A 144,179-nucleotide genomic window follows, 5' to 3' on the forward strand; every position below is an offset into this window, starting at 1 on the left:
TGGAAGGCATAGGCAAAGACTATGGGAGACCCACTCCCCAATAATGGGAATAATGTTTTTAATATGCTGTACTGCATGGCTCTTGTTTGCCAGCATTGCAAGTTCCTCCGTCCTAATTTTTGGCAGCTTTTGCTTGAAAGGCATAGGCAAAGACTATAGGAGACCCACTCCCCAATAATGGGAATAATGTTTTTAATATGCTGTACTGCATGGCTCTTGTAAGGGGCATGAAAACCGTCTTGTTAAACCATTCTGAACTTCACAGCTTTTCCAAGGGGTATTAAAATTGTCTTGTTAAGCTACTCTGACGTCCACCACTCTTCCAAGGGGCATTGATATTGTCTTTTTATTCCACTGCAACCTCCACCACTCTTCCAAGGGGCATTAAAACTGTTTTGTTAAGCTACTGTGACCTCCACGTCTCTTCTAAGGGGCATTAAAACCATCTTGTTAAGCTACTATGACCTCCACCACTCTTCCAAGGGGCATTGATATTGTCTTTTTATTCCACTGCGACCTCCACCACTCTTCCAAGGGGCATTAAAACTGTCTTGTTAAGCTTCTGTGACCTCCACGTCTCTTCCAAGGGGCATTAAAACTATCTTGTTAAGCTGCTGTGACCTCCACCACTCTTCCAAGGGGCATTAAAACCGTCTTGTTAAGCTACTGTGACCTCCACCACTCTTCCAAGGGGCATTGATATTGTCTTTTTATTCCACTGCGACCTCCACCACTCTTCCAAGGGGCATTAAAACTGTCTTGTTAAGCTACTGTGACCTCCATGCCTCTTCCAAGGGGCATTAAAACCGTCTTGTTAAGCTACTGTGATCTCCACCACTCTTCCAAGGGGCATTGATATTGTCTTTTTATTCCACTGTGACCTCCACCACTCTTCCAAGGGCATTAAAACTGTCTTGTTAAGCTTCTGTGACCTCCACGTCTCTTCCAAGGGGCATTAAAACCGTCTTGTTAAGCTACTGTGACCTCCAACACTCTTCCAAGGGGCATTGATATTGTCTTTTTATTCCACTGCGACCTCCACCACTCTTCCAAGGGGCATTAAAACCGTCTTGTTAAGCTCCTGTGACCTCCACGTCTCTTCCAAGGGGCATTAAAACCGTCTTGTTAAGCTCCTGTGACCTCCACGTCTCTTTCAAGGGGCATTAAAACCGTCTTGTTAAGCTACTGTGACCTTCACCACTCTTCCAAGTGGCATTAATAATGTCTTTTTATTCCACTGCGACCTCCACCACTCTTCCAAAGGGCATTAAAACTGTCTTGTTAAGCTACTGTGACCTCCACATCTCTTCCAAGGGGCATTAAAACTGTCTTGTTAAACCACTCTGAACTCCACAGCTCTTCCAAGGGGCATTGAAATGTTGTTTTTAATTGCCTCTAACCTCCACGACTCTTCCAACGGGCATTGCATTTCCTCCTAATTTTAGTCTGCTTTTGCTTTTCAATGCATAGGCGAACACTAAGGGAGACCCACTCCCCAATAATGGGTAGAAGGGTTTTAGTTCGCCGTAATCCACGTCTGTTTCAAGGGGCATTGCAGTTCCTCATAATTTTTGGAAAGCCTTCCATTCACTGCTTAGGCCAACAGGGTACAGGAGACCCAGTTGCTTTAAATGGAAAAAATGGTTAAGTTAAGGCCCTCTGACCTCCATGTCACTTCCAAGGGGCATTGGAGTGCCTCGAAACTTTTGGTAGGCATTGCACTCACTGTATGCCCTATAACTGTGTAGCCAAACAGCTCCTTTTTGTACAGAAACATATCCTACAAGACATGTGTGGTTGACTGGCCTGATATTGATGTGAATGGTCCCTGTTCCTCCTGCTCTTTCTCCTTTGTCACCACCTCATCCATCATTCATCACCTGAAGCTTTGTTTTAACGGGAGTCATAGAACTGGAATAGTGGCAGGAAAACATCCAGCAATCCTCGGAGGAGGTAGGATATGCGCCAAAACGCTGACCAGCTCAGGCCTAGCCGTTACTACATACATCCGCTTGCATTCCAAGGAACAGAAAGCTAAGGAGATGGATGGCCTCATGATCATGAATAATTTACTCGTTGTGTAGGAGGCCGACCACTGTTACTGTCTACCTTCTGAACTTTGTTTTGAAGCCTGATTCACCCAGGATCCTCTATGTCTGGAGGACGTGTTGCATCCCAGTGTCCAACTGTGTCCCGGCTTCCACAATATTAACCCAGTGTGATGGCGTCAGTGAGATGGACCATCCCTGGCCACATTCACTTGTCCACTTGTTTGTGGTTAGGCTTTCCTTCAAATAGGGGCGGCTGGGGACCAAGTATGGACACCCGGCCGCCCCCTGGCGGCAGGGGACCAAGCGTGGACACCCGGCCGCGGGGCGGCTAGGGACTGAGTATGGATACCAGGCCGCCAACGCAGTCATGACGTGGTGGCCAGATTCCGCCTCCACATGGCTAAAAGGCCCAATTTCAAGTGCAAGCAAGCAAGCAGTATGGTATTGCATCCTGGAGGTCGGTGGGTGGCAGGCTGCATACTTGCGATTGCATTGCAAGGAATGGGGGAGGTACAATTGAACACTGCCCTGGGACAAGGACTTGCACGGGGATAGTTGCAAGTCTGCATCTTCTGATGCGGCAAGGATCACTTCTGATGGGCACACTTTTAGGCAGTGACCTGGGTGTCAGAGATGCTTCCAGGGGTCTTCCCCATGCTGTTCCCATGTCTTTTCAGCACTGTATGCATGTGTCACACAGCACATGGCCAGATAAGGTTGTAAAATGTTAAATTTACATTTCCCGGTGAATGCACTTGACATGGTTGAAAGCAATACAAAAGTGCAAAAACGCATAAAAAATGCTACTTGTAAACATAGCCCAAGGTGTGGAGGAGTGTTTTTGGTTATTTATTTTACCTTATATACAAGTCTTTACCCTGGAAAGGAAGTTCCTTAACATATTTCACAGGAAAACCGTTTCAGTTTCATTTTTGAACGTTTTATTGTGAACCCGTAAAAGTGGCTTAATACCTCTGATCACGTTGTTGACAGCAGTGACCTGGGGGTCAGAAATGCTTCCTGGGGCGATCCCCATGCTGTCCCCATGTCATTTGAACACTGTCACTATCGTTTTGGGCACTTTTTAGGCTTTCTACAGACTGCCGGGGGTGCCGCCGCAAAAATGCTCAGGTCTCCCATAGACTAACATTGGGCTCGTTGCTTGGGTCGAGCACCCGAATATCACGGTGAGCTCGGCCTGAGCTTCGAGCACCCGAGCATTTTAGTGCTCGCTCAACACTACTGCCTGTTAGGAGGGCGGTTGCAGACAACTTAATTTTAATGGAACGCAACCGACTCCGGGGTCCGCAATGCAGCCTAATGGACTGCTGCCGAACACTTTCCGGGTGGAAAGGAAAAACGACAACTAAACAGATAACCCGTCCGTGTTAACAGCACACCGGATAAAGCGGTACGCTGTATCTCCGTTAACTGTACGGAGGAAAGAGCGACCGGCGACGCACCTAACAAATATCTTAACCCTTCGTGTTAAGGCACACGGAAGGGAAAGACGGTTCGCACAATCTCCAAGAACCACAGGGAGACATGTGACCGTGGGAACAGCAGTAGCCCTGTCTTTGATACAGGCGCTACGCTATGGGGATTGGCGCTAAAGTGGTTCACACAATCTCCAAGATCCGCAGGTAGACGTGTGACCGGACTAGAAGCAGTAGCCCTGTCTTTGGTACAGGCGCTACGCTATAGCAGTCGGCGCTAGTATGTTGGTGTGATACCCGCCGGGTATTCGTGCACTCAGCCGGTGTGCTACCGGACCTAGCAGACCCGCTCTATATGGCTACCTGCCTGCATAAAGCTATGGCTCTTAGAGGAGCCCAAGAGTTTCAGCGTGCACACCACAAACAACCAGCTCAAATGATCTGAGCGCGTCGCCATGTTTGTGGGCGGGCCTTTTAAAGACTAAGCCCTGCCCACTGACGCGCCATTGGTGATGTTACCCATGGACCAATCAGGCGGTGCCAGGTCACCGGCTCAGGTGGGTGCCAAACCACCAATCATGATCCGCCACGTCACTGACATGCTCAGTACGGCAAACTCTGGACTTAGACTCCGCAAGCACTGTCTCTCTCTGCAACCCAGGCTTAACATTGTTAGGCACAACTACCTGGGAGATAAACAGTGCACGCGGACCAGCTAGGCGTTGGGGCTGATGAATATGCTGAGCAGCATCAGCCCTGGCTAGACTGAAATGGGAGACCACAGAAGGTCCTGGACCCATTTCAAATCCAGCACCAGACCAACATCTAACAACTGCCTATATGATGACCACCTGACAGCCCAAAATAAGGCACTGGTTCATTTAATAATAAAACCCACTGGCTCTTCTGCTTTACAGAAATGTTCCCTCAACTAGAAGGTGGAGCGTCAGAAAAGCAATTTTTCCCTTTTTTAAGGAGGGGGGCTCCTAGAGTGTTAAAGCATATGCACTAAGTGCAAGGGATGCCAAAAATTAGAAGGAGGCACTCTAATACCCCTTTGAAGAGATTTAGCGGAGGGCCTCAGAAAACATTTTTATCCCATTATTAAGGAATGGGCATCCTAGACTGGTAAAGCGCATGTGTGGCACCCCAGGGGTCTGGTTGCCACAGTGATAGAAATATTACGTCTGAGAGCAAGTGGGAGGTTCCCTGGTCAGGAGCCCTTGAACATGCAACACCTTCTGTCCCAGACCAGATAGGGGAGGAACCTGCCCTATATAAACTGGATCTGGGGCGGGGTTAGTCAGTCAGAGCCTGGAGTTAGTTCCAGACACAGGGAAAGTAACAGCTAGGAGCTCTGTAGGAGCCAGGAGCTGAAGACCAGGGACTTGAGCTAAGCAGAGTTCGTCCTGGTAGAAGACGCTAAGAAACGGACACAGGAGTCCGAGGCTGTGGGGACTTATATATACCCAGCAGCAGAAACCCACCGGCAGGGGATTTCAGGTCCTCTGGCCATAGAAGCCCGGAGGCTCAGTCACAAGCAAGGGACCAGCACCGACGTCGTGGAGCGGAGGCTATCAGAAGGCCCCAAGTCACCAGCCATACGGGTGAGCACTACACGGTATACTCAGGGACGTGGGCTACTTCCACTCGCTTACAGCAAGGTAGCCAGAAAGAGTGCAGACAGACGGGGAGGCCTACAACTCCACCTGGCCAGGGGAACTCCTGTTTGCTCACAGACTGACCAGGCCTCTTATGCTAGCCAGTACTCCCGGGAGGGTCTGCCTTATCATCATCAGTAAAGACCCTGAACTGCACTGCAAAGCCTCTGAGTTGTTCCTGCTGCGCTCGTGCACCATCACTCCCATCATTCACTCTACACTGCCCTGAGGCTAAACTCCTCCCATGGGGAGTTATACTACACTCTGCTGCCCTCACGACATCAGCCTCAGAGGTCTGTTCAGCAGCGGCGGTTCTTATTGACCGCAATCCACGGGTGGCGTAGTCGGACATTACCTAAAGCACATAGTAGACTACCACTGGTCTGGCCACCCTGAGCCACGGGACCGGGTCGCCACTACTACTTCCAGCATTGCCCTGAAGCCCAGTCCCGAGTGCCCCATGGCCCAGGGGGGGGCGCGTCAGCTTTTTGGCGTAGTCGGCAGGATTGTGACCAACCTGCCACAAATGGGTACTGCGTGCCTGAAAAAGACTTTGTACTTACCTGAGTGAAGTTTCCCGCCATCCGGAGCCGTTTCCCGCCATCTTCAGTCGTCTCCCGCCATCTTCAGTCGTTTCCCGCCGTCTTCAGCCATTTTCCCGCCATTGGACGCCACCTTCAGGACGCCGCGCGGGAAGAAGAGGGGCGTGGACGTCCAAACCGCGCGAGACCTGAAGCCCCGCCCTACGCACCGACGCTGTGCAAGGTCCTGGAAGGAGAGAGAGCGACGCTGACGTCACCAGGACGCGATGCAAGGTCCTCGTCCGGAGCAGCACCAGTGGAGCCGCGGCCTACAGAAGAGGATCGTCGGAAGGTAGGCCACGCTTAACTAGGGGGGAGGAAGATGACGGACGCGGAGGGACCTACTACCATCAGCGCCGCTGCAGCAGCGGTGATGCCATTTACAATGCCTTACTTCCCTGGAGCGGCCAGGCTGCCCCAATACTCAGGGGAGTCGCATACCCTAAGCCACTTTAAAGAGAAACTGTACAGCCTATTTAAAGTGTACCCCCTGACAGAGGGACAAAAAGTGAGCATATTGGTAGGCCAGCTAACCGGTGCAGCCCAACGTGAAGTAAAGTCCTGGTCAGTCAGGGACAAGGAGACTGTGAAGGAGATCTTAGCCCGTCTGAAGGACACTTTTGATACCCATACCTCAGCAGAGATCAAAATGAGATTTTATGGGTGCAAGCAGCGGGCCCAAGACAGTATAAAAGACTATGCCTTGAATTTGCAGGAGGCCCTGGGAGCCATTAAACAGGCAGACCCTGATGTGTGCGGAATGCAGATGAACTGTTAACTGAGCAATTCATTGAGGGTCTGCTGTCCAACGCCCACCGAACCCAGTTACGTGCAATGGCCTTGCAGATCCCTGGTTTAGACTTTGCAAAGTTCAAAGACAGGGCCTTCCGGGTGCTCCGAGAACCGGCACCGGGTAGCGCTGTAACCCACCGGCGCCCTGCTATTACCTATCACCAGGAGGTGGCACCCTTGTCTGCAGAGCTTGTAGGAGCTAGTGCGCAGGCTTTGGACAACAACCCGGCTACAGACCTGCATCATCAGGTCCAAGAGCTGACTAAAAGCGTAGCCGCGCTAACCAGAACTGTACAGTCTTTACAGGTCTCTCCTCCAGGAAAGATCAAGCTGGCATCCGGACTGGAGGACGTCCCGTGGCGCCGACAGAGGAGGATCCCATCATCCAGAGGAAGACCCAGCGACAGATACAATGAGGACGGACAACCCATCTGCCGCCGCTGCAATCAACCTGGACATATGGCAAGGTACTGTCATTTAAACGGGCACAACCTGGGGCAGAGGGCCAACCTCCAGGCATAAGATCATCAGGCCCCTCAAACTGGCGAGATAAATATGTAGGGGGACGTCCAGTCTTGCCTGTGGTACTGGATGGCATTCCAATGAGTGCCCTACTAGACACCGGGTCACAGGTAACTACCATCCCTTATGTGCTCTTTAAGCGGTACTGGAATGACTCAGACATAACCCGCTACCAAGATGACGACCTGAGTATCATCGCCAGCAATGGTCAGCCCGTGCCGCAGGTGGGATTCAAAGAGGTGACCATTAAAATCGGTAAAGTCGAACTGGCGGCACAAGGACTGATTATTGTTGACACTGACCGTCATGAGATTTACCCTAAAATAACCTTGGGAACTAACGTGATTGAAAATTGTCTTGCAGAGATAATTCTCATTTTACAGCAGGTTGCCAAGAACGCCAGTTCCAGCCAGCAGCGTGTCCTCCAAAAAGAGATCCGGGCACTGATGAAACGGCAACAAGTGGAACTATCTGGTGGTGAGATTGGTAGCGTGAGAATGTGTGACCTGTTCCCTATTGCCATGCCCCCGAAAAGTGAGATGATGATCTGGTGCCGGGCAGCTATTGGTCTGAGAGGCAGAGACTACTAAGCAATGGTGGAACCTGTTTACTCAGACAGTAGGCCCACCATTTTGACAGCACGGGGGGAGGTCGATGTACGCCATGGGAGGGTACCTGTCCGCATCATAAATATCGGGGAGAGAGAAGTATACCTGCCCCGGTATGCCACGCTAGCCAAATTGTTCACCATAAACCAAAATTCTGAAAGGGCCGTGGAACCCTTGCCTCCATCTCAACCAGAGGAAGGTAACGGCTCTAAGAAACAAATGGAGGACTGGTGTCAGAAGCTGCATTTGGGTACTGACTCCACTCCCTCACACCAAAAACAGGGAATCTACCGGGTGGTTCAGGAGTATGAAAGAGTCTTTAGTAAACACCCGCTAGACTTCGGGCGAGTAAAGGAGGTAGAACATCACATCCCCACAGGAGACCATCCACCCATAAAGGAAAGATACCGACCTGTACCCCCTGCACACTATCAGCATGCAAAAGGGATGTTGCGGGACATGAAGGAGGCTGGGGTAATCAGGGACAGCTGTAGCCCCTGGGCAGCTCCACTAGTTCTAGTGAAAAAGAAGGACAACACAATGAGAATGTGTGTAGACTACAGAAAGGTCAACCGTATTACACACAAAGATGCCTACCCGTTACCTAGGATAGAAGAATCTTTAGCTGCATTAAAATCTGCTAACTTCTTCTCCACTTTGGATCTTACTAGCGGGTACTGGCAGGTTCCTGTAGCAGAGGCGGACAAGGAGAAGACTGCGTTCACCACCCCGATGGGTCTCAGCGAATTCAACTGTATGCCGTTCGGGCTCTGCAACGCACCAGGAACCTTCCAGCGGTTGATGGAATGCTGTCTGGGACACCGGAATTTCGAGACGGTCCTGTTATACCTGGACGATGTTATCGTTTATTCCAAAACCTACGAGGACCATCTGAAACACCTGGCAGAAGTGTTTGACGCCCTGGTAATCTACGGCCTAAAGGTGAAACCCTCCAAGTGTCACCTGCTGAAACCAAAGGTACAGTACCTGGGACACGTGGTGAGTGCTGACGGAGTGGCTCCCGACCCCGATAAGATCACCGTGATTAAGGACTGGCCAAGACCCTCCAGCATAAAGGAAGTGCGGCAGTTCCTCGGGTTGGTAGGCTACTACCGAAGATTCTTTCCCGGTTTCACCAGAATGGCAGCTCCTATGCAGGACCTCCTGATAGGCCTGTCCAGGAAGGCCAAAAACCAGAAGCCACCCTTCAGGTGGGAAAAGCTGGAAGAGGAGTCCTTCCGCCAGCTGAAGATGGCCCTCACGGGGGATGAAATCCTGGCGTACCCTGACTACGGCCAGCCCTTTATCCTTCACACGGATGCAAGCAACATCGGGCTAGGAGCCGTACTGTCCCAGATCCAGCAGGGGAGAGAACGGTAATCGCTTATGCCAGCCGAAAACTACGGCCCACAGAGAGAAACCCTGAGAATTATAGCTCATTCAAGCTAGAGTTCCTGGCAGTGGTGTGGGCAGTGACGGAACGTTTCAAGCATTACCTTGCCTCCTCCAAGTTCACCGTGTACACGGACAACAACCCGTTGACACATCTGGACACTGCAAAACTTTGTGCCCTGGAGCAGAGATGGATGACCCGCCTGTCCAACTATGAATTCACCATCAAATACCGGCCGGGACGCTCAAATGCCAACGCGGATGCCCTGTCCAGGATGCCGAACCTACCGGACGGAGGGGAAGATCCAGAGGAACTGGAAGAGATCGAACTCCCTGAGGCACTCTGCTACGTTCAATCCCTTACCCCACTACAGCACTACAGCTGGGCAGAGACTCAAGACAGTGACCCCGCAGTCCATCTGGTGAAGGAAATGCTGACACAGGTTGATGCCCGCCTTGACCCAGATGCTCCGGAGGAGACCAAGCAACTGTGGAAGGAGAAAAGTAAGCTGTTTCTTTACAAAGAGAAGCTGTGCCGGAGAATGGTCAACTCCCGAACACATGAGCTGACCTGGCAGGTAGTGGTCCCGAGACGAGACGCGGCTATGGTTCTGGAGGCATACCATGACAGAGCAGGGCACTTTGGATGGAAGAAGCTGGAGTTCCTGTTGCGTGGACGGTTCTTCTGGGTAGGCATGAGAGGAGCCATCGAGAGGTGGTGCAGAGACTGTGGCCCGTGCAGCCTAAGAAGAAGAGACCATGCCAGCCAGAAGACTCCCCTGCAGCCCATCATCACCGGGCAGCCACTGGAACTGGTAGCCCTGGACCAGGTGAAACAGGCTCCAAGCAAATCTGGGTACGTCTACGCCCTCACCATCGTAGATCACTACTCCCGGTTCCTGGTGGTGGTCCCTGTCAAAGACTTAATGGCTCAAACAGCAGCCAGGGCCTTCCAGCTGCACTTCTGCCGTCCACACGGGTATCCGGAGCAAGTGCTGATGGACCAAGGGGCAGCCTTCGAAGCGGAGGTCTTCCAGGAGTTCTGCAACCTGTATGGCTGCAGGAAGATAAGAACAACGCCCTATCACCCTCAGACTAACGGACTATGTGAGAAAATGAACCAGGTGGTGATAGACTTGCTAAAAACATTGACCCTGGAAGAACGCAGTCTGTGGACTGAAAAACTGCCTGATCTGGTGGACTTGTATAATCACATCCCCATAGGTTCCACCAACTGTACCCCGGCTTACCTAATGAGAGCAAGACCTGGTAAGCTGCCTATTGACCTGGATATGGGAGTCCTGACACCCGAGGACACCTCGCCAGAGGCAGACTGGGATACAGACCGGCAGCAGAAGTAACGGAAAGTACAAGAGAGCGTCGAGCGAAGTCTGTCTCAAGCAAGAGAAAGGCAAGAGAAGACTTATAACCAGCATGCTCCCGCTGTTCCCCTGGTACCTCGAGAGCAGGTCTTGAAGAGAAATAGGCGGCTCCATAAGTTGGATGACCAGTGGGAGAAGGACCTGTACACCCTACTGCCTTCACGCCATGAGAATCCAAAAGTCTGTATAATCAGTAGGGATGGAGGAGAGACCGCAGCCATTGTCTCCAGAGACCACCTGAAAAAGTGTCCCGAGCAGCTGCAAAGCCCTGACGAAGATCAAGAGAACCCTCAACCCGCAGAGAAGGGGGAGGAAATGATCAGTACAGTGCTCGGAGACTTTCCCCGGTCCTGGACACAAATCAACAACGCTATCGTGGTACCTGTCCTCACCTTTCTCCAGCCAGCCCCTCAAGGGCCTACAGAAGAACAGGTAGTGTCGGAAGAGCAGCCAGCCCAGAAGGCCGAAGATCCATACCAGCGGCCCAGGAGAGTCAGCCCTCTGCTGGTAGTGAGCCTGCCGTGCCCCTAGTAAGCCAAAGAGTGCGCAGAAAGATGCCAGGCCTACCTGCAACACCTCCTGCACCCTGTAGTGCAGAACCAGATAGTGGGTTACGTAGGTCCACCAGGAGCACTAGAGGACAGATGCCCGCTCGCTGGAGAATCTAAAATGTAATGTGAATTTGCCTGTAAATTGTCAATGTTGAAAATGGTTTATGTTTTTGTTGCCTGTTTATTGATTATGTTTCTCTAGTTACCCTGCAGGTTTATTTGGACTGACAAGTTATGGACGCTGAATAACCGGAACTACATTGTAAATAGTTGCACTTTGTGCCTCTTGCAAAGACAGCCACGGAAGAAAAACCTGTCTGGCGTGGTCCCGTGTGGTCCAAAGTAATTAGCTTCGCATTGCAGCCACGCCCAGGGCCAACGTTTGGGGTTTGCTTTGGACAGGTCCCCTACTCTGTTCTAAGACTTCACCTTGGGTGATATGGACACCCGGTTACGGAAATGCCGTGACCATCAAGACAAAATGTACTTTTTCCTGTTATTGTTTATACCCTTGTATTTGTGTTTTTCTTAAAAATGTGTTTAGTCCCCGAGTACTAAATTTCACTAGGGGGGAATGTGGCACCCCAGGGGTCTGGTTGCCACAGGGATAGAAATATTATGTCTGAGAGCAAGTGGGAGGTTCCCTGGTCAGGAGCCCTTGAACATGCAACACCTCCTGTCCCAGACCAGATAGGAGAGGAACCTGCCCTACATAAACTGGATCTGGGGCGGGGTTAGTCAGTCAGAGCCTGGAGTTAGTTCCAGACACAGGGAAAGTAACAGCTAGGAGCTCTGTAGGAGCCAGGAGCTGAAGACCAGGGACTTGAGCTAAGCAGAGTTCGTCCTGGCAGAAGACGCTAAGAACCGGACACAGGGGTCCGAGGCTGTGGGGTCTTATATATACCCAGCAGCAGAAACCCGCCGGCAGGGGATTTCAGGTCCTCTGGCCATAGAAGCCCGAAGGCTCAGTCACAAGCAAGGGACCAGCACCACCGTCGTGGAGCGGAGGCTATCAGAAGGCCCCAAGTCACCAGCCATACGGGTGAACACTACGCGGTATACTCAGGGACGTGGGCTACTTCCACTCGCTTACAGCAAGGTAGCTAGAAAGAGTGCAGACAGACAGGGAGGCCTACAACTCCACCTGGCCAGGGGAACTCCTGTTTGCTCACAGACTGACCAGGCCTCTTATGCTAGCCAGTACTCCCGGGAGGGTCTGCCTTATTATCATCAGTAAAGACCCTGAACTGCACTGCAAAGCCTCTGAGTCGTTCATGCTGCGCTCGTGCACCATCACTCCCATCATCCACACTCACTACCCTGAGGCTATACTGCTCCCGTGGGGAGTTATACTACACTCTGCTGCCCTCACAACATCAGCCTCAGAGGTCTGCTCAGCAGCGGCGGTTCTTATTGACCGCAATCCACGGGTGGCGTAGTCGGACATTGCATTATACTGATACAGAGACTGCCACAATATTGGTCTGGCCACCCTAAGCCATGGGACCGGGTCGCCACTACTACTCCCAGCATTGCCCTGAAGTCCGGTCCTGGGTGCCCCACAGCCCAGGGGGCGCGTCACATGCACTAAGTGCATGGGCTGGAAAACATTTACCCCTTGGAGTATATGTATATATTATAAAAGAGTGTTAGCAGCAAGCTTCTAAAAATTGTTAATGTGGGCTTTATAAACACCCTTAAAAAAATTAATGGGGATGTTGAATGATGATCAGCCTCTCTTGCTGACAACATTATCTTCCAAAAGGTAGGGGAGAAAACAAGGGGATCTGCTACTTTGGATCTAATCCTTATAAACAGGGAGGAAATGGTTGAGGAGGTAAAAGTGGCTGGGACCCTAGGAAGCAGCGATCATGCTATTATAGAATTTTAGATAACTAGAGGAGGAAGACATGTGAAGACTCAAACTTCAAGATTAGATTTCAGAAAGGCCGATTTTAAACGACTCAGAAAGAGAATAGGAGGGATCCAATGGCTGGATGTCCTTAAGGACAAAAAGGTCCAGGAAGGATTGGACATTTTTAAAAATGAGATTCTCAAAGCACAATGTTAACAATCCTGAAAAGTAGGAAGAATGGGAAGCATTTAAGGAAACCAGGATGGATGAACACAGAACTTAAACACATCCTAAAAAGAAAGAAATGTTTATCAAATGGAACGAGGGAGGCAATCTGCAGAACCTGCAGGGCACGTATCAGGTTAGCTAAAGCTGACAATGAATTAATGCTTGAAAGAGATGTCAAAAGCAATAAAAAAGGATTTTGGGGGTATGTGAAAAGTAAAAGAAAAGTCAAAGATGCTATAGGATTTTAACAGGATGAAAATGGTGGAATGGTAAGAAAGGATGTTGAGAAGGCCGAACTTTTTAATTCCTATTTTGCATCTGTTTTCTCTCAGAAAGAAAATGTAACATCAACTGATCTTCACTGTCCTATTAAAGGAATATAAGGATCCAGGTTATCTGTAAACTGAAAGATTGTGAGGGAATACTTAGCTAACATAAATGAGTTCAAGTCTCCAGGTCCAGATGAATTACACCCCAGCGTACTGAAGGAGAAGTAGAAGAAATTTTAGAACCACTCTCCATAATCTTTGAAAATTCTTGGAGAAAGGAGAAGTCGCAGAAGACTGGAGAAGAGCAAATGTTGTTCCTATCTTCAAAAAAGGGAAGAAGGTGGACCCAGGGAACTATAGGCCGGTGAGTCTGACTTCTATACCAGGAAAGATCTTTGAACAAATTATTAAACAACATGTATGTAAGTACCTGGATATGAATGAAGTGATTAACCAGAGTCAACATGGGTTTGTAACTAACAAGTCATGTCAGACCAACTTAATTTCCTTCTATGACAGAATCACTAACTGGGTGGATCAGGGAAATGCTGTAGATATAGTATATCTTGGCTTCAGCAAAGCATTTGACAAAGTATCTCACACCATCCTTATTGAAAAAATGACCAAGTATGGAATGGACAAGGCAACTGTTAAATGGATTCATACAGTTAGGTTCATATATATTTGGACAGAGACAGCATTTTTCTAATTTTGGTTCTAGACATTACCACAATGAATTTTAAACAAAACAATTCAGATGCAATTGAAGTTCAGACTTTCAGCTTTCATTTGAGGGTATCCACATTAAAATTGGATGAAAGGTTTAGGAGTTTCAGCTCCTTAACATGTGCCACCCTGTTTTTAAAGGGACCAAAAGTAATTGAACAGATTAAATAATTGTAAATAAAATGTTCATTTCTAGTACTTGGTTGAAAACTCTTTGTTGGCAATGACTGCCTGAAGTCTTGAACTCATGAACATCACCAGACGCCGTGTTTCCTCCTTTTTGATGCTCTGCCAGGCCTTCACTGCGGTGGTTTTCAGTTGCTGTTTGTTTGTGGGCATTTCTGTCTGAAGTTTAGTCTTTAACAAGTGAAATGCATACTCAATATTCCACTTCTTTGCTTTAATAAACTCCTGGGTTGCTTTGGCTTTATGTTTTGGGTCATTGTCCATCTGTAGCATGAAAAAACGACCAATCAGTTTGGCTGCATTTGGCTGGATCTGAGCACACAGTATGGCTCTGAATACATCTGAATTAATTTGGCTGCTTCTGTCCTGTGTCACATCATCAATAAACACTAGTGACCCAGTGCCACTGGCAGCCATGCATGCCCAAGCCATCACACTGCCTCCGCCGTGTTTTACAGATGATGCGGTATGCTTTGGATCATGAGCTGTACCACGCCTTCACCATACTTTTCTCTTTCCATCATTCTGGTAGAGGTTGATCTTGGTTTCATCTGTCCAAAGAATGTTCTTCCAGAACTGAGCTGGCTTTTTTAGATGTTTTTTAGCAAAGTCCAGTCTAGCCTTTCTATTCTTGATGCTTATGAGTGACTTGCACCGTGCAGTGAACCCTCTGTATTTACTTTCATGCAGTCTTCTCTTTATGGTAGATTTGGATATTGATACGCCTACCTCCTGGAGAGTGTTGTTCACTTGGTTGGCTGTTGTGAAGGGGTTTCTCTTCACCATGGAGATTATTCTGCAATCATCCACCACTGTTGTCTTCCGTGGGCGCCCAGGACTTTTTGCATTGATGAGTTTACCAGTACTTTCTTTCCTTCTCAGGATGTAGCAAACTGTAGATTTTGCCACTCCTAATATTGTAGCAATTTCTCAGATGTGTTTTTTCTGTTTTTGCAGCTTAAGGATGGCTTGTTTCACCTGCATGGAGAGCACCTTTGACCGCATGTTTACTTCACAGCAAAACCTTCCAAATGCAAGCACCACACCTCAAATCAACTCCAGGCCTTTTATCTGCTTAATTGAGAATGACATAACGAAGAGATTGCCCACACCTGTCCATGAAGTAGCCTTAGAGTCAATTGTCCAATTACTTTTGGTCCCTTTAAAAACAGGGTGACACATGTTAAGGAGCTGAAACTCCTAAACCCTTCATCCAATTTTAATGTGGATACCCTCAAATGAAAGCTGAAAGTATGAACTTCAACTGCATCTGAATTGTTTTGTTTAAAATTCATTGTGGTGATGTCTAGAACCAAAATTAGAAAAATGTTGTCTCTGTCCAAATATATATGGACCTAACTGTAACTGGCTTAGTGATCGGACTCAAAGAGTGGTCGTAAATGGCTTCACATCCAGTTGGATGAATGTCTCAAGTGGGGTACCACAGGGCTCTGTCCTGGGTCCTGTATTGTTCAAAATCTTTATCAATGATTTAGATGTAGGAATTGAGGGTAAACTGATTAAATTTGCTGATGACACAAAGCTAGGAGGGATAGCTAACACTAGAGAAGAGAGAGAGAGGATTCAAAAAGACCTAAATAAACTGGAGCAGTGGGCAGCAACTAACAGAATGGTTTTTAACAGGGAAAATGCAAAGTACTACATGTAACGGGTCTGGGAGGCGGAACCTCTGAGCAACTATACACGGGGGCGGTCCTTGTAAGGAAGCAGGTGGCTCCCAGGGAAGACGGGCAGATAATCACGGCAAGTGACAGGGACAGTCTCTGGGTCGAAGGGCAGGTAGTCACGGCAAGTGACAGGGACAGTCTCTGGGTAGAAGGGCAGGTAGTCACGGCAAGTGACAGGGACAGTCTCTGGGTAGCAGGGCAGGTAGTCACGGCAAGTGACAGGGACAGTCTCAGGGTAGAGGGACAGGTACTCACGGCAAGTGACAGGGACAGTCTCTGGACAGGCAGGTGGTCACGGCTAGTGACGGCGGAGCCTCCAGGTAGGCTAGCAAGCAGGTAGCAGGTGAGCACTCCTAGGTGAGCAGGCGAGAGTCTCTGGACAGGCAGGTGGTCACGGCAAGTGACGGCGGAGCCTCCAGGTAGGCTAGCAGGCAGGTAGCAGATGAGCGGTCCCAGGTGAGCAGACAAGAGTCTCTGGACTGGCAGGTGGTCACGGCAAGTGACGGCGGAGCCTCCAGGTAGGCTAGCAGGCAGGCAGCAGATGGGCGCTCCCAGGTGAGCAGACACAAGTCTCTGGACAGGCAGGTGGTCACGGCAAGTGACGGTGGAGCCTCCAGGTAGGCTAGCAGGCAGGTAGCAGATGAGCGCTCCCAGGTGAGCAGACAAGAGTCTCTGGACTGGCAGGTGGTCACGGCAAGTGACGGCGGAGCCTCCAGGTAGGCTAGCAGGCAGGCAGCAGATGGGCGCTCCCAGGTGAGCGGGCAGGCTGGTCCATAGACAGACTGACAGGTGTCGGAAGGCAGACCGTCGGACCGCAGGCTTGCAAGCAGGTAAACGGATATCTGGCAGGTATCAAGCAGGAATCTGACAGGTGACTGGCAGGTAACAGGCAGGAATCTGACAGGTGACTGGCAGGTAACTGGAAACGGGACCTGAGGGCTGAAGCAGAGTGAAGGCTTTGCAACAACATTGCTCGGGCACCTCCATTTTTGAGGAGGTGCCTTATATATGGTGAAGTCCTCCGGCCATTGGCCGGGGACTCCTTAGGACGGCGCGCGCGGCCCCTTTAAGAGAGGGGCAGCGTGCGCTGCCAGCAGAGCGGGAGGAAGACGCCGGGCACAGAGCGGAGAGGTGAGGGGAACAGAGTCCCTGCCTAGCAGGAGGCAGGGACGCCGACGCTACACTACATCTGGACAAAAAAATAAAAAAAGCATATACAGAATGGGAGGATTAGAGCTAAGCAACAGTACATGTGAAAAAGACTTAGGTATACTAATAGATCATAGACTGAACATGAGTCAACAGTGTGATGCAGCAGCAAAAAAGGCAGAAGCATACAGTCTAGATCACATGAAGTCATTATCGCACTTTACTCCTCTTTGGTCAGATCTCATCTGGAATACTGTGTCCAGTTTTGGGCACCACATTTTAAAAAAGACATCGACAAACTGGAGCAAGTTCAGAGAAGAGCGACCAGAATGGTGACCGGTTTGCAAACAATGTCCTATGAGGAACGGTTACAGGATTTGGGAATGTTTAGCTTGCAAAAAAGAAGACTGCGAGGAGACTTGAAAGCTATCTACAAATATCTCAAGGGCTGTCACATTGTAGAAGGATCATCTTTATTCTCATTTGCACAAGGAAAGACTAGAAGCAATGGGATGAAACTGAATGGGAGGAGACACAGATTAGATATTAGAAAAAACTTTTTGACAGTTAGGGTGATCAATGAGTGGAACAGGCTGCCACAAGAGGTGGTGAGTTCCCCTTCAATGGACGTTTTCAAACAGAGGCTGGACAGATATCTGTCTGGGATGATTTAGTGAATCCTGCTTTGAGCAGGGGGTTGGACCAGATGACCCAGGAGGTCTCTTCCAACTCTACCATTCTATGATTCTATAATTCTTTATATGGTGGTGGAGAAGGACGACATAAAAAAATACAAAATCCTGAGGAGCATACCCATGTTTGGGTGGGAAAGGTGCATGGGAAAAGACCAGAAAAAAAACACTGGATTTGAGTTCATGTTCTGTTACTGTCATCCGGTGGTGCTGAGAAGTCTGGGCCAATCCAGCCCTTGTTCATTCTGATGAGTCATCCTGTCAGCATTTTCAGTTGACAGGCTGATGTGCCTATCAGTTATAGTACCCCCGGCGGCACTAAAAAGCCGCTTTAACAAAATTCTAGTGGCAGGGCAGGCCAGGACTTCAAAGGTGTAGAGAGACAGTTCATGCCATGTGTCTAGCTTGGATACCCAGTAGTTGTAAGGCACAGCGGAATCACGACGGACACCGGTACGGTCGGCAAGGTACTCCTTCAGCATCTTCAAAAACGTTTCCCTCCTTGTCAGAGTACTCGGCGTATCAGGGCCTGGATGGTGGGATGGTCTGAGAAAACTGTCCCAGACCTTTGATAGTGTTCCCCTGTCTCTGTTGCATCTAGTTTGTGTCTCCCTTGTGTCTACTCCTTGGGTTGCCCAAGGAACTGTAACCTCTGCTGCCAGTGTTGTCAGATGGGAATTTTTTAAATAATTCTTCAACTAGGGCCTTCTGGTACTGCAACATTTTCGTAGACCTCTCCACCACGGGAAGGAGACATGGAAAGTTTTCCTTGTAGTGTAGGTCTAGAAGGGTGACCAACCAGTAATTAGTGTTGGTCAAAATGTGTACAACACGAAGGTTATGGGAAAGTCAGTGGACCATAAACTCAGCCATGTGTGCCAGATTGCCAACAGCTGACCCTGTCCCCACCAAGAGCACGACTGTCCATGTTGTTGTCCTCCTCCTCGCCCTCTCCTCCTCGTCTTCAAGCCATTCATGCTGAACAGACAGGATGAAGGTGGTGTGGGTAGTACCATCTGTAGCACAGCCAACCAACTCCTGTTCCTCATCAACCTCCTTGGTATGACCCAATCCGCGTTAAGATGAGGCTGGGCTGTGTAGCATTACCCTGTATAGTTTCTTGCTCCATCTCAATTTGCTCTGCTTGCAAAGGCTCCTCTTTACTTTTAAGCAGGGAGTGTTTCAGTAGATAGAGAAGTGGGATGGTTACTCTGATTATGGTATCATCGCCGCTCACCATCTTGGTTAAGTCCTCAAAGTTTTGGTGAACCACACAGATGTCAGACATCCATGCCCACTCGTCAGCTCCTATGTGCGAAGGCTGACCAGAATACCAACTGGCATGTTGTAGCTGGTATTCAACTACTGCCTGTTACGGATCCGGGTGGTGGAACCTCTGTGCTGCGGTGCAAGGAGGGACCAGAGAGGCGTGACTAAGTATCTACTCGGCCTGACCCAGGTAACACGGCGGCTCAATAGACTCCGTGAACCAGGGAGGGACCGAGCAGAGGGATCAGGTGCCACTCTGGGACCGACCTTGTATGAGAGCAGGTGACTCCCACGGGTCAGATGTCAGGAACTGACCGGTACAGCGGATGAGCACGTCAGGCTGGCTGATGTGTGGTCCGGGTAGACAAGCAGGCTGATTCATCTGATAGCCAGACGGGTGCTCCGGGTAGGCAAGCTGGCGGGCACAACGGGAAACTGGCAGGTGCTTCCAGGTAAGCAGGCAAGCGGGCTCGGCAGGTAACAGGCAGGTGCTTCCAGGTAAGCAGGCTGGCGGGCATGGCAGGTAACAGGCAGGTGCTTCCAGGTAAGCGGGAGGGCAGAACCTATACACAGATTGGCGGATGGGACTGTAGGCAGACTGGCGGACTGGACTGAAGAGCAGACTGGCGGACAGGACTGACTTGCAGAGGGACCTGAGGGCTGAAGCAAAGTAAGAATCACAAAGCAACAACCTTGCACGGGCACCTCCATATTGGAGGAGGTGCTTTTTATAGGGAAAGTTCTCCGGCCATTGGCCGGGGACTTTTTAGGACGGCGCGCGCGGCCCCTTTAAGAGGGAGGGAGCGCGCGTGCCCTAAGCACAGTGCCTAGGAAGCTGCGTGCAGCAGCAGAGGGGAGGCCAGAAGACACCGGAGTGGGACCGCGGCGGTAAGGGGGATGGCGTCTCTGCCTGGCAGGGGCAGAGACGTTGGTGCTACACTGCCCTCTGATTCTCACAAAGCCTTTCCAACATATGCAACGTTGAGTTCCAACACGTGGTGACATCGCACACCAGTTGGTGAGATGGAAGTTGCAAATGCTGCTGAAGCACTGCCAGGGCAACGGAAGCTGTATCTGACTTGCAGAAATGGGCACACATACGGCGTACTTTCACAAGCAGCTCAGGCAGATCTCGGTAGGTTTTGAGAAACCGCGCAACCACTAAACTGAGCACATGGGCCAGGCATGGTACATGTGCGAGATTGCCAAGCTTCAGAGCTGTCACCAGTTTACGGCCATTGTCACACACGATCATGCCTTGCTACAGGTTCAGGGGCGAGAGCCACAGACAGTCTGATCTGTTAGACCTTTCAACAATTCTGCATTGGTGTTCGATTTGTCACCTAAGCAGAGTAGCTTCAGCAGAGCCTGTTGCCGCTTGGCCAAGGCAGCGCTGCTTTGCTTTCAGTTTGTGACTGATGTTGACGTTTCAGAGATGGAGGCTGAGGAGGAGGTGCAGGAACTGATGTAAAAGGTGGGTGCAGCTCTGATTGAAGCAGGGCCCGCAATCCTCTGTGTCGGTAGCACGTGTTCCATCTCAGTGTCTGACTGGGTCCTGGCTTCTACAATATTCACCCAGTGTGCCATCAGGGGAGTGTAGCGTCCCTGGCCACAAGCACTTGCCCACATGTCCGTGGTTAAGCGGACCTTCCCAGTAACAGTGTTGGTCAGGGCACGGCTGATGTTATGGGACACGTGCTTGTGTAAAGTGGGGATGGCACATTCGAAGAAATAGTGGTGGCTGGGGACCGAGTACCGAGCGACGGCCGCCGCCATGATGTTGCGGAAAGCTTCTGTCTCCACAAGCCTAAACATCAACATTTCCGGGGTAAGCAGTCTGGAAATGTGGCCATTTAGTATTGTGACCTGTGGGTTGGTGGCTGCATATTTATGTTTGCGTTCCAAGGACTGGGGTACAGACAACTGAACGCTATGCTGGGAAAAGGACATGGATGTGATGTGGTTGCTGATGGTGGTTTCCAGTGTGCAACGACAGGTGCAGGATGGGAGGCATCTTAGCCTACATCATAGACAGTGGATTGGCGTGCATGTATCAGAGAGGAAAAGGCAGTGGTGTCACCCACAGGCACTGGACCCTGGCGTTTGGCTTTGATGTCATGTGCCTGAGCATGCTGGTTTTGGGTAAACTGGACTGCCTTTAAAAAAGTGACGCGCCCCCTGGGCCGTGTGTGGGGGAATACCCGGAACCGGGTCTCTGTGTAATGCTGGGGGTTGTAGTCTCCATGGCGGCGACCCGGTCCCGTGGCTCAGGGTGGTCAAACCAGTGGCGGATCTGTTTACTTGGTTTTTGATGTTTAAATGTCCGACTACGCCACCCGTGGATTGCGGTCACTGAGAACCGCCGCTGCGGGGCAGACCACTGAGGCTGATGTCGTGTGCGCAGCAGAGGGTAGTATAACTCCCCACGGGAGGAGTATGGCCTCAGGGCAGTGAGTGCAGATGGTGAGGGTTGTGATGCACGGGCGCAGCAGAAATGGCTCAGAGTCCGTGCAGTGCAGTTCAGGGTCTTTACTGTTGTTAATGAAGAAGGCCCTGCTGGGAGTACTGTCTAACATTAGAGGCCTGGTCAGTCTGTGAGCAAACAAGAGTCCCCCTGGCCAGGTGGAGGTGTAGGCCTTCCCGTCTGACTGCACTTTTCCTGGCTACCCTGCTGTAGTCGTGTAGTAGCCCACGTCCCTGAGTGTACCGTGTGGTGCTCACCCGTATGGCTGGTGACTTGGGGCCTTTAGTACCTTCCGCTCCTCGATGGCGGTGCCGGTCCCTTGCGTGTGACTGAGCCTCCGGGCTTTCTATGGCCAGAGGACCTGAAATCCCCTGCCAGGTGGTTTCTGCTGCTGGATGTGAATATCCTCACAGCCTCGGACTCTGGTGTCCGGTTCTCTGCGTCTTTTGCCAGGATGAGCTCTCTGCTCCAGTCCCTGGCCTTCAGCTCCTGGCTCCTACAGAGCTCCTTGCTGCTGCTCTGTCCCTTCCTCTGGAACTAGACTCCTCTAACCCCGCCCCAGATACAGTTTATAAAGGGCAGGTTCCTCCCCTCCCTGGACTGGGGCAGGAGGTGTAGCATGCAATAATGCTCCTGACCAGGAAAACCCATGCTCGCTCTCAGACATGGTATTTCTACCACTGTGGCAACCAGACACCTGGGGTGCCACATTCCCCCCTGGTAAATTTTAGTACTCCGGGACTAAACACATATTGCAAAAACACAACAGGTAATAACAATACAGTAACATATTTACAAGCAGTTTAGTCTTTATAGGTCACGGCGCTTCCGTAACCAGGTGTCCATGTCACCCAAGATGTATTTTGAGGGACCCATCCCAAACCCTCCACGTAGGCCCTGGGGTGGCTACAGGGCATCGATGATCCGGAGTTGGACCACGTCTTCAGCCACCTCCACAGGTTTTTGTTCTGTGGTCTGGCACAAAAGGGGCACTTTACAGGTGCAACTATTTACAAGGTACAGTTCTGGTTATTCATTGTCCATAACCTGTCAGTCCATAAGCCCTGTCGGGTAACTTGAAAACATAACTAGTATTCATGCAACAAACATAGAACATTTTAACATTTGCTATATACAGGTATATATCACATTTAAATTCTCCAGCGGGCTGGTATTTGACCCCTAGTGCTCCTGGTGGACCTACTTAACACACTATCTGGTGTTGTTCTTTCTGGGTCCCCTCTTTCCACCCCTTGTGTAGTGGGCTCGCTAGTGTCTGCACTACAGGTGTTTGGAGATGTTACGGGTAGGTTGGGCAGCTTTCTGCGTACTCTTTGGATTACCACGGGCACGGCAGGCTCACTACTAGCAGAGGGTTGATTCTCCAGGGCTGCTGGTATGGAATCTTCTGCCTCCGGGGCCGGTTGCTCTTCCAACACTACTTGCTCTTCTGTAGTCCCTTGAGGGGCTGGCTGGAGAAAGGTAAAGACGGGTACCACAATAGCGTTGTTAATTTGTGTCCAGGACCGGGGAAATTCTCCGAGTACTGTACTGACCATTTCTTCCCTTTCCTCTGCGGGTTGAGGGCTATCTTGGTCTTCATCAGTGCTTTGCCACTGCTCAGGACACTTCTTCAGGTGGTCTCTGGAGACAGTGGCTGTGGTCTATCCTCCATCCTTACTGATAATGCATACTTTGGATTTTCATGGCTTGAGGGCAGTACTGTGTATGGTTCTTTCACCCACTGGTCATTCAACTTATGGAGCTGCCTCTTCCTCTTCAAGACCTGCTCTCCAGGTGCCAGGGGAACAGCGGGAGCATGCTGGTTGTAATTCCTCTCTTGCCTTTCTCTTGCTTGAGACAGACTTCTCTCCACACTCTCCTGCACTTTCCGGTACTGCTGCTGCCGGTCTGTATCCCAGTCTGCCTCTGGCGAGGTGTCCTCGGGTGTCAGGACTCCCATATCCAGGTCAATAGGCAGCTTACCAGGTCTTGCTCTCATTAGGTAAGCCGAGGTGCAGTTGGTGGAATTTACTGGGATGTGATTATACAAGTCCACCAGATCAGGCAGTTTTTCAGGCCACAGACTGCGCTCTTCCAGGGGCAACGTTTTCAGCAAGTCTATCACAACCTGGTTCATCTTCTCGCACAATCCGTTGGTTTGGGGGTGATAGGGCATTGTCCTTATCTTCTTGCAGCCATACAGGTTGCAGAACTCCTGTAAGACCTCCGCTTCGAAGGCTGGACCTTGGTCAGTCAACACTTGCTCCGGATACCCGTGTGGATGGCAGAAGTGCAGCTGGAAGGCTCTAGCTGCTGTCTGAGCTGTTAAGTCCTTGACAGGGACCACCACCAGGAACGGTAGTAGTGGTCTACGATGGTGAGGGTGTAGACGTACCCGGACCTACTTGGAGCCAGCTTCACATGGTCCAGGGCTACTAGTTCTAGTGGCTGCTTGGTGATGATGGACTGCAGGGGAGTCTTCTGGCTGGCACGGTCTCTTCCTTCTCAGGTTGCACGGGCCGCAGTCTCTGCACCATCTCTCAATGGCCCCTCTCATGCCTACCCAGAAGAACCGTTCACGCAACAGGAACTCCAACTTCTTCCATCCAAAGTGCCCTGCTCCATAGTGGTATGCCTCCTGGACCATAGCCGCGTCTCGTCTCGGGACCACTACCTGCCAGGTCAGCTCATGCGTCCGGGAGTTGACAATTCTCCGGCACAGCTTCCCCTTGTAGAGAAACAGCTTACTCTTCTCCTTCCACAGCTGTTTAGTTTCTTCCGGAGCGTCTGGGTCAAGGCGGGCATCAGCCTGTGTCAGCATCTCTTTCACCAAGCTGAAGGCTGGGTCACTGTCTTGCATCTCCGCCCAGCTGTAGTGGGGTAAGGGATTGAACGTGGCAGAGTGCCTGTCCCTTACATGGTGGGAACACTGGGTAATCCCACGACGGTGGAACGCAGGGAGTTCAATCTCTTCCAGTTCTTCTGGATCTTCCCCTCCGTCCGGCAAGTTCGGCATCCTAGACAGGGCGTCCGCGTTGGCATTTGTGCGTCCCGCCCGGTATTTGATGGTGAACTCATAGTTGGATAGGCGGGCCATCCATCTCTGCTCCAGGGCACCAAGTTTTGCAGTGTCCAGGTGTGTCAACGGATTGTTGTCCATGTACACGGTGAACTTGGAGGAGGCAAGGTAATGTTTAAAGCGCTCTGTCACTGCCCATACCACTGCGAGGAACTCTAGCTTGAAGGAGCTGTAATTTTCAGGATTCCTTTCTGTGGGCCGGAGCTTCCTGCTGGCACAAGCGATTACCCGTTCTCTGCCCTGTTGGATAAGGGACAGCACCGCCCCTAACCCGATGTTGCTCGCATCTGTGTGGAGAATAAAAGGCTTGCCGTAATCAGGGTACGCCAAGATTTCATCCCCCGTGAGGGCCATCTTCAGCTGGCGGAAAGATTCATCCTCCAGCTTGTCCCATTTGAAGGGCGGCTTCTGGTTTTTGGCCTTCCTGGACTGGCCTATCAGGAGGTCCTGCATAGGAACTGCCATTTTGGTGAAACCGGGGATGAATCTTCGGTAGTAGCCTACCAACCCGAGGAACTGCCGCACTTCCTTTATGCTGCAGGGTCTTGGCCAGTCCTTAATCACCGTGATCTTATCAGGGTCTGGAGCTACTCCATCAGCACTCACCACGTGTCCCAGGTACTGTACCTTTGGTTTCAGTAGATGACACTTGGAGGGTTTCACCTTTAGGCCGTAGCCTGCCAGGGCGTCAAACACCTCTGCCAGGTGTTTCAGATGGTCCTCGTATGTTTTGGAATACACGATGACATCATCCAGGCATAGCAGGACCGTCTCGAAATTCCTGTGCCCCAGGCAGCACTCCATTAACCGCTGGAAGGTTCCTGGTGCGTTGCAGAGCCCGAACGGCATACAGTTGAATTCGCTGAGACCCATCGGGGTGGTGAACGCGGTCTTCTCCTTGTCTGCCTCTGCTACAGGAACCTGCCAGTACCCGCTAGTAAGATCCAAAGTGGAGAAGAAGTTAGCAGACTTTAATGCAGCTAAAGATTCCTCTATCCTAGGTAATGGGTACGCCTCTATGTGTGTGATACGGTTGACCTTCCTGTAATCTACACACATTCTCATAGTGCCATCTTTCTTTTTCACAAGAACTAGTGGAGCTGCCCAGGGGCTACAGCTGTCCCTGATTACCCCAGCCTCCTTCATGTCTCGCAACATTCCCTTGGCATTCTGATAGTGTGCAGGGGGTACAGGTCGGTATCTTTCCGTTATGGGTGGATGGTCTCCTGTGGGGATGTGGTCTTCTACCCCCTTTACTTGCCCAAAGTCTAGCGGGTGTTTGCTAAAGACTCTTTTATACTCCTGAACCACCCGGTTGACTCCCTGTTTTTGGTGTGAGGGAGTGGAGTCAGTGCCCACCTGCAGCTTCTGACACCAGTCCTCCATTTGTTTCTTGGAGCCGTTACCCTCCTCTGGTTGAGATGGAGGCAAGGGTTCCACGGCCTTTACAGAGATCTGGTTAACGGTGAACAATTTGGCTAGAGTGGCATACCGGGACAAGTATGCTTCTCTTTCCCCAATGTTTAGGATGCGGACGGGTACCCTCCCATGGAGTACATCGACCACCCCCCGTGCTGTCAAAATGGTGGGCCTACTGTCTGAGTAGACGGGTTCTACCATGGCTTGGTAGTCCCTTCCTCTTAACCCGATTGCAGTCCGGCACCAGATCATCATCTCACTTTTTGGGGGCATGGCGATAGGGAACGGGTCACTCATCCTAACGCTACCAATCTCACCACCAGATAGTTCTACCTGTTGCCTTTTCATCAAGGCTCTGATCTCTTTTTGTAGGACACGCTGTTGGCTGGAGCTGGCGTTCATCGCAACCTGCTGTAAAATGACAATTATCTCTGCAAGACAATTTTCAATAACATTAGTACCCAAGGTTAGTACCCAAGGGTGGCTTTCACGACGGTCAATGTCCACAATAATCAGTCCTTGCGCTGGCAGTTCAACTTTACCCATTTTGATGGTCACCTCCTTGAATCCCACCTGCGGTACAGGCTGACCATTGCTGGCGATGATGCTCAGATCGTCATCTGGATAGCGGATAATATCTGAGTCATTCCAGTACCGCTTAAAGAGCACATAGGGGATGGTGGTTACCTGTGACCCGGTGTCCAGTAGTGCACTCATGGGAATGCCATCCAGCACCACAGGCAAGACCGGTCGTACCCCTACGTACTTATCACGCCAGCTCGATGGGCCTGATGATCTTATGCCTGGGGGTTGGCCCTCTGTCCCAGGTTGGGCCCGTTTAAATGACAGTACCTTGCCATATGTCCTGGTTGGCTGCAACGGCGGCAGATGGGTTGTCCTTCCTGGTCATAGCGGTCACTGGGCTTTCCTCTGGACGATGGGATCCTCCTCCGTCGGCTCCAAGGGACGTCCTCTGGACTGGAAGCCAGCTGGATCTTTCCTGGGGAAGACACCTGTAAAGACTGCACAGTTCTGGTTAGCGCAGCAACGCTTTTGGTCAGCTCTTGGACCTGATGGTGCAGGTCTGTAGCCTGGGCTTTGTCCAAAGCCTGTGCATCAGCTCCCACAGGCTCTGCAGACAAGGGCGCCGCCTCCTGGTGATAGGTGATAGAAGGGTGCCTGTGGGTTACAGCGCCACCTGGTGCCGGTTCTCGGAGCACCCGGATGGCTCTGTCTTTGAACTGCGCAAAGTCCAAATCAGGGTTCTGCAAGGCCATTACACGCAACTGGGTTCGGTGGGCGCTGGACTGTAGACCCTCAATGAACTGTTCTGTCCACAGCTTATCCTCATTCCGCACGCTGTCAGGGTCTGCCTGCTTAATGGCTCTCAGGGCCTCCTGCAAATTCAAAGCATAGTCCCGTATACTGTCTTGTGCCCGCTGTTTGCATCCATAAAATTTTAGTTTGATCTCCGCTGAGGTGCGGGTATCAAAAGTGTCCTTTAGACGGGCCAGTATTTCCTTTCCTGGTGTCTTCCTCCGCCCTGGTTAACCATGGCCTACCTTCCGTTGCTTCTTCTCCATAGGCTGCGGCTCTGCAGGCGATCGTCGGGGTCAAGGACCTTGCGTCGCGTGCTGGTGACGTCGGCGTCCGCTGGGCTCCTTCCAGAACCTTGCGCAGCGTCAGTACGTAAGACGGGGCTTCAGCTCTCGCACGCTTTTGGCGTCCACGCCCCTCTTCTTCCCGCGTGGCGTCCCGAAGATGGCGCCCAATGGCGTGAAAATGGCTGCGGATGGCGGGAAACTTCACCACGGTAAGTATCATAGTCTTTCTTCAGGCACGCAGTACCCGGTGGTTGCGGGCACGAAATCCTGCCGACTACACCAAAGTTGACGTGCCCCCTGGGCTGTGTGTGGGGGAATACCCGGAACCGGGTCTCTGTGTAATGCTGGGGGTTGTAGTCTCCATGGCGACGACCCGGTCCCGTGGCTCAGGGTGGTCAAACCAGTGGCGGATCTGTTTACTTGGTTTTTGATGTTTAAATGTCCGACTACGCCACCCGTGGATTGCGGTCACTGAGAACCGCCGCTGCGGAGCAGACCGCTGAGGCTGATGTCGTGTGCGCAGCAGAGGGTAGTATAACTCCCCACGGGAGGAGTATGGCCTCAGGGCAGTGAGTGCAGATGGTGAGGGTTGTGATGCACGGGCACATCAGAAATGACTCAGAGTCCGTGCAGTGCAGTTCAGGGTCTTTACTGTTGTTAATGAAGAAGGCCCTGCCGGGAGTACTGTCTAACATTAGAGGCCTGGTCAGTCTGTGAGCAAACAAGAGTCCCCCTGGCCAGGTGGAGGTGTAGGCCTTCCCGTCTGACTGCACTCTTCCTGGCTACCCTGCTGTAGTCGTGTAGTAGCCCACGTCCCTGAGTGTACCGTGTGGTGCTCACCCGTATGACTGGTGACTTGGTGCCTTTAGTACCTTCTGCTCCTCGATGGCGGTGCCGCTCCCTTGCTTGTGACTGAGCCTCCGGGCTTTCTATGGCCAGAGGACCTGAAATCCCCTGCCAGGTGGTTTCTGCTGCTGGATGTGAATATCCTCACAGCCTCGGACTCTGGTGTCCGCTTCTCTGCGTCTTCTGCCAGGATGAGCTCTCTGCTCCAGTCCCTGGCCTTCAGCTCCTGGCTCCTACAGAGCTCCTTGCTGCTGCTCTGTCCCTTCCTCTGGAACTAGACTCCTCTAACCCCGCCCCAGAGACAGTTTATAAAGGGCAGGTTCCTCCCCTCCCTGGACTGGGGCAGGAGGTGTGGCATGCAATAATGCTCCTGACCAGGAAAACCCATGCTCGCTCTCAGACATGGTATTTCTACCACTGTGGCAACCAGACCCCCGGGGTGCCACAAAAGTGCCAGACCCAGGAAGACCTAACCCTTGGACTGGCAACTTCCCCCTTGTTGGTGCTCTGAGGTACAGTTGCTCGCCTTGTGTCTCTGGCCACCTCACTGCTTGTTCCTCCCTGTTGTGGTGAATGGATATCTCCCCCTCTGCGCTGCTGTCATCACTCTGTATGTCAGCTTCCCAGGTTGGGTCAGTGACTTCACCGTCCACCACCTCATCTTCCACTTTTGCACCCTGGTCCTCGTCCTGACTTGCTGATTTAACAACATCACTTGTTGGCAATTGTGTCTCATCATCATCCACCTCTTGTGACAGTAATTGCAGTTTCCCACTGTTGCCTTCTTGTGAGAATGGCTTATCAAATATTTGGGCATCGCTAGCTGCGATCTCCTTATGTCTTGCTTGAAACGGGCAGGGCGAGCGGCCAGGATCTATAAATGTAAATGTAAATATCTCTTTGGAGTGTCCAAGTGTGGGATCACTTCTCTCTGGGCACTCGGCATGGTGGGAGGGAGGAGAATCAGTGCGAGGATTATGTGGTCCAGAATGACAGCTACTGAGACTGGACCGTGTGTAAGACAGGGTGGTGGTAGCAAACTGACTGGAAGCGTTATCTGATATCCAACCAACAACCTTTTCACACTGGTCTGGCTTCAAGAGTGGTGTTCCTCACCCCCTAGTAATTGTGGCGGGAAACTAGGTCGACATGATGTGTTTGTGTGTTGTGCTTCCGCAACATGCACAGTTTTACCTTGCCCACGATCTTGGCCTCTGTGCTCACCATCAGCATCACGTCCACTTCCCTGTCCCTTACCACGCGCCTTGCCCATTTTAAATTTCGTATGATATTTCACTGCTTCAAACAATTTCAAGATTATTATTGCAGTAAAATTTGCCCACCTCAGATGGACTTGTTACACTGCGGCAGCACTATATAGCAATGCTATTGGTTACTGGCCGTGTCTGGATGTATGTTTTCAACGCACAACTGTCACAATTTAAATGCCATATAACATTTTGCTGCTTCAAAAAAATTTCAGGATTATAGCAGTAATATTTGCCCGCTTCAGATGGACTTGTTACACTGCGATAGCACTATAGTGATGTTATTGGTTAACGGCTAAGTCTGGATGTACTGTATGTTTTCAAAGCACATCTGCCACAGTTTAAATGGCGTATAATATTTCACTGCTTCAAAAAAAATTCTGGATTATTATCGCAGTAAAATTTGCCCACCTCAGATGGACTTGTTACACTGCGGTAGCACTACAGTATATATCGATACTACTGATTACCGGCCAAGTCTGGATGTATGTTTTCAACGCACAACTGGCACAGTTTAAAAGCCATATAATATTTTGAGGCTGAGAAAACTTTGCAGTAATTGTATTGCAGCAAATTTAGCACACCTCAGATGGACTTTTCCACTGCTTGCACTATATAGCAATGCTATTGCAATCAACCATGTCTGGCTGTATTCTTTTAACGCACAACTTAAGTACTATAATTGGCATATAATATCTCTTTTCACAACAATTTGCAGGATTAAGAGCAAAGAGTATATTTGTAGGCATGAGAAGGACTATTGATATGAATTCCAGCAGCAGAAAGGACATGCAATGAACCCTTCCCTGTCCTACACTCTGCCTCTGGCACAATCTCTCCCTAACTACTGTTAACAGCAGTATTAATATTGATTAGAATTAGCCCTAAGAAGGACGGTTGTTGTAGTTGAAATAAATATAAATGTGGTCGAATCCCTGCCTATGCGCAGCTAAACTTCTCTCCCTCATTCAACAGCAGCTCTCCCTACTCTGCCTGTTACTGGGGTAGACTGTGGCGAGCATAGGGTCCTGGGTCTTATATAGACACGATGACGCTATGCGGCCAGCCAATCACAGTAATGCCACTACCAACATGGCTACAGCATTACAGTGACTGTCAGGCAATCCTTGCATGTTTATTGGCTGTCTAAAAAGTGTCAAACATGCGGGGTAAAGACTCGAACTTGTGCATTAAAAAAATACTCGCCGAGTATCGAGTATCTCGAGCACCATGATGTTCGAGCAAGTCACGCTCGCTCATCACTAATCAGAATACAAGAACTGAGAGTACAGAGCAAACACACACCACTTGAGCTAAGCTACAACTGGCAGTAATTGGAGGCAGAAAGCCAGCTAAATAGCGAGGCAATCACTCCAAACAGGAGTCACATGGAGGAAACCCTGCAAGCCCCAGCCCTGATTGGGTGCTTTAGACTGTCACTCAAAACATCGCTCAGCACACCGCAGCTTCCGATTGGACAGCTGAGCTCTCCATCACCACACTGACAGCTCAGCACGCCCTAGCCCTAGATTGGACTGCTGAACTGTCACTCACTGTGTCCAGACACACAGATAGAAGGAATTGGGACAGAACTCACAGTGTTCTACACATATTTTCCAGGAAATTAGAGGTTTTTTTAATTATGTGATTCCTGCAAAAGTATTCGCCACAAATCAAATTTTATTTAAAAATTTCAGAAAAGGCAGGAAAATTCAAATTTTAAATTATCTACTCATCTCTATACAGTACATTAACCTTTCCACAGGTTTAGGGAATGAAAAGAAATAACAAGATTGCTTCTTGAAGTCACTGGAAAATGGATCAATGTTTTAGCAAGCACATTTAACTATTTCTTTTCAAATGCAAGATTATTTCACATAATTAAAACATGAAAATAAACAAATGCATACTTTAATATAAGTTAGTTCAGTGCAGTAGATACAAAAAACATTGGGGTAGAATGTGTAAAATAACTTCCCACCAAAGAAGAAACTACTGTAACTATTGGAAAAGATCCTGAACTGCTCAATGCTAGGCTTAAAGATGGGCTTACAGTTACAAATCCAGACATGAGTATTCAATATATGGAAAAAAAAGTTGTTTTAGTGTAGATGTAGTCAAAGTTCTTATTAAGCAGGCTTGATCTAGCTTGTCCAACAAAAGCAGTGTATTCATGTAAAATTCCAGGACAGCCTAACATAGTTTCATCCATTTATGACAAATTTTGTGAATTTCGTGAGCTCAGTTTCTTGGAGAAGGATGATAAATTCCCCCAAAGTGATTTACTGGTTTACACTATGTTCATCTGTCCTCCTTAGATTTACAGGAGTGAATGTTATTGGATAGATCTTAAGGTGTTTTACTTGGACAAGGTGGATCAAGCCTGCTGAAAGAGAATTGTGACTACACTTCCATTTTTTCCTCATACACTGGATATTTATTTCTGAATTTGAAAGTGAGAATAAGTCGGATTCTTTCTTGCCTTGATTAGTGCAATTCAGAACTAATCAGTCATAATATTTATCCTGAATGCAGCAGCCAGGTTTATAATTTTGTCTTAGTATTACACTAATGCCTTTGTCCTGGTTGCCCTCCCTTCAGATTTCACTTATTATTTCCACCCACAAAACTTTGCACATTCAGATTTCACTTATTATTTCCACCCACAAAACTTTGCACATTCTTTGGCTATGTTCTATTGTGTCTATGTTTGCCATAATTGAACCATAAATGTTATCACAGGCAAAGCGGAACAAGTATTATAGTGTTGTTGGGTGCTTTAGGAGCACTGTACTGGTAAGAGATCTCCCAATGCTTTTTTAAAGCATCCTCTAATGCAGTCGTTAGTTGAGGAAAAACAGAATGCTCCGAATTCATGTGACGCTGAAATTCTTCTGGCTGACAAATGTTTAAATTCTGATACAAATCTGACCTAATTCACAGTGCTAAGTAATTATTACTCCATTTTTTATTTTTCTCATTAGCTTAAACATTGCCAGAAATGTTTGTTGTGTTTAGACATGTTCAGATATCTGTAATATCACAAGTAATTGATCTAATTCTGGAATTTTTGTGCAGCTTTAGGGTAAGCTATACAAGGCTTGCAAGTATACACATAAGATTAAGCTTTTCATCACAATTCTAGATTAGTCATTTATGTTGAACATTCCTATCATAACTCTGTGAAATGTGAATCTTTATCTACAAGATACAGCTTGTGTGCAACGCAATACTTGTTAAATAAATGTTTTCCTTGAGTAAATGCATTACTGAGGTTATTATTTATAATTACTGACAATAAATTACTGGGACATGTCAGTATGCAAATTGCCTCTTCAGAGAGGAAGAGAATTTGAACTCTAGTGCAACCAATTGAAAGTCAATATCAACCCTTTAATGAGCCTTGCCATATGACTTAGGATAAAAACCAAACCAGAATCTCAATTTACAGACAATGGGTTTCAGGGTATTGCCCCTCATCAGTGTAAAACAGTAGCATAGCTACAGTGGTGGCCAAAAGTATTGGCACCCCTGCAATTCTGTCAGATAATACTCAGTTTCTTCCTGAAAATGATTGCAATCACAAATTCTTTGGTATTATTATCTTCATTTAATTTGTCTTCAATGAAAAAACACAAAAAGAATTGTCCTAAAGCCAAATTGGAAATGATTCCACACCAAACCTAAAAAAGGGGGTGGACAAAAGTATTGGCACTGTTTGAAAAATCATGTGATGCTTCTCTAATTCGTGTAATTAACAGCACCTGTAACTTACCTGTGGCACCTAACAGGTGTTGGCAATAACTAAATCACACTTGCAGCCAGTTAACATGGATTAAAGTTGACTCAACCTCTGTCCTGTGTCCTTGTGTGTACCACATTGAGCATGGAGAAAAGAAAGAAGACCAAAGAACTGTCTGAGGACTTGAGAAACCAAATTGTGAGGAAGCATGAGCAATCTCAAGGCTACAAGTCCATCTCCAAAGACCTGAATGTTCCTGTGTCTTCCGTGCGCAGTGTCATCAAGAAGTTTAAAGCCCATGGCACTGTGGCTAACCTCCCTAGATGTGGACGGAAAAGAAAAATTGCCAAGAGATTTCTACGCAAGATTGTGCGGATGGTGGATAAAGAACCTCGACTAACATCCAAACAAGTTCAAGCTACCCTGCAGTCCGAGGGTACAACAGTGTCAACCCGTACTATCGGCGTCTGAATAAAAAGGGACTGTATGGTAGGATACCCAGGAAGACCCCACTTCTTACCCCGAGACATAAAAAAGCCAGGCTGGAGTTTGCCAAAACTTACCTGAGAAAGCCTAAAACGTTTTGGAAGAATGTTCTCTGGTCTGGACAAAAGTAGAGCTTTTTGGGAAAAAGCATCAACATAGAGTGTACAGGTAAAAAAAAGAGGCATTTAAAGAAAAGAACACGGTCCCTACAGTCAAACATGGCGGAGGTTCCCTGATGTTTTGGGGTTGCTTTCCTGCCACTGGCACTGGACTGCTTGACCGTGTACATGTCATTATGAAGTCTGAAGACTACCAACAAATTTTGCAGCATAATGTAGGGCCCAGTGTGAGAAAGCTGGGTCTCCCTCAGAGGTCATGGGTCTTCCAGCAGGACAATGACCCAAAACACACTTCCAAAAGCACTATAAAATGGTTTGAGAGAAAGCACTGGAGACTTCTAAGGTGGCCAGCAATGAGTCCAGACCTGAATCCCATAGAACACCTGTGGAAAGATCTCAAAATGGCAGTTTGGAGAAGGCACCCTTCAAATATCAGGGACCTGGAGCAGTTTGCCAAAGAAGAATGGTCTACAATTCCAGCAGAGCATTGTAAGAAACTCACTGATGGTTACCGGAAGCGGTTGTTCGCAATTATTTTGGCTAAAGGTTGTGCAACCAAGTATTAGGCTGAGGGTGCCAATACTTTTGTCTGGCCCATTTTTGGAGTTTTGTGTGAAATGATCAATGATTTGATTTTCGCTTCATTATGTTTTGTGTTTTTTCCTTGCAAGCAAATTAAATGAAGATAATAATACCAAAGAATTTGTGATTGCAATCATTTTCAGGAAGAAACTGAGTATTATCTGACAGAATTGCAGGGTGCCAATACTTTTGGCCACCACTGTACTGGGGGCAAAGGGGGCAGTCGCACCAGGCCCCGTCACATGGAGGGCCCACCTAAGCCGCCAAAGCAGCTTCTGTCATTTGAAGGCCGCTGGCCCGCCACGGCTCTCTGATGCGTTACACGGCGGTGGTGCAGCAGCACACTGAAGGAAGGAAGGAAGGCTGCAGTGCGGACCGTGTGGTTTCTGGCATTATCTGAGACTCTGCTCTGTCTGTGGCACGCTGCACTGCCTAGCAGCGTCTCAGGCACAGAGTACAGTCACGGTGCGGGCTGGAGCACTCACCGCTGCTAACCTTCCTACAGGGTGGCAGCGCTGCGGTTAGCTCCACCCACCCCATGACACTGGGTCCTAGTGAGGAGCTGCAGTTTGCAGCATACTAGGTTATGTCTGCCCTGCCCAGCCCTGCTGCGTGACAAGAGAGTCCTGACCAGCAGCAAGAGTCATCATTGCACGCAGGTTCATAAATGTAATTTTAAAATAAATTAAACAGCATATCTTACTGTGAAGTGAGACAGGACTGGGTAGTGGGCCAAGTGAGCTGAATGTGAGCTGATTTGGGGTAATGGGGGTGGCGCTGGTGGGCCTGGGGCTGGCTTTAGGGCCTGGCTCTAGGGCCTTGTGTACTACTACTGACACTGAGATCTCCATAGTTGCTGTCTGGGGAGGGTTCATCAGACATGGCCATGCGCAGTGCGACTGTCTCTGGTAGTAATGACACGCAGGGGCGACGCTGCACCTTTAATTGTGCTTGTTTGTCACCCCTGCCATGTCATTACTACCAGACACAGCCACGAGCCACACAGCGTGCGGCCAAGTGCCGGAGGTCAAGCAGCGCCAGCGGTTCTGCAGAGATCCTGGGGGGAGCGGCCAGGGCCCTGACGGCAAGTTGGCCCCCCTGATGGTCCAGGGCCATGTCTGTGAAACACCAGCGGCCGTGCACTGCCACATGCCAGAGGAGCTGGACGGTACACAGGTCAGGAGTAGGTGAGCGAGGCTTGTTACCAGCTTCCCCAATCCCCATATTAAAAACATTTCTAATGAGTGTGTATGTCAGTGTGAATGACTGTGTATATATATTTATGTCTGTTTTATATGTGTTTAAGAATTTGTGTTTGAACATGTACGTACAGACCAAAAGTTTGGACACACCTTCTCATTTAAAGATTTTTCTGTATTTTCATGACTATGAAAATTGTACATTCACACTGAAGGCATGCAATGCTCCTCTGGGAAATGTAATATGCAAATTGCTTCTTCAGAGAAAAAGAAGACTTGTACTCTATAGAGCCACCTATTGGACGTAGCAATCCTACAAGTCACAATCAACCCTTTAACGAGTCGTGCAATATGATGTAGGATAAAAGCCAAATCAGAATCTCAATTTGCAGACACAGTGTTTCGGGCTGTTGGCCCTCGTCAGTGCAAAGTATGATAACTGATTTGGCTAAGTGAGAGGCTCTGGACTGAGGTCTAAGGGGTAGCATTTCTCCTTATGGAGAGTGACACACCAGCTCTGGCATGTCAAGGTAAGGAGGCTTATTTGCCATGCAATGCTCCTCTGGGAAATTTAATATGCAAATTGCCTCTTCAGAGAGAAAGAGGACTTGTATTCTATAGCGCCATCTATTGGAAGTAGCAATCCTACAAGTCACAATCAACCCTTTAACGAGTCGTGCAATATGACTTAGGATAAAAGCCAAATCAGAATCTCAATTTGCAGACACGGTGTTTCGGGCTGTTGGCCCTCGTCAGTGCAAAGTATGAGAACTGATTTGGCTAAGTGAGAGGCTCTGGCAAACCTTAAATGCCAGAGGTGAGCATATATAGCAGAGAGGAGTGGCCAACACTTAACAGCTGCAACCATCTAAGCAGGAAAGGTTCAGGAGCTTTCAGCTGAACAGATTAACCCTTGCACTGCTAACAAGGAAAAAACCTGCACCGTTTAATAGGATTGTTAAGTGCTTTTAACTAGTGCAGGAGTACATGAAAACAGACACCGCGGTCTACTGGCCCCTCCTTGTCGCAGTATACCCATGATATAACCATCAACAAGCTTCTTACCCCTCACAACTGGAATTTTGGACCACTCTTTTGCAAACTGCTCCAGGTTTCTCATATTGGAAGGGTGCCTTCTCCCAACAGTAATTTTAAGATCTCTCCACAGGTGTTCAATGGGATTTAGATCCAGACTCATTGCTGGCCACTTCAGAACTCTCCAGCACTTTGTTTCCATCCATTTTTGGGTGCTTCTTAAAGTATGTTTGGCAAACTGCAGTCTAAATTTTTAATGTCTCTGTGTCAGTAGTGGGATCCTCCTGGGTCTCCTGGCATAGTGTTTAATTTTATTCAAATGTTGACGGATAGTTAACGCTGACACTGATGTACTTTGAGCCAGCAGGACAGCTTTAATTTCTTTGGAACTTCATAGGAGACGCTTATCCACCATGCAGACCTGCGTTGCAACCTTTCATCAATTTTTCTCTGCCGTTCACATTCAGGAAAATTAGCTACGGTGCCATGGGTTTTAAATGTACTTGATTATGTTGCGCAAAGGAACATCAAAATGTCTGGAGATGGACTTGTAACTTTGAGATTCTTGTTATTTTTCAACAATTTTGGTTCTTAAGTCCTCAGACAGTTCTCTTCTCTTCCTCCTGTTCTCCATGTTTAGTGTGGAACACACAGACACACAATGCAAAGATTGAGTCAACTTCTTCCCTTTTTAATCTAGTTTCAGGTGTGATTTTCATATTGCCCACATCTGTTACTTGCCACATAAAATGCTTGAAACAAAGTTGCTTACCCACAATTTTGGAAAGCTGCCAACAAATTTGTCTAGCCTCTTTTGGGGATTTGTGTGAAATTATGTCAAATTTGCTTTTTCTTCTCAGTTTTTTTTGTGTTGTTTCAATGAACAAAAAGGAAATAAACATGTGTATAACAAAACATATGTAATTGCAATAATTTCTGAGATAAATACTTTATTTTATGGAACAATTTCAAGAGTGCCAACACTTTTAGCCATGAATTTATCTCAGATTAATCAATTCACAGTCATTCTGAGTTATTCTACTGCTACATCAGTTCCTTATTAGTGATGAGTGAATATGTTCGAAAAATGAAAGCAAATGTTAAATTTGACATGAATATGGCACATTCGGATTCTGATTTTTTTTTAAATCAGCAAAAATCAGTAACATTCTCTGAAAAAGTGCGGGAAAAAAAGTGGTGCAACTAAAGTGTTTTTAACAGTTTGGCTAGCATACTGCTTGTGTATGATGAGCTGGGGGACGTGTTTGATGAGGGGAGAGGCTGGGGGGAGCGGAGAGAGAAGCTGAGAGCAGCGCCATGCTTCTAATTTCTTTTCCCCTACCTTCCTATTTGCAAATCGCGACTAGCCAATCAGAGCGCAGGAAGCATTCACACTGTCCAGACATAAGGGGTTGTGCCATTGGCTGCTGAAATCACATGTCCTCTCTAAAGAGTGGACATGTTGTATGAGCGCCATTTTGTGCTTATAAGTGGTCACAGATGCTGCTGCTGGACGCTGCTCCTGCCTACTGAGATTTTGGCTAGATAGATATACGGTTGCTTCTAAGTCAGATAGCTTAGATAACTAGTGTACTGTGTGTCTGTGAAATCGACATTCCAGCAGTTTTTTTTTCTTGTGCCATTACTGAGGTCCACACAAAGACAGTGATGTGCCCCCAGGGCCGTGGGGTACTCGGCAGCCGGGCATCTGGTTGCCGGGGGATATCACAGTGGCTGGCCCAGTCCGTGGCCCAGGGCGGTCACTTAAAAGGGAGGAATGTTTATAGGGCATTTATCGTGACGCCACATGTGGATTCAGTTAAGAGGTTACCAGCGCTGTGGCAGTCCACTGAGGCTGATGTTAGGGGCAGCTATGATGGGACGGCTCCCCACAGGTGGAGCAGGCCTCAGGGCAGTGTAAAGGTGTAGAAAGATGGTGGAAGCAGGAGAGAGATGGCAGGACAGTCCCAGAGGAAGTACAGGCACACACACAAGGGCAAACTTCAATACCTTTACTGGTGGTGATGCAGGTACGGTCCAGGGCACTCAGGGCGAAGGGTACATTTCTGGACTCTCCCCAGTGAGTGGGTGTAAGGCCTCCTGATCTGTGTCTTTTACTCTCTAAGCTTTGGGCCTGCCTGGAGCTAGGCCTGCTTACCGCTTCCTTCTTGTACCTACTGACCTGGCGGTAGGGTTTTCTCCTGGTTCCCACTATTCCTGGTCGCTGGAGCCTTAGTGGTACCTAACCCTGTTGCTGTGGTCAGCGGTTGGTTAACCTGGGACTTGTAGTTCTCCAGGGATTCCGGTTGTTCCTACTGGTCATAAAGATCCCTGTAGGCGCAGACCCGGTGTCCGGTATGTGGTTTGGGGTGAGCCTGTTATGCTCCTCTGCCCCCTATGCGTTTCTCTTTCTTCTCCTCAGTCTGTAGACTCTCTCATGCAGACTCCCTGAGCAGACTCTCTGAGTTCTGTCCCTGTCTGTGCCTGACAGGAACTCTCACTTGCCTTCTAGCCCGCTCCAGGCTCTCACTGGCCAGACTAACCCACAGCTTGGGCCTAGCCTGGCCTTCAGCCACACAGACTTCAGCTTGTCTGGAGCTGCAGCATGGTGTCACACTGTCTGCTTCCCACTGACTGACTTCCTGAACTCCAGCCCCCAGTATTTATATATCTGACAGGGCTCCATCTAGTGGACTTGGGTGGAGGTGTCTGTATGTATTGAGGCCACTGGGGAGAATTCCATCCATGCACTCCTCTGGGATCTGTGGCACCAGTGCGCAGCAGGGCGCCACAACAGCAGGGCCCATGTCATAGAACTCTGTTGTGCACTGCTTCTATTGTGGTCCATGCATGAGTATCTCTTAAAAAAATCTATTTCTTCACTTGCTAATGTGATACAGCAAGCAAGCCCTACTAGCCCACCTTTTCATTTCGTGGGATGGAAATTCAGCTGTATGGACAGTAAAAAAAATCAATTTTTTCTATTGCTATCCAGAGTAAAAAAAAATATTTTTTTTTGTGTGACAAACGTGATACAGTACGTCATATGTCACCTTGTCATTTTGTGGCGTTGAAATTCAGTTGTATGAAGGTGTAAAAAAATCTTTTTTTTCTGTGATTTACGTGACACTGCACACCATAAGCCACCTTGTCATTTTGTGGCGTTAAAATTCAGCTTTTTTCAGAGTAAAAAATCTATTTTTTCTGTTGCTAACCACAGTAAAAAAAAAAAAATTTCTGTGACAAACGTGATATAGTAAGCCATAAGCCACCTAGTCCTTTTGTGGCGGTGAAATTAAGCTGTGTGTAGACTGAGTAAACAAACTATTTTTTTTTCTGTTGCTAACAAAGGTAAAAAAGAAATTTTTTTCTGTGGCAAAAGTGATACAGTACGTCATATGTCACCTTGTCATTTTGTGGCAGTGAAATTCAGCTGTATCCAGAGCTTATGCAGAGTAAAAAAATCTATTATTTTCTGTGACTATCGTGATACAGCAGGCTAGATCTGAGTTTGAAATATCTTGGAGCACATATTTTATGTTATATAGGCCTCATCCACAGTGAAAAAAATATTTTCTTCTGTTACTAACGTGATACAGCAGGGGAAATCTCAGTTTGAAATAGTTTGGCGCATATCTGTTATGTTATACAGGCGTCACCTGCACTAAAAAAACTTTCTTCTGTTACTAACGTGATACAGCAAGCCATATCTCACCTTGTCATTTAATGCTGCTGAAACTCAACTGTGTGCAGAGCTGTTGCAGAGCAAAAAAAGCCATATTTTTTAGTTGCTAACGTGATACAACAAGCCATATTTCACCTTGTCATTTAGTGCCGCTGAAATTCAGGTGTGAGCAGAACTGGTGCAGAGTAACAAATCTATTTATTTTTTTGCTAATAGCATGCTGCTACCACACTATCGGAGCAACATGAGTGGGAAAAAGAGAGGTTGTGGTGGAAGGGGGAAAAGGCTTTGTGCTCAAGGTATACGTGGGGTAGGTGGTTATGTTAGTGAAAGTACTAGTGAACCAACACCATCACGTCCTATCCAGAGACAACTGACAACTTCTGTTACTGGACAGGCTACTTCACTCCCTTTCTTTGGCAGCCACACAGTGATACGCCTTGTTGATAAGGGCCAGAAAGTGCATTTGCTCCAGTGGATGGCAAGTGTTGCTTCAAGTGGCCTCTCCTCCTCTTCCTCCACCTCAACATCACACATAGAACAGTCCACAGAGGTGGCACCCCAATTACCCTTGCTTCTGCCCGTGTTGCAACTGTAAAACTGCCAAACTGACTGTAGGGAACCACAGATGGGTGAGTCTGCAGAATTGTTCACACTTTCTATGTCATGGGCATCAGAAGTGTACTCCAAACATTCGCAGAGTCAAGAGGAGGAAAGCATCTGCATCGATGCCCCAATTTTTTTTCGGTTGGATCCGGAGCAGGACAAAGCAGGGTCCGAGCAGGTTCCTGATCCTAGTCACCAGACATTAACCACCAGGGGAAAGAGGTGATCCTGATGAGACTGTGCTGTCAGGGCAAGAAGAGAAGGGTCACTCTCAGGAATGGGATAACACAGTGTATGATGATGAGGTTGTAGATCCCACATGGTGTGAGCCCAGAGGCATGCAGCTGAGTAGCTCATCTGAGGAGGTGGAGGAGGAAGACAAGGAGGTTATGTTTCGCCTATGCGCAGACATGGGGAGCAGTGCATCCTTAGCTACAACTGTGGCGGTCGCGGGTCTGCAGCTCACAGGGACAGCAAGGGTTGCCTGGGTCTTTTTTGACACTGCAAAGGATGAGCCAACTCACGTTATATGCAAACATTGCATTAAAAAACTCAGTAGACGGAAAAAGTGCAATAATTTGACTACCAAATGCATGAACCTTCACATGCGCAATCAACATGTGTTACACTGGCATTCTCACTGCAATAAAATGCGGACCAGTGGACTTCAATAACCATCAGCCGCCCCATCAAACGCATCTGCTGCTTCTTCCTCCTCCTCTGTTACCGTACCAAGTATTGTCACGCAGGCGTACGACGGCAGAACCTCCGGTTCTTTACCCGCTCCAGTCAGGCTGAGTAAGAGTCTGTCAGCTGTAATGGAAGCGGACTTGCCTGCTGTGTTTGTTTCACCGAGCACACCAAATGTTTCTTAATCCACAAAAACATCTGCGCCTGCACCTCACTCAAGGTCCAGCAGTTTGTCCGGTTCACTCCAAGGTACGAGGTACTCCAACCTCTCTCAGAACTGAAGCCAGCCCTCGGTCCTGCAGTTGTGGGCACATAAAAGAATGTTTCATCCTACACATGACAAAGCTAAGAAGTTGAACTCCACCATCTCCAATCTATTGGCCACGGAAATGATGCATTTCCGTCTCGTAGATACAGACAGTTTCCGAAAGCTGATGGCTGTCGCAGTCCCCCAGTGCCAGTTTCCCAGTCACATTGCTTCTCTAAGAAAGCTGTGCCTGCGCTACACGTTTGGTAGATACAGACGGTTTCCGAAAGCTGATGGCTGTCGCAGTCCCCCAGTACCAGTTTCCCAGTCGCATTGCTTCTCTAAGAAAGCTGTGCCTGCGCTACACCAGCATGTCGCAGACAACAACACCTGTTCCTTGACTAAATCTATGTCTGGCAGGGTGCATTTCTCCACAGACACCTGGATGAGTAAGCATGGCCAAGGGCATTACATCTTGCTTACTTGACACTAGGTGACTCTGGTGACTGTGTCTTGGAATCCCCAAGGCGTGCGGAACAAACCTCTGTATTTCACACTTCCTCCGCTGCTTCTGCCTCCTCCACCTCCTCTAGGGCCTCCACCTGTGCACATAACCTCTGCCATAATGAGACACGTATTCCAACAGTACAGAGCGAATACACACCACCTTCATACGGCTCACCAAGGGCTCATCACAATCAGGCAGTGTTAAAATTAATATGCCTTGGAGATCGCAGTCATACAGCTGAAGAGTTGTGGACAGCTCTCCAGGCTGCTTTTGAGCAATGGCTGTCTCCTCTGAACCTGGAGCCAGGGAAGGCCATGTGTGATAACAGTGCGAACCTGGTGGTGGCTCTACAACCTGGTGGTACAGTGATTTCTCCACCACTATCCCAGCCTGGATGAGCTTCTTCAGAAAGCAGGGAAGCTGTGTGCTCACTCCCGCCATTCACACCCCTCAGGTCATCGACTTGCATTGATACAGAGGTCTTTGTCCTTGCCAGTTAATAGGTTGATATACGATGTGCCGACACAGTGGAATTCCACTCTGTACATGTTGCAGCGACTGAGGCAGCAGCAGTGAACCCTAATGCAGTATGTCATGACGTATAGCTTGGGCCAACGCAGTACGGACGTGGGGCGTATCACGTTTACAGAGTGGGTACAGATTCAGGACTCCTGCATCCTTCTGAACAGTTTTGAAATGGCTACTAAGATGGCTAGCACTGACAATGCCATCATCAGCATCACTATTCCAGTCATCTACATGCTGGAGCAGACTTTGAATAGCCTGTGGCAGGAGGTTGTGGTCCCAGAAGAAGAGGAGGACACGGAAGGGATAGCAATGTCTCAAAGTTTCAGACTGTCGTCACACAGTCGGATGCCAAGTGAGGGTGGATTACTGCGATTGAGGGGCGTTGGTGATACCAGACAAACTGTTAGTGAAGATGCAAGAGCCAAGGAATAAATGAAGGCGGAAGAGGTGATGTGCAAGCAACAGTCAGAAGATAAAGAGGATAATCATCCTCTTGGGTCTCCATCAGCTGGGTTGGCTGTAGTGGAAGAGGTTTTGGTCTCCATTATACTAGCTATACTTTAGAGAAATTAATTTTTTGGTGCAGATATTGTTCTCCACACAGGGGTACACAGACATGATAAACCCAAAATTGGTTTTCATACTACCGTGGTATATAAAGCAGGCTACATCTCAGCTTAAAATTCTTTGGTGCAAATATTGTTCTCCATTGTAATGCACACGACCGGGCTGAGTGGCGTGTGCGTGTATATGTAGTGATTCCACTGGAACGTGCCGGAGAGTGAATGCCTGGAGGGTCGTAACTAAGTATCCACCCAATCTGACCTGGGTCGCACGACGGCATACGACGACAGTGCACCAAGGAGGAACCGAGCAGAGGGACCAGGTGCTACTCCAGGACAGACCCCGGACAAGGCTGTTGACCCACACAGGGGAATACAGGAACAGGCAGGTTAGGCTGGCACACAGACTGCTGGGTATAGGCAGACACGGCTGGTATGCAGACTGGCGGATGCTGGTAAGCACGACTGGTATGCAGGCAAGGAGGTACTGGCAGGTACGACAGGTTGGAGCACCGATTGGATAGGATCCAGTACAGACTGGGACTCAGGAACAGAACCGCAGATGCGGTGGACAAACAGCAGAGTGAGGCCGCCCAGAGCGGCGAGCAAGAGCAGAACAAGACGAGACCGCCTGGAGCGGTGAGCGAGAGAAGAGCAGGACAAGGCCACCTGGAGCGGTGAGCGAGAGAGGAGCAGGACGAGATTGCCGGAGCAGCGAGCAAAGGGTCAGAGCAGAGCGAGACTGCCGGAGCAGCGAGCAAAGGGTCAGAGCGGAGCGAGACTGCCGGAGCAGCGAGAAAAGGGTCAGAGCAGAGCGAGACTGCTGGAGCAGCGAGCAAAGGGTCAGAGCGGAGCGAGACTGCCGGAGCAGCGAGCAAAGGGTCAGAGCAGAGCGAGACTGCCGGAGCAGCGAGCAAATGGTCAGAGCAGAGCGAGACTGCCGGAGCAGTGAACAAAGGGTCAGAGCAGAGCGAGACTGCCGGAGCAGCGAGCAAATGGTCAGAGCAGAGCGAGACGGCCGGAGCAGCGAGCAAAGGGTCAGAGCAGAGCGAGACTGCCAGAGCAGCGAGCAAAGGGTCAGAGCAGAGCGAGACTGCCGGAGCAGCGAGCAAAGGGTCAGAGCAGAGCGAGACTGCCGGAGCAGCGAGCAAATGGTCAGAGCAGAGCGAGACGGCCGGAGCAGCGAGCAAAGGGTCAGAGCAGAGCGAGACTGCCGGAGCAGCGAGCAAAGGGTCAGAACAGAGCGAGACTGCCGGAGCAGCGAGCAAAGGGTCAGAGCAGAGCGAGACTGCCGGAGCAGCGAGCAAAGGGTCAGAGCAGAGCGAGACTGCCGGAGCAGTGAGCAAAGGGTCAGAGCAGAGCGGAAACCGCAGGAGCGGTGAACAAGGCAGAGCAGGCAAGAACCGCCGGAGAGGTGAGCAAGGCAGAGCAGAGTGGACAGGGCTCTGTTCACACAGAACAGACAGGAAGGGAAAGGCAGAACCAGGTACACACAGGATTCTTGCAATGAAGTAGCGAGTGGACTCTAAACTCACAAACGGGAGTACAGGGACAACGAGTAGGAGTTAGGTACGGGATCAGATTCTGCAGGAAAAGGGAAGGTACGGACATAGAGAAAAACAGGTAACAGGCTAGGAGAGTATACAGACAAGAACAGACACAGCAGCAAGATACAGGAGCGGGTCTAGGTATGCGGCCCCTAGAAGGCGGAACGAAAAGGCTAGGAGCGTGTTCAGACAGGAACAGGCAAGATACAGGAACGGGTCTAGGTATGCGGCCCCTAGAAGGCGGAAAGAACAGGCTAGGAGCGTGTTCACACTGGCCTGGAAATACAGCCTCCAGGATAGGCAGAAGACAACAGGCTAGAAGATAGTTCAGACAGGACACAGTTCAGACACGGGAACTTATACCGCAAGGCAGGAAACATAGACAGGACCTGGCACATCAGTGACTGGAAGCCAACTGACAGAACACAATGCTCAGGCATGGATTCCAGGGAGGAGCTGGGTTAAATACCAGGTGACAGACAGCAATAGGCTGAGGACGCACAAGGGGTGTGCCTGCAGCAGCTACAAGAAGCAGGAAGTGATCGGGCGCCACCCTTAAGCAGCAGAAACAGAGGCAAGCAGACAGCATGGAGGGAAGCCAGGCTAGCAGACTGGACTGGAGATCAAGTGCACGCTCTTGCACAGTGGGAGATAGACCACTATGCAAGGACGCCACCAAGTATGTTACATCCATACGGGATGGGGGGAAATAAGGTCCGAGCAGCTTCCTGACCCTCGTCACCAGACGTTAACCCCCAGGGGAAGTGAGGTGATCCTGATGAGACTCAGGTACCTGAGGGTCACATGGACTGTACTGTGCTGTCAGGGCATGAAGAGGAGGAGGGTGACTCTCAGGTCGAGGAATGGGATAACATATTGGATGATAATGAGGTTGTAGATCCCACTTGGTGTGAACCCAGAGGCACGCAGTTGAGTAGCTCATCTGAGGAGGTGGAGGAGGAGAAAGACAAGGAGGATAAGTTGTGTCCCAAGGTGCAGACACGGAGTGATGCAACCGCGTTGAGCACTGCATCCTTTGCCACAACTGTGGCAGTGACCAGCACCGGTCACGGGTCTGCAGCTTGGGCCTTTTTTGACACCACAAAGGATGAGCCAACTCACGTTATCTGCAAATTTTGTAAGAAAAAACTCAGTAGAAGGAAAAAGTGCAATAATTTGACTACTACATGAATGAACCTTCACATGCGCAATCAACATGCGTTACCCTGGCAATCTCACTGCAATAAAATGCAGACTAGCGAACCTCAACAACCATCAGCTGCCCCATCAACCGCATCTGCTGCTTCTTCCTCCTCCTCTGTTACCATGTCAAGTATTGTCACGCAGATCTCCGACCGCAGAATCTACGGCTGTATATCCGCTCCATATAATATAGAAAAGGATATATGCTACTCCTAAATGGTGCCAGCTAGGTGCAAATTGATAATTCAAAGATAAGTGTGGCACCCTGCTGTTCACAGGTACCACAGGACCCAAAAGGGTGCATGGATGGACTTCTCCACAAGAGGCGCTCATTACAAACAGACACCTCCACCCTTCCACCCCATACCACCAGAGGGAGCCCTGTTAGGGATATATATATATAGAGGGTGGAGCCAGGAAGTGCAGTCTCAGTCTGAGAGAGAGTGTGGTGCCACTGAGAGCAGTGAAGACACAGCACGTCTGCTGCTGTATTGAGGGCCCCGAGTGTGGCCAGAGGCAAAGAGGAGAGGAGAGAGGAGTTGAGGGGGCAGAGGAGCATCATAGGCTCACCCCAAGACACGAACCGGACACCGGGTCCGCGCCTACCGGGTCCTTTATACCCAGTAGGGATCACAGGCATACCAGGAGGACTACAAGTCCCTGGTCGACCTGAAGCTAAACCCTTGACAGGACTAGGAACCACGAAGGCCCCGGCATCCAGGGATAGTGGTTGCCAGAAAAAGGTCCTACTACCAAGCGACAGGTGAAGGAACAGCACGACACAGAAGCTAGGCCCAGTTGCAGGCTGGTCAGGAGCTTAGAGAGAGGGAGACATGGACCAGGAGGCCTTATACCCGCTCAATGGGGAGAAGTCCTGAAGTGCACTCTTCCTACCGAGTACCCTGGACTGTCCCCCACATCCGCACCAGTAAAGGTACTGAAGTGAATCCCCTGTCTCTGTCAGTTACTCCTGCTGCGCCATCTCTCCTGCACCACAAGCCCCAGCATCACCACCATCTGCACCTACACTGCCCCGGGGGCCTGCTCCGCCCGTGGAGAGCAGGAACATCCCAGCTGCCATCCCATCACCCCCGGAGGTCTGCAGCAGCACCGGTAACCATTACCGGAAACCACAGGTGGCATCACGAGACAAACTGTACACTAAAACTCCTTTTTAAAGAGAGACCCAGAGTACGGGCCCGGGAGCCGACTGCCATGACCTCCTAAACTAGGTAAAAGGCCCGGGTACCGAGTCCCCTATATTCCTCTTGGGTGACACCGCTCTCTTTCCTGGCGTCACGAACAGGATTTCGTGCCCGTTGCCACCGGGTACTGTGTGCCGTATTTGAACTGTGTTTTTACTGTGGTGAACATCGCCGCCATTACCGCGTTGCCGCGCGGGAAAAAGAGAGGCGTAACCGCGGGAATTGGAGAGGCGTGATTGTTGGAAGCGCGCGAAGCTCAAGCCCCGCCTCGCGCTCTGACACAGCACCAGGAAGCGTCAGGTCCTGGAAGGAGACCGTCATCTGCAGAGCTGCGGCCTACCCGAAAAAGAAACAGGAGGTAGGCTACTGTTTACTAGGGGGGCGCAACCATGTATCACGACCAGCAAAACGCCGGAGCACTGGTTAACGCTCCTGATGCTCAACTTGCGCCCGGTGCTGCTCAGGCCGGAGCGGCCGCCCCACCAGCAGGGGTCGTGACTCCGTTGATACCCATGGCCCTGCCGTATATCCCTGTAGCAAAATGGCTTCCCCAGTATGACGGCAGACCAGACACCCAGTCAGGATTCAAAAGGAAGATAAGCGGTGTACTGGATATGTACTCAATGACTGGTAAGCAGAGAGTAGCTGTTGTGCTGGGACAATTGACTGGTGCCGCAGAGTGGGAAGTTGAAACCTGGCCAGCCGCAGACCAGGAATCAGTATCCATTATCTTTAAGAGACTGCAAACTGTGTTTGAAAACCGCACTGAGACAGATCTCCGGATGAGGTTCTACCACTGTACCCAGAAACCTGAGGACAGTATCCGGGACTATGCCTGGCGCTTACAGGAAGCCCTGCAGGCCCTGAAACAGGTTAGTCCAGCCAGCATACATGGTGAGGACAAAATGCTGACAGAACAGTTCATCTGGGGGTTGAGGTCCCAGGAGGAGAGCAGAACTGTATGGTGGTGGGCCTTAGATCATCCAAATGCCACCTTTGACGCCCTGAAGGACATGACTATTAAGGGTCTGCAGCCCCTGGAACCATCAGATACTGCTATCCAGCGTTACCAGGGTGGGGCCACCCCAGTGCCCGCAGCACCCACTGCTCCTTCATTAACGGCTGAAACAAAAATGCAAACAGTGCCCCCTAGCGAGCTGGACAGCCTGCTCTCTGAAGTGCGTCAGCTAAGTAAAACCCTGGCCACTGTCCTGAGCACCCTGCAGCTACAGACGGAGCCTGAGCCGGAAGGAAGTATCCTACTCGCCGACAGTTCTGAGGATGTCCCCTGGATGAGGAGAAGAAGGAGGACAACGCCACCCCGTAGGAGGACAACGCCACCCCGTGGGAGGACCAACGACCAACATCGCCCTCCAGGAGAATTCATCTGCTACCGCTGCCACAAGGCAGGCCACACCGCGCTTAACTGTCCTTTAAATGGGCAAATTCTGGGGCCGAGGGCCGACACCCAGGTGTCTACAAAAGGTACTGGTCCTTAGATGAACTCCATCCGCCAGCCCCAAATTTCTCTGTGTATGCATCCAATGGCCTTCCTCTTAACCTAGTAGGGGTTAAGGACGTGACAGTGAAGGTGGGGAGAGTGGAACTGAAGGACCAAGGGCTTATTGTAGTGGAGTGTAACTGTGGTGATACAGACTTGTATATGATACTTGGTACAAATGTGGTTGGTAACTGTTTGGGAGAAGTGTTGTTTTTACTCCAACAGATTGCTGACACTGCCAAACCAGGGCAGAGAAAGGTGCTCCAGAAAGAAATTCGAGCCCTCCTGTACCAGCAACAGGTAAAACTAACAGGTGGTGAGATTGGTAATGTACGGGTGACAGACCCGATACCCATTGTGATTCCCCCAATGAGTGAAATGCTGATTTGGTGTAGGGCAGCAATAGGTCTCAAAGGACAGAACTACCAGGTGGTAGTGGAGCCCATTAGCTCAGAGCACAGACCTACACTCCTAACTGCTAGAGGGGTAGTTGATGTACGCAATAGAAGGGTACCTGTACGTCTCCTAAATTGTGGGGAGGAGGAAGTTAAATTGCCAAGATACGCCACTGTTGCCAGATTGTATACTGTGAATAATGATGCCATACACACAGTGGAATCCTTGACCCCACCAGATACAGTGGAGGAAAATGACTCCGAAGCTCAGCTGGAGGATTGGTGTCAACAGCTCCATGTTGGAACTGACGCCACTCCTGTCCATCAAAAACATGGTGTCTACAGAGTGGTTCAGAAATATGAACAAGTGTTTAGAAAACACCCACTTGATTTTGGAAGGGTTAAAGGGGTACAACACCACATACCCACCGGTAACCATCCACCCATTAAAGAGCGTTACAGACCCATACCACCAGCACATTACCAAAAAGCCAAGGAAATGTTGCATGACATGAAAAAGGCATGGGTAATAAGGGATAGCTGTAGCCCCTGGGCAGCTCCCCTGGTCCTGGTCAGGAAAAAGGACGGTAGCATGAGGATGTGTGTAGATTATAGACAAATTAATCGAACACATAAAGATGCATACCCTTTGCCCCGTATAGAGGAATCCCTGGCTGCACTAAAATCTGCCAATTACTTCTCTACATTGGATCTCACTAGCGTGTACTGGCAAGTGTCTGTTGCTGAGGAAGACTGGGAGAAGACAGCCTTCACCACCCCGATGGGACTGTACGAATTCAACAGTATGTCATTTGGACTCTGCAATGCACCCAGAAGGTTCCAGAGGTTGAAGGAGTGTTGTTTGGGACACCGGAACTTTAAGACGGTGCTGCTGTACCTGGATGACGTTATTGTGTACTCGAGGACGTTTGAAGACCATCTGAAGCACCTGGCGGAGGTATTTGATGCATTGTCCCGGTATGGGATGAAACTAAAACCTTCTAAGTGTCACCTGCTCAAGCAGAAGGTTCAGTACCTGGGACACGCAGTCAGCTCAGAGGGAGTAGCAGCAGACCCGGAGAAGGTCACTGCCATCCAGAAGTGGCCTGAACCGAGAAACATCAAAGAAGTACAGCAATTCTTGGGACTGGTCGGGTACTACAGGAGGTTCATAAAGGACTATACCAAAAAGGTAGCACCTCTACAAGATCTCCTGGTAGGACAGTCCAAAAGAGGAAAAAGTCCCCCTTTCCAGTGGGGCAAAGAGCAGACTGAGTCCTTTGCATCAATGAAGTAAGTCCTAACTGGTGAAGAAATCCTGGCTTATGAGAGCAAGACCTGGAAAATTGCCCATGGACCTGGAGCTCGGAGTGGTAGAACCTGCTGAAGTTACATCCACTGAAGATTGGGACACAAGTTGGCAAGAGCAGTACAGGAAGGTACAGGCCTGTGTCGAAGACAGTCTAAACAAAGTGAGGGAAAGACAGGAAGAGCAGTATAACAAACATGCACCAGCAAAACCCTTGGCACCTGGAGAGATAGTGCTAAAGCGGAAAAGAAGAGGTCACAAGCTCGATGACCAGTGGGAAAGAGAGCCCTACACTGTGCTAAACTCCAGATTTGACTACAGTAAAACCTGCCTGATTAGTAAGGATGGAGGTAAGACAACAGCAACAGTCTCAAGAGACCACTTGAAAGTGTGCCCAGGTCTACTGAAGACAACAGAGGAAGAAGTACCTCCTATAGCACCGGAAGAACCCAAGGAAGATGTGCTTCACACAGTTCTAGGATATTTCCCTGCGGACTGGCCTCAACTTGATGGAGTAGTTATTATACCAGTAATACACTTCTATCAACCACAAGAAGAACCTGTGAGCGCCCTAGAGGAACCTGCTCAGGAACAGGAAGAGTCCCCAGTCAGAGGAGGATCACCCGTTGAAGCAGAGCCTGAAGGGCCAGTAATCAGTGCACTTGCCAGTCCCATAGAGAGATTGAGGCAGTTTTATAATCTACCAGCACATACACCTGATAGCATGCACAGACACCTGTATCACCCCAGTGCTACGAAGGTCCACACGCAGCACAGAAGGCCAAATCCCTGCCAGGTTTAGGGATTAAAATACAAAATGCCTAAAGTATAAATAGTTACCCAGTTGGGTATTGCCTATTGTTTATTGTGTAAACTGAAATTAATGTGTGCCTGTAGTTACCCGTCAGGGTACAGAGACTTGTAGGCTGAGGACTGTGAGCAGCCAAAAACTGTCCTTGTAAATAGTTGCACTCATCAAAAGTGCCCCCTTATTTGACCACTGAACAAAAACCCGTTTGGCGTGGCCGAAGACTTGGTCCAACACCTGGATCGCTTATGCCCTGCAGCCACGCCCAGGGCCTTCGTTGAGGGTTTTCGGACGGGTCCCTCATGTTACTCATGTTATATCATCTTCGGTGAAATAGACACCTGGTTACGGGACATACTGTAACTTAATTGTTGTTATTGTTATTATAATTATTGTTATTGTTGTAACCTGTTTAAAAAAAAAATGCTTCAGTCCAGGAGTACTGAATTGTACTAGGGGGGAATGTGGCACCCTGCTGTTCACAGGTACCACAGGACCCAAAAGGGTGCATGGATGGACTTCTCCACAAGAGGCCCTCATTACAAACAGACACCTCCACCTTTCCACTTCATACCACCAGAGGGAGCCCTGTTAGGGATATATATATAGAGGGTGGAGCCAGGTAGTTCAGTCTCAGTCTGCGAGAGAGTGTGCTGCCACTGAGAGCAGTGAAGACGCAGCACGTCTGCTGCTATATTGAGGGCCCCGAGTGTGGCCGGAGGCAAAGAGGAGAGGAGAGAGGAGTTGAGGGGGCAGAGGAGCATCATAGGCTCACCCCAAGACACGAACCGGACACCGGGTCCATGCCTACAGGGTCTTTTATACCCAGTAGGGATCACCGGCATACCAGGAGGACTACAAGTCCCTGGTCGACCTGAAACTAAACCCTTGACAGGACTAGGAACCACGAAGGCCCCGGCGTCCAGGCAAAGTGGTTGCCAGAAAACGGTCCTAATACCAAGCGACAGGTGAAGGAACAGCACGACACAGAAGCTAGGCCCAGTTGCAGGCTGGCCAGGAGCTTAGAGAGAGGGAGACACGGACCAGGAGGCTTTATAACCGCTCACTGGGGAGAAGTCCTGAAGTGCACTCTTCCTACGGAGTACCCTGGACCGTACCTGACATCCGCACCAGTAAAGGTACTGAAGTGAATCCCCTGTCTCTGTCAGTTACTCCTGCTGCGCCATCTCTCCTGCACCACAAGCCCCAGCATCACCACCATCTGCACCTACACTGCCCAGGGGGCCCGCTCCGCCTGTGGGGAGCAGGAACATCTCAGCTGCCATCCCATCACCCCCTGAGGTCAGCAGCGCCGGTAACCATTACCGGAAACCACAGGTGGCATCACGAGACAAACTGTACACTAAAACCCCTTTTTAAAGAGAGACCCAGAGTACGGGCCTGGGAGCCGACTGCCGTGACCTCCTAAACAAGGTAAAAGGCCCGGGTACTGAGTCCCCTACATTCCCCTTGGGTGACACATAAGTATAGCACCTAAGGCACAAATAGAATCCGTAGTCAATTGTACACTTGAACCCTATGGTTTAAATAGGGAGTATGACATTTTCTATTGATTCATCTTAATTTCTGGATCGTACATTGTGCTCCTTATGCCTCTTAAGCAAAGACATACATAATGATCTAAAGGAATATATATTTTTTTCTTTTGTCTCTCTGTCATATAGGTCAACTAGAGGTCCCTCAGGTATTATGTCATTCTTGTTTCTGTTTTCCCCCTTTTTTTTCCCTCTTCTCTTCCTTTTTCTCCCCCTTTTTTTTCTCCTTCCTTTTCCCCTTTCTTTTCCCTCCTTCCCCCTTTTTTTCCCTATCTTTCTTTTTCCTCTTTTTCCCTTCATTTCCTTTCTCTTCTCAGTTCCTTCTGCCCCTTTCTTTCCTTCTTTACTTTCCCCACTTTCTTTTTCTCTCTTCTCCTTTCCTCTCACTGATTTCTTTGTCTTAGACTTTGTTCCCTTCTCTTGTTTTTTCTGTTGTTTTTTCCTTTGTCATCTTTATCTTAGGCTGTTCTCATTTCTGTGTTTATTCTCTCCATTCTTTTCCCTGCCTTTCCCTCCTCCTTTTTCCTCTCTTTTCCTCATATGCACTGTGATGATCCAGGGGCGGAACTACCGCCCGTGCAGCCGGTTCATTGAACGGGGGCCCCGAGGGAGAGGGGGCCCCTCCAGCCTCAAGCAGGGCCGCCATCAGGGCATGTCTGCCCTGACTCCAGTATGGGGCCCAGCCGGTAGGGGCCCTCCTCTTGTGAGTCTCTCTCCTCATGGGGCCCCCGGCCCCATGCTAAGCGCCGGGTCCGGGATATCTCAGCGCTGCGCTGCGCTGCTGCGGCAGCGCCTTCATGATTCCCCTGACTTCTGGTCATGTGACGGCGCCGTCACATGGCCGGAAGTCAGGAGAACCTGGTGTCAGCGATTTGGACGAGCGCCAGGATTCTGCAGGGATCGCATGGGGGTAAGTATAACAAGTTTTTTTTATTTTTTAAATACAATTAACTAGGAGTGGGGGGGGAATGGGAGATGCACATGTGTGTGTGTGTGTGTGGGGGGGGGAGAGATAAGAGATGCACATGGGGGGGGGATAAGAGATGCACATGGGGGGGAGATGATAAAAGATGCACATGGGGTGGGGGGGTGAGAGAGGTGCACATGGGGTGGGGGGGATGAGAGAGGTGCACATGGGGTGGGGGGGATGAGAGAGGTGCACATGTGGGGGGAGGGGGATGAGAGAGGTGCACATGTGGGGGGAGGGGGGTGAGAGGTGCACATGTGGGGGGAGATAAGAGATGCACATGGGGGGGAGATAAGAGATGCACATGGGGGAGGGGGATAAGAGATGCACATGGGGGAGGGGGATAAGAGATGCACATGGGGGGAGATAAGAGATGCACATGGGGGGGATGAGAGAGGTGCACATGTGGGGGAGGGGGATGAGAGAGGTGCACATGTGGGGGGGGTGAGAGAGGTGCACATGGAGGGGGTGGTGAGAGCTGCACATGTGGGGGGATGAGAGATGCACATGGGGGGGAGGGGGATGAGAGATGCACATGGGGGGGAGGGATGGGGATGAGAGAGGGGCACATGTGGGGGAGGGGGATGAGAGATGTGCACATGTGGGGGGGTGAGAGAGGTGCACATGGGGGGGATGAGAGAGGGGCACATGTGGGGGAGAGGGATGAGAGAGGGGCACATGTGGGGGAGGGGGATGAGAGAGGGGCACATGGGGGAGTGAGAGAGGTGCACATGGGGGGGTGGTGAGAGCTGCACATGGGGGGGATGAGAGAGGGGCACATGTGGGGGGGGATGAGAGAGGGGCACATGTGGGGGAGGGGGATGAGAGATGTGCACATGGGGGGGTGGTGAGAGCTGCTCATGGGGGGGTGAGAGCTGCACATGGGGGAATTGGGAGAAAATGAGCTGCACATGGGGGAATTAGGAGTAGGGGGATAATGAGCTGCACATAATGAATGTGGGGTGGGGGAGAGTAAATGATAAATGACGATGGGGTGGGGAGAGCACGGACATGATATAATGAATTGGGGCAGGGGGTGCATGTAAATAATGAATGCGGGGAGCAGGAAGTATAGAGTAGAGGTTCTAATTAAATTATATATTAAGTGCCTATTTACAGTTAATGGGGGCACCGTGGTGGATTACAATTTATATTTGGAATGGTAGGTTGCATAATAACTAACCATATATTGATGGTGGATGCACGTCTGTATTCAGCTGCGTAATGTAGAAGTTGGGGAATGTGCTCTAGATAACTGTGTTATTTTATGCAGAGACGAGTCCTGGCTGGAAGACGTGATGGCGGTCTGTGCTGGATGAAGGAGAAAAGCGTAGCTGAAGGACTTCACCTAGAGACGTCACCAGTGAGTCAGTGCATTACATGTACACTTACACTATATACTATGTACCGGGCTCCTGTGTATAATGTCACTGGTGATCACTGTATTACTTGTACACTATATACAGAGCTCCTGTGTATAATGTCACTGGTGATCACTGTATTACCTGTACACTGACACTATATACAGAGCTCCTGTGTATAATGTCACTAGTGATCACTGTATTACCTGTACACTGACAATATATACAGAGCTCCTGTGTATAATGTCACTGGTGATCCCTGTATTACCTGTACACTATATACAGAGCTCCTGTGTATAATGTCACTGGTGATCCCTGTATTACCTGTACACTATATACAGAGCTCCTGTGTATAATGTCACTGGTGATCACTGTATTACCTGTACACTGACACTATATACAGAGCTCCTGTGTATAATGTCACTGGTGATCACTAGATTACCTGGACACTTACATTATACATACCATGTATAGAGCTCCCGTGTATAATGACACTTATGGTAATATTAGTAATGTGGTGGTAATATTAGTAATGTGGTGGTAATATGTGGTCTGGTCATGGTGTGGCAGTTTTTCTCCCTTCTGTGTGGTATTATTCGGTCACTATGTTATGGTAATATGTGGTCTGGTGATGGTGTGGCGGTATTCCCTGTATGTGGTATTATTGGTCATTTTAAAAACAAATGTATATGACACATTCCCTTAAAGAAAACTAAATAAAAATATATCTAAAAAGAGTATTGGATATTTTAAGAAAATTTTAATAGGTTAGAGTAGGGCCCGGCCAGAAGAGTCTACCTTATCGTGGTGGCGGCTTTAAAAATCTTTTGGCCAAAACAAAAGCTGTTGGCTATGTATGTGGCACCGTCACATGGCCGAACGTCAGGAGAGCCTGGTGGCAGCGACGTGAACGAGCGCCAGGATTCTGCAGGGATCGCATGGGGGTAAGTATAACAAGTTTTATTTTTCTTAAATACAATTAATTAACTAGGAGTTGGGGGGATGAGAGATGCACATGGGGGGGGATGAGAGATGCACATGGGGGGGATGAGAGATGCACATGGGGGGGGTGAGAGATGCACATGGGGGGGTGAGAGATGCACATGGGGGGATGAGAGATGCACATGGGGGGATGAGAGATGCACATGGGGGGGATGAGAGATGCACATGGGGGGGATGAGAGATGCACATGGGGGGATGAGAGATGCACATGGGGGGATGAGAGATGCACATGGGGGGATGAGAGATGCATGGGGGGGTGAGAGATGCACGGGGGGGTGAGAGATGCACATGGGGGGGTGAGAGATGCACATGGGGGGGTGAGAGATGCACATGGGGGGGTGAGAGATGCACATGAGGGGGATGAGAGATACATGGGGGGGTGAGAGATGCACATGGGGGGGTGAGAGATGCACATGGGGGGGTGAGAGATGCACATGGGGGGGTGAGAGATGCACATGGCGGGGGTGAGAGATGCACATGGGGGGGTGAGAGATGCACATGGGGGGGTGAGAGATGCACATGGGGGGGTGAGAGATGCACGGGGGGATGAGAGATGCATCGGGGGGGTGAGCTGCACATGGGGGGGATGAGAGCTGCACATGGGGGGGGCGAGAGATGCACATGGGAGGGTTATGTTTACATAACTTTGTTGCCTTATGAAGCGCAGGGGGGGGGGCCCCAAAAATTTCTTGCACAGGGGCCTACTACAGTCTGTGTCCGCCCCTGCTGTGATCTGTCGCCTGGAGTTCTTTGCACATGCGCCGTATAGTTCTCTCCCCTGCTCTGCCTTCTTTTCTCCTCTCCTCGGCTTTTCTCGTCTTTTTTCGTTCGGGACGATTTGACGCATGCTCAGTCTCGGCTTGCGCGTCACCGCACAGCTGATTCTCAGCTTCGGGTGTGCACTTCCGCCATTTGCATTATATATCCGGGTCATACCATGAGAGGACACACACCGCCCGTATCTGGCCGCATTTTTTCACGTGGATCACACAGAATTTACCAGGTATTGTCCCATTTCTTTCATACACCATTTGCTTTGGCATTTTGGGGTTCCTATTGGTACATACTCTTAACCATATGCATTATGATTCTTATAGACTCCATTACTCACTACCAGCCTATTTTGACAGGTAAATATCTTCTCATATGTTCATTATTTATTATTCATATGTTATCACCCATGGCTATTGGCTCCCCCCTTTCTACTTTTTATTTTATTTTTATTTATTTTATTTATTTTTCTTTTTTATTTTTATTTTTATTATTTTATTTTATTTCTATTTTCATTTTATTTTTATTTTTTTTTTTTTTTATTTTTCTATTTTTATTATTTTTTATTTTTATTTATATTTATCTTTATGTTATTTTTATCTTTATATTTCTTCTTTCTCCTTTTCCTTTTTTTTCCCTTTTTCTTTTTTTCCCTTTCTTCTCCTGGCTTTTCTGCTTTTATAATACCAGAGGTCCTCCGGACCTGATGACATAGTTACCCTTATCTTTATATATATTACCTGATCCTTTTTCAGAGCGGCTGTTACCTGGACATGACGGCTTCTATATCTTGCCTGTTTCGTCAATATAAGTTATATTGTATTTTGCGTTTATGTATATTTGTTATTACAACATGTGTTGTTTGATTTTGCATACATACTGTGCCAATTGAATTAAGATGGATTGGTTTTCTTTCAATTTTTCATTTTTGTAATCTTCATTAGTTCTTCTTTTTTCGATTTATGTACTAATATCTGATAATTTGTTATATGCAGATAACCTTGATAAAGGCCTAAGTAGCCAAAACGTTGGTTTGAAATCTGTCTCATACTTTGGCATTAAAATTGGAAACTTAATAAACAATTGACTACGGATTCTATTTGTGCCTTAAGTGCTATACTTATCTTTGTATATCCCCTCTAGTCAGGCCGTGTGAGAGCCCATCAGCTCTTACGGAAGCAGACATGCCTGCTGTTTTTTACTGATCTCAGAGAACGAGCATACCATATCATCTCCACCTGCACCTCACTCACGGTCCAGCAGTTTGTCCGGTTCGCCGTACTCTGCCCTCTCTCAGCACTGCAGCCAGCCCTCAGTCCCACAGTTGTGGTCACATAAAAGATTGTTTCCTCCTACACATGACAAAGCTAAGAGGTTGAACTCCACCATCTCCAATCTGTTAGCCATGGAAATGGTGGTCTTAGGCCCTAATTTTTTTTAAATGTGAACACTCCTGATTGTGTCTCCATATGCTGGGTTGGATGTAGTGGAAGAGTTGTCGGTCCCCATTATACTACTTCTACTTTAGTGAAATTTATGCCACTTCGTTGGTGTTAGGCCCTAATTTAGGGAAATGTGAACACTCCTGGTTGGGTCTCCATCTGCTGGGTTCCCTGTAGTGGAAGAGGTGTTGGTCCCCATTATACTACTTCTAATCTTCTGAAAGTGATGCCAGGCCCTATTTTTTTAATGTGAACACTCCTGGTTGGGTCTCCATCTGCTAGGTTGGCTGTAGTGGAAGAGGTGTCAGTCTCCAGTATAATAGTTATACTTTATTGAAATTAATTCTTTGGTGCAGATATTGTTCTCACAGGGGTACATATGATAAAATAGAAATTGGGTTTTCTTTCTACCATGGTATATAAAGCAGGCTATATTTTATCTTTTAATTCTTTGGTGCAGATATTGTTCTCACAGGGGTACATATGATAAAATAGAAATTGGTTTTCTTTCTACTGTGGTATATAAGGTAGGCTATATTTCATCTTTTAATTCTTTGGGGCAGATATGGTTCTCCACACAGGAGTAAACAGACATGACAAACTCAAAATTGGTATATAAAGCAGACTACATCTCAGCTTAAAATTCTTTGGGGCAGATATTGTTCACACAGGGGTACACAGACATGATAAACTCAAAATTGGTATATAAAGCAGACTACATCTCAGCATAAAATTATTTGGGGCAGATATTGTTCTCCACACAGTGGTACACAGACATGGGGCAGGGGGTCGTGTCCAGCAACGTATGGAGGCAGACATGTAGCTGTTAGCTCCCGTGCTCCAAGGCTTGGAAAGCGGCTCTAATCGTCACTTAGCGGGTCATTACCCCCTTTTATTGAAAGCCAAAGCTTCCCAGGCCACAAGAGACATGAAGGAGATCAAAACCACCCGAGGAAAACAGAAGAAAAGTCCTCTAAAACTTACTAAGTTTTTTCCAGCCCCAGAGAGAGCAACCAAGATGGCGCTGTCAGTTCCCTCCCCAGTGTCTCCTTGCAGTTGCTCACAGCGGCTTCTACGGATCCCCTTCAGATGATTGCATCCTCAGCGGGCAGTCCAGCCTCGGCATCGCCAACCAGAGGGTATGTGGGACCAGCTGTCGCAGGCAGCAAGACGCTGCCCGACATCAGCCTCAGCCTAGTCACGGCAAGAAGAAAAGGAGGATGGGGAAGGGATAGCAATGTCTCAAAGTTCCAGACTGTCGTCACACAATTAGATGCCAAGTGAGGGTGGATTACTGCGATTGAGGGGGGTTGGTGATACCAGATGAACTGTTAGTGAAGATGCAAGAGCCAAGGAACAAATAAAGGAGGAAGAGGTGATGTGCGAGCAACAGTCAGAAGATAAAGAGGATAATCATTCTCTTGGGTCTCCATCTGCTGGGTTGGCTGTAGTGGAAGTGGTTTTGGTCTCCATTATACTAGTTATACTTTAGTGAAATAAATTTTTTGGTGCAGATATTGTTTGGTACACAGACATGATAAACCCAAAATTGGTTTTCTTACTACCGTGGTATCTAAAGCAGGCTATATTTCAGCATAAAATTCTATGGAGCAAATATTGTTCTCCATACAGGGGAAAAAAAAAAAAAAGTTGGGTCCGAGCAGCTTTTTGACCCTCATCACCAGATGTTAACTTCCAGGGGGTGGAGGTGATCCTGATGAGACTCAGATACTTGAGGGTCACGCGGACTGTACTGTGCTGTCAGGGCAAGAACAGGAGGAGGGTGACTCTCAGAGTGAGGAATGGGATAACATATTGGATGATGATGAGGTTGTGTATCCCACTTGGTGTGGACCCAGAGGCTCGAAGCTGAGTAGCTCATCTGAGGAGATAGAGGAGAAGGAAGATGAGGAGGTCACATTGCGTCCTATGGTGCAGACATGGAGTGATGCAACTGCGACAAGCTCTGCATCCTTAGCCACAACTGTGGCAGTGACCAGCACCGGTTGCGGGTCTGCAGCTCGCACGGGCAGCAAGGGTTGCCTAGCCTGGGCCTTTTTGACACCACAAGGGATGAGCCAACTCACGTTATCTGACAACTTTGCAAGAAAAAAACTCAGTAGAGGGAAACCTTCATATGCGCAATCAACATGCGTTACTCTGGCAATCTCAGAGCGTTAAAATGCAGACCTCAACAACCATCAGCCGCCCCATCAAACGCATCTGCTGCTTCTCCATCCTCCTCTGTTACCATGCCAGGTATTGTCACGCAGGTCTCCCACCGCAGAACCTCTGGTTCTTTACCCGCGCCAGTCAAGCTAAGAGAGAACCCATCAGCTGTAATGCAAGCAGACATATCTGTTGTTTTTGACTCATCACAGAGAACGAATACACGACTTCTTTATCAATCCATTGTAATATCTCCGCCTGCATCTCACTCACGGTCCAGCAGTTTGCCTGGCTCACCGTACTCCGCCCTCTCTCAGAACTGCAGCCAGTCCTCAGTCCCATAGTTGAGGTCACATAAAAGATTGTTTCCTCCTACACATGACAAAGCTAAGAGATTGAACTCCACCATCTCCAATCTGTTGGCCACGGAAATGGTCATGTCAGGCCCTAATTTTTTGAAATGTGAACACTCCTGGTTGGGTCTCCATCTGCTGGGTTAGCTGTAGTGGAAGAGTTGTCAGTCCCCATTATACTAGTTCTACTCTAGTGAATTGAATTCTTTGGTGCAGATATTGTTGTCACCGGGGTGCACATGATGTAATCGAAATTGGTTTTCTTACTACCATGGTATATAAAGCAGGCTATATTTCATTTTTTAACTCTTTGGTACAGATATTGTTCTCCACATAGGGGTACACATGATAAAATCGAAATTGGTTTTCTTACCGGCATGGTGTATATAGCAGGTGTAATGCAGCGGCTTGTGGCATTACTGTAATGGTCCAGGGGGTGTGTTCTGGCTGACCATGTACCTCTCCCTCAGGTGACTGATCACATGACTGTGACATCATCACAGGTCCTGTGTGCACTGAAGAATATATAAATCCTGGTGGTTTTGAAACAGTGTGAGAGGCGTGAGGCCTGATCCCTGTGTGTGGGACACCGTTAGCCTGGAGAGGCTGGAAGAGAAAGAGTGGCCTGGTGAGGCCTAGAGAGAGAGGCCTGGTCCCTGTGTGGGACTTCACTAGCCTGGAAGGCAGAGGCTGGATCCCCCTGTGTTTGAGATACCAGTAGCCTTTGAAGGTATGTGGCCCCGAGGCCCCATCTGGGGCAGGACCAAGCTGACTGAAGCAGCTACGACCCGGCAAAGGTAGAAAAGCTGCTTGATGTGGACATTGATATTGTTACCTTGCTGAAGGCTGTATCTGTCACTGGAAAGGCTCTTGGATGTAATATGTGTAACCTGTCGGCGAGCCACTGAGATGGACTGTTATGTGCGGTTTATGAGGTGTAATAAACTGCTGGACTACATATTACCGGAAAAACGTTGCATGTGTGCTTTAATTGACCCGGTGAAGCGAGTACCCCAGCGTGATGAATAGCGCTACCTTTCACAGGCTACATTTCATATTTTAATTCTTTGGTGCTGATATTGTTCTTCATACAGGGGTACACATTATGAGCACAACTTAGTGGTTCAGCAGCTTCTCAAAACCTACCCAGATCTACCAGATTTTTCCGGGTGTGTTTTTTTTTAACCTTTCTCCCTTTGTATGGGTTCAGTTGCAGAGCTCGCAGAGCGGCTGTGCAGTCTGTCTCTGGAGGTGAATGACCTCCGCTGTGAGGTTCAGCAACAGCATCAGCGGCTAATGTGGGGGTCTCTGTAGGTAGGCTCGTCCAGCCTGAACCCAAGGTTGCCCTCCCGGACAGGTTTTCAGGTGGTAGGGACAAGTTTTTTGTGTTCAAGGAGGCCTGCAAACTGTACTTTAAACTTCATTTTTACTCCTCCGGAAGTGAGGAGCAATGGGTGGGAATTGTGATCTCACTGCTGCAGGTAGATCCTCAATCCTGGGCATTTTCTTTACCGCAGGATTCGGTTTGTCTCCAGTCTGCGGAGAGTTTTTTTGGGGCCCTGGCCCTCATCTATGATGGGTCGTCTTGGCTGAGTCTAGGCTACATCACCTTCAGCAGGAGAATCGGTCAGTGGAGACATACAGCTCTGAATTCCGTAGATGGGCAACAGATTCAAAATGGAATGACACTACTCTTTGAAGCCTTACTGAAAGGTTTAAAGATGCTCTGGTGGTGTATGAAACCTTTGAGTCCTTGGAGGCTGCCATGTCAGTGGCTATACGTCTTGATAGACGCCTTCGGGATAGGTTGGTGAGACCACCTTCTCCAGGACCTTATTGTCGGGGTTATGAACCTTTGCTGGGGAAGCAGTCTGGCAGTGAACCAGTACTGAGGGTTGTGGAGGAACCCATGCAGTTGGGTGTGTCTCTGAATCATACATTTACCCAGAGATTCGCAAGAAAAAAGGTGTATGTTTTTTTTGTGGGAAAAAGAGACATTTTATTGGGGTCTGTCATTCGATTCCTAAGCAAAGGGAAACTTGATTAACCCTTTGTAGTCTGGCGTTGGATAAGCAAGGGGTGCATTTATCATCAACCTGCAGTTCCCAGTTTGTCCTAACAGCAGAGAAAATTTCTGTGTTTCTTGACAGTGGAGCTGAAGTCAGCATGGTTGATGCTGAGTTTCTGAAAACTCATGGTCTTGCTTGCTGTCCTTTAGCTAAGCCTATTTCCATCTTCGCCATTGACTCAGCGCCACTTGCACACAAAACATTAACTCAGATTGTACATAATGTAAAACTGAGGGTGGGGTTAGTTCACTGTGAGATAATCCCTTGCTATGTCTTGGACGGTCTTCCTACCACAATTGTTTTGGGTCTCCCCTGGTTAGTGTAACATAATCCATTGGTGGATTGGCAAGCCAGGGAGATAATTGAATGGGGAGATTACTGTCATGAGAACTGTTTAGATATTTCCCTTGCTATAGTCTCTACGGAAATATTACCTGCTTTTCTGTCTAGTTTTGAGGACGTTTTTTCTGCGAGGGGGTGTCAGGATTTGCCTCCCCAAAGTCTGGAGAAGGGACACATCAGGCCCTCATCTTCGCCTGTGGTGGCAGGGTTCTTCCTCATGAAGAAAAAAGATGGCGGCCTATGTCCCTGTTTAGATTTCCGGGAATTAAATCAAATTACCATTCGAGGTCCATATCCTCTTCCTCTGATTCCAGATTTGTTCAGCCAGGTTGTGGAAACTAAGGTATTCTCCAAGTTCGATTTAAGGTGAGCCTACAATCTGGTTAGAATCAGGGAAGGGGATGAATGGAAAACAGCATTCAATACCCCTGAAGGGCATTTTGAGAGTCTGGTTATGCCTTTCGGTTTGACCAATGCACCTACAGTATTCCAGCATTTCATAAATGATATTTTATATCATATGGTGGGGAGGTTTGTGGTGGTCTATCTGGACGGTATTTTGGTTTAGTCACCTGATTTTGAGACACATCGGGGACATGTTAAACAGGTGCTCTAGATATTAAGGTATAACAAACTATATGTCAAATTAGAAAAATGTGTTTTTGCCTTTCAGGAGGTGCAGTTTTTGGGGTACATGTTGTCATCTTCGATTTTCGGATGGATCCGAAGAAGATCTGTACAGTCCTTTATTGGGACCGTCCAAAGAACCTGAAGACTCTACAACGTTTTCTGGGCTTTACTAGTTTTTACCATAAATTCATCCAAAATTACTCTGTAATCGTGAAACCCCTTACTGACATGACAAGGAAGGGGTCTGATTTTTCCAAATAGTCGGATGCCTCCCTCCAGGCTTTTTCTTCCTTAAAGAACTGTTTTGCCATGGCACCTATTACAGAAGGGGGCAGTCATTTCGGAATTGCTTCCTGAACTGGAGGGGGAGGTATTGGAGGCCCAGGGGGGCGCCCCTGCCTCTTGCCCTTCAGGAAGGTCATTTGTACCATCTAATCTGCACCGCAAATTAATTAAGGAACATCTCAACTCTGGTGTTAAGACAACTGTGGACCTCCTCTCTCATCGTTTTTGGTAGCCAGGGTTGCATCGAGGTAGCCAGGTAATTGAACACGTATCTGCTTGTAGTATTTGCACGCGTTCTAAAGTATCGCATACTTGTCCATTTGGTACTCTTCTTCCGCTACCTATCCCAAGCAGGCCATGGACACATTTGTCCATGGATTTTATTGCTGACCTACCGGTTTCTGCAGGCAAAACGGTGGTTTTGGTCATAGTAGATAGGTTCAGTAAAATGGTTCACTTTGTCGCATTACCTGCACTTCCAGATGTCAGATCAGGGAAACTAGTTTGTTTCCAAGTTCTGGAAAGCATTCTGTTTTCGACTGAGGGTGAAGCTGTCCTTTTCCTCTGCCTTCCACCTTGTCGAATGGACAGACCGAGCGCACCAATCAAAACTTGGAGACCTATCTCAGGTGTTTTGTCTCCAAAAATCAGGAGGATTGGGCATCCTACTTACCGTTGGCAGAATTTTCCATTAACAATCATCTTCAAGAATCCACTGGTAGGTCACAGTTCTTTGGTGCATACAGTTACCATCCACAGTTTGGTACCTTTAGTGGGGGAGGAGCTTCAGCAGTTCCTGATGAGGAACGTTTTGCTTCGTCGCTCTTCTCGGTGTGGCGGAGGGTTCTGAGTACTTTAAAGATCATGGGAGAATGGGAGACAGGTATAAACGTATGGCTGACAGAAAATGCTGGCCGGGTCCGCACCTGAATGTGAATGACTTTGTGTGGTTGTCTACCAGGAATATCAAGTTGAAAGTCCCTTCTTGGAAGCTGGGATACAGGTTTATTGGTCCCTATAAAATAACCGCCGTCATTAACCCAGCAACGTTTTGTCTCGAACTTTCTTAGGCCCTTAAAGTCCACAATGTTTTCCACAGGTCCTTACTCAAGAAATATGTGGAATCTCTTGAGCTCTCACCCTTACCGTCGCCCCCAATAATGGTTCATGGTAGTCTGGAGTTTCAAATTTTGACGATTGTAGATTCTCGTCTCCAACGTCGTTCCCTACAGTATTTGGTGCATTGGAAGGTGTAAGGTGGCTGCTGGAGAGGTCGTGGACGGGAGGTATGTGTCCCCGAAGTGCCAAGCTTCGGTGATGTAGGACCCGGAGAAGCAGGCTCCAGCACACATAGTGCTGAGAGGAATTTAATGGGCCCGGATTACAGGGCCGGGTTTTACGAGCAGCTGAAAGAGCTGGGGGGAAGCAGCTGCTCACTTACCTCCAGTCCAGATCTTGGAAGGCTAATTTAAGACAGCTGCGCCTGTCTCTGGGTGTCTGTGTTTGTTGGGCAAGGTGAGCAGACCTTGCAGGTGCTTCTTAGACTCTGCAGGAGGCAGAGAAAAGCACCTTGTTTAAACGGCTGAGGCCGTGCTGCATGGACTTGTTATTTTGAGCTTTGTTCTGTTATTCCTTTTTGTGCCAGGAAAAGGCTGTTACTTTTGTTTCTTAACTGGTGTATGGACACTAAAATAAACCACCAGTTTATTTGAACCCATGGACTGCATCACTGTGTGAACCCGTGCCTACCTCCAACGCGGCTCAGTGAGTACAAATCCCTACAATTGGTGCTAGAAGCACAGGCACAGATCCCAAGGGGCAGTGTGACTGCTACAAGAAGACGTATATGTCCTGGATGAAGTCGGCCATAAGCCAGCAAGTGTCGCCGGAAAAAATGGAGGACCTGCTTAAACATCTGTTGCAGGTACAGCAGGCGCAACAAGCGCAGCACCAGCACCAGCAAGCGCAACACCAGCAGCAGTACCTGTAGAGCCAGCAGAGCATGCTGCAGCAGCAGGAAACAAATAAACTTCTGATGCAGCAGATCCAACAGCAGCAAAGACAAATGGACATCTTGGCAGAGCAGATCCGTGGCAGGACAACCGCCACATCCTCAGATCCAGGTGATGACTCACACGTCAGGAAGACGGTAAGAAGAGCATTACAAAAGATGACCCTGGGTGATGACGTTGAGGTGTTCCTGACAGTCTTTGAGAGGGTGGCAGAGCGGGAGAAATTGCCTTCAGAGCAGTGGGCGGAGGTACTGGCGCCATATTTGACAGGCGAGCCACAGAAGGCCTATTATGACTTGGCCTTGCAGGACGCGAAAGAGTACGCTAAGTTGAAAACTGAGATTTTGGCGCGCTTGGGAGTAACTCTGACTGTCAGGGCGCAACGTGTGCACCACTGGGCCTATTGCAGTGACAAACCTCCCCGGTCCCAGATGTTCGACCTCCTACAACTGGTCCAAAAGTGGTTGCAACCTGAATCTTCCTCCCCAGCACAGATGGTGGAGAAGGTCGTTATAGACAGGTTTATACACTCTCTCCCGAAGTCGGTGAAATCCTGGGTTGCCCAGGGAGATCCCCATAATGCCGATGACTTGGTGGGGTTGGTGGAAAGATACCAGGCGGTTGAGAGTCCATTGGGAAAACAAGGGGTCATAGCCTCTCAATACTGGGGTTCCCAAAAGGCGGCGGACACCCAAAAGAAGGGAGCCAGCGCCACACCTGGGGGGCATCCTAGAGTTCGGGAGGGGTCTGAGTTGCTGCCCAAGGTCCCACCCCATAATATAGTGTGTTGGAGATGTCATACCCCTGGCCATATTGCCGCCCGGTGTCCCATAAACTCTGAGTCAATGGACTGCAACATGGGCCGGCGTTGCTCTTATTTTGCCTACCCCGCCTGCAGCGCGGTTCCTCAACATGGCGAGGGCCCTCAGGCATGCTCAGTGTCAGTAAATGGGGCACAAGTCTCTGGACTATTGGACTCAGGAAGTTTGGTGACCCTGATAAGGGCCACACTCCCTCATCGGCTGGTTCCTGGGAAGGTGGTGGGTGTCCGGTGTATTCATGGGGACGCTAAGAACTATCCTGTGGCCCAGGTGGATGTAAACACGGACTGTGGCACCACATCTCATGAAGTGGCGGTCGTGTAGGACCTATTCCATCCCATAATAATTGGACGTGACTTTGCATTATTCTGGGAAATGTGGGGGAAAGCGGGGACACCTGGTTGCTCAGACGACAGCCAGGTCGCCCCTAAGGAAACTTACCCACAGAACATAGTAGATGAGTTTCCTATGTGTGTGCTGGTGGGCGATGTGGATGAAGTAGCATCGCCTGAGGCCAATATCCCTGAGCTGGAGGTGTCCGAGGGAAACTTTGGAACTGCCCAACTTAGGGATTTAACTCTGAAAGGGGCCTTTGAAAATGTTGCTGTGTTAAATGGGGTGCCTCAGGAACCGGGGGCTGACACTCGGTTCTCTCATTTTGCTGTGAATGGGGATTTGCTGTACAGAGTAACCAAGCCAAGGGGTGAGGTAATAGAACAGTTGCTGGTGCCAGGGCCCTATAGACGCAGGGTGTTAGACATGGCTCATTGTCATGTGTTGGGTGGTCACCTGGGTGCAGACAAGACTCAGGAACGGATCCTCCAGAGATTCTACTGGCCAGGTTGCTATAGAGACATAAAGAGTTATTGTTGTTCCTGCCCCACATGCCAGATAACCTCCCCAGTGGCCCACTTCCGCAGTCCCCTAGTGCCTCTACCCGTCATCGAGGTTCCATTCGAACGCATAGCAATGGATCTAGTGGGGCCTCTGGTCAAGTCTGCCCGAGGGCATCAGTATATCCTGGTGGTATTAGATTATGCTACACGGTATCCGGAGGCCGTACCACTACGAAACTCCTCCACCAGGTGTATAGCCCGGGAGTTAGTCCACATGTTTTCAAGAACGGGGTTGCCTAAGGAGATCCTAACAGACCAAGGAACTCCATTTATGTCGAAGGTCATGAGGGAATTGTGCAAGACACTGCAGATTGCACAACTGAGAACCTCCGTGTACCATCCCCAGACGGACGGACTGGTCGAGAGGTTTAACAAAACCTTGAAAGCAATGTTGAGGAAAGCAGTGGAAAAGGATGGCCGAGACTGGGATTATCTGCTTCCCTATCTGTTGTTCGCCATCAGGGAAGTTCCCCAAGCTTCCACAGGTTTCTCCCCGTTTGAACTACTCTATGGACGACACCCTCGAGGACTCCTGGATGTGGCGAAAGAGTCCTGGGAAGCTGAGACCACTCCCTACAGGAGCGTGGTGGAGCACGCTGCCCAGATGCAAGAGAGGATTGCCCACGTGATGCCCATTGTGAGGGAGCACCTCCTCAAGGCACAAGAGGCACAGTCCAGGGTGTATAATACGTCGGCCAGAGTGAGATCGTTCAACCCAGGAGATCGAGTGCTAGTGCCCACAGTGGAGAGCAAGTTCATGGCCAAGTGGCAGGGCCCCTATGAGGTGGTAGAGAAAGTGGGGGAAGTCAACTATAAAATCCACCAACCAGGGAAGAGGAAGCCCTACCAAATTTACCATATTAACTTGATTAAGCCATGGCAAGATAGAGAGCCCACGGAAGCTCCCTGTTTAGTGGCTGAGGCTGAGGCCGATGTGAAAGAGGTCAAGGTGGCAGAGTCACTGTCACGTGCCCAAAAGCAACAGTGCAAAGAGTTGTTACAGTGAAATAAAGACCTGTTTTCGGAGTTGCCAGGACTCACTCAGGTCATAGAGCATGAGGTTCTCACAGAGCCTCATGTTCACGTCAATCTAAAACCATACCGGATCCCCGAAGCCCGCAGAGAGGTGATCTCAAAAGAAGTGAGGCGGATGCTTAACCTGGGAGTCATTGAAGAGTCCAAAAGTGGATGGTCCAGTCCTATAGTCTTAGTGCCGAAACCAGATGGGGAATGGCGGTTTTGCAACGACTATAGGAAGCTGAACGAGGTCTCAAAGTTCGACGCCTACCCAATGCCTAGGCTAGATGAGCTTATCGAAAGGCTAGGACCCGCTCGGTACATCACCACTCTGGACCTCACCAAAGGATATTGGCAAATTCCCCTGTCCAAAGTGGCCAAGGAGAAAACAGCCTTCTCGACGCCAGACGGGTGTTATCAATACGTCAGGATGCCGTTTGGGTTGCAGGGAGCTCCGGCCACCTTCCAGAGAGCCATGGACCGGATCTTAGCACCCCACAAAAAGTATGCAGCGGCCTACCTAGATGACATCGTCATATTTAGCCAGGACTGGGAAAGTCATCTGGACAAAATTCAAGCCATACTTGATGCCCAAAGGAAGGCGGGCTTTACTATCAACCCGAAGAAATGTGCCATGGGGATGGAGGAAGCCAAGTACCTAGGGTACATGGTTGGTAGAGGGGAAATAAAACCACAAATAAATAAGGTCGAGGCGATCTTGTACTGGCCACAGTCCCTCTCGAAGAAACAGGTCAGGGCATTTCTAGGCATTGTGGGCTACTATCGAATATTTGTCCCTAACTTTGCCCTGATAGCAGCCCCGCTGACGTATCTTCTGAAAGGGACGAAGTCAGCTATGGCCAAGTGGTCCCCGGAAGCAGAAGCGGCCTTCCAGGAATTGAAACTGGTCCTCTGTAAACAACCAGTCTTGGTGGCGCCCAACTTCTCCAAGGAGTTTGTGGTCCAGACGGATGCATCGGATGTCGGGCTTGGAGCAGTCTTGCCCCAGGAGATTAACGGAGAAGAACACCCTGTAATATACCTCAGTTGGAAGCTCTCCGCTTGTGAGAAGAACTACTCCATTGTAGAAAAAGAATGTTTGGCCTTTAGGTGGGCGTTAAACACTCTGAGGTATTACCTGTTAGGTAGAAGGTTCAGGTTAGTGTCAAACCATGCCCCACTGAGGTTGATGCGAGAAAAGAAGGGGAACAATGCCAGAGTGACTAGGTGGTTCCTGGCTCTACAAGATTTTAGTTTCCGCGTAGAGCATAGGCCTGGGAAACAACATGGGAATGCTGATGCCTTGTCAAGGGTTTATTGTATGGTGACAGAAGATGCCAAGCCCCCCCGGCTTTGGGCAGTGGGAGGGTATGTAAGGTGGCTGCTGGACAGGTCGTGGACGGGAGGTATGTGTCCCCGAAGTGCCAAGCTTCGGTGATGTAGGACCCGGAGAAGCAGGCTCCAGCACACATAGTGCTGAGAGGAATTTAATGGGCCCGGATTACAGGGCCGGGTTTTACGAGCAGCTGAAAGAGCTGGGGGGGAAGCAGCTGCTCACTTACCTCCAGTCCAGATCTTGGAAGGCTAATTTAAGACAGCTGCGCCTGTCTCTGGGTGTCTGTGTTTGTTGGGCAAGGTGAGCAGACCTTGCAGGTGCTTCTTAGACTCTGCAGGAGGCAGAGAAAAGCACCTTGTTTAAACGGCTGAGGCCGTGCTGCATGGACTTGTTATTTTGAGCTTTGTTCTGTTATTCCTTTTTGTGCCAGGAAAAGGCTGTTACTTTTGTTTCTTAACTGGTGTATGGACACTAAAATAAACCACCAGTTTATTTGAACCCATGGACTGCATCACTGTGTGAACCCGTGCCTACCTCCAACGCGGCTCAGTGAGTACAAATCCCTACAATTGGTGCTAGAAGCACAGGCACAGATCCCAAGGGGCAGTGTGACTGTTACAAGAAGACGTATATGTCCTGGATGAAGTCGGCCATAAGCCAGCAAGTGTTGCCGGAAAAAATGGAGGACCTGCTTAAACATCTGTTGCAGGTACAGCAGGCGCACCAGCACCAGCAAGCGCAACACCAGCAGCAGTACCTGCAGAGCCAGCAGAGCATGCTGCAGCAGCAGGAAACAAATAAACTTCTGATGCAGCAGATCCAACAGCAGCAAAGACAAATGGACATCTTGGCAGAGCAGATCCGTGGCAGGACAACCACCACATCCTCAGATCCAGGTGATGACTCACACGTCAGGAAGACGGTAAGAAGAGCATTACAAAAGATGACCCTGGGTGATGACGTTGAGGTGTTTCTGACAGTCTTTGAGAGGGTGGCAGAGCGGGAGAAATTACCTTCAGAGCAGTGGGCGGAGGTACTGGCGCCATATTTGACAGGCGAGCCGCAGAAGGCCTATTATGACTTGGCCTTGCAGGACGCGAAAGAGTACGCTAAGTTGAAAACTGAGATTTTGGCGCGCTTGGGAGTAACTCTGACTGTCAGGGCGCAACGTGTGCACCACTGGGCCTATTGCAGTGACAAACCTCCCCGGTCCCAGATGTTCGACCTCCTACAACTGGTCCAAAAGTGGTTGCAACCTGAATCTTCCTCCCCAGCACAGATGGTGGAGAAGGTCGTTATAGACAGGTTTATACACTCTCTCCCGAAGTCGGTGAAATCCTGGGTTGCCCAGGGAGATCCCCATAATGCCGATGACTTGGTGGGGTTGGTGGAAAGATACCAGGCGGTTGAGAGTCCATTGGGAAAACAAGGGGTCATAGCCTCTCAATACTGGGGTTCCCAAAAGGCGGCGGACACCCAAAAGAAGGGAGCCAGCGCCACACCTGGGGGGCGTCCTAGAGTTCGGGAGGGGTCTGAGTTGCTGCCCAAGGTCCCACCCCATAATATAGTGTGTTGGAGATGTCATACCCCTGGCCATATTGCCGCCCGGTGTCCCATAAACTCTGAGCCAATGGACTGCAACATGGGCCGGCGTTGCTCTTATTTTGCCTACCCCGCCTGCAGCGCGGTTCCTCAACATGGCGAGGGCCCTCAGGCATGCTCAGTGTCAGTAAATGGGGCACATGTGTCTGGACTATTGGACTCAGGAAGATTGGTGACCCTGATAAGGGCCACACTCCCTCATCGGCTGGTTCCTGGGAAGGGGGTGGGTGTCCGGTGTATTCATGGGGACGCTAAGAACTATCCTGTGGCCCAGGTGGATGTAAACACGGACTGTGGCACCACATCTCATGAAGTGGCGGTCGTGTAGGACCTATTCCATCCCATAATAATTGGACGTGACTTTGCATTATTCTGGGAAATGTGGGGGAAAGCGGGGACACCTGGTTGCTCAGACGACAGCCAGATCGCCCCTAAGGAAACTTACCCACAGAACATAGTAGATGAGTTTCCTATGTGTGTGCTGGTGGGCGATGTGGATGAAGTAGCATCGCCTGAGGCCAATATCCCTGAGCTGGAGGTGTCCGAGGGAAACTTTGGAACTGCCCAACTTAGGGATTTAACTCTGAAAGGGGCCTTTGAAAATGTTGCTGTGTTAAATGGGGTGCCTCAGGAACCGGGGGCTGACACTCGGTTCTCTCATTTTGCTGTGAATGGGGATTTGCTGTACAGAGTAACCAAGCCAAGGGGTGAGGTAATAGAACAGTTGCTGGTGCCAGGGCCCTATAGACGCAGGGTGTTAGACATGGCTCATTCTCATGTGTTGGGTGGTCACCTGGGTGCAGACAAGACTCAGGAATGGATCCTCCAGAGATTCTACTGGCCAGGTTGCTATAGAGACATAAAGAGTTATTGTTGTTCCTGCCCCACATGCCAGATAACCTCCCCAGTGGCCCACTTCCGCAGTCCCCTAGTGCCTCTACCCGTCATCGAGGTTCCATTCGAACGCATAGCAATGGATCTAGTGGGGCCTCTGGTCAAGTCTGCCCGAGGGCATCAGTATATCCTGGTGGTATTAGATTATGCTACACGGTATCCGGAGGCCGTACCACTACGAAACTCCTCCACCAGGTGTATAGCCCGGGAGTTAGTCCACATGTTTTCAAGAACGGGGTTGCCTAAGGAGATCCTAACAGACCAAGGAACTCCATTTATGTCGAAGGTCATGAGGGAATTGTGCAAGACACTGCAGATTGCACAACTGAGAACCTCCGTGTACCATCCCCAGACAGACGGACTGGTCGAGAGGTTTAACAAAACCTTGAAAGCAATGTTGAGGAAAGCAGTGGAAAAGGATGGCCGAGACTGGGATTATCTGCTTCCCTATCTGTTGTTCGCCATCAGGGAAGTTCCCCAAGCTTCCACAGGTTTCTCCCCGTTTGAACTACTCTATGGACGACACCCTCGAGGACTCCTGGATGTGGCGAAAGAGTCCTGGGAAGCTGAGACCACTCCCTACAGGAGCGTGGTGGAACACGCTGCCCAGATGCAAGAGAGGATTGCCCACGTGATGCCCATTGTGAGGGAGCACCTCCTCAAGGCACTAAAGGCACAGTCCAGGGTATATAATAGGTCGGCCAGAGTGAGATCGTTCAACCCAGGAGATCGAGTGCTAGTTCCCACAGTGGAGAGCAAGTTCATGGCCAAGTGGCAGGGCCCCTATGAGGTGGTAGAGAAAGTGGGGGAAGTCAACTATAAAATCCACCAACCAGGGAAGAGGAAGCCCTACCAAATTTACCATATTAACTTGATTAAGCCATGGCAAGATAGAGAGCCCACGGAAGCTCCCTGTTTAGTGGCTGAGGCTGAGGCCGATGTGAAAGAGGTCAAGGTGGCAGAGTCATTGTCACGTGCCCAAAAGCAACAGTGCAAAGAGTTGTTACAGTGAAATAAAGACCTGTTTTCGGAGTTGCCAGGACTCACTCAGGTAATAGAGCATGAGGTTCTCACAGAGCCTCATGTTCACGTCAATCTAAAACCATACCGGATCCCCGAAGCCCGCAGAGAGGTGATCTCAAAAGAAGTGAGGCGGATGCTTAACCTGGGAGTCATTGAAGAGTCCAAAAGTGGATAGTCCAGTCCTATAGTCTTAGTGCCGAAACCAGATGGGGAATGGCGGTTTTGCAACGACTATAGGAAGCTGAACGAGGTCTCAAAGTTCGACGCCTACCCAATGCCTAGGCTAGATGAGCTTATCGAAAGGCTAGGAACCGCTCGGTACATCACCACTCTGGACCTCACCAAAGGATATTGGCAAATTCCCCTGTCCAAAGTGGCCAAGGAGAAAACAGCCTTCTCGACGCCAGACGGGTGTTATCAATACGTCAGGATGCCGTTTGGGTTGCAGGGAGCTCCGGCCACCTTCCAGAGAGCCATGGACCGGATCTTAGCACCCCACAAAAAGTATGCAGCGGCCTACCTAGATGACATCGTCATATTTAGCCAGGACTGGGAAAGTCATCTGGACAAAATTCAAGCCATACTTGATGCCCAAAGGAAGGCGGGCTTTACTATCAACCCGAAGAAATGTGCCATGGGGATGGAGGAAGCCAAGTACCTAGGGTACATGGTTGGTAGAGGGGAAATAAAACCACAAATAAATAAGGTCGAGGCGATCTTGTACTGGCCACAGTCCCTCTCGAAGAAACAGGTCAGGGCATTTCTAGGCATTGTGGGCTACTATCGAATATTTGTCCCTAACTTTGCCCTGATAGCAGCCCCGATGACGTATCTTCTGAAAGGGACGAAGTCAGCTATGGCCAAGTGGTCCCCGGAAGCAGAAGCGGCCTTCCAGTAATTGAAACTGGTCCTCTGTAAATAACCAGTCTTGGTGGCGCCCAACTTCTCCAAGGAGTTTGTGGTCCAGACGGATGCATCGGATGTCGGGCTTGGAGCAGTCTTGCCCCACGAGATTAACGGAGAAGAACACCCTGTAATATACCTCAGTTGGAAGCTCTCCGCTTGTGAGAAGAACTACTCCATTGTAGAAAAAGAATGTTTGGCCTTTAGGTGGGCGTTAAACACTCTGAGGTATTACCTGTTAGGTAGAAGGTTCAGGTTAGTGTCAAACCATGCCCCACTGAGGTTGATGCGAGAAAAGAAGGGGAACAATGCCAGAGTGACTAGGTGGTTCCTGGCTCTACAAGATTTTAGTTACCGCGTAGAGCATAGGCCTGGGAAACAACATGGGAATGCTGATGCCTTGTCAAGGGTTTATTGTATGGTGACAGAAGATGCCAAGCCCCCCCGGCTTTGGGCAGGGGGGGGTATGTAAGGTGGCTGCTGGACAGGCCGTGGACGGGAGGTATGTGTCCCCGAAGTGCCAAGCTTCGGTGATGTAGGACCCGGAGAAGCAGGCTCCAGCACACATAGTGCTGAGAGGAATTTAATGGGCCCGGATTACAGGGCCGGGTTTTACGAGCAGCTGAAAGAGCTGGGGGGGAAGCAGCTGCTCACTCACCTCCAGTCCAGATCTTGGAAGGCTAATTTAAGACAGCTGCGCCTGTCTCTGGGTGTCTGTGTTTGTTGGGCAAGGTGAGCAGACCTTGCAGGTGCTTCGTAGACTATGCAGGAGGCAGAGAAAAGCACCTTGTTTAAACGGCTGAGGCCGTGCTGCATGGACTTGTTATTTTGAGCTTTGTTCTGTTATTCCTTTTTGTGCCAGGAAAAGGCTGTTACTTTTGTTTCTTAACTGGTGTATGGACACTAAAATAAACCACCAGTTTATTTGAACCCGTGGACTGCATCACTGTGTGAACCCGTGCCTACCTCCAACGCGGCTCAGTGAGTACAAATCCCTACAAAGGGTTATGGTCCAGAAGAGAAAATGTGGGTTTCAGCATCAGAAGTGAATGCTCCCAGGTTGGTTTGCTCATTCCACACCTCTTATCCTGAGAAACCTGGTCCTGAGTGTCTGGAGGCCTCTCGTAGAGAGGGGGGGATACTGTCATGGGTGTGTCAGATGTGACAGTCTCCCTGCAGTTGGTTGCAGAAGATCTCTTTGTTTGGCATTACAGACGCCTTCTTAGAACTGTATCACTCTGGGACCCAGCGGCTACCTCCCTCCTGCTAACTGACACCCAGGCCTGGTGTTTAAATACTTTCTGTCTGCTACAAGGAGGTGCCATTGATATTCACATGTTCCCTTGTGAAGGCTTGGAGCTATTGCTGTCAGCTTACTTAGTCTCTGGTGTCTTGGAGGACATTTTGTTTATTCTCTCTGAAGTTGGCTCAAGCTACTTTTCCCTGTGTTTGTCTCCATTGTTGTCTTTAGTTGTTAGTGGGGACTGACTAGTGCTAATCCTCCCCTTCCCTATCCCGGGTCAAGCTCTAGGGAAATACAGGGTTTAGGTTCCTGTGCGGCGATTGGTGAGGAACCAATGTAGGGACGTTAGAGGAGACCGGATGATATCAGATCAGCCTAGGAAGTCTCCACTCCCCTTTTCCCTAGTGTCTGGGCTCCCTTCCCCTCTTCCCTTCGTGTTGCACTTAGTCTTTCGTACACCTTGCAGGACACTCTGGCAGTGCTTCAGCAGCTTTTGCAGCTTCCAGCTCACCGACTGGTGTGAGATGTCACCACACGTTGGAAATCAACGTTGCAGATATTGGGAAGGATTTGTGAGCAGCAGAGGGCAGATATTGAGCACCAGCTTCAACACACCTATTGGAATTCAGGTCAGCCTCCGCGCATAAGAGCTGATGAGTGGGCATGGATGTCTGACATCTGTGCGGTCCTCCAAAACTTTGAGGACTTCACCAAGATGGTGAGCAGCGATGATGCCATATTTAGCATCACCATCCCGCTTCTCTCTCTGCTGAAATGCTCGCTGCTCACAATTAAAGAGCAGGAATTGCAGGCGGAGCAAGGAACTATACAGGTTGATGCTACACAACCGAGCCTCATCTCATCTCAACACGGATTGGGTGATGATGAGGAGGAGGAGGATGAGGAGGAGAACATGGATAGTCATCCTCTTGGTGAGGACAGGGAAGTCTTGGCTGTCTTGAAAATCTTGATACCCCTTTTTCAGTCTGTGGGAAAGCTGTATGAGTTTTGTTTAATGATGACCTTCAGTGGCCTAAACCGTGGCTTTGCTTATACACGTGTGGCACCCCAAGGTCTAGTTGCCACAGTGGCAGCAATGTCATGTCTGAGAGCAGGTGGGAGGTTCCCTGGTTGGGGACAATTAGCATGCAGCACCTCTTGTCTCAGTCCAGGGAGGGGAGAAACCTGCCCTTTATAAACTGGATTTGGGGTGGGGTTAGAGAGTCCAGTCCAGAAGGAGTCCAGTCCAGTGAAGCCAGAGACAAGTTCCAGTCTAGTTCCAGAGATAGGGACAGGTCAGCAGCAGGCTGAGGAGTCCCTGTAGGCAGAGGAGGAATACGAGGCCAGGAGGGGAGCTAAAAGAGCTTATCCTGACTAGAGACTTGGAAAGCCGGACACTGGAGTCCGAGGCTGTTAGGGTTATAAGCCCAGCAGCAGAAAACCACCACGCAGGGGACTTCAAGTCCTCTGGCCCAAGGAAGCCCGGAGGCTCAGCCACACGAGAGGGATCACTACCGCCCTGGAGGGGTGAGAAGCACGGAATGCCCGAGTCGCCAGTCATACGGGTGAGAACAACACAGTACACTCAGGGATGTGGGCTACCACTACACTACAGCGGGATAGCCAAGAAGAGTGAAGTCAGCACGGTAGGCCTACAAACTCCCCCTGACCAGCAGGATTTCCCAGTTGCTCTCAGACTGACCAGGCCTCCATTGTTAACCTGTATTCCGGACGGGTCCTTTAATACCACCAACAGTAAAGACCCTGAATTGCATGACAGACTCCGTGTGGTTACTGCTGCTCCCACGCACCATCACCACCAACATCCCAATTTACTGCCCTGAGGCTATACTCCTCCCGTGGGGAGTTGTACTACACTCGGCTGCACCCACAACACCAGCCTCAGTGGGCTGCCCTGCAGCAGCGGTTCACCCTGACCGCAATCCACGGGTGGCGTAGTCGGACATTAGTATATAGAGACTGCCATTTAGTTTGACCACCCTGAGCCACGGGACCGGGTCACCGCCACGGTGACTACAACCCCCAGCATCTATAAAAAGGCCCGGTTCCGGGTTCCTCACGCGGCCCAGGGGACGTGTCACACGTTATTTCTCAAAATGCATTGCAGATCAGGCCATTGCCCAACTCTGTAATCATGAAATTCAAGGATCTTTGTGTGTCGAAGCACCACCGAGAAGTGTGAGCTGATGTTGGACGGGCTGCCATTGCTTATGCAACAAGCTGCATTAGAGGACTTCCAGGGAGAAATGACAGCTGGGGTAGATACGGTTTCCCTCTATGCCAGTCCTTTCACCAAGTTAAAGAATATGGCTGTGGCTGTGGTGAAATACAACTCTCATCGAGAAGCAGTGTCAGACTGAAGAACATTGGGCCCACCAGAGGATTTGATTCTGAGGGCCCACCTTTCTCCCCCACTCAAGAGCTCTATAGCAGCTGCAAGGTTTGCGCTATGAACTCTCCTGAAGGAGAAGCCAGGGCCCACCAGAGGATTCTCCGGGTCTCTAGTGGGCCCGTCCAACCCTGCCAAAAAGCAGCCCTGGCTAAGAAAACTCTGTGTGAAGGTTCTTGGACACTTTAAGGCTGCTTTTTTACTGAGGAGGAAACCCCTGCAAACATGGGGAGAACATACAATCTCCTTGCAGATGTTGTCCTTGATGGAATTTGAACTCAGGACCCCAGCATTGCAAGGCTGCAGTGCTAACCACTGAGCCACTTTGCTGCCCTCTCTGTTCTCCCAGGTCTGATATCTAACAAACAGGTCATGCTGGAGAAACTTGCACCTACTGCCACTCAGTGTCTTCATCTCCTATGTGAGAAACTAATGTTTGAGCAGCCACTCAGTCCACCAAGTGAAATTCCTGGGAAGGAAATTGTGGATGGCTTCGCATCTGGTACTAGGTGCACTGCTAATACCCAAATACCATGGCATGCCATAATTCACTGGAAATATTCCTTGCTGGTTGGAGACAAGCTCATTCCCACAGAAAAGTACCAGCAAGCTAAGGAGATGGTGGCCGCTATCATCATGAAGGAGTTAGCTCGTTGTCTAAAAGCCCGACCACCACAGCTGTCTACCTTGTGAACATTGTGTTGAAGCTTGCAAGATGTCATGGGTTTACCGTGACAGAGAGGAGCCAGAAGACCGCAGCGTCTGATTCCTCCCACTCCTGCACTTATTAGAAGCCTGTCGCCTTCATATTACTCGGTGAAGGTTTCTTTTAGCAGTGCAGGAGTTAATCTGCTCAGTTGTGAGCTCCTGGAAGCTTACCTTCATTTAGACTCTCAGCAGATTTGTCCAGTGCATCTCCCCTACTATGTAACTCTGTACCCCAACACATCAGACCCTCGCCTACCGTGGAAAGCTTCAAAAGGAAGCTGAAGACCCACTTCTTCTGACAAGCTTACAATCTGCACCAACTCTCGCTCCAGCATACCGCTGCACGACCATCTGTACCCTGACCTACTGTATCCTCACCCATCCCTTGTAGATTGTTTGTGCGCCCTTGCCGGCAGGGTCCTTTCTCCTCTTGTACCAGTTGGTGACCCCTTTTCACATGTAAAGCGCCATGGAATAAATGGTGCTATAAAAATAAATAATAATAATTATACTACTTGTACTCTGGGTCAATTGATGGCACTTTCCTGGTGTCTGCCCCTAATTTAATGTGTTTTGGCAGCTTTTGGGCCGTTTGAAGTTGTTGTGTATGCGTTTGTTTTTGCCCCCCATTGAATCCAATGACGTCCGGTTATGTTCGGCGAATATTCGACGAATAAAATCGGCGAATATTGCAAATTTGCCGATCGTGATCCGAACCAAATATTGAAATATTCGCTCATCTCTATTAAAGACAAAGGACTGTTTATGATGCTATTTAAAGCAGGGAAGTGTCAAGTTAACGATAGCTATGCTGACCAAGGATGTCACATCTGTTCCAAAAGTGACACAAGACCAGTGTGGATGACACAGAAGGACTCCAGAAATATCCAAGGCAATCCAATGTAAGTCCAAGTCTTTAGAGTTGATTTTGCACAGGTATTAAAACTATATTTCATCTATGGACTTTGCTAATCGACATATAATTCATGGACTTTGATTAAAATACGGACTTTGCAATAAAGAATACAGTTTATGGACTGAACAATAATGAATACACTTATGGACTGTACAATGTCTACACGCTATAATTTATTTCAAAGGAGTTCTCATCTAAAGACTATTTTAAAAGAACCAAGGAGAAGACGAGATGAAGACCAGATGACATCAGGTGATGACAATTGGATCTGTTTGCTTTGATTTAGATTTTATGAAGTATAATAATTAAGAATTTTATATGAATATTAGTCACAGCTTACTATAACATGAATTCACATCATTATGTTATTGAATACGTATAGCAAAAATCCGATATTGATATTTATTATTATGAACATTATTATTATATTATTATTATGAGCAACATTATTGTTATTATTATGGACATCTATAATATAACCAGGTATGTGTCCGTCTGTCCCAAGCGTCTATAGACTGAGCATTCTCAGTGTGGCGCAATAACGACATTATGTCCAAGACGAGAGAGAGAGAAAGAAGAAATTCGTAAGTGAGTACACCCCCGCATTATCAGTACATTATATATACAACGCAGAGCATAAGTGAGTACACCCCTGTATTATCAGTAGAGATGAGCGTTGTTCTACTCGAACTGTTCGCCAATCTCAAATTCGAGCTGTTTTGGGCGGTGTTCGAGCCGTTCGGCGAACACGAACAATTTGAGAAAAATTCGGCTGTTCGAGGTTATGTTCGATAACTGTTCGTGCACCAAAATCATAACTGGATTTTTTCTCAGTAATGATGAAAATTAATGTTAATACGCAGTTTGAGTGTACAGCGGGGCGGGGGGAGGGGCAGGGGATGGATCTCTGCAGAAACAATGAACATCTCCATTTTTTTTTCTCTTTCCCGCATTTACAGTGGGGAGGTGCAATCTGTCAGCCTATCAGCAGCGCACACACGGAGCGAAGTGCTTTTTTTCACACAAGCAAGGGCATGTGTCATTGGCAGTGTATGTCACATGTCCTTGCCCTATAAGACCAAGCCATTTTCCCCGTCGCCACCATTTTCTCACTGCTGCAGCTGCGTGTTAGACGGCACCGCTGTTGCTGTGTGCGCTATACCTTGTTAATTTCAAGCCAATTTTCGCACAAATCTACAGATAGCTTGGGAGTAGGGAATAGTTGTAATTGCAGACCTTTTAAGGACTAGGTTACAGCATTTCCTACGACTTTTATCAGGCAGGTCTGTGCTCTTAAATAGATAGATTGTGGGAGTAAAGACTAATTGTAATTGGAGTCCTTTTCAGGACTAGGTTACATCAGTTCCTATCAGTTTTTGCCAGGCAGGTCTGTGCCAGTGCTGTGCAAGTTTTTTTCACAGCATTTGGCTGAATCTAGCAAAGCTAATCCTTTTTGGCCTATTGCAGAGTGTGTTAGTCAGTGGAGTAGCCTATCTGTGCTGCAAGATATACCACCTGTGTATAGAATACCATTTTTTTTACTGCACCTAGTGAAGTAAAATCTTTTGGGCATAGCATCATTCTATTAGTCCATCTATACTGACCTCCATCAGGTTGCAAACTGAATATATTTTTTTCTGCATCTACCTCTGAAAAAATATTGGGCTTCTAGCTGTGTGTGGGACTTGTTCTATTAATCCATCTATACAGACCTCCATCAGGTTGCAAACTGAATATATTTTTTTCTGCATCTACCTCTGAAAAAATATTGGGCTTCTAGCTGTGTGTGGGACTTGTTGTATTAGTCCATCTATACTGACCTCCATCAGGTTGCAAACTGAATATATTTTTTTCTGCATCTACCTCTGAAAAAATATTGGGCTTCTAGCTGTGTGTGGGACTTGTTCTATTAATCCATCTATACAGACCTCCATCAGGTTGCAAACTGAATATATTTTTTTCTGCATCTACCTCTGAAAAAATATTGGGCTTCTAGCTGTGTGTGGGACTTGTTGTATTAGTCCATCTATACTGACCTCCATCAGGTTGCAAACTGAATATATTTTTTTCTGCATCTACCTCTGAAAAAATATTGGGCTTCTAGCTGTGTGTGGGACTTGTTCTATTAATCCATCTATACAGACCTCCATCAGGTTGCAAACTGAATATATTTTTTTCTGCATCTAACCCAGCCAATAGTTTTGGCCTAATACCACAGTTTGGCCACTCAGCTCTGCTCGGTTCCCATCCATTGTTGTTTTGTGCAAACAACTCCAGAGTTGTTAATTAGTTAACCACCAAAATGAGTGGAAAAAGGCCTGCTGCTGGTGGAAAGGGGAATAGGCGTGTTGGGAAGGGAAAAAAGGTTGTGTCCGTGGGGTAGGTGTTAAAGCAACAGTAACATCTGCAGAAGAAAGACCATCTTCCAGCCAAACTAAAATGTCTACTTCTTTTAGCGGACAATGTGATAAGATCCCTTTCTTACGGCCACGCCAATCGCTACAAATTCCAGATGAGGCACAAAAACAGCAGGTGCTTCAACGGATATCAAGTGCTCCTTTAAGTGGGCTCTCCTCCACATCAACTTCAACATCACAAATACTCCAGTCCTCAAAGGTGTCACCCCAATCGCACTTGCTTCCTCACAGCTCCCAAATCTCCAGCTGCCCGTCTGAGTATGAGGTAGAACAGATGGTTGAGTCTGCAGAGCTGTTTACTCATACTATAGCCTGGGAATCAGAGGTCGACTCCAGCGCTTCTGTGAATCCAGACGAGGAAATGATCTGCACTGATGCCCAGAATCTTTATGAGTCGGATCCAGGACCAGACGCAGAAGGTTCTGACCATAATGTAGACCCTCATTCCCAAACTGTAACTCCTGTTGGTGGAGACAATGAGGAAGACGATGATAAGACTCAAATACCTGATTGGAGCGACAACTTTAGTTTTTTGTCAGGGCAGGAACAGGTTGGCTCTGAGGACGACGGGTGTGATAACGCACAGGGTGATGATGATGAGGTTGGAGATCCCACTTACTATCAACCCACAGTCAGCCAAGAGATGAGGTCAGCAGAGGAGGTGGAGGAAGATGCTAGTGACGACGAGGTCAGGTTGCGCCTTCCTGGACAGAGACGTAGTACTGGAAGCACGTCAACAACTGCATCCTCAAACACAACTCTGCCTCTCACCACAAGTCGTGGTGGCTCTTCAGGTCGCATGGGTGCTAAGCCTTGCATAGCCTGGGCATTTTTTCAGATCGATAAAGATGACCCAACTCGTGTTATCTGTAACATTTGTCAGCAAAAGCTAAGTAGAGGCCAAAAAATACATAGTTTGAGTACTTCATGCATGAACCGGCACATGGACATGAAGCATAAGTTGCAGTGGGAAGCTCAGTGTGCTACAATGCGGCCTAGCCGGCCGGGCCAACCACCGTCTGCCATATCTTGTGCATCCGCGGCCTCTTCATCCTCTGTGACTGGAGGGACAGCAGTCACACCTGTTTTGGGGCGCAGACCTGCCACCTCTTTACCCGCAACAGCCAGCGTGATTGGCAGGTCATCATTTTCTTTGGAGGTGGTAACACCAGCTGGTGTTGAGCGCTGTCCGACATCGATAGCACCACCTTTGGATCAAGGCAACCTAACATGTCCGCCTGCATCTTCCTCACAGACCGGCAGTTTGCCGGGGACACCCTTATCAACCCCGTCTAAGCACAATAGCCAGCCCTCGGTCCCTCAGATGTGGACAAGTAAAAGACCATTTCCTCCTAGCCATGAGAAAGCTAAGAGGTTGAATTTCACCATCTGCAAGTTCTTGGCTACAGAAATGCTGCCATTCCGCCTGGTGGACACAGAGGATTTTCGAGACCTTATGTCCGTCGCAGTGCCCCAGTACCAGATGCCCAGTCGGCACTACTTCTCAAAGAAAGGTGTGCCTGCGCTCCACCAGCATGTCGCACACAACATCACCGCTTCTTTGAGAAACTCTGTGTGTGACAGGGTGCATTTCACCACAGACACTTGGACGAGTAGGCATGGACAGGGGCGTTACATGTCGCTGACTGGGCACTGGGTAACTATGGTGACAGCAGGACAAGGGGCTGCTGTCCAAGTCTTGCCGTCCCCACGAGTTGTGCGTCAATCCTCTTTATGTCAAAGTTCCTCCACTGCTTCTGCCTCCTCAACCTCCTCTCGGTCTTCCACCTGCACCCAAAGCCTGTCTGGTCATGCCACAAGCTTTCTAACTGCGCAGAAGGGATCCTGCACACCTCCTTACTATGCTGGCAGTAGGGCTCAACGTCATCAGGCGGTTTTTACATTGAAATGTCTGGGAAATGTGAGTCACACAGCTGAGGAGTTGTGGTCAGCTCTGGAGAACCAATTTCATGAATGGTTGTCTCCACTGGACCTGAAACCAGGGAAGGCCGTGTGCGACAATGCTGCAAACCTGGGTGCGGCCCTTCGCCGGGGCAATGTCACACACGTGCCTTGTATGGCTCACGTGTTGAACCTGGCTGTCCAGCAATTTTTAGCCCACTATCCCAGACTAGATGGCCTTCTGCAGAGGGCACGGTCGCTGTGTGCTCACTTTCGCCGTTCGCATCCCGCAGCTCAGCGACTTACATCTCTACAGAAGTCGTTGGGCCTGCCACTTCACCGGCTAAAATGCGATGTGCCTACCCGGTGGAATTCAACTCTGCACATGTTGCAGCGACTGTGGCAGCACCGACAAGCCCTGGTGCAATACGTTCTGACGTATAGCCTGGGCCAACGAGATCCAGAGGTGGGGCAAATCACGCTGGAGGAGTGGTCTCAGATCAGGGACCTATGCACCCTTCTGCACAGTTTTAAAATGGCGACGAAGATGTTTAGTGCTGACGATGCCATTATCAGCATGACTATTCCGGTGATTTACATGCTGGAGCACATGTTAAACAGAATTCGGAGTCAGGTGGTGGCACAAGAGGAGGTGGAGGAAGTAGAGGAGGAGGAGTTGTATGCGGAAGGGCTAACATCTGCAAGGTCCAGACGGTCGGCAGCACCAAGGCGGCAGGCATGTGAGGGTGGGGGAGATGGTTTTACCAGGGCGCATGGTAGCAGCCAAACTAGTGAGGAAGGTGCAGGAGCCCAGGAAGAAGTGGAGGACGAACTGATGGAAGACTCATCAGATGAGGGAGACCTTGATCACATTTCTGTTGTGCGAGGTTGGGGGGAGAGGACAGAGGAAGGAAGCATGATTGTTACCTCGCCACCAACACAACAGGGACTTGGTGCTCCTGGATGCGCAACACACATGAGTGCCTTCTTGCTGCACTACCTGCAACATGACCCTCGAATTGTGAGAATTAGAAATAATCCTGACTACTGGGTTGCCACACTGTTAGATCCCCGGTACAAAAGTAAATTTGCCGAAATTATTCCTGCCATAGAAAGGGATGCACGCATGCAGGAGTATCAGCAGAGACTGTTGCAGAATCTTACATGTGCTTTTCCACAAAATACCAGTGGTGCACGTAGTGAATCTCACAGTTCCAACTTGCCAACCGTGGGACCGTCAAGTGTTCAGCACTCAAACCGTAACAGAACCACATTATCTGCTGGTAACATCAATTTTGCGGAATCATTTCACCACTTTTTTAGCCCATCCTTTGCAAGGCCACAGGAGACAAGAAGTCTGACACATAGTCAACGCCTAGAGACGATGGTACAGGAGTATCTCCAAGTAAACATTGAAGCCACGACTGTGTCACTGGACCCTTGCTCTTTTTGGGCTTCCAATCTGGATAAATGGCCGGAGCTAGCCACTTACGCCTTGGAGATCTTGTCATGCCCCGCAGCCAGCGTTCTGTCTGAACGTTTGTTCAGCGCTGCTGGTGGTGTGCTGACAGATAAGCGCACGCGGCTCTCCACTGATAATGTAGACGAACTCACGTTCATAAAGATGAACAAATCATGGATCCGAAACGACTTTTCTACCCCTGTGTCATCCTGGGGAGAGTAAAAGCTTGATGATTGGTTAAAATCACCCTACCAACCGTTTTAAGCTTTCAAATTACTAATCATGTTTATCTGTATCTTGGCTGGAAAATAATTTGGGCTTTGTAGCAGTGTGCAGCACTGATTCTATTAGGCCATCTATAATAAGCTCCACCAGATTTAAAATTACTAATCATGTTTATCTGTATCTTGACTGGAAAATAATTTGGGCTTTGTAGCAGTGTGCAGCACTGATTCTATTAGGCCATCTATAATAAGCTCCACCAGATTTAAAATTACTAATCATGTTTATCTGTATCTTGACTGGAAAATAATTTGGGCTTTGCAGCAGTGTGCAGCACTGATCCTATTAGGCCATCTATACTAAAGCTTCACCAGATTTAAAATTAATAATAATTTTTAGCTGCATCTAGCCCGGAAAATAATTTTGGGGCTCCGAGATGCGCAAGACACATAAGTGCCTTCTTGCTGCACTACCTGCAGCATGACCCTCATATTGTCAGAATTCGAAGTAATCATGACTACTGGGTTGCCACACTCTTAGATCCCCCAAACTTTTCGATCAACCTTTTCATTTTAATAAAGACCAAAAAAATGGTCATTTTTGAAATTATAAGCATTAGCAGGTTGTTAGAAACTGAAATCAAACAGTTTTCAACTCAAAACTTTATTCTAGGTGATGTTACATTTTCACATAGGACCCCTTGTTCGAAAGGAGCTTCTGAACTCTCTCGTCCATTGAATTTGTCAGGTTTTGGATGGTTTCTGCTTCAATTGTTTTGCATGAGGACAGAATACCCTCCCAGAGCTGTTGCTTAGATGTGAACTGCCTCCCGCCATCATAGACACTCCTTTTAATGATGCTCCAAAGGTTCTGAATGGGGTAGAGGTCAGGGGAGCATGGGGGTCACACCATAAGTTTGTCCCCTTTTATGCCCATATCAGCCAGAGATGCAGATGTTTTATGTGCAGCATGAGATGGTGCATTATCATGCAGAAAAATGATCTTGCTGTGAAATGCACGGTTCTTCTTCTTGAACCATGGCAGGAAGTGCTGTTTGAGAAAATCCACATACATTATGGAGTTCATCTTTAGCGCCTTCAGGGATCCTAAAGGGGCCGACAATCTCTCTCCCCATGATTCCAGCCCAAAACATTACTCCACCTCCTCCTTGTTGGCGCTGTAGCCGTGTTTGCGTGGGGTGTCCATCAACCAGCCATCCTCCACTCCATCCATCTGGACCATCGAGCGCTGCACGGCACTCATCCGTGAACAAAACAGTTTTGAAATCAGTCTTCATGTAATGTTTGGCCCACTGGAGCCGTTTCTGCTTGTGTGAAGTGGATAGAGGAGGTCGACAGGATGGCGTATGCACAGCTGCAAACCTCTGAAGGACCCTGCATCTTGTTGTTCGGGGGACGTTGGAGGCACAAGCAGCTTCAAAAACTTGTCTGCTGCTATGACAAGGCTTTTTTGCCGCTGCTGTTTCAACCTGACGTAATTGCCTGTAGGAAAGAGTCCTCAATTTGCCCTTATCAGCACGCACACGTGTGTACTGTGAATCAGCTACATACTTCTTGATTGCCAAGACACTTCATCCTGATCATCGCACAATGTTGATTGTAGTCATGCCTTGACCTAAACACTCCACAATTTGTTGCTTCTCAGCAGCCGACACATCCTTTTTCTTTCCCATTTTGGCAGAAAATGTAGGCTGCTTAATAATGTGAGAGAGCCTTCTTAAGTAGTCTTGCCTTTCATTGGACACACCTGCCAAACTAATTAGCACAGGTGTCTGCAATTGCTTACAGTGATATAAAGACTCTTTATATCACTGTAAGCAATTGCAGACACCTGTGCTAATTAGTTTGGCAGGTGTGTCCAATGAAAGGCAAGACTAATTGGACACACCTGCCAAACTAATTAGCACAGGTGTCTGCAATTGCTTACAGTGATATAAAGACTCTTTATATCACTGTAAGCAATTGCAGACACCTGTGCTAATTAGTTTGGCAGGTGTGTCCAATGAAAGGCAAGACTACTTAAGAAGGCTCTCTCACATTATTAAGCAGCCTACATTTTCTGCCAAAATGGGAAAGAAAAAGGATGTGTCGGCTGCTGAGAAGCAACAAATTGTGGAGTGTTTAGGTCAAGGCATGACTACAATCAACATTGTGCGATGATCAGGATGAAGTGTCTTGGCAATCAAGAAGTATGTAGCTGATTCACAGTACACACGTGTGCGTGCTGATAAGGGCAAATTGAGGACTCTTTCCTACAGGCAATTACGTCAGGTTGAAACAGCAGCGGCAAAAAAGCCTTGTCATAGCAGCAGACAAGTTTTTGAAGATGCTTGTGCCTCCAACGTCCCCCGAACAACAAGATGCAGGGTCCTTCAGAGGTTTGCAGCTGTGCATACGCCATCCTGTCGACCTCCTCTATCCACTTCACACAAGCAGAAACGGCTCCAGTGGGCCAAACATTACATGAAGACTGATTTCAAAACTGTTTTGTTCACGGATGAGTGCCGTGCAGCGCTCGATGGTCCAGATGGATGGAGTGGAGGATGGCTGGTTGATGGACACCCCACGCAAACACGGCTACAGCGCCAACAAGGAGGAGGTGGAGTAATGTTTTGGGCTGGAATCATGGGGAGAGAGATTGTCGGCCCCTTTAGGATCCCTGAAGGTGCTAAAGATGAACTCCATAATGTATGTGGATTTTCTCAAACAGCACTTCCTGCCATGGTTCAAGAAGAAGAACCGTGCATTTCACAGCAAGATCATTTTTCTGCATGATAATGCACCATCTCATGCTGCACATAAAACATCTGCATCTCTGGCTGATATGGGCATAAAAGGGGACAAACTTATGGTGTGACCCCCATGCTCCCCTGACCTCTACCCCATTCAGAACCTTTGGAGCATCATTAAAAGGAGTGTCTATGATGGCGGGAGGCAGTTCACATCTAAGCAACAGCTCTGGGAGGGTATTCTGTCCTCATGCAAAACAATTGAAGCAGAAACCATCCAAAACCTGACAAATTCAATGGACGAGAGAGTTCAGAAGCTCCTTTCGAACAAGGGGTCCTATGTGAAAATGTAACATCACCTAGAATAAAGTTTTGAGTTGAAAACTGTTTGATTTCAGTTTCTAACAACCTGCTAATGCTTATAATTTCAAAAATGACCATTTTTTTGGTCTTTATTAAAATGAAAAGGTTGATCGAAAAGTTTGGGGGATCTAAGAGTGTGGCAACCCAGTAGTCATGATTACTTCGAATTCTGACAATATGAGGGTCATGCTGCAGGTAGTGCAGCAAGAAGGCACTTATGTGTCTTGCGCATCTCGGAGCCCCAAAATTATTTTCCGGGCTAGATGCAGCTAAAAATTATTATTAATTTTAAATCTGGTGAAGCTTTAGTATAGATGGCCTAATAGGATCAGTGCTGCACACTGCTGCAAAGCCCAAATTATTTTCCAGTCAAGATACAGATAAACATGATTAGTAATTTGAAAGCTTAAAACGGTTGGTAGGGTGATTTTAACCAATCATCAAGCTTTTACTCTCCCCAGGATGACACAGGGGTAGAAAAGTCGTTTCGGATCCATGATTTGTTCATCTTTATGAACGTGAGTCTGTCTACATTATCAGTGGAGAGCCGCGTGCGCTTATCTGTCAGCACACCACCAGCAGCGCTGAACACACGTTCAGACAGAACGCTGGCTGCGGGGCATGACAAGATCTCCAAGGCGTAAGTGGCTAGCTCCGGCCATTTATCCAGATTGGAAGCCCAAAAAGAGCAAGGGTCCAATGACACAGTCGTGGCTTCAATGTTTACTTGGAGATACTCCTGTACCATCGTCTCTAGGCGTTGACTATGTGTCAGACTTCTTGTCTCCTGTGGCCTTGCAAAGGATGGGCTAAAAAAGTGGTGAAATGATTCCGCAAAATTGATGTTACCAGCAGATACTGTGGTTCTGTTACGGTTTGAGTGCTGAACACTTGACGGTCCCACGGTTGGCAAGTTGGAACTGTGAGATTCACTACGTGCACCACTGGTATTTTGTGGAAAAGCACATGTAAGATTCTGCAACAGTCTCTGCTGATACTCCTGCATGCGTGCATCCCTTTCTATGGCAGGAATAATTTCTGCAAATTTACTTTTGTACCGGGGATCTAACAGTGTGGCAACCCAGTAGTCAGGATTATTTCTAATTCTCACAATTCGAGGGTCATGTTGCAGGTAGTGCAGCAAGAAGGCACTCATGTGTGTTGCGCATCCAGGAGCACCAAGTCCCTGTTGTGTTGGTGGCGAGGTAACAATCATGCTTCCTTCCTCTGTCCTCTCCCCCCAACCTCGCACAACAGAAATGTGATCAAGGTCTCCCTCATCTGATGAGTCTTCCATCAGTTCGTCCTCCACTTCTTCCTGGGCTCCTGCACCTTCCTCACTAGTTTGGCTGCTACCATGCGCCCTGGTAAAACCATCTCCCCCACCCTCACATGCCTGCCGCCTTGGTGCTGCCGACCGTCTGGACCTTGCAGATGTTAGCCCTTCCGCATACAACTCCTCCTCCTCTACTTCCTCCACCTCCTCTTGTGCCACCACCTGACTCCGAATTCTGTTTAACATGTGCTCCAGCATGTAAATCACCGGAATAGTCATGCTGATAATGGCATCGTCAGCACTAAACATCTTCGTCGCCATTTCAAAACTGTGCAGAAGGGTGCATAGGTTCCTGATCTGAGACCACTCCTCCAGCGTGATTTGCCCCACCTCTGAATCTCGTTGGCCCAGGCTATACGTCAGAACGTATTGCACCAGGGCTTGTCGGTGCTGCCACAGTCGCTGCAACATGTGCAGAGTTGAATTCCACCGGGTAGGCACATCGCATTTTAGCCGGTGAAGTGGCAGGCCCAACGACTTCTGTAGAGATGTAAGTCGCTGAGCTGCGGGATGCGAACGGCGGAAGTGAGCACACAGCGACCGTGCCCTCTGCAGAAGGCCATCTAGTCTGGGATAGTGGGCTAAAAATTGCTGGACAACCAGGTTCAACACGTGAGCCATACAAGGCACGTGTGTGACATTGCCCCGGCGAAGGGCCGCACCCAGGTTTGCAGCATTGTCGCACACGGCCTTCCCTGGTTTCAGGTCCAGTGGAGACAACCATTCATGAAATTGGTTCTCCAGAGCTGACCACAACTCCTCAGCTGTGTGACTCACATTTCCCAGACATTTCAATGTAAAAACCGCCTGATGACGTTGAGCCCTACTGCCAGCATAGTAAGGAGGTGTGCAGGATCCCTTCTGCGCAGTTAGAAAGCTTGTGGCATGACCAGACAGGCTTTGGGTGCAGGTGGAAGACCGAGAGGAGGTTGAGGAGGCAGAAGCAGTGGAGGAACTTTGACATAAAGAGGATTGACGCACAACTCGTGGGGACGGCAAGACTTGGACAGCAGCCCCTTGTCCTGCTGTCACCATAGTTACCCAGTGCCCAGTCAGCGACATGTAACGCCCCTGTCCATGCCTACTCGTCCAAGTGTCTGTGGTGAAATGCACCCTGTCACACACAGAGTTTCTCAAAGAAGTGGTGATGTTGTGTGCGACATGCTGGTGGAGCGCAGGCACACCTTTCTTTGAGAAGTAGTGCCGACTGGGCATCTGGTACTGGGGCACTGCAACGGACATAAGGTCTCGAAAATCCTCTGTGTCCACCAGGCGGAAAGGCAGCATTTCTGTAGCCAAGAGCTTGCAGATGGTGAAATTCAACCTCTTAGCTTTCTCATGGCTAGGAGGAAATGGTCTTTTACTTGTCCACATCTGAGGGACCGAGGGCTGGCTATTGTGCTTAGACGGGGTTGATAAGGGTGTCCCCGGCAAACTGCCGGTCTGTGAGGAAGATGCAGGCGGACATGTTAGGTTGCCTTGATCCAAAGGTGGTGCTATCGATGTCGGACAGCGCTCAACACCAGCTGGTGTTACCACCTCCAAAGAAAATGATGACCTGCCAATCACGCTGGCTGTTGCGGGTAAAGAGGTGGCAGGTCTGCGCCCCAAAACAGGTGTGACTGCTGTCCCCCCAGTCACAGAGGATGAAGAGGCCGCGGATGCACAAGATATGGCAGACGGTGATTGGCCCGGCCGGCTAGGCCGCATTGTAGCACACTGAGCTTCCCACTGCAACTTATGCTTCATGTCCATGTGCCGGTTCATGCATGAAGTACTCAAACTATGTATTTTTTGGCCTCTACTTAGCTTTTGCTGACAAATGTTACAGATAACACGAGTTGGGTCATCTTTATCGATCTGAAAAAATGCCCAGGCTATGCAAGGCTTAGCACCCATGCGACCTGAAGAGCCACCACGACTTGTGGTGAGAGGCAGAGTTGTGTTTGAGGATGCAGTTGTTGACGTGCTTCCAGTACTACGTCTCTGTCCAGGAAGGCGCAACCTGACCTCGTCGTCACTAGCATCTTCCTCCACCTCCTCTGCTGACCTCATCTCTTGGCTGACTGTGGGTTGACAGTAAGTGGGATCTCCGACCTCATCATCATCACCCTGTGCGTTATCACACCCGTCGTCCTCAGAGCCAACCTGTTCCTGCCCTGACAAAAAACTAAAGTTGTCGCTCCAATCAGGTATTTGAGTCTTATCATCGTCTTCCTCATTGTCTCCACCAACAGGAGTTACAGTTTGGGAATGAGGGTCTACATTATGGTCAGAACCTTCTGCGTCTGGTCCTGGATCCGACTCATAAAGATTCTGGGCATCAGTGCAGATCATTTCCTCGTCTGGATTCACAGAAGCGCTGGAGTCGACCTCTGATTCCCAGGCTATAGTATGAGTAAACAGCTCTGCAGACTCAACCATCTGTTCTACCTCATACTCAGACGGGCCGCTGGAGATTTGGGAGCTGTGAGGAAGCAAGTGCGATTTGGGTGACACCTTTGAGGACTGGAGTATTTGTGATGTTGAAGTTGATGTGGAGGAGAGCCCACTTAAAGGAGCACTTGATATCCGTTGAAGCACCTGCTGTTTTTGTGCCTCATCTGGAATTTGTAGCGATTGGCGTGGCCGTAAGAAAGGGATCTTATCACATTGTCCGCTAAAAGAAGTAGACATTTTAGTTTGGCTGGAAGATGGTCTTTCTTCTGCACCTACCCCACGGACACAACCTTTTTTCCCCTTCCCAACACGCCTATTCCCCTTTCCACCAGCAGCAGGCCTTTTTCCACTCATTTTGGTGGTTAACTAATTCACAACTCTGGAGTTGTTTGCACAAAAAAACAATGGATGGTAACCGAGCAGAGCTGAGTGGCCAAACTGTGGTATTAGGCCAAAACTATTGGCTGGGCTAGATGCAGAAAAAAATTATTTTTAATTTGCAACCTGATGGAGGTCAGTATAGATGGACTAATAGAACAAGTCCCACATGCTGCTAGAAGCCCAAATATTTTTTCAGAGATAAATGAAGAAAAAAATTATTTTTAATTTGCAACCTGATGGAGGTCAGTATAGATGGACTAATAGACCAAGTCCCACACACTGCTAGAAGCCCAAATATTTTTTCAGAGCTAGATGCAGAAAAAAATTATTTTTAATTTGCAACCTGATGGAGGTCAGTATAGATGGACTAATAGACCAAGTCCCACACACTGCTAGAAGCCCAAATATTTTTTCAGAGCTAGATGCAGAAAAAAATTATTTTTAATTTGCAACCTGATGGAGGTCAGTATAGATGGACTAATAGACCAAGTCCCACACACCGCTAGAAGCCCAAATATTTTTTCAGAGCTAGATGCAGAAAAAAATTATTTTTAATTTGCAACCTGATGGAGGTCAGTATAGATGGACTAATAGACCAAGTCCCACACACTGCTAGAAGCCCAAATATTTTTTCAGAGCTAGATGCAGAAAAAAATTATTTTTAATTTGCAACCTGATGGAGGTCAGTATAGATGGACTAATAGAACAAGTCCCACACGCTGCTAGAAGCCCAAATATTTTTTCAGAGATAAATGAAGAAAAAAATTATTTTTAATTTGCAACCTGATGGAGGTCAGTATAGATGGACTAATAGACCAAGTCCCACACACTGCTAGAAGCCCAAATATTTTTTCAGAGCTAGATGCAGAAAAAAATTATTTTTAATTTGCAACCTGATGGAGGTCAGTATAGATGGACTAATAGACCAAGTCCCACACACTGCTAGAAGCCCAAATATTTTTTCAGAGCTAGATGCAGAAAAAAATTATTTTTAATTTGCAACCTGATGGAGGTCAGTATAGATGGACTAATAGACCAAGTCCCACACACCGCTAGAAGCCCAAATATTTTTTCAGAGCTAGATGCAGAAATTTTTTTTATTCAATTTGCAACCTGATGGAGGTCAGTATAGATGGACTAATAGACCAAGTCCCACACACTGCTAGAAGCCCAAATATTTTTTCAGAGCTAGATGCAGAAATTTTTTTTATTCAATTTGCAACCTGATGGAGGTCAGTATAGATGGACTAATAGACCAAGTCCCACACACTGCTAGAAGCCCAAATATTTTTTCAGAGCTAGATGCAGAAAAAAATTATTTTTAATTTGCAACCTGATGGAGGTCAGTATAGATGGACTAATAGACCAAGTCCCACACACTGCTAGAAGCCCAAATATTTTTTCAGAGCTAGATGCAGAAAAAAATTATTTTTAATTTGCAACCTGATGGAGGTCAGTATAGATGGACTAATAGACCAAGTCCCACACACCGCTAGAAGCCCAAATATTTTTTCAGAGCTAGATGCAGAAAAAAATTATTTTTAATTTGCAACCTGATGGAGGTCAGTATAGATGGACTAATAGACCAAGTCCCACACACTGCTAGAAGCCCAAATATTTTTTCAGAGCTAGATGCAGAAAAAAATTATTTTTAATTTGCAACCTGATGGAGGTCAGTATAGATGGACTAATAGACCAAGTCCCACACACTGCTAGAAGCCCAAATATTTTTTCAGAGCTAGATGCAGAAAAAAATTATTTTTAATTTGCAACCTGATGGAGGTCAGTATAGATGGACTAATAGACCAAGTCCCACACACTGCTAGAAGCCCAAATATTTTTTCAGAGCTAGATGCAGAAAAAAATTATTTTTAATTTGCAACCTGATGGAGGTCAGTATAGATGGACTAATAGACCAAGTCCCACACACCGCTAGAAGCCCAAATATTTTTTCAGAGCTAGATGCAGAAAAAAATTATATTCAGTTTGCAACCTGATGGAGGTCAGTATAGATGGACTAATAGAATGATACTATGCCCAAAAGATTTTACTTCACTAGGTGCAGTAAAAAAATTGGTATTCTATACACAGGTGGTATATCTTGCAACACAGATAGGCTACTCCACTGACTAACACACTCTGCAATAGGCCAAAAAGGATTAGCTTTGCTAGATTCTGCCAAATGCTGTGAAAAAAACTTGCACAGCACTGGCACAGACCTGCCTGGCAAAAACTGATAGGAACTGATGTAACCTAGTCCTGAAAAGGACTCCAATTACAATTAGTCTTTACTCCCACAATCTATCTATTTAAGAGCACAGACCTGCCTGATAAAAGTCGTAGGAAATGCTGTAACCTAGTCCTTAAAAGGACTGCAATCACAACTATTCCCTACTCCCAAGCTATCTGTATATTTGTGCGAAAATTGGCTTGAAATTAACAAGGTATAGCGCACACAGCAACAGCGGTGCCGTCTAACACACAGCTGCAGCAGTGAGAAAATGGTGGCGACGGGGAAAATGGCTTGGTCTTATAGGGCAAGGACATGTGACATACACTGCCAATCACACATGCCCTTGCTTGTGTGAAAAAAAGCACTTCGCTCCGTGTGTGCGCTGCTGATAGGCTGACAGATTGCACCTCCCCACTGCAAATGCGGGAAAGAGAAAAAAAAATGGAGATCTTCATTGTTCCTGCAGAGATCCATCCCCTGCCCCTCCCCCCACCCCGCTGTACACTCAAACTGCGTATTAACATTAATTTTCATCATTACTGAGAAAAAATCCAGTTATGATTTTGGTGCACGAACAGTTATCGAACATAACCTCGAACAGCCGAATTTTTCTCAAATTGTTCGTGTTCGCCGACCGGCTCGAACACCGCCCAAAACAGCTCGAATTTGAGATTGGCGAACAGTTCGAGTAGAACAACGCTCATCTCTAATAAAGAGCCCTGACACACATCACCATCAATGAGTTTAACTGACAAACAAACAAATTCTTCCCTTATCACTCCTAAACACTTTTTGCATAATAATTTGGAACACAGTGTACATGTGCTTTTCCACAAAACACCAGTGGTTCACGTAGTGAATCTTACAGTTCTAACTTGCCAACCGTGGTCTGTATGGAGTTGTTCAATAAAGGGCCCAAAATTAAGATAACATAGATGGGAGAGGTCTCTATGAATAGGAATTCCTAAGTATTTGATACCCTGTGAGGGCCAGGCAAAGGGAAAGTTGGACTGGATGGAATCCTATATGGATTTGGGGAGGGAGACATCGAGGGCCTCAGACTTCGCTGCATTGATTTTAAAATTTGACCATGTAACAAAGTGATCTATTTCAGCCATAACAGCATGGATGGATATATGTGATTGAGTGATATATACTAGGACATCATCAGCAAATAGAGAGCACTTGTACTCGGTGCCTCCCACCTCAATCCACCTAATATTGGGGTTATGGCGAATTGATGAGAGCAGGTGCTCCGTCACTAGGATGTATAAGAGAGGGGACAGAGAACATCCCTGCCTTGTCCCATTGGTGATTGCGAAAGGTGATGAAAATGTTCTGACGCGCCCCCTGGGCCTTGGGACACCCGGAGCCGGACCCTTTTTGGTGGATGCTGGTGGTTGTAGTCTCCGTGGCGGCAACCCGGTGCCGTGGCTCAGGGCGGTCAAACCAGTGGCGGAACTATTTATGTGGTTTTGATGTTTAAATGTCCGACTACGCCACCCGTGGATTGCGGTCAGAGTGAACCGCCGCTCCAGGGCAGACCGCTGAGGCTGGTGTTGTGGGTGCAGCAGAGCGTAGCATAACTCCCCACGGGAGGAGTATAGCCTCAGGGCAGTGTATGCGGAGGATGGGGGTGATGGTGCAGGGCAGCAGCAGTAATGACACGGAGTCAGTGATGCAGTCCAGGGCCTTTACTCACAGTTCTTATTATCCAGGCCACGTCTGCATGTAACGGCTGCCCACGTCGTACTGTGCTCACCAGGTGAGGGGCTCAGACAACTCCCAGATAACTTTGGAGTGCTTCACAGGACCCCCTTTGTGTGTCCTTTGTCTGGCCTTTCTTACCAACCCTTCTGTCCGGCTGCCTCGGGCCTCCTCTTGGTAAACTTGGCGCCAGTTTCCCTGACCCTATGTGGTGCCTTCCTAGCGGGTGTAGCGAGGGGCTGCGCCACATAAAATGTCACAGCCTCCTGTTTCTAGCTGAGGGTCATTTCCTGCCTCCACTAGTTTCGGGGACCGGTCTCCCCCTTTGGCCTGACCCCTCCACGCAGGTGGATTCAGGCGTGCGGTGGCGACTCGCCCGTCCGCACCCCTGAGATCCCTTCGTTCCTCGTTCCTGGAGCCTTCTCCGCTCCTCTTCCTTCCTTCTCCCTCTTCCAGGCCTGGGCCTCTGTTACTAGGCCCGCCTCCGGAGCAGAGCTCATGCAGAGCCCCTGCTCCCTGCCACTTCTGCTCAGACTTCTCTGCACTGAACTAAGATGGTGCCCACCTTTTATACTCCCTTCTCAATGCACCCAGGAACTGCTTCCTCCCTGCTCCTGCACTACAGGGTTCCCCTTCCTCAGTGTTCCCTCCCCCAACTCCAGCCAGGGACAGGGACTGTCGTGCCCATCTCAGGGGCATATTGGTCGCCCTGCCCCACGGCAATGTGGTGTAATGCATGCAGGTGTCGGGTCCTGATCCACACTACATCCTTACCTGAGAGTGAGATATCACACCTCTGGGTGAGGTGCAATACCTCTGTAGCAACCGAGCCCTCAGGGTGCTACAGTTCCATTTATCTTCAGCCTAGGTGACGTATTGCGATACAGGGCCGTGATTTTGGCTATAAAAGGGTCCCCTAGACCCCTACCCCAAGCTTTTTAAGAGAATCATATATGGCGTGCCAGGAGACTCTATGGAATGCTTTCTCAGCATCCAACGAGAGTATCTAATTACAAATTTTTAACTGCATCTAGCCCAGGAAATACTTTGTGCCTAGTAGCAGTGTCTGCTAGTCAGCGGATTATCCCGGCTGTTAAGCAAGCTACACCACCTGTAGTGTGGACACTTCATTTTTTCAAAGGAAATGCTTCGGGACCACGGGATACTCAGTGAAGAGCATCAGGAGGCACCCCAAGGCATAGGGGCTCGGACTGGCAGTAGGATGCCTTGCGGTGGACAGCCGAGCTCGATCCTTATAAAAGCTTTTTAACTGCAGCAGCTTTAGTGGACGCTACTGGAGCTGGAATTACGCGGCTGCTGGCATGAGACTTGCCCTCCAATAGATCCTTGTAAATGGATTTAAAGTGTATTTATTCAAATTAGAGAGACAATTTAAATTAAAAAGCTTAGAGCTGCCTCCACCACAGGGGGGCTCGCTCGACCCACCAGCGGACAGGCACCAGTATTGGGAGAGGGGGGCTGGCCGTCAGGGTTCACCGCGGCTCTGGCACAAACCCGGCGACACGGAGGTGGCACGGGCAGGTGCGGACTGAACGTGTCGGCTTCTCACTTTTTGGATTTTAGAAGGGCATGACATGCCTATATCTGTGTCTCCCCCTCCTTTTACTCCTCCACCTCTTTTCTTTTCACATGACTATATGTACTTGTCACTTTTCCATGTGTTAGTTGTGTCTTCTGAGCAGTTTGTCAGCTTTTGGACACCTTTGAAGGTGTTTTCTATGTGTTTCTATGTGTTTTTGTTTGCCTGCCATTGGTTTTAACGGTGTTCGAAGGTGTTCGACGAACAGTTCGACGAACAGTTCGGCGAACACACGGGTGTTCGACGAACCGAACCGAACTTGAACACTACGGGGGTGGCTCAACACTAATTATCAGTACATTATATATACAGTGCTCAGCATAAGTGAGTACACCCGAAGTATTATTAGTACATTATATATAAAGCGCTCAGCGTAAGTGAGCATACCCCTGTATTATCAATACAATATATATACAGTGCTCAGCATAAGTGAGTACACCCCTATATAATCAGTACATTATTTATACAGCACACAGCATAAGTGAGTACACCCCCAGTATTATTATTGCATTACATATATACAGTGCTCAGCATAAGTGAGTACACCCTCCTGTATTATCAGTACATTATATATACAGCGCTGAGCATAAGTGAGTACACCCACCTGTATTCTCAGTACGTTATACATACAGTGCTCAGCGTAAGAGAGTACACCCCCCTGTATTCTCAGTACGTTATACATACAGTGCTCAGCATAAGTGATTACACCCCTGTATTATCAGTACATTATATATACAGCGCTCAGTATAAGTGAGTACACCCCTGTATTATCAGTACATTGTATATACAGTGCTCAGTATAAGTGAGTACACCCCCTGTATTATCAGTACATTATATATACAGTGCTCAGCTTAAGTGAGTACACCCCCATATTATCAGTACATTTTATTTACAGCGCTCACCATAAGTGAGTACACCCCCGTATTATCAGTACATTATATATACAGTGCTCAGCATAAGTGAGTACACCCCTGTATTATCAATACATTATATACACCATTCCTTGTAGACTGTGAGCCCTCATGGGCAGGGTCATCTCTCCTCCTGTACCAGTCACCGACTTGTATTGTTCAAATTTATTGTAATTGTTTGTGGTATGTATATCCCTTTCACATGTAAAGTGCCATGGAATGAATGCCACTATAATAATAAATAATAATAATAATACACAGCGCTCAGCATTAGTGAGTACACCCCCTGTATTATCAGTACATTATATATACAGTGCTAGGCATAAGTGAGTACACCCTCGTATTATCAGTACATTATATATACAGTGCTCAGCATAAGTGAGTACACCCCTGTATTATCAATACATTATATACACCATTCCTTGTAGACTGTGAGCCCTCATGGGCAGGGCCCTCTCTCCTCCTGTACCAGTCACCGACTTGTATTGTTCAAATTTATTGTAATTGTTTGTGGTATGTATATCCCTTTCACATGTAAAGCGCCATGGAATGAATGCCACTATAATAATAAATAATAATAATAATAATACACAGCGCTCAGAAGAACCGTGCATTCCGCAGCAAGATCATTTTCATGCATGATAATGCCCCGTCTCATGCTGCACATAACACATCTGCATCTCTGGCTGCTGTGGGCATAAAAGGGGACAAACTTATGGTGTGGCCCCCATGCTCCCCTGACCTCAACCTCATTGAGAACCTCTGGAGCATCATCAAAAGGAGTGTCTATGATGGCGGGAGGCAGTTCACATCTAAGCAACAGCTCTGGGAGGGTATTCTGTCCTCATGCAAAACAATTGAAGCAGAAACCATCCAAAACCTGACAAATTCAATGAATGAGAGAGTTCAGAAGCTTCTTTCGAACAAGGGGTCCTATGTGCAAATGTTACATCACCTAGAATAAAGTTTTGAGTCGAAAACTGTTTGATTTCAGTTTGTAATAACCTGCTGTTAGAACTCTCCTGTTAGGTTTTTTCTATCTTGCTGGTCACATGACCTTTTTTGCCTATTTAATCCTGCTCCGCCCTCCTGGCCTTGCTGGACTTCTTTGTAATTTCTTCTCTTAAGTTAGCCTGGGGCTTAGTTACCTTTCTCAGTCAGTTTAGCTAGGTCTTCGGACCTTTATGTTCTATGTTGTGTGTTTGTCTTTTACTGCTACAATTTCTGCTAGGAGGTGTCCAACTTTATCCCAGTCCCTAGTTCTTGTAGGGATCCCTCCCTTGCATCTATAGGTCTTCGTACAGACTAGCCGAGGACTTTAGCGGGTCTGATCGCAGGATCAGGTTCCCCGTTAGATCATAGGGATCTAGCTTAGTTCTATTGTAGGGACAGATCTCCTTTCTTTCCTTAGTGCTTGTAGCAGATCATAACAGTAAGTCCAGCCCAAAAATATCTCAAAGGAAAAACTTCCAGTTTCCATCATGGTTTCGGTTCAGGATTTGGCTCAACGCCTGCAGGGACTCTCTCTGGAGGTGGCCGAGCTCCAAAAACATGTGAGTAGCTGTTCTGGAGCACATTTTGTGGAGCCAAAGGTACGTTTGCCTGATTTATTTTTTGGTGATCAAGAAGAATTTTTTTCCTTTAAAAATGCTTGTTTATTGTATTTTCGTTTGAGACACAGATCCTCTGGTGATGAATCACAGCGCATAGGGTTCATAATGTCACTTTTGCGCAAAGAACCTCAGGGATGGGCCTTTTCTCTCCAACCTAGTGATCCATGCTTTAGATCAGTGGATAGTTTTTTTTCTGCTTTGGGTTTGTTGTATGATGATCCTGATCGTGTCTCATCAGCTGAGACTGAATTGAGACGTTTGAGGCAGGAATCAGGTAATGTGGAAAAATATTGTTCTCACTTCCGTCGGTGGTCTGCCCAGATGGGGTGGAATGATTCAGCTTTGAAAAGTTTGTTTCTTGCGGGGCTAGGTGAAAGGGTTAAGGATTTGCTGATTGCTTATCCCACACCTGGAAACTTGCAGGAGGCAATGCAATTAGCTATACGGGTGGACAGGAGACTGCGTGCAAGGGTTAATGAGAGTAAATCCTCTGCCATGTCAGCTCCGAGTCTTGAGAGGGTCTGTACTGACATTGGTGAGCCGATGGAGATTGGGGCGATGGCACCCCGCTCTCAGGAAAAAGACCGCAGATCTTCTGAAGGTTTGTGCTTTTATTGCGGGAAATCTGACCATTTTATTAAGAACTGTGTGCTTCGTATGAACAAAGAAAAAAAAAAGGTCAGTTACGCCCGTATTGCCTGTTTAAATTCTAAGGGGGTATTTCTTTCTGCTACTACTGCTGTTCAGGAAGAATTAATTGAATTTCGGATATTTGTGGATTGTGGTTCTACTCTGAATGTGATTGATGGGGGATTCTTGGAAAAACTTAAATTAAAACCCAAACCTTTGTCATCCCCTATTGCTGTGGTTTCTGTCGATTGCTCCCCCTTGAAGAGTGTTACTCACAAGGTCTGTGAATTTCCTCTCACTATTAATTGTATTCACCAAGAAAATTTGGATTTGGTGGTATTAAATAATTTGCCTTCTCCAGTAATTTTGGGGTTACCCTGGTTAAAATTGCACAATCCTGTACTGGATTGGTCTACCAATGAAATTAAGTCCTGGAGCCCTAAGTGTTATGACAAGTGTTGTAACGGACGTATTGCTGCGGTGGAAAAAGGGGAATTACCTGTACCTATTCAGGATTTTTGGAGAGTTTTTTCTGAGGAGGAGTCACAAATTTTGCCTCCCCATAGAGACTATGATTGTACCATTGAATTTGTCCCTGGAGAGACTCTTCCTAAAAGTCGTTTATTTAATCTTACTATTCCTGAGAGAAAGGCTTTGGAGGAATACATACAGACAAGCTTGGCCGCCGGTCACATTAGGCCTTCCAAGTCTCCTGTGGCTGTTGGATTTTTTTTTGCTAAAAAAAAGGACGGCGGTTTACGTCCTTGTCTGGATTTTCGTGAGATTAATAAAATTACTGTACGCAATCCTTACCCACTGCCATTGATTCCTGATTTGTTTAACCAGTTAGTGGGGGCCAAGTGGTTCCCTAAAATAGATCTCCGGGGGGCATACAATTTGTTGCGCGTGAAGGAGGGTGATGAATGGAAGACTGCTTTTAACACTCCTGTGGGTCATTTTGAGAACCTGGTTATGCCTTTTGGTCTTACCAATGCTCCAGCATTTTTTCAGAATCTTATTAATGACATCCTTAGACCTTTGATCAGCAAAAATGTGGTTGTGTATTTGGATGACATTTTGATTTATTCGCCTGATCTGGAGTCTCATTGGCGGAGCGTACGTGAGGTATTACAGTTATTAATTGACAATTCGCTTTTTGCTAAGCTGGGGAAATGTGAGTTCGCTGTACAGAGAATTAGGTTTTTGGGCTACATTATCTCCAGCGAGGGCTTTGTGAAGGTTCAGGCGGTTCAGGAATGGCCTAGGCCTATTGGTTTGAAATCGATACAGAGGTTTTTGGGTTTCGCCAATTATTACAGAAAATTCATTAAAAATGTTTCTATTATTGTCAAACCACTGACCGATCTCAGCAGGAAAGGTGCTAATGCGGTTCAGTGGACTACTGAGGCCATTGAAGCTTTTGTGTTTCTAAAGGAGAGGTTCAGCTCTGCTCCCATCCTTATGCAGCCTGATGTGACTAAGCCGTTTTTGGTTGAGGTTGATGCTTCTTCGGTGGGGGTCGGTGCGGTGTTGTCTCAGAAAAACAAGGATGGAGCACATCCCTGTGCTTTTTTTTCAAAACAATTTTCTGAGACTGAACTTAATTACGATATTGGTAATCGGGAATTGCTGGCTATTAAACTCGCATTTGAACACTGGCGTCATCTCTTGGAAGGTGCTGAATTTCCCATTCAGGTTTTCACAGATCATAAAAATCTGATCTATCTTGATGCTGCCAAGCGCTTGAATGCCCGTCAGGCTAGGTGGGCACTTTTTTTCTCGCGGTTTAATTTTTCCGTTACTTACATCCCGGGTACCAAGAATGTTAAAGCTGATGCTTTGTCTCGCAGCTTTTCTCCCATGGTCGGTGCTGAGGAGGAGGGGAGCATTTTACAAGAAGGTGTTGTGATTGCTGCATTGGACTCTGTTTTGGAAGATGAGATTCTTAAAGCACAGGAGAATGCCCCATCTAACACTCCCCATGGGAGGTTGTTTGTGCCTAGGACCTTTAGGAGAGATTTGTTTGTTGAGTGTCATGAGTCTCGGTTGGCAGGTCATCCAGGAATTTCTGAGACCAAGAGACTTGTGGGTCGCAGTTTTTGGTGGCCTGGATGGCAGAAGGAAGTCATTAAGTGGGTGCGTCAATGTACGGTGTGTGCTAGATCTAAGTCTTCACATACTCCTGCAGCGGGGTTACTTTGCCCTCTGGAGGTTCCTAGTGCACCTTGGACACATCTGGCTATGGACTTTAGTACTGACCTTCCCCCCTCTGAGGGTTTCACAGTCATCTGGGTGGTCGTTGACCGTTTTAGCAAGATGTGTCACTTGGTTCCTTTCATCAAACTGCCCTGCGCTAAGACACTCGCTAAGGCCTTTGTCAAGGAAATTGTCAGACTACATGGCATTCCTACTGACATTGTTTCGGATAGGGGACCTCAGTTCGTGGCTCGTTTTTGGCGTGCTTTTTGTGACAGGTTGGGAGTTCATTTGTCATTTTCATCCGGATATCACCCTGAGTCTAATGGCCAGACAGAAAGGAAGAATCAAAATGTTGAGCAGTTCTTACGTTGTTTTGTGGCAGACAATCAGGAGGGGTGGTCTGAGTTTCTGCCACTTGCTGAATTTGCTCTTAACAACCATACATCCTCTTCTCCTGGGTGTTCGCCTTTCTTTTGTTGTTCTGGGAGACATCCGTCTTTTGGGTCATTCTCCAAATTGATATCGGCTGTGCCTGAGGAGGAGAGTTTTTCCGGTGATTTGGAGAGAGTTTGGACGGATGTGCGTGGTAATCTTCAGGAGGCTAACAAAAAATCTAAGAGGTACTTTGATAGGAAACGGAAAGAGGTTTTGTTTGCTATTGGTGACATGGTTTGGTTGTCCTCTAAGAATCTGCGGTTGAGGATTCCTTCAAAAAAATTGAGTCCCAAGTTAGTAGGGCCCTTTAAGGTGCTTCAGGTAGTTAACCAATCTGCTGTTAGGTTGGAGGTTCCTACCTCCTGGAAGATTAATCCGGTGTTTCATGTTTCTCTGTTGAAAAGAGCTTATGTGTTGGATGGAGACGCCTCTGCCACTGTTCCTCTGGTGGTGGAGGATGGGGAATACGAAATTTCCCGCATCCTAAATTCTAGACAGTATAGAGGGAGTTTGCAGTATCTCGTCGCTTGGAAGGGTTTCGGACCCGAGGATAACTCATGGGTGAGGGCGGATGATGTTTCTGCTTCCAGACTTGTCAGAGCATTTCACAAGAGGTTTCCTGATAAGCCTGGGCCTAGGGGATCCGGAGGATCCTCATAGAAGAGGGGGTACTGTTAGAACTCTCCTGTTAGGTTTTTTCTATCTTGCTGGTCACATGACCTTTTTTGCCTATTTAATCCTGCTCCGCCCTCCTGGCCTTGCTGGACTTCATTGTAATTTCTACTCTTAAGTTAGCCTGGTGCTTAGTTACCTTTCTCAGTCAGTTTAGCTAGGTCTTCGGACCTTTATGTTCTATGTTGTGTATTTGTCTTTTACTGCTACAATTTCTGCTAGGAGGTGTCCAACTTTATCCCAGTCCCTAGTTCTTGTAGGGATCCCTCCCTTGCATCTATAGGTCTTCGTACAGACTAGCCGAGGACTTTAGCGGGTCTGATCGCAGGATCAGGTTCCCCGTTACATCGTAGGGATCTAGTTTAGTTCTATTGTAGGGACAGATCTCCTTTCTTTCCTTAGTGCTTGTAGCAGATCATAACACCTGCTAATGCTTATAATTTCAAAAATGACCATTTTTTTGTTCTTTATTAAAATGAAAAGGTTGAAAACTCTGCTGTGCATAATAATTTGGAACACGCATTTTGAGTGCAGTTTTAGTGTTTTATTTTTTAAAAAATATACTGTTATCATAGGCAGTTTGTACAAAAACCTTTAAATTGTACTCTATTATTATTATTATTAATAAATATTTATATAGTGCCATTAGGTTCCATGGCGCTTTACAAGTGTAGGGGCCGACGGGGACATGAACACGAGACATCAAACGAGGCGCACTGGTACAGTAGGGTAGGGGGTCCTGTCCACACGGGCTCACAGTCTATGGGGGGTGGATGGGGATACAGGAGGAAGGGGAGAGGAGAGGGTGAGATAGTGAGGTGGATGGGTCTCAGTGTTGGCTGTAGGCCTGAAGGAAGAGGTGGGTCTTTAGGTTTTTTTTGCAGGTTCCCAGGGTAGGGGAGTGTCGGATGTGATGGGGGAGAGAGTACCAGAGTATGGCGGAGGCACGAGAGAAGTCTTGCAGGTGGTTGTGGGAGGAGGAAATGAGAGGGGAGAAGAGGAGAAGTTCTTGAGAAGAGCGGAGATCGCGCGGGGGGACATATCTGGAGACCAGGTCGGAGATGTAGGGAGGGGACAGGTTGTGTATGGCCTTGTATGTTAGGGTTAGGGTTTTGAACCGTGATCTCAGGGCAATAGGGAGCCAGTGGAGGGCTTGGCAGAGGGGGGAGGCAGGGGTGAAACGGGGAGATAGGTGGATGAGTCGGTCAGCGGAATTGAGGATAGTGCAGAGGGGTGCGAGGGAGGAAGCGGGGAGGCCAGTGAGCAGGGGGTTGCAGTAGTCGAGACGGGAGATGATGAGGGCATGGATAAGTGTTTTTGCAGAGTCCTGGTCAAGGAAAGAGCGGATTCGGGCAATGTTCCTCAGTTGGAGTCGGCAGGCGGTGGCGAGGGCTTCGATGTGGGGCTTGAAGGAGAGCTTGGAGTCAAGGATTACCCCGAGGCACTTGGCGTGGGTGACGGGTGAGAGGGTGCAGTCGTTGATTGTGATGGATAGGTTGTGGACCTGGGGGGAGCCGTTGGGGGGGGAGACGATTATCTCGGTCTTGTCCATGTTGAGTTTGAGGAAGCGGGCGGAGAAGAAGGATGAGATGGCGGATAGGCATTGGGGAATTTTGGCTAGTAGGGCAGAAATGTTGGGACCAGACAGGTAGAGCTGGGTGTTGTCAGTGTAGAGGTGGTATTGGAGGCCATGGGATTCGATGAGTTTCCCCAGGCCGAGGGTGTATGCGGAGAAGAGTAGTGGTCCCAGGACTGAGCCTTGGGGAGCTCCAACAGAAAGGGGATGGGGCGAGGATGAGGTGTGGGAGTGGGTGACACTGAAAGTCCAGTCCGTTAGGTAGGAGGAGATCCATGAGAGGGCTAGGTCAGTGATGCCAAGGGATTCTAGGATGTGGAGTAGGAGGGGGTGGTCGACTGTGTCGAAGGCGGCGAAGAGGTCGAGGAGAAGGAGGACTGAGTAGTGTCGCTTGCTCTTGGCGGTCAATAGGTCGTTGGTGACTTTAGTTAGGGCTGTTTCGGTGGATTGGTGGGGTCGGAAGCCAGATTGGAGACGGTCGAAGAGGGAGGAGGAGGAGGAGAGGTGGGAGGACAGCTCGGCATGAACGTGCTGTTCAAGTAATTTTGAGGCAAAGGGGAGTAGGGATATCGGGCGGTAGTTGGAGACTATTGCAGGGTCATGGGAGGGTTTTTTGAGGATGGCTGTGATTGTGGCGTGCTTGAAGGATGAAGGGAAAGTGCCGGATTTAAGTGATAGGTTGAAAAGATGGGTTAGGGCGGTGATTAGGACTGTGGTGAGGTTAGGGATGAGGTAGTAGGGGAGGGGGTCGAGGGCACAGGTGGTGAGGTGTGAGTGAGTTAGTAGAGAGGAGAGGAGGTCTTCTGTCATGGGGGAGAAACTACGTTTGGGTGAGGGGGCTGGGCGGTGTGGGTGGAGGGCTGAGCGGCTTGTAGGTCGAAGCTTTGTCTGACTTTGTCGATTTTGTCCTTGAAGAAGGTGGCAAAGTCGTCGGCTGAGATGAGGGGCGAGGGGGGATGCAGGGAGACGGAGTAGGGAGTTGAAGGTACTGAAAAGTTGCTTGGGGTTGCGGGATAGGGTGGTTATTAGGGAGGAGAAGTAGTCATGTTTTGCATTCGTGAGAGCGGTCTTGAAGGCGGTAAGGGACTGTTTGAACGGGGTGAGGTGTTCGGCGGAGTGGGATTTCTTCCATTTTCGCTCAGCCACTCTAGACGTCTGCCGAAGTTTTTTCGTGAGGGGCATTAGCCAGAGTTGTCTGTGTGCACGGGTTGTGAACTGTGAGAGCGGGGCAGCTTGGTCAAGGGCTGTGGTGAGGGTGGTGTTGTAGAGGGTGGCGGCGGCGGCGTCCTGGGAAGAAGCTAGGTCGGAGAGAGGGAGGAGGGACTCGGAGAGTGAGTGGAAGTCCATGAGTTTGAGGTGACAGGGATGGGAGGCAGCCCGGGAGCGGTGTAGGTGGGGTGAGTCCTAGTGGGGGACGGGTGGCCGCATGAGAGGTGGTGCTGGGGGATAGGATGCGATCAGGGATGGGGAGCAGTTCAGGGATGAGTTGTGGTCCGGGGGAGAGGTACAAGCAGCCGGGGTAGAGATGAAGGTGAAGTAGCCGGGGGAGATGCAGCAGCCATGGACGAGGTGATGGAGCCTGGATGAGAGGGTGCGGCTGGGGATAGGATGATACGGCAGGGGTGGGGAGATGCGGCAGGAATGAGATGAGGCAGCTGGAGGTGAGGTGATGCAGCGGGGATAAGATGAAGCAGCCGGAGATGAGGTGATGCAGTCGGGGTGGGATGATGCAGTCAGAGATGAGGTGATGTAGCCGGGGTGAGGTGATGCAGCCGAGGTGAGAGGAGGCAGCTGAGGATGAAGTGAAGCAGCCGATGGTGGGAAGATGCAGCCGAGGATGGGAAGGTGCAGCCGAGGATGGGATGATGCAGCCGAGGATGGGATGGTGATGCAGCCGAGGATGGGATGATGCAGCCGAGGGAGGGATGATGATGTGGCCGAGGATGGGATGATGCAGCCGAGGATGTGATGATGCAGCCGAAGATGTGATAATGCAGCCGAGGATGGGATGATGCGGCCGAGGATGGGATGATGCAGCCGAGGATGGGATGGTGCAGCTGAGGATGGGATGGTGCAGCCGAGGATGGGATGACGCAGCCGAGGATGGGATGATGCAGCCGAGGATGGGATGATGCAGCCGAGGATGGGATGGTGTAGCCGAGGATGGGATGGTGTAGCCGAGGATGGGATGATACAGGTGATGCAGCCGAGGATAGGATGGTGCAGGTGATGCAGCCGAGGATAGGATGATGCATCCGGGAGCAGGATGAAGCAGCCAGGGGCTTAGGAGCGGCTGGCAGGGTTAGTGCAGGCAGCAGGGTGGGAGGCAGGATGGGAGGCAGCCAGCAGGGTCAGAGGCTCCCAGCAGGTTCGGAGGCGGCCAGCAGGGTCAGAGGCGGCCAGCAGGGTCAGAGGCGGCCATCAGGGTCAGAGGCAGCCAGAGAGGGTTCGTTGCGGCCAGGGGCCGGGTGTGGTGGGGAGTCAGGTGCGGTCGGGTCCTGTGAAGCCGAGGGTCCAGTCCATTCAGGGGCACGTTGCAGCTAAGGGCCTGAACCTGCGGGTGGGCCAGGCGTAGCTGAGGGCTCAGCGCGGTCGGGGGGCTCGGTGCGGTCGGGGCCGACACAGGCAGGTGTAGCCAGGGGCCAGGTGTGGCTGGGCCCAATGTAGCCTGGGATACGGTGCAGTCCGGGCCGGCAAAGACAGGTGCGGCCAGATGTGGCTGGGGGCCCGGTGCGGCCTAGGGTCCTGACCGGATGGTCTTGGCTGCGGTGTGGGCAGCTGTGGGGCAGGCTTGTGTGGGGGGTCCGCTGCACAGTCTATGGGCTCGGAGCTGTCATGGGGCAGTGGGCTCCACGCTAGGCCGGGGCCGATAGGGTAGGGCACCGAAGGCGGCGCCGTCGATCCCCGCACAGCCCACAGTCCCGCACCGCTGTGGAGGGTCCCGAGGGCAGTGCTGGCCGTTCCACTTGGTCCTCAGCTGGGGTGCTGCAGTGAACCCCATGGGAGCACCGATTGCCCTCCGCAGCCCACAGCTCTGTAGCACTACGGGGGGCCAGGCGCAGGTATGGGAGTCCAGGAGGGAGCAGGCCAGGCTGCAGTCGGGCCTGCAGCAGTGGCGGGGTGTGGAGGACGGGGACGGCGGCACCGCACTTACCGGTGGTCCAGGTGGTGAGGAGCCGCACAGAGGACCGGAGCTGCAGCAGTGCGGATGAGCGCCGCAGCCTTTGGGGGACTGTGCCGGGAGCGCTGGAGGTACCCGGGTGCCGGCGGTGTTGGGAGCTCAGGCCTAGGTGAGGGTCGCAGGACACGGCCGCTGGTCGCACGCGGTCCGCAGCCGGGAGCGCTGGAGGTACCCGGGTACTGGGAGCGCTGGAGGTACCCGGGTGCCGGCGGTGTCGGGGGTCAGGCCTGGGTGAGGGCCGCAGGGCACGGCCGCTGGTCGCATGTGGTCCATGGCAGGGGGCGCTGGAGGTACCTGGGTGCCGGCGGTGTCGGGGCTCGGGCCTAAGGTGAGGGCCGCAGGGCACCAGGCTGGCCGGAGGGTCTGGTTGGATGGCTCAGATGGTCGGAGGGTGCCCGAGGGTGATGCAGATGAGGATGATGGTGTGTAGGGAGGACGGGCAAGCTTGGATGCGGTGGATGGTGTCCAAGTGCCTGGAGTCTCCCTACGTGCGACCATCACTAACCGGCGGCCATGCACTCTAATAGTTATTTGACTGGAAAATTACAATGACTGCAATTCATATAGGTAATTTGGGAAAATCTGAGAAAATATTATTTGCATAATAATTTGGAACACAGTGTATATAGATACAGTGCTCAGCATAAGTGAGTACACCCCTCATTTATAATGTATTATCAGTACATTATAAAGGGTAGGCCATTTATACACCTAAATTAAATGGGAATGGTTGGTGATATCTACTTCCTGTTTGTGGCACATTAGTATATGTGAGGGGGAAAACTTTTCCAGATGGGTGGTGACCATGGCGGCCATTTTGAAGTCAGTCACTCTTATCAGTGTGTCAAGAGTGGGAGAAGAGGGTTGCATTGACAATCCAACACAATGGGCAGCACTTTGAACACATTTTATAAGTGGTCATAAACTTGTAAAAAACTCATGAAAGAATAAAGTTACGTTAAAACCAAGCACACCATTGTTTTTCTTATGAAATTCTCAATAAGTTTGATGTGTCACATGACCCTTTTCCCATTGAAAAAAATAAAGTTGGATCCAAAATGGCCAACTTTAAAATGGCCGCCATGGTCACCACCCATCTGGAAAAGTTTTCCCCCTCCCATATACTAATGTGCCACAAGCAGGAAGTTGATATCACCAACCATTCCCATTTAATTTAGGTGTATCCATATAAATGGCCCACCCTGTATATACAGCGCTCAGCATAAGTGAGTACACCCCTGTATTATCATTACATTATATATAAAGCGCTCAGCATAAGTGAGTACAACCCCTGTATTATCAACATTATCAACGTCAATATAGCAGTGCGCACACGCCGGCCATCATCATTATCCCTATGGCTGGTGCATGCACACTGCTATGTTGGTGTTGTAGTACATTACTTCAGTAAAACAGCGCCGGAGTCAGCGAGTGTGCATACTGCAATCTCTGGTGCCGTTTTATTGAAGACATTGTATATATGAATTCGCAGACACCGTGTCTTTACTAAAATGGCGCAGGATAGCGCAGTATGCGCACGTGCTGACTCCAGTGCCATTAATAAAATTAAAAATGCTCGCCACCTGGACGTAGAACAGGTTCAATAGCTAGTTAATTTATATTGCCAAAGAAGAAGAAAAGAAGAAAGATCTTATTATCCTAATGATTAATTTATCTATGTTGAGGGTTCCAATTGATGTCTGTCACTCTCAAATGGCTATTGTTAAATAATCAAATATTAATTTCTAATTTCAATTCTGTACAGGTACATTGTTTCACCCTCATGGAAGGTTTAGCTGACAATACATGTGTTATTTTTGTACACTTAGTTCAGTGTAGATGGCAATGCCATGTATAGAAACAGGTGCTATGTGAGACATAAATAAACCACGTGACACACACAGGGGGATGGATACTTTTCACTTTACACTGACATCAGTCGGAAGGTCTACATCCAGAAGCTGAACATGTGTACCTGTCCATATGGCATTTTGGGCCTAAACATACACAGAGGCATGTGCTCATGAAGTTTACGATATCCTGGGTAAGCAGCTGAGAAGTGCTACTATAGCTAACTCTAATTTGAATTAATACTCATGGACTAGCAACTAATAAATAAATATTAAAAACAAGTATATTTAACACCCTTTAAGAGGCAAGGAAGTAAGGAGATGTGCCGGGCGACAGCCTTGGCGGTGAGTGTTTCGGCGTCCCTCCATGGAGAGGGAAGGGGAATCGTGAACGGGCACCAGCAAGTGTGTTACAATTATATTGTTTGGTATGGAGCTCTATGTGGGACCATTATACTGTATGGAGCATTATGTGAGGCCACAGTTACTCTCATCAGTCCATGAAACCTTTGAAAAATCTGTCTTCAGATATTTCTTGACCCAGTGTTGACTTTTCCCTTCTGTGTCTTGCTCAGTGGTGGTCGGATTTCAGCCTTCATTTCCTCGGCCATGTTACTGGGTACTGAACACTATTGGATACTCGAGGGAGGTTGCAGTTCTGAAATTTGACAGCACTGGAGGATAATGGCTTCCTGTTCCAGCATTTCTGTCAAACAAATTGCCGGAATATTTAGTGAATTTAATGGGCTGACATGGCCAACTCTCAGCTCTTTTCCAGTTTCGCCCATTTTAATGGAGTTAATTCAAACTGGTGTGAAAATGCTAAAAGTTTTAAAAAAATTGCGCATCTCTCAGAAATTTTTTTGCTACTTTTCATATTTTTTATCCCACTTACCTGGATTAAAAGCTTTGATGAATCGTCCCCTATGTTGTATGGCGACAGAAGAGGTGAACTGAGTAGAAGACTGACTCCAGCTGATGGTGTTGCTGTCAGAAACTACATCATTCTGCAGTGTTTGAAATGAATGGTGGGACATATATTTCATTTTGCCATCTTCTTTCTCTCAGCTAATACACTTGCTAGAGAAAAAGGAGGCCAAGAATAACCTGCGTTTGGTACTACTGTCAGGGTGTATGTTGCCAGTAGTGTTGATGTTGCAGCTGCTAACGGCTAACACATTCATATCCGCGATATTAGAGTTTTTCTTTCTATTGCCCTACAACGTCTGTTGCCTGTGCCACTTTTGTCTTTATCATATATTTTGGACACAAGGATAATATTTAATACATTTCTAAATTTTGCCTACAAACTTAGCCAAACGTGAAAAATATTACATCACCATAAATGCTAGGCATTGGCAGGGTTCACATAATAGACAAAAAGAATAGTCCAGCGTGTATGTGTCTCCAATTTGACGAGTTAAATAGATGTAGCAAAACAGGCATGCATAATTAAATGTCTCGATTTACTGTAAGAAGTTATTTACAAATTTTTGGGATGAAGCACATCAATTTCCAATGGACAAAAAGGACCACATAAAAATAAACCCTGGAAGATAGGAACACAGCCTAAAAACGCTGCTACAGACGAAAGTATAGATATTTGTTATTCCCCTGCCAAAATGGAATATTGAAGTAGGTAGGCAAAAAGTAAAACGTGTGTTTTTTTTTTTCATTTTTCTTTTAATTTTGAAGGGTGGAGGAGATATTTTAGGAAGATTTTTTTCCCACCCCTAAGAAACATACCCCTAAATAAAGAGGAGTACACGCATGTACAGTACAGACCAAAAGTTTGGACACACCTTCTCATTTAAAGATTTTTCTGTATTTTCATGACTATGAAAATTGTACATTCACACTGAAGGCATCAAAACTATGAATTAACACATGTGGAATTATATACTTAACAAAAAAAGTGTGAAACAACTGAAAATATGTCTTATATTCTAGGTTCTTCAAAGTAGCCACCTTTTGCTTTGATGACTGCTTTGCACACTCTTGGCATTCTCTTGATGAGCTTCAAGAGGTAGTCACCGGAAATGGTCTTCCAACAATCTTGAAGGCGTTCCCAGAGATGCTTAGCACTTGTTGGCCCTTTTGCCTTCTCTCTGCGGTCCAGCTCACCCCAAACCATCTCGATTGGGTTCAGGATTGGTACTGTGGAGGCCAGGTCATCTGGCGTAGCACCCCATCACTCTCCTTCTTGGTCAAATAGCCCTTACACAGCCTGGAGGTGTGTTTGGGGTCATTGTCCTGTTGAAAAATAAATGATGGTCCAACTAAACGCAAACCAGATGGAATAGCATGCCACTGCAAGATGCTGTGGGAGCCATGCTGGTTCAGTATGCCTTCAATTTTGAATAAATCCCCAACAGTGTCACCAGCAAAGCACCCCCACACCATCACACCTCCTCCTCCATGCTTCACGGTGGGAACCAGGCATGTAAAGTCCATCCGTTCACCTTTTCTGCATCGCACAAAGACACGGTGGTTGGAACCAAAGATCTCAAATTTGGACTCATCAGACCAAAGCACAGATTTCCACTGGTCTAATGTCCATTCCTTGTGTTCTTTAGCCCAAACAAGTCTCTTCTGCTTGTTGCCTGTCCTTAGCCGTGGTTTCCTAGCAGCTATTTTACCATGAAGGCCTGCTGCACAAAGTCTCCTCTTAACAGTTGTTGAAGAGATGTATCAGCTGCTAGAACTCTGTGTGGCATTGACCTGGTCTCTAATCTGAGATGCTGTTAACCTGCGATTTCTGAGGCTGGTGACTCAGTTAAACTTATCCTCAGAAGCAGAGGTGACTCTTGGTCTTCCTTTCCTGGGGCGGTCCTCATGTGAGCCAGTTTCTTTGTAGCGCTTGATGGTTTTTGCAACTGCACTTGGGGACACTTTCAAAGTTTTCCCAATTTTTCGCACTGACTGACCTTCATTTCTTGAAGTAATGATGGCCACTCATTTTTCTTTACTTAGCTGCTTTTTTCTTGCCATAATACAAATTCTAACTGTCTATTCAGTAGGACTATCAGCTGTGTATCCACCAGACTTCTGCACAACACAACTGATGATCCCAACCCCATTTATAAGGTAAGAAATCCCACTTATTAAACCTGACAGGGCACACCTGTGAAGTGAAAACCATTTCCGGTGACTATCTCTTGAAGCTCATCAAGAGAATGCCAAGAGTGTGCAAAGCAGTCATCAAAGCAAAAGGTGGCTACTTTGAAGAACCTAGAATATAAGACATATTTTCAGTTGTTTCACACTTTTTTGTTAAGTATATAATTCCACATGTGTTAGTTCATAGTTTTGATGCCTTCAATGTGAATGTACAATTTTCATAGTTATGAAAATACAGAAAAATCTTTAAATGAGAAGGTGTGTCCAAACTTTTGGTCTGTACTGTAGGTACACACTAGAAAAGTAATTTGTGGCAACAGCTGTTAGAATTGCTGAGGAGCTGTTCTTTGTTAAATTCGATTAGTAGGATTGCTACTTACAATAGGTGGCGCTATAGAGTACAAGTCCTCTTTTTCTCTGAAGAGGCAATTTGCATATTAAATTTCCCAGAGGAGCATTGCATGGCGAATAAGCCTCCTTACCTTGACGTGCCAGAGCTGGTGTGTCACTCTCCATAAGGAGAAACATTACCCCTTAGACCTCAGTCCAGAGCCTCTCACCTAGCCAAATCAGTTCTCATACTTTGCACTGACGAGGGCTAACAGCCCAAAACACCGTGTCTGCAAATTGAGATTCTGATTTGGTTTTTATCCTAAGTCATATTGCACGACTCATTAAAGGGTTGATTGTGACTTGTAGGATTGCTACTTCCAATAGGTGGTGCTATAGAGTACAAGTCCTCTTTTTCTTTGAAGAGGCAATTTGCATATTAAATTTCCCAGAGGAGCATTGCATGGCAAATAAGCCTCCTTACCTTGACGTGCCAGAGTTGGAGTGTCACTCTCCATAAGGAGAAACGTTACCCCTTAGTCCTCAAACAATTGAAAAATTATAAAGTTTTATTGCTGTTTTTTAATTTTTGCTATTGCTTTTCTATTTTTAGAATTTATTTTTATTTGTATTTAAATATTGATGATACTCCCCTTCAACCAAACTGAAACATAATTTATGGAAAACCAAAATGCTAGGTTGTGAAGTTGCAGCACATTGGTTCACAACCGGAAATGAACATCCGGCAACAGCAGGCATTATGGTCTTGGGTTGTATGCTACCTAAAATTTACAATTGAAACAAGTATTCAAAAATCTTAAGAATCCTTTTATATCAAAGCTGAAAAAAGCACATAGCAATGTGTTAGGCGTTTGCTGGATTCAAAATGGGTTCAGAACCATCAGTGGATTTTAGGGTCTGCCATTACAGTCGAGTCAGGGCTGATGCTGCTCAGCATCATTGTCAGTCCCAACACCTAGCTGGTGCACAAGATGTACAAGTTGTCTCTTGGGTCTTTGTTCCTAGCAACATGAAGCGTAGGTTGCAGAGGGAAACAGGCCCAACACCTAGCTGGTGCACAAGATGTACAAGTTGTCTCTTGGGTCTTTGTTCCTAGCAACATGAAGAGTAGGTTGCGGAGGGAAACAGGGCTGCCACAGCCTAAGTCCAGGATTCACTGCACTGAGCATGCCTGTGACATGGCGGACCGTGATGGTTTTTTGGGAGTCAGCTGATCCGGTGACCTGGCACCGTCTGATTGGTCGCGGGTGACGTCACCAATAGTGCGACGGTGGGCAGGGCTTAATCTTTAAATAGCCCGCCCACAAACATGGCAGCGTGCTCTGATCATTGAGCTGTGATGGTGTTGTTGTGTGGACGCTTGGTCGTTTGGGCTCCACGTGTGCTTTAGCTTCTGTCAGGCAGGTTTAGCGGGGGATAGGCAGCCTTAGATGGAGGGAGGCAGGTAGCTTCGTCTGACAGTCTGGCTCCGACAAAGGGGTCGCCATACACTCCGAGCAGTCTGCAGACGCCGTATTCCCAGCACCGCCTGTAAGCCACATGGAGAGACACTCCTCAGTCCGGTAGCACGCCGGCTGGGAGCACGTATACGCCGGCGTGTATCACACACGCATCCTAGCGCCTGCTGTGTAGTCCCTGTGCTGTAAACAGGGCTACAAATACATTATTTATCTCACATCTCTCGTGCAGTTAACGGAGATAGTGCGAATCCCTATTCCCGTTCCGGTATGCAGTAACACGGAAGGGATTGTTATTTCAGTTGGTTGTTTTACCTTCTTACCCAGAAGGTGTTCGGCCGCAGTCCTCCAGGCTGCATCGCGGACCCCGGGTTCGGTTGCTTTCCATTATTTAATAAAGTTGTTTGCAACTGTCTCCTTAACAATGTGTCTTTACAAAATAGGATAGGACCAGAAAATCGATGTAAAATCATGTCCCAAAAACAAGCACCTGCAACTGGCTACTGTATTCAGGTGGCATGTGTACACATCTATTATTAGACTGTTAGAGCAATAAAGTAGGGTAAAAACTTACCAACTTAACCAACTCACACACTTTGGGAGGTTAACAGTTGTATTTAAGCTTCAGTATTATGGAGATTTCTCTTTAAATAATAATAATCTTTATTTATATACATATTCCGCAGCGCTTTACAATTCAGAGGTTCATATACAACAGTCATAAGTAACAAAGCTAACGATGATACAATAATTAAAGCAAAAATAAGGAGGGCCCTGCTCGTAAGAGCTAACAACCTACAATGAGGTGTGGGTGACACAAAGTACAGGGGCTTATTTACAATAATGGTTCAGCCATCTTGAGGGGATGAGGGATAGATAAAGGCTGCATGAGCTCGTCATCAGCCAGTATTTGTAGTGCTTTTGGGTGTGGTGGAGACTTTAAGTTTGGAGAAATAATGAATGGGCTATAAAAATATAAAAGGACTTTGATTAGGGAACATGATAGGCCACCCTAAACAGGTGTGTTTTTAGGGAGCGCCTAAAACTGTGTGGGAGGAACAGATTAGTGCAGATGTTAGTTGAAAGTCCCTTGTGGAGCGTAGAGAACTTGAAGGCCAATAAACAGAAATGAGGGAGGAGATGTAGGGGGGTGCCGCACTGAGGAGAGCTTTGTGGGTGAGAACAAACAATTTAAATTGGATCCTATAATATATGGGCAGCCAGTGCAATGACTGGCATAGAGCAGAAGCGTCTGAGTAATGATTAGCCAGATAGATGACCCTGGCTGCAGCATTAAGGATGGACTGGAGAGGGGAAAGTCGAGTGAGGGGGAGGCCATTTAACAGAGAGTTACAGTAGTCAAGACGGGAGTGGATCAGGGCAACAGTGAGGGTTTTTGTTGTTTCCAAGGTGAGAAAGGGGCGGGATTCTAGAATTGTTCTTCATGTGCAAGTGACAAGAGCGGGCAAGAGATTGAATATGGAAGGTGAAGGAAAGATTGGTGTCAAACACAACGCCCAGATAGCGCGCCTGCTTGCTCGGCGTTATTGTGGTGCCACACATGGAGAGGAAGATGTCAGATTTGCGAAGGTGAGTAGAAGGCGGGAGCAGAAGAAGTTCAGTTTTGGAAAGGTTGAGTTTCAGATAGAGAGTGGACATGATGTTGGAAACATCGGCTAGCGTCCAGACACTCACTGGTGTTCTGTAGTACAGTGAGAGTAAGGGGTTAAAAAAAATTGTCTATTGCATCTCAAAATACAGGAAGTTCATGGACAAACAAGATTGGTATTCAGAATTTGGTTTTAGTTGTATAATTAGCAAATAGTGGTTTAATACAGACCAATGACCAAGTAAAAAAATGCTGCTTTGAAGATGTTGTTACTGCAGTATGCAGTCATGTGTTGACCCCCTTGAAATTGTTTCAGAAATTTAAGTATTTCTCCCAAAAAATGTTTTGTTGTTTATTTCCTTTGAGTGTATTGGAACAACACAAAACACAGAGAAAAAAAGACAAATTGGACATAATTTCACACAAGACCCCAAAAACCCAAAAATGGGCTGGAGAAAATTGTTGGCACCTTTTGAAAATTGTGTGTAAACAACTTTGGTTCAAGCATGTGATGCTTGTTCAAACTCACCTGTGACAACTAACAGGTATGGGCAATATGAAAATCACACCTGAAGCCAGATAAAAAGGGGAGAAGTTGAATCAATCTTTGTATTGTGTGTCTGTGTGTGCCACACTAAGCATGGAGAAGAGAAAGAGGAGAATAGAACTGTCTGGGGACTTGAGAACAAAAACTGTTGAAAAATATCACCAATCTTAAGGTTACAAGCCCAAGAGATTTTGATGTTCCTTTGTTCATGATGCGCAACATAATCAAGATGTTTACAACCCATGGCACTGTAGCTAACCTCCCTGGATGTGGACAGCAGAGAAAAATTGATGAAAGATTATACACTGACCCTGCAGGATAGTCCGGATAGTGGATAAGCAGCCTCAATCAAGTTCCAAATAAATTCAAGCTGTCCTGCAGGGTCAGTGTATATCAGTGTCAGCACGAACTATCTGTCGACACTTGAATAAAATTAAACACTATGGCAGGAGACCCAAGAGGACTCCATTGCATTGCTGACACAGAGACATAAAAAACTAGAGTGTGGTTAGCCAAAATATACGTGAGTAAGCCAATATCCTTTTGGAAAAGCGTCTTTTGGACAGATTGACCAAGATAGAGCTTTTTGGTAAAGCACATCATTCTAATGTTTACCGAAAGGAGAATGAGGCCTGCAAAGAAAAAGAACACAGTACCTACAGTCAAATATGGGGGAGGTTCAAAGACATTTTGGAGTTGTTTCCCTGCCTCTGGCACTGGCTGCCTTAACTGTATGCAAGGCATCATGAAATCTGAAGATTACCAAAGGATTTTGAGTTTCAATGTAGTGTCCAATGTCAGAAAGCTGGGTTTGCATTTTAGGTCATGGGTCTTAAAGAAGGACAATGACACCAAACATACTTCATGAAGCACCCAGAAATGGATGGAAACAAAGCGCTGGAAAGTTCTGAAGTGGTCAGCAATGAGTCTGGATCTAAATCCAATTGAACACCTATGGAAAGATTTTAAAATTGCTGTTGGGAAAAGGCACCCTTCAAATATGAGAGACCTGGAGCAGTTTGCAAAACTGGAGTGATCAAAAATTCCAGTTGAGAGGTGTGAGAAGCTTGTTTATGGTTATAGGAAACAATTGATTGCAATTATTTATTTCAAATATTAAGTTGATGGTGCCAACAATTTTATCCGGCCCATTTTTGGGGTTTTGTGTAACATTATGTCCAATTTGCGTTTTTCTCGTCTGTTTTTTGTGTTGTTCCAATACACACAAAGGAAATAAACGTGTATAACAAAACATATGTAATTGTAATAATTTTCTGGGAGAAATACTTCATTTTCTGGAACAATTTCAAGGGGGCCAACACTTTTGAGCATGACTTTATCTCAGATTAATCAATTCACAGTCACTCTGAGTGACTCTACAGCTACAGCAGTTCCCTATATATCAATTGAATCTTTAGATTAGTATTCACAGACTGAAACTATCTTACATTTTCAATCTGGCTGAAACACTGAAGTTGTACACCACAATCGTGTCAGGCCTTTTTTTATTCCAATGCTGTGTGCTCTGAGCTCTTATCTAGGCATGAGCGAACATTCCAATGTTCGGTTTGGAAATGGTCGCCGAACAAATTGATATTCGCCGAATGTTCGTCGAACATTTTCGAATCCCATAGGAGTCAATGGGGGGGGGGCAAAAAAATGCATATACAACACCTAGAAATGGGACCAAAAGCTGTCAAAACACCTCAAATTAGGTGTAGACACCAGGGAAGTGCCATCAATTGACCCAGAGTACAAGTACTATAATTAATATTACTGTGACAGTGACATTTATTCAGCTGCGCTTTACATGTCAAAAGGGGTCACTGACTGGTACAACAGGAGAGAGGACCCTGCCTGCGAGGACTCACTGTCACGGGCGTGGTTTGTGGAACCACTGTGCCACAGACCCTGGAGGGCCTGGAGGGGCATGACTAAGCGAGCACCAGACTGTTCACTAGAGCCTCTGATGGTGAGGTTAGACTTGGCTCCCGATGAACGCCAGGTGCCACTCCAGGACAGACCAACGGACGCACAGCAGCTGGACCTAGTAGGACAGACTAGATGATGCAGCAGGCAGAGTCTGTATCAGAGTGCAGCAGGCCGAGTCTGTATCAGAGTGCAGCAGGCAGAGTCTGTATCAGTGTGCAGCAGGCAGAGTCTGTATCAGTGTGCAGCAGGCAGAGTCTGTATCAGAGTGCAGCAGGCAGAGTCTGTATCAGGAGTGCAGCAGGCAGAGTCTGTATCAGAGTGCAGCAGGCAGAGTCTGTATCAGGAGTGCAGCAGGCAGAATCTGTATCAGAGTGCAGCAGACAGAGTCTGTATCAGGAGTGCAGCAAGGAATGGAACACAACCGTACATAACTTAGACTGCAGAACAGGAAGGTTCCACTACAGCCAACCCAATGGACGGAGACCCAATCAGGATTCCCCACATTTAAAAAAATTAGTGGCAGACGCCAGCAAAGTGGCATTCATTTCACTACTATAGAAATAGTGTAAATAAGACCCACACCTCTTCCAGTACAGCCAACCCAGGAGATGGAGAACTAACCAGGAGTGTTCACATTGCCCTTAATGAGGGCCTAACAGCACCGAAGTGGAATTAATGTCATCATACTACAAATAGTTTAACGAAGACCCATACCTGTCCGACTACAGCCAACCCAGGAGATGCAGACTCAATCGGAAGTGTTTACATTTACAAAAATAGGGCCTAAGACCACCATTTCCGTGGCCAACAGATTGGAGATGGTGGAGTTCAACCTCTTAGTTTTGTCATGTGTAGGATGAAACAATCTTTTACGTGACCACAACAGCAGGATTGAGGACTGGCTGCAGTGCTGAGAGAGGGCAGAGTACGGTGAAACGGACAAACCGATAGACCGTGAGTGAGATGCAGGCAGAGATGTTATGGTGGATTGAGAAACGTGAGGTGTACTCAGAGAAACAAACACAGCAGGCATGTCCGCTTCACTTACAGCTGACGGGTTGTCACTCAGCCTAACTGCAGCGGGTATACAGCTGGTTCTACTGGACACATGCATGACACAACTTGGCACAGTAACAGAGGAGGACGAAGAAGCAGCAGAGGTGTTTGATGGGGCGGCTGATGGTTGTTTATTGAAAATCAATTTAGAGTTTATCATTAGTGTTGAGCGAACATGCTCGACACTGCTCGGTACTCGCCCGAGCATCACGCTACTCGGGATGTTCGGCGAGCACAGAGCATTTCCGGGTTACTTGGGCGGGAGCTCGGGTCTCCGCCCTGCATGTTTGGCACTCTTTACAGAGCCAATGAACATGCAGGGATTGTCAGCCAGTCACTGTAATGCCGCAGCCATGTTGGTTGTGGGTATTACATTGATTGGCTGGCCGCACAGCGTCACCTCGAGTATTTAAAACCGGGCGCTGCCATTTTGGACACTGACGGCTGGGATCAGACAGTGTAGGGACAGCGCTGCTGATTTAGGGAGAGATATAGACTGCAAAATAGTTAGTGTAGGGTCTGTAAAGGCTGCCAGATCAAACAAACAGTCCTTCTCAGGACTAATATCCATCCCAGATATCAGGCAGGCTGGCAGGCTGTATAGGAGACGCAGAGGTTATACCAGCAAGCGCTGCATTACAGTCCTGTGTGTTCCTGTTGCTGAAATTGCTGGACTTAGCTCCAGGTCTCGGGGGCCAGGAAAAATCCTTTTTTTTCTTCTAAATCCTCTTTTTTTTTTTTTCCTCCTTCACACTGTACAAATACCCATCTTATTAACCTTTTGGTGTCCCCCCCCCCAAAAAAAAAAAAAAGTGTGTCTGTGACAGTTCAGACACAAATATACTTTTTTAAAAGAGACTGGTGTAGGCCAGAGAAATAGAAGTGTGGTTTTGCAGTTCCACGGTTCAACCCTCCTGTGTTATCCACTTTTGGGCCATTTTTACCTAAAAAAAAACATTTTGAGTGTGTCGCTCACTGTTCAGCGGCAAATATATCTATTTAAAAAAGTCTGGTGTACACCAGTAAATTATAACTGTGGTTTTGCCATTCCACGGTAAAAAATCTCTATAATCCTGCTTTTGGCATTTTTTGTCGTAAAGAAAAACAGTAATAGTGTCTCCTGTTTGTTCAGACACCAATATACAGTTATATAAAAAAGTTTGGGCACCCCTATTAATCTTAAGCTTAATGTTTTATAAAAATTGGTGTTTTTGCAACAGCTATTTCAGTTTGATATATGTAATAACTGTTGGACACAGTAATGTTTCTGCCTTGAAATGAGGTTTATTGTACTAGCAGAAAATGTGCAATCTGCATTCAAACAAAATTTGACAGGTGCATAAGTATGGGCACCCTTATCATTTTCCTGTTTTAAATACTCCTACCTACTTTTTACTGACTTACTAAAGCACTTTTTTTGGTTTTGTAACCTTATTGAGCTTTGAACTTCATAGCCAGGTGTATGCAATCATGAGAAAAGCTACTTAAAGTGGCCACTTGCAAGTTGTTCTCCTGTTTGAATCTCCTCTGAAGAGTGGCATCATGGGCTCCTCAAAACAACTGTCAAATGATCTGAAAACAAAGATTATTCAACATAGTTGTTCAGGGGAAGGATACAAAAAGCTGTCTCAGAGATTTAACCTGTCAGTTTCCACTGTGAGGAACATAGTAAGGAAATGGAAGAACACAGGGACAGTTCTTGTTAAGGCCAGAAGTGGCAGGCCAAGAAAAACATCAGAAAGGCAGAGAAGAAGAATGGTGAGATCAGTCAAGGACAATCCTCAGACCACCTCCATAGAGCTGCAGCACCAACTTGCTGCAGATGGTGTCACTGTGCATCGGTCAACTATACAACGTACTTTGCACAAGGAGAAGCTGTATGGGAGAGTGATGTGAAAGAAGCCGTTTCTGCAAGCACGCCACAAACAGAGTCGGCTGAGGTATGCAAAAGCACATTTGGAGAAGCCAATTTCTTTTTGGAAGAAGGTCCTGTGGACTGATGAAACCAAGATTGAGTTGTTTGGTCATACAAAAAGGCGTTATGCATGGCGGCAAAAAAACACAGCATTCCAAGAAAAACACTTGCTACCCACAGTAAAATTTGGTGGAGGTTCCATCATGCTTTGGGGCTGTGTGGCCAATGCCGGCACCGGGAATCTTGTTAAAGTTGAGGGACGCATGGATTCCACTCAGTATCAGCAGATTCTTGACAATAATGCTCAAGAATCAGTGACAAAGTTGAAGTTACGCAGGGGATGGATCTTTCAGCAAGACAATGATCCAAAACACCACTCCAAATCTACTCAGGCATTCATGCAGAGGAACAATTACAATGCTCTGGAATGGCCATCCCAGTCCCCAGACCTGAATATCATTGAACATCTGTGGGATCATTTGAAGAGGGCCGTCTATGTTCGGCGACCATCAAACTTAACTGAACTGGAATTGTTTTGTAAAGAGGAATGGTCAAAAATACCTTCATCCAGGATCCAGGAAATCATTAAAAGCTACAGGAAGCAACTAGAGGCTGTTATTTTTGCAAAAGGAGGATCTACTAAATATTAATGTCACTTTTCTGGTGAGGTGCCCATACTTATGCACCTGTCAAATTTTGTTTGAATGCAGATTGCACATTTTCTGTTAGTACAATAAACCTCATTTCAAGGCAGAAACATTACTGTGTCCAACAGTTATTACATATATCAAACTGAAATAGTTGTTGCAAAAACACCAATTTTTATAAAACATTAAGCTTAAGATTAATAGGAGTGCCCAAACTTTTTCATATAACTGTATCTGTTTAAAAGAGTCTGGTGTACACTAGTAAATTATAACTGTGGTTTTGCCGTTCCACGGTAAAAAAATCTCTATTATCCTGCTTTTGGCATTTTTTGCCGTAAAAAAAATAACTTAATAGTGTCTCCCTGATTGTTCAGACACAAATATATTTCTTGAAAATAGTCTGGCGTAGGCCAGAGAAATAGAAGTGTGGTTTTGCAGTTCCATGGTTCAAACCTCTGTATTATCCACTTTTGGGCCATTTTTACCTAAAAGAAAACAGTTTGAGTGTGTCACTCACTGTTCAGCCGCAAATATATCTATTTAAAATTGTCTGGTATACCCCAGTAAACAATAACTGTGGTTTTGCCATTCCACTGTAAAAATCTCTATTATTCAGCTTTTGGTATTTTTTCCGTAAAGAAAAACAGTAATAGTTTCTCCCTGATTGTTCAGATTGTTTAAAAGAGTCGGGTGTAGGCCAGAGAAATAGAACTGTGGTTTTCCTCTACCACGGTTCTAATCTACTTTTTATTACCCTTTTTCCATTGATAGTGCGAGTGTAAGCTATTTTACTTCCTTTACAATGGGCAAGGCGCGTGGAACTGGATGTTCTGGAGATGGTGCGTGCAGAGGACGGGGCCGTGGCCAATGTGAGAGTGTGAAATGTGATAACAGCAGGAGAGCACTAGGACCCTGTGACTTTTGCCTGGCTAAGCTCAGAGGTGGGGCAGTGCAAGAAACTGTGTGTGTTCTAAGAGTGTCTCATGTGTGACAGTCTAGACAGGAAGTCTGTGAGAAGAAGCTGCAACAAGACGCTATCTTTACACTCTTCCCATGTTGTGTTTGTTTACCCCTTTCTCTGTTTAAGAACAAGTGCTGAGCTGGGAAAGCTGTGTGGCTCTGTGGAGTTTTGTGGAAGTCCATGATAAGTGGATTAGAGACTTTGTGCTGAAGGAGTCACGTGTCGAGTGATAAAAGAAGGGACTTAGGAATCCATTTCTGTGACGGAGCATATGGTTGGTGTACTGGATAAGAGTGAGAGACTTCGGGAGGAAAGATGATATCTGGTGCTATTTACACTGCGAGGATAGTGACAAGACTTTGTGAAGAGATCTTCCCAGACCTTAATCTGAGGCTACAGGACTAAAGTCCCCGGCGTGTGGGCTCGGCATCGGCCGACAAGACAAGGAATTTTTGCTGTTTTCGTGAACTTTGTTTTTGTTTTGTGGTACCATAACTTTAAGATACCCGGGTATCCTGATAATAAGGGTATAAGAGCAATTGGTATAGTTTCATGAAGTTGATGCGCCCCTGGGCCTGTGTCGCGCTGCGTTGCGCACGCGGGAGCTTACCCGGAACCGGATCTGTTGAGGGTTGTAGTCTCGTGGCGGTGACCCGGTCCGTGCCCAGGGAGTCAAACTGAGCGGCGATGTATCAGCGGTAGATGTTGGACGACTACGCCACCCGTTGAGTACAGCTAAGGAGCTGCTGCTGCAGGGCAGACCGCTGAGGCCGGTGGTAGGATTGTGCAGCGTGATAGTATAACCCCCAACGGGAGGGGTATGGCCTCAGGGCAGCCGACGTGGATGATGGGGGTAGCAGGAACCACTCGGAGACGGTACGGTGTAGTTCAGGGTCTTTACTGGTGACAAAGATAGACCCTCCCGGAGTACTGGCTAGCGATTTGGGCCTGGTCAGTCCTTGAGCAGATGGGATCTCCCCTGGCCAGGCGGAGTTGTAGGCCTCCCAAACTAACTGTACTCTTCTGGCTACCTTGCTAGAGGCGGGTATAAGTAGCCCACGTCCCTCAGTGTACCGTGTGGTGCTCACCCGTATGGCCGGTGACTCGGGGCCTTCGGGTTTCTTGGCCAGAGGACCTGGAATCCCCTGCCTGACGGATTCTGCTGCTGGGTAGGAGTTAGTCCCCACAGCCTCGGACTCCGGGTCCGGTAAGAAATCTTCTCAGTCAGGGCGAGCTCTGCAGCTGCCAGCCCCTGACTCCTTGTAACACTGCTCCCACAGAGCTCCTGATGTTCTGTTCCTATATTTGCTTCTTTTCTCTGTCTCTACTTCTTCTCTACTCACTAACCCTGCCTCAGCCCTAGGTTTATATAGGGGAAGTTCTTCCCCTCCCAGGACTGGGCAGGAGGTGTGGCATGCATAGGATTCCTGACCAAGAGACCTCCCACCTGCTCTCAGACATAATATCTCTATCACTGTGGCAACCAGACCCCTGGGGTGTCACATTCCCCCCTAGTGAAATTTAGTACTCCGGGACTAAACATATTTTAGAAAAACATAACAAGATATAACAATAACAATACAATAAAGAAACACATAAAGGTGGTCACGGCATGTCCGTAACCGGGTGCAGTCTTTGAAGAAAGCAATGTGTCCATTTCACCAAAACAGGGAGACGTAACCAGGTAGGGGTCTGTCCTGCCCCGAGTCCTTAACAGTCTTTAGTCCGTCCTGGGTTACGCTCCAACTATGTACACAGGATTCCCGGTAAATCCACCAAAGACTCCTATAAACAACTAGTAACACATAATTATACACAAGCAACAAGAAAAACAGGTAACCACAAATAAAACAATTTATACACTTCAAATCCTCCAACGTGCGGGTAACTGGCCTCTAGTGGCCCTAGTGGACCTACGGAGCTGACTGTCTGGCCCTGAACTACAGGGTGTAGGAGCTGTCAAGGGTAAATTGGGCAGCTGTCTACGGGCCCTTTGGCTCACTAGGGATATGGCAGGCTCACTGCAAGCAGAGGGTTGATCCTCCTGATCTGCTGCTGTGGGGTCTTCTGCCTCCTGGACCGGCTGTTCTTCTAGCTCTACCTGTTGCTCCATAGGTGCTTGGGATGCTGGTTGGAGGAAGGTGAGTACGGGTACCACAACTGCACCATTGACTTGAGTCCAAGACCGAGGGAAGTCTCCGAGCACAGTACTAACCATATGTTCCCTTTCCTCTACGGGTCGATGGTCTTCTTGTTCCTCTTCAGGGTTCCGTAGCTGTTCAGGACACTTCTTCAGGTGATCCCGGGATACAATGGCTGTGGTCTCCCTTCCGTCTTTACTGATGGTACAGACCTTCGGGTTCTCGTGGCTTGAGGGCAGTACGGTGTACGGGTCCTTCTCCCACTGGTCGTCCAACTTGTGGAGCCGTCTTTTCCTCTTCAAGACCTGCTCTCCGGGCACCAGGGGAACAGCGGGAGCATACTGGTTGTAAGTTTTCTCTTGTCTCTCCCTAGCCTGACAGAGACTTCGCTCCACGCTCTCCTGTACTTTCCGGTACTGCTGCTGCCTCTCTGTGTCCCAGTCTGCTTCTGGTGAAGTGTCCTCGGGTGTCAGGACTCCCATTTCCAGGTCAACAGGTAACTTACCAGGTCTCACCCTCATTAGGTAAGCCGGGGTACAGTTGGTGGAACCTACCGGGATGTGGTTGTATAGGTCCACCAGATCGGGCAGCTTCTCAGGCCACAGACTGCGTTCTTCCAGGGGCAACGTTTTCAGAAGATCCATTACCACCTGGTTCATTTTCTCACAAAGTCCATTAGTTTGCGGATGATAGGGTGTCGTCCTTATCTTCCGGCAGCCATACAGATTGCAGAATTCCTGGAAGACCTCCGCTTCAAAGGCAGGTCCCTGGTCCGTCAGCACTTGGTCCGGGTACCCGTGTGGACGGCAGAAGTGCTGCTGGAAGGCTCTAGCTGCTGTTTGAGCCGTTAAGTCCTTGACGGGGACGACAACCAAGAACCGGGAGTAATGATCCACGATGGTTAACGCGTAGATGTAGCCACTTCTGCTTGGGGTCAGTTTTACATGATCCAAGGCTACCAGTTCCAACGGCTGCCGGGTGACGATGGACTGCAGGGGAGTCTTCTGGCTGGCACGGTTCTTCCTCCTCAGGTTGCACGGGCCACAGTCTCTGCACCACCTCTCGATGGTTCCCCTCATGCCTACCCAATGGAACCGCCCGCGCAGCAGGAACTCCAGCTTCTTCCATCCGAAATGCCCAGCTCCATCGTGGTATGCCTCCATCACCATGGCTGCGTCTCGTCGTGGCACCACTACTTGCCAGATTAGTTCATGCGTCCGGGAGTTAACCATCCTGCGGCACAACTTCCCCTTGTAAAGGAACAGTCTACTCTTTTCTGCCCACAGTTGCTTGGCTTCCTCCGGAGCGTCTGGGTCAAGGCGAGCCTCTGGCCGAGTCAGCATCTCCTTCACCAGCCGGACGGCAGGGTCACTGTCTTGCGTTTCCGCCCAGTTGTAGTGAGGTAAGGGGTTAAGCGTAGCGCCTTGCTTACTCCTTACCCGATGGGAATACTGGATAGTCCCATGACGGTGAAACGCGGGGAGTTCGACTTCTTCCAGTCCCTCTGGATCTTCTCCTACGTCCGGTAGGTTTGGCATCCTGGACAGGGCGTCCGCGTTGGTATTGGAGCGTCCTGCCCGGTATTTGATGGTGAACTCGTAGTTGGACAGGCGGGCCATCCATCTCTGCTCTAGGGCACCGAGTCTTGCCGTGTCCAGGTGTGTCAACGGGTTGTTATCCGTGTACATGACGAACCGGGAAGAAGCGAGGTAGTGCTTAAAGCGTTCGGTGACTGCCCACACCACTGCCAGGAACTCTAGCTTAAATGAGCTGTAATTCTCAGGGTTTCTTTCGGTGGGTCGCAGTTTTCGGCTGGCGTAAGCGATTACTCGCTCTTTCCCCTGCTGGATCTGGGACAGCACGGCTCCTAGCCCGATGTTACTTGCGTCGGTGTAGAGGATAAAGGGCTGGCTGTAATCCGGGTACGCCAGGATTTCATCCCCCGTGAGGGCCATCTTCAGCTGGCGGAAGGACTCTTCTTCCAACTTCTCCCATCTGAAGGGCGGCTTCTGGTTCTTGGCCTTCCGGGACTGGCCTATCAGGAGGTCCTGCATAGGAGCTGCCTTTTTGGTGAAACCGGGGATGAACCTGCGGTAGTAGCCTACCAACCCCAGGAACTGCCGCACTTCCTTTACACTGGAGGGACTTGGCCATTCCTTAATTGCGGTGATCTTATCAGGGTCGGGAGCCACTCCGTCAGCGCTCACCACGTGTCCCAGGTACTGCACCTTTGGTTTCAGGAGGTGACACTTGGAGGGTTTCACCTTTAGGCCGTAGCTTGCCAGAGCTTCGAACACTTCCGCCAGGTGTTTCAGGTGGTCCTCATAAGTCTTAGAATATACGATGACATCGTCCAGGTACAACAGGACCGTCTCGAAGTTTCTGTGGCCCAGACAGCACTCCATTAATCGTTGGAAGGTTCCTGGTGCGTTGCAGAGTCCGAACGGCATACAGGTAAACTCGCTAAGTCCCATCGGGGTGGTGAATGCGGTCTTCTCCCGGTCCGCCTCTGCTACAGGAACCTGCCAGTACCCACTAGTGAGATCCAAGGTAGAGAAGAAGTTAGCAGATCTTAAAGCAGATAAAGACTCCTCTATCCTTGGTAAGGGGTACGCATCCTTGTGTGTGATACGGTTGATTTTACGGTAATCTACACACATCCTCATGGTGTTGTCTTTCTTTTTGACTAAGACTAGTGGAGCTGCCCAGGGGCTACAGCTATCCCTGATCACCCCAGCCTCCTTCATGTCTCTAAGCATCCCCTTGGCGTGTTGGTAGTGTGCAGGGGGTACGGGTCGATACCTCTCTTTTATGGGAGGATGGTCTCCCGTGGGGATGTGGTGTTCTACCCCCTTGACTCGCCCGAAGTCTAACGGGTGTTTACTAAACACTCTCTCGTACTCTTGAACCACCCGATAGACTCCATGTTTCTGGTGTGAGGGAGTGGAGTCAGTACCCAAATGTAGTTGCTGACACCAGTCCTCCATTGTTTTCTTAGAGCCGTTACCTTCCTCCGGGTGAGATGGAGGCAAGGGTTCCACAGATTGTATAGCATTTTGGTTAATGGTATATAATTTGGCTAGCGTGGCATACCGGGGCAGGTACACTTCCCTCTTCCCGATATTGATTATGCGAACGGGCACCCTCCCATGGCGTACATTAACCACCCCCCGTGCTGTCAAGATGGTGGGCCTACTGTCTGAGTAAACTGGTTCTACCATTGCCTGGTAATCTCTACCTCTCAGACCAATAGCTGCCCGGCACCAAATCATCATTTCACTTTTTGGGGGCATGGCAATAGGGAAAGGGTCACACATTCTCACGCTACCAATCTCACCGCCGGAGAGTTCCACCTGTTGCCGTCGCATCAGTGCCCGGATCTCTTTTTGGAGCACTCGCTGCTCGCCGGAGCTGGCGTTCTTGGCAACCTGCTGTAAAAGGAAAATCACCTCTGCAAGACAATTTTCAATTACATTAGTTCCTAGAGTTATCTTTGGGTGACTCTCGTGTTTGTCAATGTCTACAATGATCAGTCCCTGTGCTGCCAGTTCAACTCTACCAATTTTAATGGTCACCTCTTTAAATCCGATCTGTGGCACGGGCTGACCATTGCTGGCGATGATACTCAAGTCGTCGTCAGGGTAGCGGGTAATATCCGAGTCATTCCAGTACTGCTTGAAGAGCACGTACGGGATGGTGGTGACCTGTGACCCGGTGTCCAGTAGGGCACTCATAGGAATGCCATCCAGTACCACAGGCAAGACTGGACGTCCTCCCACATATTTGTCGCGCCAGTTCGATGGGCCTGATGATCTTTTTCCTAGGGGTTGGCCCTCTACCCTAGGTTGTGCCAGTTTAAAGGACAGTACCTTGCCATATGTCCGGGTTGATTGCAGCGGCGGCAGATGGGTCGTCCGTCTTCGTTGTATCGGTCGCTGGGTCTCCCTCTGGCCGGTGGGGTCCTCCTTGGTCGACGCCACGGGATGTCCTCCGGTCCGGATGCCAGCTGGATCTTCCCTGGAGTGGAAACCTGTAAAGACTGCACAGTTCGGGTTAGCGCAGCAACGCTTTTAGCTAGCTCTTGGACCTGATGGTGCAGGTCTGGAGCCGGGTCATTGTTCAAAGCCTGCGCATCAGCTCCCACAGGCCCTGCCGACAAGGGTGCCGCCTCCTGGTGGTAAGTGGTAGTGGGGCGTCTGTGGGTCACAACGCCACCTGGTGCCGGTTCTCGGAGCACCCGGATGGCTCTGTCCTTGAACTGTGCAAATCCCAGATGAGGGTCCTGTAAGGCCATTGCCCGCAACTGGGTTCGGTGGGCATTGCAATATAAACCCTCTATAAATTGTTCAGTCAACAGCCTGTCCTCGTCTCCCACGCCGTCAGGGTCGGTCTGCTTAATGGCTCTCAGGGCCTCTTGTAGGTTCAGGGCATAGTCCCTTATACTCTCGTGTGCTCGCTGCTTGCACCCGTAGAATCTAAGCTTGATCTCGGCTGAGGTGCGGGTATCAAAGGTGTCCCTCAGCCGGGTTAGTATCCCTGCGACAGTCCTCCCCCCAGGTGGCCAGGACTTTACCTCCCTTCGGGCTGCCCCAGTTAATTGGGCCACCAGGATGCTCACTTTTTGCTCTTCTGTGAGGGGGTACACCTGGAAGAGGCTATCCAGCTTTTCTCTAAAGTCATGCAGGGTATGTGACTCCCCTGAGTACTGGGGTAGCCAGGCCGCTCCCGGGATATAGGGCATGGTGAAAGGCATGACTGCAGCAGCGGTGGCGCTGGCGGGGGTTGAGGCAGTGAAGCTCTCCTCCGTATCCGACATCCTCCTCCCCCCTAGTGGACCGTGGCCTACCTTGCGATGATCCTCTTCCGTAGGCCGCGGCTCCGCAGTAGATCGTTAGGGTTGAGGACCTTCCGTCGCGCTCCTGTGACGTCGGCGTCTGCTGGGCTCCTTCCAGGACCTTACGCGACGTCCGGACGTGAGGTGGGGCTTCAGTTCTCGCGCGCTTTCGGAGTCCACGCCCCTCTTCTTCCCGCGCGACGTCTTCAAGATGGCGTCCAACGGCGGGAAAACTCCACGGAAGGCGGGAAGAAGGCTGAAAATGGCGCCGGATGGCGGGAATCTTCACCGATGGCGGGAAGAAGGCTGAAGATGGCGCCGGATGGCGGGAATCTTCACCACAGGTAAGTTTGAACAGTCTTTTTCAGGCACGCAGTACCCGGTGGTTGCGGGCACGAAATCCTGCCGACTACGCCAAAAGTTGACGCGCCCCTGGGCCTGTGTCGCGCTGCGTTGCGCACGCGGGAGCTTACCCGGAACCGGATCTGTTGAGGGTTGTAGTCTCGTGGCGGTGACCCGGTCCGTGCCCAGGGAGTCAAACTGAGCGGCGATATATCAGCGGTAGATGTTGGACGACTACGCCACCCGTTGAGTACAGCTAAGGAGCTGCTGCTGCAGGGCAGACCGCTGAGGCCGGTGGTAGGATTGTGCAGCGTGATAGTATAACCCCCAACGGGAGGGGTATGGCCTCAGGGCAGCCGACGTGGATGATGGGGGTAGCAGGAACCACTCGGAGACGGTACGGTGTAGTTCAGGGTCTTTACTGGTGACAAAGATAGACCCTCCCGGAGTACTGGCTAGCGATTGGGGCCTGGTCAGTCCTTGAGCAGATGGGATCTCCCCTGGCCAGGCGGAGTTGTAGGCCTCCCAAACTAACTGTACTCTTCTGGCTACCTTGCTAGAGGCGGGTATAAGTAGCCCACGTCCCTCAGTGTACCGTGTGGTGCTCACCCGTATGGCCGGTGACTCGGGGCCTTCGGGTTTCTTGGCCAGAGGACCTGGAATCCCCTGCCTGACGGATTCTGCTGCTGGGTAGGAGTTAGTCCCCACAGCCTCGGACTCCGGGTCCGGTAAGAAATCTTCTCAGTCAGGGCGAGCTCTGCAGCTGCCAGCCCCTGACTCCTTGTAACACTGCTCCCACAGAGCTCCTGATGTTCTGTTCCTATATTTGCTTCTTTTCTCTGTCTCTACTTCTTCTCTACTCACTAACCCTGCCTCAGCCCTAGGTTTATATAGGGGAAGTTCTTCCCCTCCCAGGACTGGGCAGGAGGTGTGGCATGCATAGGATTCCTGACCAAGAGACCTCCCACCTGCTCTCAGACATAATATCTCTATCACTGTGGCAACCAGACCCCTGGGGTGTCACACATTACTATTGTTATAGTGGTAGGATTGTATTCAGTGTGCCATCTCAGGGGGTCCCCATATACCGCCCTCACTAGACTGACACTGTGCTTAGGTAAAATTGTTCCAGATCACTAGAATAATTCACATAAGCTGGAAACCTTAAGATTGGCACATTGATTTCAGCTTTTGCTGATTGTGTGTATTTAGTAGAGACAGTGACCCAGGCAGAACCTGAGACTGATTCATTCAATACTGAATTTTAGTCTAATCCCTGTTTTAGTAAAGAAAGTGTTGTTTATTTCTGTCTCTGTCTCTGTTTGTGACTCACTGGTAGTGTTGAGCCACCCCCGTAGTGTTCGAGTTCGGTTCGGTTCGTCGAACACCCGTGTGTTCGCCGAACTGTTCGTCGAACTGTTCGTCGAACACCTTCGAACACCGTTAAAACCAATGGCAGGCAAACAAAAACACATAGAAACACATAGAAAACACCTTCAAAGGTGTCCAAAAGCTGACAAACTGCTCAGAAGACATAACTAACACATGGAAAAGTGACAAGTACATATAGTCATGTGAAAAGAAAAGAGGTGGAGGAGTAAAAGGAGGGGGAGACACAGATATAGGCATGTCATGCCCTTCTAAAATCCAAAAAGTGAGAAGCCGACACGGCCAGTTCGTTCCTGCCCGTGCCACCACCGTATCGCCGGGTTTGTGCCAGAGACGCGGTGGACCCTGACGGCCAGCCCCCCTCTCCCAATACTGGTGCCTGTCCGCTGGTGGGTCGAGCCCCCCCGCAGTGGGGGGAGGGGGTAACATCTGCAGAAGAAAGACCATCTTCCAGCCAAGCTAAGATGTCGACTTCTTTTCGTGGACAATGTGATACGATCCCTTTCTTACGGACACGCCCATCGCTACAAATTCCAGATGAGGCACAAAAACAGCAGGTGCTTCAGCGGATATCAAGTGCTCCTTCAAGTGGGCTCTCCTCCACCTCAATTTCAACATCACAAATATTCCAGTCCTCAGAGGTGTCACCCCAATCGCACTTGCTTCCTCACAGCTCCCAAGTCTCCAGCTGCCCGTCTGAGTATGGGGTAACACAGATGGTTGAGTCTGCAGAGCTGTTTACTCATACTATAGCCTGGGAAACGTAAGTCTGCTCCAGAGCTTCTGTTAATCCAGACGAGGAAATGATCTGCACTGATGCCCAGAATCTTTATAAGTCGGATCCAGGACCAGATGAAGAAGGTTCTGAGCATAATGTAGACCCTCGTTCCCAAACTGTCACTCCTGTTGGTGGAGACAATGATGAAGACGATGATGAGACTCAAATACCTGATTGGAGCGACAACTTGACTTTTCGGTCAGGGCAGGAAGAGGTTGGCTTTGAGGACGATGGGTGTGATAACACACAGGGTGATGATGACGAGGTTGGAGATCCCACTTACTGTCAACCCACAGTCAGCCAGTCGATGAGGTCAACGGAGGAGGTGGAGGAGGATGTGACTAGCCCAGGGGATGGGGATGACTCGGTACCCGGGCCTTTGCCTGGCCTTGGGGATGTCGCGGTGGTCGGCTCCCTGGCCCGTACCCTGGGGTCACTCTTTAAAAGAGTGGATAATTGTTAATTTTATAAGAGTTTGTGACGCCACCTGTGGTATCTGGTGAGAAGCACCAGCGCTGCAGCAGTCCACTGAGACCCGTGATAAGGCTGCTCGATGGTATAGCTCCCCACAGGTGGAGCTAGGTCTCAGGGCAGCGTATGCAGGGGGAATGCAGGACAGGCGAGACCCAGCTGGGTCAGAGCAAGAACGGGAACGGACACGGTAGTCACTTCAGTACCTTTTACTGGAGGAAATTCAGGCACATCCCGGAGCACTGTAGGGTGAAGTTTGAATATCAGGATCCTCCCCAATGAGCGGGTGTAGGGCCTCCTGTTTCTTGCCTCTGCGTAGTAAGTTTCTGACCAGCCTGGAGCTAGGCCTAACTTTGTCTCTGTCCTGCGCTGGCTGACCTTGTGGTAGGGCCTTCTCTTGGAGTTCACGCTCCCACTATGCGGGGCCTAAGCGTCTCCTGGCTCTGTTACGTATCAGCACCTTAGCCATCCTGGGACTTGTAGTTCTCCAGGGATTCCGGTTATGCCTTACTGAATCTAGTTAGCAGGAGCCTCGTGCTCCACTGCTGAACTATTAACTGAGTTCTCTAGACTAGACTGAGCTCCACTGCAGACTGACCTCTCTTAGGCTTCTCTACTGCAGGAACTCTTCAGAGGAACTGAACTGCCTAGCTCCACCTTCCCTATTTATATCCCTAACGGGCTCCCTCTGCTGGTCTGAGGTGGAAGGTGGAGATGTGTGAATGTTTATGGGGGCCTCTTGTGGAGGATTCCATCAATACACTCTTCTAGGATATGTGATACCAAGCACAGCGGGGCGTCACAGATGCTATTGACGACGAGGTTAGGTTGCGCCTTCCTGGACACAGATGGAGTACTGGAAGCACGTCAACAACTGCATCCTCAACCACAACTCTGCCTCTGACCACAAGTCGTAGTGGCTCTTCAGGTCGCATGGGCTCTAAGCCTTGCATAGCCTGGGCATTTATTCAGAATGATAAGGATGACCCAACGCGTGTTATCTGTAATATTTGTAACCAAAACATAAGTAGAGGCCAAAAAATCCATAGTTTGAGTACTTCATGCATGAACCGGCACATGGATATGAAGCATAAGTTGCAGTGGGAAGCTCACTGTGTACAATGCGGCCTAGCAGGCTGGGCCAACCACCGTCTGCCCCATCTTGTGCATCCGCGGCCTCTTCATCCTCTGTGACTGGGGGGACAGCAGTCACACATGTTTTTGGACGCAGACCTGCCACCTCTTTACCTGCAACAGCCAGTGTGATTGGCAGATCATCAGTTCATTGGGAAGTGGAAACACCTGCTGGTGTTGAGCGCTCTCTGACATCGAGAGCACCAGCTTTGGATCAAGGCAATCTAACATGTCCGCCTGCATCTTCCTCACAGACCGGCAGTTTGCCGGGGACATCCTACTCAACCCCGTCTAAGCACAACAGCCAGCCCTCGGTCCCTCAGATGTGGAAAAGTAAAAGACCATTTCCTCCTAGCCATGAGAAAGCTAAGAGGTTGAATTTCACCATCTGCAAGCTCTTGGCTACAGAAATGCTGCCTTTCCGCCTGGAGGACACAGTGGATTTTCGAGACCTTATGTCCGTCTCAGTGCCCCAGTACCAGATGCTCAGTCGGCACTACTTCTCAAAGAAAGGTGTGCCTGCGCTCCACCAGCATGTCGCACACAACATCACCGCTTGTTTGAGAAACTCTGTGTGTGACAGGGTGCATTTCACCACAGACACTTGGACGAGTAGGCATGGACAGGGGCGTTACATGTCGCTGACTGGGCACTGGGTAACTATGGTGACAGCAGGACAAGGGGCTGCTGTCCAAGTCTTACCGTCCCCACGAGTTGTGCGTCAATCCTCTTTATCTCGAAGTTCCTCCACTGCTTCTGCCTCCTCAACCTCCTCTCGGTCCTCCACCTGCACCCAAAGCCTGTCTGGTAATGCCACCTGCATTCTAACTGCGCAGAAGGAATCCTGCACACCTCCTTACTATGCTGGCAGCAGGGCTCAAGGCATCAGTGTTTACTTTGAAATGTCTGGGAAATGTGAGTCACACAGCTGAGGAGTTGTGGTCAGCTCTGGAGACCCAGTTTCATGAATGGTTGTCTCCACTGGACCTGCAACCAGGGAAGGCCGTGTGCGACAATGCTGCATCGCCGGGGCAATGTCACACACGTGCCTTGTATGGCTCACATGTTGAACCTGGTTGTCCATAAATTGTTAGCCCACTATCCCGGACTAGATGGCCTTCTGCAGGGGGCACGGTCGCTGTGTGCTCACTTCCGCCGTTCGCATCCCGCAGCTCAATGACTTACATCTCTACAGAAGTCGTTGGGCCTGCCAATTCACCGGCTGAAATGCGATTTGCCGACACGGTGGAATTCAACTCTGACCATGTTGCAGCGACTGTGGCAGCACCGACAAGCCCTGGTGCAATACATTCTGACGTATAGCCTGGGCCAACGAGATCCAGAGGTGGGGCAAATCACGCTGCAGGAGTGGTCTCAGATCAGGGACCTATGAAGTTGACGCGCCCCCTGGGCCGTGGGGTACCCTGAGCCGGGCCGGTAGACGCTGGGGGTTGTAGTCACTGTGGCGGTGACCCGGTCTGTGATCCAGGGCGGTCAATCCAAGGGTAATTTGTATATATGGGTTTTATAATGTCCGACTACGCCACCTCTGGAGTGGGGCAAAAGCGGCCGCCGCTGCGGAACAGTCCTCTGAAGCTGGTGGTTTTGCAGCAATGGTATTATTACTCACCACAGGAAGAGTGTAGCTTGAGGGCAGTGTGGGTGGATGATGGTGGTTGTAGTGTAGGGAGTCAGTAATGAACACAGAGTCCGTGTGATGCAGTCCCAAGATCTTTACTCACAGTTGTTGCAGTCCAGATTACAGGTACCAGAGCAATCTCACCCGTCGTGCTGTGCGTACTCAGTGAGGGGCTCAGTCCACCCCCAGATAGCTCCGGAGTACTTAGCAGGACCCCCTTCTGTGTGTCCTTTCTCTGGCCTTCTACCTGCACCTCACACCCAGTGACACTTCTATCCGGCATCCTCGGGCCTTGGCGGGCGACTTGTGTTCCGTCCCCTGGGTCCTATGTGGCTACCTTCTTAGAGAGACTGGTGTGGACTTTTATCTGCAGTACATGAAATGCTGCAGCCTCCGGTTTCTAGTTGAGCCTTGCTGTTTCTCCGCTAGTTGAGGGACCGGTTCCCCTTATCTGGTCTGACCCCTCTACCTCCTGGTAGCAGCAGGAGTACGGGTGGCCTTCTGCACGGCCCATAGCCCTAGGGTCCCTTCGGTTCCTGGAGCCTTCCTGCTCCCACTCCTCTCTTCTCTCCTTCAGTCCTGGGCCTCCCAGGCTAGGCCCGCCTCTGGAGCAGAGCTCATGCCGAGCCTCTGCTCCTGTCACTTTTCCTCCTCTGACTGGCTTGCTCTAAGATAGCTTCCTATTTATACTCTCCCTGTCATGTGCTCCGCTAAGCTGCTCCCCTAAGCACCCACTACATAGGACCCTTCCACCAGCTAGGGACCTGGGACTGTGCTCTCCCTTAGGAGCAATCTTGCCCTACCCCCACTGCAGGTATGTGTTGGATGCAGGTGTTAGGGTCCCGAGCCATATGCCTTCCTTACCTGAGGGTGAGATACCACACCTCTGGGTGAGATGCAGTAACTCTGTGGCGACTGAACCCTCAGGGGCGCCACACACCCTTCTGCACAGTTTTGAAATGGCGACGAAGATGTTTAGTGCTGACGACGATGCCATTATCAGCATGACTATTCCGGTGATTTACATGCTGGAGCACACACTAAACAGGATTCAGAGTCAGGTGGTGGGACAAGAGGAGGTGGAGGAAGTAGAGGAGGAGTCGTATGCGGAAGGGATAACATCTCCAAGGTCCAGACGGTTGGCAGCACCAAAGCGGCAGGCATGGGAGGGTGGGGGAGAGGGATTAACCAGGGCGCATGGTAGCAGCCAAACTGTTGAGGAAGGTGCAGGAGCCGAGGAAGAAGTGGAGGACGAACTGGCGATGGGCATGGAAGACTCATCAGATGAGGGAGATCTTGATCACATTTCTGTTGTGCGAGGTTGAGGGGAGAGGGCAGAGGAAGGAAGCATGATTCTTACCTCGCTACCAACACAACAAGGACTTGGTCCTCCTGGATGCGCAAGACTCATGAGTGCCTTCTTGCTGCACTACCTGCAACATGACCCTCAGATTGTTAGAATTCGAAGTAATCCCGACTACTGGGTTGCCACACTCTTAGATCCCCGGTACAAAAGTAAATTTGCCGAAATAATTCCTGCCATAAAAAGGGATTGACGCATGCAGGAGTATCTGCAGACGCTGTTGCAGAATCTTACATGTGCTTTTCCACAAAACACCAGTGGTGCACGTAGTGAATCTCACAGTTCTAACTTGCCAACCGTGGGACTGTCGAGTCTTCATCACTCAAACCGTAACAGTAACACAGTATCTGCTGGTAACAGCAATTTTGTGGAATCGTTTCACCACTTTTTTAGACCATCCTTTGCAAGGCCACAGGAGACAAGAAAGTCTGACACATAGTCAACGCCTAGAGAGGATGGTGCAGGAGTATCTCCAAGTGAACATCGAAGCCATGACTGTGTCACTGGACCCTTGCTCATTTTGGTATTCCAATCTGGAAAAATGGCCGGAGCTCGCCACTCATGCCATGGAGATCTTGTCATGCCCTGCAGCCAGTGTTCTCTCTGAACGTGTGTTCAGCGCTGCTGGTGGTGTGCTGACAGATAAGCGCACGCGTCTGTCCACTGAGAATGTAGACAGACTCACGTTCATAAAGATGAACAAATCATGGATTCGCAAGGACTTTTCTACCCCTGTGTTATCCTTGGGAGACTAAAACCTTGAGGATTTGGTAAAATCACCTCACCAACCGTTTTAAGCAACTGTGGGGCAATTGATGCCACTTAACCCTAGAACGCATGACCATAAAAATCGACACTTTCATATACCTGGGGCCTTTTAGGCTCGTGTGCAAATAACATGGAATAACTCAAACTCAAATGACAAACAACTATATACATGAAGAATACCTAGAGTTTCAAAATTCTAACTAAAGTAATCTTGCAGAAAATAGAAAACAATTAACAGGGCGGGCCTGCGAGGCCCCAGGTATGCGTTCTAGGGTTAAGTGGTGTCTGTGCCACAATTTTGGGAAAAAATGGAGACTCTTTTTGGAGTCCCCTTGCTGTGTCTTACGTGACGTTGGCATCGTCAATTCCAGGTGGGTTGGGTCGCTCCCCCCCCTTTTTAACTGTAAGAAACTAGATACACTATGGCTTGGGGTAACATAGATGGTTGAGTCTGAAGAGCTCAGAGGTCTGCTCCAAATCTTCAGTGTCTGCTAGTCAGCGTAGAATTTTTAACTGCATCTAGCCTAGGAAATACTTTGGGCGTAGTAGCCCAGCTGCGAAGCAAGCTGCACCGCCTGTGTATCTAATAAGAATTTTTAAATGCATCTAGCCTAGGCAGACTGTGGGGACCCCCAACCAAACCCAGACGCTCAGCCCCCCTACCGCCCCCCTTTCCTTGACAATACAATAATGTAACTCTTACAACTGGATGGGTGAGGATCGGTCACAGCTTTATTAACTCTTTATACTCATTCCATTAGAAAGGCATTTTATTTCTAAAATAATTCAGCTTGTTGCAGCATGCCCTGGGTCTCCACTCCGGCAAGTTGGCCAACAAGTGTAACTCTCCAACATGTCCTTTCTATTTCCAGGCCACGGAGGATCCTGCGTACTCGTATGCAGGACTCTGACCCCCACCCATCACTCTTAACGCTTGTTCCACTCCGTCCTGGAGTCCTGACAGGAATATGTCCAGTTCAATATTCATTAAGTGAACAACGTCGGGCCGTATGAGGCCTGCTTTATCTCCTTCCAGTTGTCGGTGTCGTACCACTACACCGCCTCTGTCTCTTCTAAATTTTGCCATCCGAATATTTATTACCCGCCTTGTCCGTTCGATGGCCGTGATGTCTCGCGCACCTTGCCATACCGCTATCGGCACAATCTCTGACCATACTATCGCTAGTTTTGTGAAAAATTCTCTGAAGCGCTCAGTGTCTAGTTTCATTATTGCCATTAGTTATGCGCTGTTATGATGACCTAGGTTGTTTCCCCCGGCCTGTATAACTAAGATGACCGGACATCTTGCCTCTCTCCCTACCTTGATTACCTCCATTAGTACCTGTGGCCATAGCAGGCCTCTAATACCTCTCTAGTTGAAATATGTGTTATGAAACTCTAATTTCCTCCCGCCTGGGCAGACTTTCGCCCTTTTTTCTGCCCAATACATATACGAGTGGCCTATCACCCACACTGTTGGCTTAGCGTCACCTGTAAAAGAAACAAACCACGTTAGGATAACAAGTCCGGTCTTATGTATCTTGCCAAACACGTGGATTGCCATCTCCCTATCCTCTGAACTTCCGTTTCTGACAGTCCTGCTCTTGCTGCTTCCGTGGCCGCGCCTATGTGGAATGAGTGTGTCCCGTAATCTTTGGGGTGGTTCCCTGCCGATGTTATGCATTTATTAAATATAGCTTGGAACTGGTATCTTGATAATGGCATTCCATCAATGTGTGATAGGAAGAAATTACTTTGTGATCTGATGGTTAGATATGTTTTTACTATTGTTACCCAACTCAGTGTACCGTTTGTGGGTTGTAGAAGTACCCAAGTGCCCCTGCCCGCTGGAACCGTTTTCGATTTGTGTATGCGTAGACGTATTGCATTATTGGCTATGACTACGTCCTGGTGTAATAAGCCTCCACTGGTGGTAATTTTGGATTGAGGGACTAATTCGCTTATGCATAGAGCCCCGAAGAAGGCGATCACAAATGCAGTAGACAGTAGTGTTGCTTCAAATTGTGAGTGTCATGTTAATGGTGTTAGGGATATGATGTGAGTTTTAGTGACACGGGACGGGACGTCTACACTCCTGACTTGGCTGACCCCTTTTCCACCCTTTTATGGATTGTCTGATGATGAACCTTTGTCACATTTCCCCAATTCAGTAGTTGGAAGTGAAATGCTACTCCGGTCAGACACCGCTACGCTGACGCCCCTGATATGCCCCTCATAATTAGCTGGTGGAGAAATTCTATGGTGACTTGTGATCTGGCTTGTTCACATTGGTCAACCCGTCTGCCTGCTACTAGTCGTGTCCACTCTTCCCATGCCTTACCGTATGCTTGCCACGTCGACGGGGCAACTGACGCTCTGATTAATGGCATCAACTATTCGCCACTAGATCCCATAGGGAAGGTGGGCAACTGTTGCCTGATGGGTGGGCGTTGTGGAAGAGCTCTGTGAAAATCTGCCAATTGAATTGTTATAAAGCGTTAGCAGCAGCTTTAGACCCCTCAGCATAGTGGCTAGCGCGGACCCATACATTGTGTTTTAGGCACAGGAATGCTAGCCTGGGTAGTAGGCCTAGCACTGGGGGAGACGATGATGCCATCTTATTAATGCAGTGCGCTAGGCTGGTGATTTTTGTTATGAAGCGTATATTTTTGTAAGCCAGGCGCGCGCCCCATATTTCTATTGCTACCACTATTGGGAAGAAAAATTATTTTCAGGGCTAGATGCAGCTAAAAATTATTATTAATTTAAAAGCTGGTGGAGCTTGGTATAGATGGACTAATACAATGAGTCCCACACACTGCTAGAAGGCCAAATATTTTTTCAGAGCTAGATGCAGATAAAAATTATTTTTCATTTGCAACCTGATGGAGGTCAGTATAGATGGACTAATAGACCAAGTCCCACACACAGCTAGAAGGCCAAATATTTTTTCAGAGCTAGATGCAGATAAAAATTATTTTTAATTTGCAACCTGATGGAGGTCAGTATAGATGGAGTAATAGAGAAAGTCCCACACACTGCTAGAAGGCCAAATATTTTTTCAGAGCTAGATGCAGACAAAAAATTATTTTGAATTTGCAACCTGATGGAGGTCAGTATAGATGGACTAATAGAGAAACTCCCACACACTGCTAGAAGGCCAAATATTTTTTCAGAGCTGGATGCAGATAAAAATTATTTTTAATTTGCAACCTGATGGAGGTCAGTATAGATGGACTAATAGAGAAAGTCCCACACACTGCTAGAAGGCCAAATATTTTTTCAGAGCTGGATGCAGATAAAAATTATTTTTAATTTGCAACCTGATGGAGGTCAGTATAGATGGACTAATAGAGAAAGTCCCACACACTGCTAGAAGGCCAAATATTTTTTCAGAGCTAGATGCAGAAAAAAATTATATTCAGTTTGCAACCTGATGG

This window comes from Phyllobates terribilis, unplaced genomic scaffold (assembly GCF_046119375.1).
Source record: "Phyllobates terribilis strain yellow unplaced genomic scaffold, ASM4611937v1 Scaffold_5__5_contigs__length_657084704, whole genome shotgun sequence".
Taxonomy (NCBI): domain Eukaryota; kingdom Metazoa; phylum Chordata; class Amphibia; order Anura; family Dendrobatidae; genus Phyllobates; species Phyllobates terribilis.